At 41.1% G+C, this 144,179-nt stretch overlaps 3 protein-coding genes across 5 annotated transcripts in view; all 3 read right to left on the bottom strand.

Moving 5' to 3' along the window:
• Nucleotides 1-1,108: 1,108 nt before the first annotated feature.
• Nucleotides 1,109-8,371, bottom strand: THEM5 (thioesterase superfamily member 5). Its single transcript, XM_036866529.1, has 6 exons — nucleotides 8,249-8,371; nucleotides 7,121-7,322; nucleotides 5,802-5,931; nucleotides 2,204-2,323; nucleotides 1,474-1,598; nucleotides 1,109-1,155 (listed from the first exon to the last, which is right to left on the bottom strand). The coding sequence occupies exons 1-6, from the start codon at nucleotides 8,369-8,371 to the stop codon at nucleotides 1,109-1,111; spliced, it is 747 nt and encodes a 248-aa protein (XP_036722424.1).
• Nucleotides 8,372-19,203: 10,832 nt separating this feature from the next.
• THEM4 (thioesterase superfamily member 4) lies at nucleotides 19,204-67,823 on the bottom strand. 3 transcript variants are annotated; one of them, XM_036847337.1, is made up of 6 exons: nucleotides 67,500-67,813; nucleotides 59,015-59,156; nucleotides 41,395-41,551; nucleotides 40,689-40,799; nucleotides 23,008-23,132; nucleotides 19,204-19,654 (listed from the first exon to the last, which is right to left on the bottom strand). In XM_036847337.1, exons 1-6 carry the CDS (start codon nucleotides 67,671-67,673, stop codon nucleotides 19,614-19,616), a joined length of 750 nt encoding a protein of 249 aa, XP_036703232.1. In that variant the 5' UTR covers nucleotides 67,674-67,813; the 3' UTR covers nucleotides 19,204-19,613. The 3 variants fall into 3 exon arrangements, 2 of the variants coding, with proteins under 2 accessions (XP_036703232.1, XP_036703240.1); XM_036847345.1 differs by having other exon boundaries at nucleotides 67,575-67,809; XR_005019312.1 differs by lacking the exon at nucleotides 19,204-19,654 and adding an exon at nucleotides 23,235-23,449 and having other exon boundaries at nucleotides 67,500-67,823.
• A 68,607-nt stretch (nucleotides 67,824-136,430) lies between these two features.
• The window catches only part of S100A10 (S100 calcium binding protein A10), a 10,426-nt gene continuing 2,677 nt past the window's right edge, over nucleotides 136,431-144,179 (bottom strand). The window contains exons 2-3 of the mRNA XM_036847386.1: nucleotides 139,764-139,916; nucleotides 136,431-136,843 (exon numbers count right to left, since the gene is read on the bottom strand). Of these exons, the coding sequence (XP_036703281.1) occupies nucleotides 136,682-136,843; nucleotides 139,764-139,895 (294 nt within the window). The 5' untranslated portion in view covers nucleotides 139,896-139,916 and the 3' untranslated portion in view covers nucleotides 136,431-136,681. The remainder of the gene's footprint in view (nucleotides 136,844-139,763; nucleotides 139,917-144,179) is intronic.

Raw genomic sequence — 144,179 nt, forward strand, 5'->3', positions numbered from 1 at the left:
GCCTTCAGTCTTGCTGACCTCTTATTGCCACCAGAGTCATCTTTTTTTTTTTTAATTTATTTTATTTTATTGATTGGCTGCATTGGGTCTTCATTGCTGCGGACAGGCTTTCTCTAGTTGTGGTGAGCGGGGGCTACTCTTCGTTGTGGTGCACGGGCTTCTCACTGCGGTGGCCTCTCTTGTTGCCGGAGCACGGGCTCTAGAGCGCAGCCTCAGTAGTTGCGGCGCACGGGCTTAGTTGCTCCGTGGCATGTGGGATCTTCCCGGACCAGGGCTCGAACCCATGTCCCCTGCCTTGGCAGGCAGACTCTTAACCACTGCGCCACCAGGGAAGCCCCAGAGTCATCTTTTGAAAAAACAAAACTTTATGTCACTCCCTAGCCCAAACACTTTAAAGGCTCCCTGTTGCCTACAAGACAAAGTTCAAGCTCCATTGCAGGGTTTAAGGAGCCTTCCATGGCCTGCACCTGTCCTGCCCCCTTCTTTTCCCTAGACTCCTGCCCCACTCAACACTTTTCTGTTCTCCAAAGTTGCTGTTGCTCTTTCATCCCTTTGTGCCTTTGCTCGCAATAGTCCCTCTGTTTGGAATAGTCCCCTGCCTACCTGGTGGACACCACTTAACTTCTGAGACTCAGTTCAAGCACAGCTTCCTTTAGAAAGCCCTCTAGAAAGCCTTCTTTGATCGCTTTCCTAGAGTAAAATTGACCGCCCCCCCCCCTTTGTGTCTGCACTGCACCCATAACCAGAGCCACGGTGGGGTGGGAGGAGCTGCTCCCGGCCCACAGTTGTGCATCTCGAGGCCAGGGGCCCTGTCTTTCATCACTGTGTGCTTGGTGTCTCACCCAGTGCCTGGTCCCTGGCAGATCTCAGTACATCGCTTCTATGGTGCTGGATGGGAAGGTGGGTATGTGGAAGGCCCTGGAAGGATTTTGATTTCCAACTGCAGAAGGGTCTTGGACTGCAAACAGGGCTGTGAGACTTTATTTTTGCAAAGGAAAGTGCCTTCTCCCTCACTTCACCAGTTACTTCCCGGACACCCCTCGCTGCTCTGGGGTGTGTCCCAGGTAGGCAAGGCAGTTGGCAGTAGGCTCTCCTGAAGGCATAGTGTCTAGTATTGAGATGAATCCTCTTCCAGCTGCAGCTGGAGGAAAGTGCCTGCAAGAGCAGGGGGAGCCAAGTGGTAGGAGCCAGAGCACAGATGGTAGGAGCTTGATGGGGTGCTCAGAGCATTTGGACCCCGTTACTCAGTACCTGGGTCCTCTCCTGTCGTACAGGTTGGGACACTCACACATAGAAAAAAAAAATCCTAGTTGGGTTTTCCCTCACTTTGTCTGTGTCTCCTGCAAGTACCCAACCCCACTCTAAAAAGCTGGACCCCGGCTTGGGACTGGATCCTTAACATTCCCCTTCTATTTGTTCTGGGTGTTGCGGTGGCAGGACAGGGCCTGGGGCTGAGGCTGAGGACCTTTCTACCTGAAGCTTTGGTGTAAACTGTCTGCTGATCCGCGCTCTGGGCGACACAGGATATGTAAAGCTTCTGGTCCTCAATCTTTTCCACGTCAACGTTCAGCAAAGCCAGAGAGCCCACGCGGATCAAGCTGGGAGAGGAGGCGGCTTAGCCCCTCCCTCACATGAACCCCTGGCCGCCATCCCTTTACCTCTCTGTCCCCCCATCCTTCTCTTCATCCCACCCTGCCTCAAGGACTAAAGTGGCTCTGGGCTCAGGGCCCATCTGCCAGCAACCAGATTCTGACAGCAGAGGTTGCATTCTGGCCGGGAACCAGAGGACCGCGTGGCTGGGGAAGGAGAGTGACAGGCAGGACTTCTACACCTCAACTGCCACGCATGGCTGTCCCCTCAACGGCCAACACCCCAAGGATCCGTACTTACTTTTTTTTTTTTTTTTTAATTTTATTTATTTATTTTATTTATGGCTGTGTTGGGTCTTCGTTTCTGTGCGAGGGCTTTCTCTAGTTGTGGCAAGCGGGGGCCACTCTTCATCGCGGTGCGCGGGCCTCTCACTGTCGCAGCCTCTCCTGTCGCGGAGCACAGGCTCCAGACGCGCAGGCTCAGTAGTTGTGGCTCACGGGCTTAGTTGCTCCGTGGCATGTGGGATCTTCCCAGACCAGGGCTCGAACCCGTGTCCCCTGCATTGGCAGGCAGATTCTCAACCACTGCGCCACCAGGGAAGCCCCGTACTTACTTTTTGAACGTGATATTGAGATTTAGTGTGAACAGCCCCTCTCCAGCCAGGTAAGCAGTTTTAGAGAAGGTCTCGTCTATCATGGCTGCCAGTGACCCTCTGTGGGCAAACCTAGGGGTGGGGGCAGGGAGCAAGGCCAGGGCTGGAACCACCCCACCTCCATCTTTCCCCAGGAAAGGAAAGGAAACAGATCTGGATCCTGTCTGATCAAACCAGTCAAAATCAACTGATTTTTCTTCCACGTTGCTACAGCATGTGTTAGCAACCACTGATACCGTGATTTTATTTCACCAGGAAAAACACTTTTTTTGCTGTTAGAGTTAATGGAAAAACCTTTTTCAGATTCATCAGCTAATTACTGGTGGCAACTACCGTAATTTGGAAAGGTGCACTCCTACAGGGAATGGAAAAGCCCCTGAACTTTTGGGCTTTAGTCTCTAAACCATGACCTTGGGCCAGCTCTCACCTCACCAGTCACTATGGCCAGTGCTGAGCCCACATTTTCAAGGTGTTAGGTAAACGTGGAACTTAACTTAGGACCTATAAAGTGCTGACGAGATGATAGACTCCCGAGCAGTGCTGCCGGTGGAAAGCCGAGAGCCGGCTTCAGCAGGATGATGCCAACACGTGCTTTATGTACGGCACATAAAACTCTCATTCTCACTTGTGTAAGCTGACCTTCATGCCAAAGCTCCATTGCTGGTCAAGCTGGGGACAATAGAAAGGCACCCAGCTGGGGGCCATGCGACCACACCCACCTGGTTTGACTCCTTGCCTCCACCTTCACTACATGTTTGATCTTGTGCAAGTTGCTAAAGCTTTCTGAGCTTTAGTTTTCTCACTGTGAATTGTGAATAAAAATAATTTCTATCTCATCAGATCAAATGAGGTAATGTTTACAAAACTTCTTGTACGCTTCTAGTCACCTCCCTCCCCATATTGCTTGAAGGAGGGGAAGAGTTGTTGCCAAAGAACCCTAAGCCTGCTCTTCCCTTGTTGTCCTCGCTGGCCAGGCAGGAAACCCATCCGCAAGTGTGTAGGTGCTGCAGGGTAGCTCTTGGTCAGCCAGAAGCCTACCCCGCCTCATTGCCTAGGGGCTGGGTGGGTACTTGTCAAGATAGTAGAAAATACAAATATTGGTCTCTGCCCCTGATTCCTGGCACAGAGTTTCTGAAACCCTCTATTTCCTGGGTGATAGGAGTGTCTTTTGTTCTAATGAGGTGACTCCGGGCCGGCTCCTGGTTGAGGGCTGGTCACCAGAAAGACCAAGCCATGATTGGAAGCTTGGAATTTTCAGTCCTGCCCCTGCCCCACCCCCAATTCTCTTGAGAAGAGAGAAGGGCTGAAAATGGAGTTAATGATTGATCATACCTATGTGTTGAAGCCTCCATAAGAATTCCAATTAGTATGGGGCTCAGAGAGCTACCAGGTTGGCGAACACACCCACACTAGAAGAGTGACGCACCCCAACTCCGCAGGGACGGGAGCTCCTGTGCTTGGGATTCTCCCAGACCTTACGTTATGGGTTTCTTCCACCTGGATGTTCATCCTTTATCATATCTTTAATAAACTGGTAAATATAAGTGTTTCTCTGAGTTCTGCGAGTGGTTCTAGTAAATTAATCCAACCACAGGAGAGGGTTCTGGGAACCACCAATTGTAGCCAAATCAGACAGAAGTTGTGGGTAACCTGGGGACTTACACTTGCCATTGGCACCTGAGGAAGGGTGGGAGCAGTCTTGTGGGACTGAGATTTTAACCTGTGGGATCTGACACTACCTCTAGGTAGACAGTGTCAGAATGTAGCTAAATTGTAGGACACCCAGCTGGTGTCACAGAGCATTGCTTGTTGTGGGGAAAAATCTGTGAACATTTGGTGACCAGAAGTGTCGGAAGGGAAGTGTTCTATATGAGAGTAAAGGAGACTCACAGGAAAGACAGACGTAGCAGGGAAAAACTGGGTTTTTCCTTACCCAGGAGATAGACTGAACTGGGTTTTTCTAATTGGGCACTAATTTCTTCTCTGGACCCCCTCAGTCCTCTGGCCTCAGTGTTGGGTGGTCCTCCTCTGACTCCACTGCCCCACCTCCATGAGGCCCTAAATAAAGTCAGCCACACTCCGCCCTATCCCTGCCTTCTTGGGGGTTTTCCTCTTCAGAAGGGAGGGGACCCATGGCCTAGGTAGAGCTCTGACCTAGTCCCCCAGTGTCTGCCCGCACTAGTGTGGGAATCAGTGTCCCCACGGAAGATACTTTAAGGATGGCCAAGGTGACAAAGATCTGCAGTCTGAATCCATGGCCTGTAGAGGTGCTGACATCTATTAAGCTCTTTGAATTCTGTTTAACTGCAATTGAGTCTCTCTCAGGCCTTGGGACCCTAAAGCTTCTCCTTCCCCCTCCTCCCTCTTCTCCCTTGCAGGAATTCTGACACCAACAATAGCATTCAGTGAGTGTCTAAAGCAGGAACAAGGATGGAGAAGGCAGACAACCGTGGACATGGTGACCCAGTATTCTCGGGCAAGAAGCTCAGGGCCAGCCTGATTTCCCTCGTGAATGTATTTATGTCCAGTGTGAGTTCTTTCTTGGGTCTATTCCCAGTTTGGAGGCAATGGAGTACAGTGGAAGAAGCAACGGACTTGGAGTCCCAGCTCCTGGATTAGAGTCCTGGTCCTGACCTTGATTGCCTGTGCTACCTTGGGCAAGATAACTTACCTCTGTGTGCCTCAGTTTGCCCATGGATAGAAGGTGAAGTTTGGATAGATGCCCTGATAGTTATATTGTGCTTTATGGTTTATGAGCACATACATATAGGCCCATAATATCATATCTATCAGCTATTCTGGAAGGTAGATATTATTGCATCAAGATTTAGGTAAGGAGGGCTTCCCTGGTGGTGCAGTGGTTGAAAATCTGCCTGCCAATGCAGGGGACACGGGTTCGAGCCCTGGTCTGGGAAGATCCCACATGCCATGGAGCGACTAGGCCCGTGAGCCACAATTGCTGAGCCTGCACGTCTGGAGCCTGTGCTCCGCAACAAGAGAGGCCGCGATAGTGAGAGGCGTGCGCACCGCGATGAAGAGTGGCCCCCACTTGCCGCAACTAGAGAAAGCCCTCGCACAGAAACGAAGACCCAACACAGCCATAAATAAATAAATAAATAAATAAAATTAAAAAAAAAAAAAAAAAGATTTAGGTAAGGAGACCGAAGGCTAGAGGTGAAATTGCTTGCTCGGTGTCTCCAAGCAAGCCTGATAGAGCAGGACTGGAAACCTGGCTCCTCATTCCAGATCCTGTCTTCTTCCAAGTCCAACACATCCTTCTCAAAGTGACTTCTAAGACCCCTTCTTAGGGGAAAATTCCCAGACCTGAATAAGGAGGCTCTTTATTATCTGCACAGTGGGGACTGGACCAGATGACAGAATATCCTTCCAAGTCTGATACTGTGAGACTGGAGCCCAGAGCCTCCCACTCCCAACCCAGCTCCTTAGAGAGAGGTACAGATCCCAGAGCCTGGCTGCACCCAGTCTGTCTCCTGAGCCAAGCCCAGGAAGCAGCAAAGATGTCCCCACCCCGGGCCTGCCTGTGGCCTTACCCTGGGGGCCCTCCAGGTCGGGGCCTGGTTGGAAAAGACAGACGGACTTCTTCTTGGATGGGTGGAAAAAGATGACATACTCGTAGCCTTGTCCTTCCGTTTCGATACACCTGGTGAAGATGCGACAGTCACTTTTGTCTGGGGAGAGATGGGGAGTGACACAGCTGAAGAAAGGAGTGCGTGAGGGCATGGGGCCCAGTCAGGATGAAGGGCCAGTGGTTCAGCAGCATGGATGGAGCCCGGCCTCAGGTACAGGGTTGAGGAGAGAACCAGAGGACATACAGGCTCTGCTCTCAGGGAGCCTTCAATTGGTGAGCAAGGCACGGACCTGTCCTCAGGGCCCTCGGTCTGAGGGGGACACAGCCCTGTCCTCAGGGAGCCCTGAGTCTGTGGGGACACAGCTCTTTCCTCAGGGAGCCCTGGGTCTTGAGGAAGAAACACTCATGAAGTTCCCTGGCTGAGAGTAGATGTAGGGTCAGGGGCAGGTCAGACTTGAAGAGACCTTAAACACTGAAAATTAAAGTGTATGGCATTTAATTCACATATAATTCAAAATAACAATACTGAACAGAAAAATAAGTGCAGAAGAGTCCCCCAGAGTTCTGATTATTTTTCTCAAGGCGACTATAAGAACTATATCCTTTTTGGATGGAATCCAAAGTCTTCAAAAAATTTTGGTGCGCCTGCTTTGTTTTTTCCCTAAACCCAACGTACCACCCATTCATCGCTGGGCTGGAAGAACACATATGTGAATGAGAGAGACAAGTTAACACACACACGTGCTCACACGCACGCACACGCAGAGAGATCAAAGTGGAAAACTCTGTCACTCTGATCCGTGGGTGTTTCAGGAGAGCCTCTGGGCCTAGCAGAGCAGGGATGGTGTGCGGAGGTCTGCACTGGGCAAGGGGGAGTCCTCAGACCTTTGTGGGGTGGGGAGGAGGACTTGGGATAAGGCTTGACAGTAAGGGAAGCAGCCCGGGTGAGAAGGCAGCGGGGCAGGGAGCTGAGTCAGCAGTTCTCCTGGGTGCAGTTCACCCAGAGTGGGTGCACTCTGGGCTGGGAGCAGAGGCAGCTGCTAGGGTGTGCTCTCTTCCCCTGGGAGGAGGGGATCCAGGGGCCTGAGAGGATGCTTTTCTCATCCACCTGCCTGGGGCTGCAGTGGGAGGGGTGGAGTTAGCAGAAAAAACTTCTGGCTGAGAACTGGCCCAGAGCTTGTGAATTTCCTTCTTGAGCAACTCTGACCACAGGGAAAGGGGCTGGCTGATCTGACCCTGGTGGGCTGGGGTGCATGTGTGCCGATGGGCCCTCTCCGGCCAGGCCTTACCTGAGGTAACCGTTAACGCTAATGGGAGCTTGAGCCCCTGGATGTGGTTTCTGTTGGACTTGAAGGAGGGCAGTCTGATCCAGCCATCGGCCTTAGTCTTCTCCAGAAATTCGTGGTACAGGTTCAGCATGTCTGGACACCAGCTGGCATTGGGGAGGGTGTAATTCTTCAAATCTGTCTTCTCCTGACAGAATCTTGAGACCTGGGCAGGAAAAATCAGGGACTCTAGACAGCTTCCTGGGAGGTGGGCTGCTGCTTGGGCTTCGGGACCTGTGGGTAGTGTGCTCCTGGGTCCTTGGGCTCCTTAATCCCTTCCGCCAGTGTTGACTTGAGGGAAATGGCCCTTGGGGACTCCTGTGGGGTGACCAGGGAAGGGGACACTAATGTGCAAAGGAAGGGAAGGAAAGGCATGGGGGCTGACAGTTAGAGGCATGCTGCTCTGTGGTGGCGCATTAAAATTGTCCTGTTTTAAAGCCTGTGAGCTATTCTTTGAGGCTGAGGACGGCTAGTATTAGCCCCACCTTCCAGATGGGGAAACTGAAGAAACACGGTTAAGGTTGCCAAGCTTGTGAGTGTGCGAGCTGATGGTCAGACTAGAGCTCATCCTGAGACACTGTCTACCCTGGGGGTGTGACCACAGGTGAGGATCACTGCTACCACCCCCTCACCTCAGGGGCTACTCCAGCTCTGTCCATAGCCGTGGGCCTGCCCGGGGAAGGGGGGCTCCTTTGAAACCTGTTCTGGGCGCCCACAGTGGTGCGGTACCTCCTGTGGGATGAGGAGGAGTCCTCTGTGATGCCGGATGCTCACGCACCAAATGCACCCATGGGCAGTCGGCCACACACAGGGTCCTTTGTCTGGGGGTGTCGCAACTCAGCTGCAACGGTCTGAGTCCCATAGGAGGAAGGTGAGTGGTGGCCACACAAGATTCAGATCAGGATGAAAGTCACCTGGTAGTCTTAGTTGTGGATCTGGGCTACTTGGTTTCCTTTGCCAAATCAAATAGCTCCCAACAAACTGCTCACCTGCCCCGGCCACAATCGGGGAAGAGGAGATTCAGGGTGCTCCCTACACCCGCGGCCCCCAGGAGAAGGGCTGCGCATCTGGCTGAGCGGGGCACTCACTCACCAGGGAGTCCATGGATGATCCGAATGCTGAGGCAGGGCTGAACCTGGGCAGGATGTAGGGGCCACCAGGGAGGGCTCCGTGGTGGCCAAGTCTCGCTGCCACCTGGAAGCCTCTTCTTATCATGGCTGAGCGCTGGGATTGGGGTCGGCAGGGCTGTGGCAGTGAGGCGAGTGAGCCCTTTTCAGCTGCACCTTGGGGCTGTCGGTCCAGCCACCTCTCAGACAAGCCTCACTCTTCTCTGTCACAAGGCTTTCATTAGCAAGCTGCCACCGCAGATGATTAGGCAAGGCTGGGCTGGTTTGATACAACACCCATAGATGCTTGGGGACTGTACCTGGTCCGGAGTCCCACCCAGCACTTGGGGAGGGGGCAGATGCTGCTTGGGCATGAATGCATAGCAGGACTGGCCTGAGTTCAGAAAGAAATATTTATTAAAGGAGCAAAAAAGTACATAATGAAATAGTATAGCGTATAGGAAGCTTTGGAGAGTTGCCCTGGAGTTTTTCTGGGGAGAGCCCAGTAATATTCCCAGAAAGATAAGGGAGGTCTAATCCTTGATTGGAGGCTACTGGTGGAGTGTCTGTGTGTGTGGGTGGAGTGTTTGTGGCAGGTGCTCTGAAGCAAGACTCTGAAAGCTCTGGTATGATCCTGGGACTCAGAAAACCAACTCACAGCCCTCAGCCACTCCCTTCTTCTATCTCATACAGAGGGAAGCCCAGGCAAGCCTCCACCTGCTGGTCCCTGGTGAGGACGGGGTGGGGAGGAGTGGGGTGGGGGGAGGAGGCCTTGGAAAGGGAGGCCAGAAAATCATTCAGGGAGGAAGCAGCTTAGCAAGGGCATTCTGTGCTTTGGGAACCCCAGGGAGTGGGTGATGGCAGCAGACAATGCTGGGAGTGAGGCGGGGAGTGGGGCAGAGGAGGCTTTGCTGATGACGAGCCTGGAAAAGAGCCAGCTTTGAGTGGGGGAGTGGGGAGGAGTGCTCAGTCAGCATCTGCGAGGGTGCGGACTCTTTTTGGTGGTGATATTTCTTGCACTGAATTAAAACTGCCAGTTTTCAACTAAAAGTCCCAGATTTTAATTCACTAGAATAAAGCTTATTCTAAAGGTCAGAACTATGCAAAGATGGAATTATAATGATGATGATGAGTTTGGTAGGTTCTGAAAGATCGTACTGATTTAATATGGAAATTTAAAGATTTTATCCCACCTTCTGTAGTTAGCTGCCCTAGAAGACGAGGATATAAATATTTTCCTCATCTCTTGTCAAGGTTCGAAGGAAACTTCTTCAAGGACTGGGGGAACCCAGTTTTTTGGTTGATTTAGTCTCTGGGTCTAATCATAAATATCTGAGTTAGTTGCCAACATTTAAAAACAGGGAGTTGGGACTTCCCTAGTGGTCCAGTGGTTAAGAATCCACCTTCTAATGCGGGAGACGTGGGTTCCATCCCTGGTCTGGGAACTAAGATCCCACATACCATGGGGCGACTAAGCCCGTGCGCTGCAACTAGAGAGAAGCCCTCGCACCACAACTAGAGAGGAGCCTGTGTGCCACAACAAAAGATCCCACGTGCCGCAACTGAGACCCAATGCAGCCAAAAATAATACTCTGGTGCCCACAGTGGGCCCTTTGGAAAGGAAAATATGTTGGAACTGATGAATCATTTGGCTCTAGGCTGCTTCAGGGTTTTTGCTTTATCCAGTTTCTAAGGTTCTTGGTCTTTGCTGTGGGTGGGAAGTGTTAATGGGAGGCTGGGCCTCAGACTGGCCAAACAGGAGAAAAGGCTGTCTTCACCAAACCTGGGGCACCGGGTGGAGTTAAAAGGAGTTGTTGCTAAGTACTCTGCCCAGAGGGGCTCTGGGTGGGCTGCTGGGATGCTCACCTGGGAGAAGAATAACACAGGGAGGGCAGGGCTGTGGCAGAAGACCCCATGCCCAGGGGAGCTGAGCAGCTGATAGGCAGCTGCTGGCTCCAAGTGCTGCTGCCTGGTATGGCCACTGGGCTGAAGGAGGGGGTCCCCCCCGGCAGAGTACAGAGTCACGGAACTAGGCCAACCGAGGGAAACCTGAGCTCCTCCCAGAAATGCGAGAGCTCGCCCAACTGCTCAGCTGGAACTGATTTCCTATTTGTGAACTGCTAAGAGGCAGGATCTCTAAGCTCAGAAAGTGACAAATCCTGAAGGGGTGTGTGTGTGTGTGTGTGTGTGTGTGTGTGTGTGTGTGTGTGAGTGTGCACATGTGCACTCATAGGCCTGGCCAGGCCTGCAGCTGAAATTCCCCCTTTCTCATACCCAATCCCTTGAGAGATGGTACCTTCAAAACCAATGGGACAGTCACATCTGTTTTCCAAGCATGGGGTACAAAGTAAGGTCACATTCATTTTATTTATTTATTTATTTAACATTTATTTATTTATTTGGCTGCGCCAGGTCTTAGTTGCAGCCCGTGAGATCTTCGTTGCCACGTGCGGGACCTTTAGTTGTGGCATGTGAACTCTTAGTTGTGGCGTGCGGGATCTAGTTCTCTGTCCAAGGATCGAACCTGGGACCCCTGCATTGGGAGCACAGAGTCTTAACCTCCTGGTGGCACAGTGGTTAAGAATCCGCCTGCCAATGCAGGGGACACGGGTTCGAGCCCTGGTCTGGGAAGATCCCACATGCCGCAGAGCAACTAAGCCCGTGCGCCACAACTACTGAGCCTGTGTGCCACAACTACTGAGCCTGCACTCTAGAGCCCGTGAGCCACAACTACTGAGCCTGTGTCCCACAACTACTGAAGCCCGCCTGCCTAGAGCCCATGCTCTGTAACAAGAGAAGCCACAGCAATGAGAGGCCCGTGCACCGCAACCAAGAGTAGCCCCTGCTCCACGCAGCTAGAAAAAGCCTGAGCACAGCAACGAAGACCCAACACAGCCAATAAATAAATAAATAAATAAATAAATTTTAAAAAAAGCATATTAAATGACTAACACCTGCCCCCATGATATCCCGAGCCCCTTTCTCCCCTGAAAACTCTGAAACAGGGTTTTGTTAACTGTTGAACTGGCTCAGGGGCCAAGTTCATGAGCCCTCCAAGTATAGGTGATGGTGACATCACCAACTGCTGCTAGGTGCCCAGGACTCCTGCCCTCTTCCTCAGGGCCATGGGCATCCTGGGGCTGGAGTATGTCCACACAGGATAATCAGATGGGTATGGAGTCAAGTCCCACGGCCCTGATGGGGTGGGGCGAGGGCCAGGTGAGAGCCGTGAGGGCAAGTCCTCTTCAGGTTCCCAGGGGGAACCATGTCAAGCCCTGGGGCCAGGTGGAGGGAGACGCTCACTAGGTGATTCGGCTCCCAGGTGGCTCCCGGAGGAGGTTTTGAACACTGTCCTTCGCAGGGGAGCCTCCCAAGACTCTGCCACCTCCAGCCTCCATCCCTGTGCTTCCCAAACAAGGAGGCCTCACCTTTGTTGGGCCATTTCCCCTGCTACCCCCACCCCATAACCACCCTCTCGACCTCCTCTATCCCCAGCCAGCCCTCAGACCTCCACGTAGTCAGGCAGGAGGCCCCTTTCTTCTCTGAAGTCTTCCCTCTTTCACAAGAGTTCCCAGAGCTCTCAAAACCCAGCCAGAATGATTAGCATCCAAAAAAACCTGGTTCTTACTTCCCTGGGGGCTAGTAGGGCTCTGTCTTCATACTTCCGGGGGACTGAGGGGAAACACTGGCATTCCATTGTCTGAGTGCTGTGAAAAGATCAAGTTTCATATTAAACTGGCCTGACCATGGATTCCATCCTCGAAGCCAGGTTGTCCAGGAGCATCTGGCTCTGGGGCTCTGCCCTAGATTCTGTCTATTAAGACAGAGAAAAGGACCTATTGGGAGGTCTCTTCCTTCCTGTTGCTGTGGTTCCTGGCCTAAAGCAAGGCGGGGCAGCTTGGGAGATGTGGCCTCCTCTCCTATCCACAGCTGGGCACCAGGCACTTGACACACGGCATGACCACTGTTCCTTGGTGGCCCAGTCAGCAAAGAACAATGTTGTTACAACTCTGGTGTAGAGTTCCTTGGTGCAGAGAAAGCCCTTCTCCCTCCGCAGTGCCCTCTGCTAGGCTGAGCTGGCCTGGCTCCTGGACACTGTAGACCCCAGTACTTTACTCCCTGCCCCCACCTTCGGCAACTACAGTTCCAGAGTTACCTGGCTCTTTTAGTGCCTGCACAGGTACACATACACAGAGGCACGCACACGCACTCACAAACATACTATGCATGCCCAGACGCACTAACATTCACATGCACACTCACACTCATACACGGATGTGGACATGCGTGTATATACTCATGCACACAACACACACATGGGTTTATGTGCACACATATATACATTTACACACATGCATGCATACTCGTATGCATGTATATACAATACTTGTATGCATGTATTGTATATACAATACACACAGGTGTACACACGCAGCCTCACAAAAACACAAATACGAGCACACTCACATGCACATAGAGACACAAGTGCATGTGCATGCATACACATGGCATAAGTATCCACATTCGCATACACGCATGCTCACTCACACACTGACTCACATAAATATCACACATGTACACGCATGCACATACACTCACCCGTTTACATATTGTGATATTGAGAGTTATTGCCCCACACATTTAATGTTTTGCTTCTCCTTTAAAATGTGAAGATTCCAGCGAAGAGCCACTTCGCTGGAGTGGCTCTTCAAAGAGCTTACTAACTGTAAGCAGTTGGTTATTTTACTTCTTAGTTTAAGTGGGATCCTGAAAGTAGGTTTTGATAAGGAGAAGGAGAACAACCTTGAGTCTGAGTTTATGGAAGCAAAATTTCCCTGGATGCACAATTTTTTTCAGGTACCCCCTCCCTGAAAGGGCGTGGCTGGACCAGACAGACTGACTTCTTCCTAGGTGAAGTTCAGAGAACCCTCAGACTGTCTGAGTCTGGAGGTGCCTCTAAAGAGCCTTTGGTCTAATCCCCTCATCTTATAGACGAGGAAACTCAAATTCATTGAGATTAACCAGCTTCATTGATTGTACTTCCAAAGTATATTTTAATCCGCTTCCCTCCTCCATAGAATCAAATGAAACCTGGAAGGGCCATCTGCCAAGTCAGCATAGTTCTTTTACCAGAAGACAAGGAGGAAGGGATGATGGACAGACAAAAAACAACTGACGTCCATGGCTGTATCTTAGCAGTAGTCCAGAAGTTTTTGCCCCAGAGATGAATAGAAGTAAACAAAGAGGTCAGTCATGATGGGGAAGGGTGGCCGAGGAGGCATGTCCCCAGTATGAAGATTGGTTTTGGGAGAGAAGGGATGAAATGGAGCCAAAGTAAAAGAAAGGAGGAGTAAAAGTGGCTCTCTCTCTACTGAGGCTCATTTAGAAGCACTACAGTTCAGAGCTTGTAACTCCAGAGTTCTTCAGAAATGTGGGAAAGTCTGTGGGGCACGTCACAAATGGCTGAGGATGTGGGTGACTTTATGGAAGCATTTCCCCCCCCACATTTTAGATATGGGTGAGGTACATATTATTCCTGGGTCTTAATTGTAGTACTTTTCCTTTTATCACATTTATCCTTACCTGTGCAGGATTTATTTTTTTCCTGAGAACAATAAGTTACTTCAGAGGGAATCGACAGCTGGCCGAGTGCTTCTCCTTAGAAAATTTATTTCATTTGCATTCCTGAGTCAGCTAATGTGCATTTAGAGACAGTTAGCTACAACTCTATAACGTCCGTCCCCAGTCCTCTACACTTTTACTTACTTATTATTGTTATTATTTTAGAGGTTGTTTTTTCCCTTATCCTAAATGGAAACTAATGATATCTACTATTAAATTTTGCCCTATTATTAAATTTTAACCAATTTCTTGATTGGGGTATTTATAAAGTATAAAGTTTTCAAAATTCAAATTTGAAAACTCTGGCCTTCAGACATAAAAGAAATGTCTCTTCCACCTCTGCCTTCTCCAGGATCTCTCACCAGGGCCTAGCACTTACTCCATCACACTTTTACACACTTCAGTGCCCGAGTCAGTAATCACAGGGGACAATAAATCCCAGTGTTGGAAGCTTGGGGATCTGGTGTCAGGAGGACCCAGATGCAAATCCCAGGTTTGCTTCAGCTTCCTCATCTGTAAAACAGGAATAATCAGAGTACCTATTTCATAGGGTGGCGGTGTGATTTTGGGAAATGTACTTAACCTCACACAGTTTGCTCACCTGTAAAATAAGGCCATCAGTAGCATCTAAGAAGGAAAGGGGGTGAGGTAAATAATGTGTTTACACAATGCCTGGAAAATTGTAATTTTAAGAAATAGCTACTACTTTTTTTTCTTTTTACAATACTTGTCCTGCAGTAGGCTTGAACCACTCTGGAGGAGACTTATGGGCCAATTCACCTTCGTTCACTCATGAATACAACCTCTTCATAGGCAGCCTCTGCATGTCATCTTGAACATTGCTTCTCCCCTGTGGCAACTCAGGACACCATCAGCTGAGGAGGGCAAAAGCCTTGCATTAAAATCTGTTGTACATGTGCTTGTAAAGATTCTTTAAGGCCAGTGTAAATTACTGCCACCTGGAAGTTGACAGCCCTTAGCTTCTGACTCTCTTCCTTCTCCCTCCCCTTTTGTACTTGGCTAGATTGCCATGTACCGGAAGCAAAAGGCTGAGGGCATAAAAGGAGGTGAGTGAACTATCACAGCTCAAGTCCCGCTCTATCCAGCCCCAGAGGTGAATCATCCTTTTGTCTGCTGTATCCTACCTGTTAGTTACTTAGCCGTTTCCCTAAGATTCACTGCCACAGTATCGCAGTGCTTGTGTTCCAGTAACCCTTATTTTATTTCAGAATGGCCCCAAAGCACAAGAGTAGTGATGTTGGCAATTCAGATATGCCCAAGAGAATTGCCAAAGAGATAGTCCCTCTTTTAAGTGAAAAGGTGAAAGTTCTCAACTTAATAAGGAAAGAAAAAAAATTGTATGCCGAGGTTGCTAAGATCTGCGGTAAGAATGAATCTTCTATCCATGAAATTGTGAAGAAGGAAAAAGAAATTCATGCTAGTTTGCTGTTGCACCTCAAACTGCAAAAGTTATGGCCACAGTGCGTGGTAAGTGCTTAGTTAAGACGGAAAAGGCATTACATTTATACAATAAGATATTTTGAGAGAGAGATATCCCATTCACATAACTTTATTACAATATATTGTTACAATTGTTCTATTTATTATTAGTTACTGTTCTCTTACTGTGCCTAATTTATAAATTAAACTTCATCATAGGTATGTATGCAGAGGAAGAAACATAGTATATATAGGGTTCAGTACTATGCGAGGTTTTAGGCATCTACTGGGGGTCTTGGAATGTATCCCCCACGGATAAGGAGGACTAGTGCTTATTATCTGTGACTGCTTTTGCGCTACAATGTCACAGTTGTGACAGACTGTATGACCTACGAGCTTAAATATTTATCATCTAGTTCTTTAAGATAAAGTTTGCTGACTTCTGCCCTGTTTAAATAACAGAATTGACTAGATAGAGTTGTATAAAGATGTTAAAGAAAAAAAAAAAAAGACCAGTTTGTTCCTATTCCATAATTCCCTTCCTTCAGGGAAAGAGTTTAAATAGTTTTATTAAGATTTTGAGGTTAAGACGTCAGTGGGAGAACTTTCTGATTTCTTATTACTTTGTCAGATAACTAGGCAATTTGGTAAGATTCAGGTCATAGTACTGAAAGGTTTTTGAGAGTTAAAGATAAGTGGAATGCGTTTGAAAAAGCTCTGCTATTGAGAATGGCTGTAGCCTAGGAAGAACCTGGCAGAGAAGGAGTAGAAGAAAAGTTTCTTCTTCGAAGAAAACTTTGAAGTCTCTTGCTTGGGCAATTTTGATTTCCTCTGAGCAATAAATTAAACAAGATCTGCAAAATAAACACATCACAAACACAAAATTAATATTTTCCAGCCCACTTAATTTTTAAACAATGAAAATAATTTTAATTTTATTTAGTATCAATACAAATCATATTTTTGCTTTTACTAGAAACACCTTATTATAATAGTATTTTAAATGAGATCAATGAAACAGAATACGTCAGTCAGTTTTATCCTTGTAATGTGACTGACAAAGGACTCCTGGAATGTAAGTGACAGCTCTGTTGTTTTCTTGTTTGCTCTTCAAAAGTTTGCTTTACTCAAATTTGATTTTACAAAAGACCTATATTAGTACCTGTTTTCACTAACTGAAAGATACCTGAAGAGGATTTTCGCTTTTACGAAAAAAGTTGAAAAGCAAAAATAGCATTCAGCATTTTACCGCCAGCCTTTTGTTTTATTTTTAAAAATTTTCTTGGCTGCCGTGCTGCGCGGCATATGGGATTTTAGCTCCCCGGCCGGGGATTGAACCCATGCCCCCTTGCATTGGAAGCACGGAGTCTTAACCACTGGACCGCTAGGGAAGTCCCTACAGCAAGTCTTTTAGATGCAGTGGGTACCCTGAGCAGCAGCGAGAGTGGCACTGCCAACTCCTTCCCAGGGAACTACACTCAGCATCCCAGCAACAAGCAGCCACAGCTTTGAACTGTGTCTGTGAGCATCTGTGCTTTATCTTAATTTATTAGCAAGATGTGTCCTTAGGTAATTGCTTCTTTGCTTTACACTATTTCAGTTTATGAAAGGTTTCATAGGAACATTATACTTTGGGATAATGGGGGAAACATGTACTTGCATTTTTTAAAATTATTAAAAAAAATTATTTATTTGGTTGCACCGGCTCTTAGTTGTGGCAGGCAGGCTCCTTAGTTGCGGCATGCAAACTCTTAGTTGAGGTATGCGTATGGGATCTAGTTCCCTGACCAGAGATTGAACCCAGGCCTCCTGCATTGGGAGCACAGAGCCTTAACCACTGCGCCACCAGGGAAGTCCCTGTACTTGCATTTTTAGTATTACCTTTTTTAACAGCTTTGTTGAGATAAAATTTATTTAACATACAATTCGCATGTTAAAGTATGTAATTCAATGCTTTCTGTATATTACATTAAATTTTAAAAGTTGTGGTAAAGAAATATAACATAAAACTAGCCAGTTTAAACACTTTCAAGTGTACAACTCAGTGGCATTAATTACATCCACAATATTGTGTAACTATCACTATTTCCAAAACTTTTTCATCATCCCGAAAAATTCTGTACCTATTAAACAATAACTCCCTATTCCTCCCTCTCCCCGGCCCCCTTTTAACCTCTATTTTCTGTCTCTATGAATTTGCCTACTCAAGATACTTCATGCAAGTAGAATCATACAACATTTGTCCTCTTGTGTCTGGTATATTTTGCTTAGCTTGTTTTCAAGGTTCATCCATGTTGTAGCATGTGTCAGAATTTCCTTCCTTTTAATAGCTGAATAATATTCTATTTTATGGATTTTGCTTACTCATTCATCTGCTGATGGACACTTGGATTGCTTCTACCTTTTGGCCATTGTGAATAATACTGCAATGAACACTGGCATATAAGTACCTGTTTGAGTCCCTCCTTTCAATTCCTTTGGAATGGCTGGGTCATATGGTAATTTTATGTTTAGCTTTTCGAGGAACTGCCAAACTGTTTTCCATAGTGGTCGCACCATTTTATATTCCCACTAGCATTGTCTGAGGGTTATGCCAACACTTGTTATTTTCCACTTGGGTTGTTTCCACCTTTTGGTTATTATGAATAATGCTGCTATAAACTTTTTTGTACAAGTTTCTGTGTGGACATATGTTTTCATTTTTCTTGGACATACACCTAGGAGTAGAATTCCTGGGCCATATAGTAATTCTGTGTTTAACCTTTTGAGGAACCACCAAACTGTCTTCCATAGCAGCTGCATCATTTTGTATTCTGACCAACAATGTAGGAGGGTTCCCATTTCTTCATATTCTCGTTGACACTTGTTATTTTCCATTAAAAAATTATAGTCGTCTCAGTGAGTATGAAGTGTGGTTTTGATATGTATTTCCTTAATGACCAATGATGTTGAACATCTTTTCATGTGCTTGTTGGCAATTTGTATACCTTCTTTGGAGAAATGTCTAATCAAGTCCTTTGCTCATTTTTAAATTGTGGGCTTTTTTTGGGTTGAGCTTTAAGAATTTTTTATTTATTCTGGATACTAAACCCTTATCAGATATATGATTTGCAAATATTTTCTCCCATTCTATAGGTTGCCTTTCTACTTTCTTGATAATGTCCTTTGATGCACAAAAGTTTAAAATTTTTATGAAGTCTTGTATGCTGCAACTTTGCTGAATTCGTTTATTAGCTTTAGTTTTTTTGTAGGTTCTTTGGGATTATCTACATATAGACCTTGCCCCCCCAAAACCCAGCCCAATTCATATGTTGAAATCCTAATGCCCAGTGTGATGGTATTAGTAGGTGGGGCTTTGGGGAAGTGCTTAAGGTGGAGTCCTCATGAATGGGATTAGTGTCCTTATAAAAAAGGATCCAGAGAGATCTCGAGCTCCTTCCATCAAATAAGGACACGGTAAGAAGGTACTAGATATGAACCAGTAAGTGGGCCCTCACCAGAAGGTGACCATGTTGGCATCTTGATCCTGGATTTTCCATTTTAACTGTGAGCAATAAATTTCTGTTTTTTATAAGCTACCTGGTCTGTGGTATTTTGTTACAGAAGTCCAAATGGATTAAAACACTTAGGAAATGAATACAGGCTCCTTCCAGTGATGATATTACCAATACTGTGCTATTGGTAAGATACAATAACACAGCCTATGTTAAAATGGCACAGTAGTTTAATCCCTAGAATCCAAGACAACAGATGTGAGGTATCCAATCCTATAGGAACTAGTTGTGTTTCCTACTGTAGCCAAAAAGATTTGTTTAGATACAACAAAGCTGGTTTTGTAATTTATAATGCACACACACACAACACATACACATACACACATATTCGTGCACCCACATATTTATTCCTTCCTTTGGTTTTCTGGCATTTCCAAGTTTGTGGTAAAAGTTTCAACATGACTTTTTTCTCCAGAATGCAATGGATCAGACATCACACCTATGCAAACTTAAGGAGACTATTCAAATTTTAGGAGAACCAGATACTTATCCAAAGGAGACAGAAAGAACTGCTGATACTCTCACAGGGAGTGTCTCTGCGTAAAAAAGTTTGGAAGGTGGAAATGGAGCTCCTGGAATTGTATTCAAAAGACTTGTTTAGGAAGGTCTGTGTTAGCAGGCTTCACCCGATGGGGGATTTAACAGTGGATGAGTAGAACAGGACTGAAGACAACTGCTTCTTCTAGAGGAGGGACAGCCTTACGCAGATTGGTGTGGAATTCACCAGAAGCTCTTTTATGTCAAACTTTTTTCAGGATCCAGCTTTATAAATAAGCCTAAACAACAAAATAACAGAAGATGATTATAAGTCAACTGACTTCAATCTGATGGGACTTCTCTAAGTAGAAATACATATATACACACACAAAAGCACTTTGATTCATATCGGTACCTTCAGGATATATGCCCACTCTCATTTTTCAGCCAAATTAAGAATCAACTTTTGGGGACTTCCCTGGTGGTCCAGTGGTTAAGAATCCGCCTTCCAATGCAGGGGACGCGGGTTTGATCCCTGGTTGGGGAACTAAGATCCCACATGCCGCGGGGCAACTAAGCCCACGTGCCGCAACTACTGAGCACGCAGGCCACAACTAGAGAGCCCACGTACAGCAACTACACAGCCCACGTGCTCTGGAGCCTGTGTGACACAACTAGAGAGAAGCCCCGCTCCACACTGAGGAGCCTGCGCACCACAGGGGAGGGTCCCGCGTGCTGCAGTGAAGATCCTGTGTGCCCCAACCAAGACCCGGCACAGCCAAAAACAAATAAAATAAAAACAATAGAATTAAAAAAAAGAAAAGAACCTTAAGAAAATTTATAAAAAAAAAAAAAAAAGAATCAACTTTTGATTCTCACAATACTGTATTAGCTCTCCTGGGTAACCAGGTCCTCTGCCACTTGGTCATTTCATGGTTCATTACCACTTCCACTAGAGATAGTCAAGGAAGTGAAAGGAATGAAAATTACAACTGAGCCATCTGTTACCTTTATGATACTGAAAGGTTTAGTGAGACAGTATAAACCACAGCCTGGAATAGGATTTTTAAATTGACTGTGGATTCAAATTATTCATGATCTTCCTCCTGCTTCTTTTATCTATCATTCCTGCAAACAGCTGACACTTAAGGGGAAACTGAATTTCTTAAACAAGACACAAGAAGCATTAACCATAAAGGAAAAAATTTAATAAATGTGCCTACATTTACATTAAAAACTTCTGTTAATATAAAAGATAACTTAAAGCAAATAAAAGACAACTTATATACTAGAAGGAGATATGTGCAACTTATATAGCCAACAAAAAGATTCGTTTTATAAAAAATAAAAAATTCCTATAAATCAGTAAAAAAAAAAAAAGAGGAAAAAAACCAATAAAAGAGGCTGAGAAATCAGGAATTTCACAGAATAGGGAACAAATATGGTCAATAAATATATGAAGAGATGCTCAGCTCCATAGGTAATCAGGGAAATGCAACTTTAGATCACACTGAAATACCATTTTATAACCATTTGATTGGCAAAAATCAAGAAATTTGACTTTACCAATTGCTAGAAAAGATAGAGATCAACAGAATGTCATATATTGCTGGTGGGAATGTAATTCGGTACAGCTTTAGAAAACAATCTGGCATTTCCCTGTAAGGCTGAACACTCTTATACCCTCCAACCCAGAAATTCCACTCCTAAGTATATGCCAAGCTCTTGCCCATATACACCAGCAGGAGACATGAATAAGAATGTTCATAATAGCGTCATTCATAATAGTCAGAGGCCCACCATTAGAGGAAGAGATAAATCCATTGTGGTATAGTCACACAATGGAATATTATACTGCAGTAAATGAGCGAACTTCATAGCCAACAACATGGGTGAACTTCAGTAACATGAAGCTGGGTAGAAAAAAAAATATCAAGTCCCAGAAAAGCACATATAGCACAATCTCTTTTCTACAAAGTTCAAAAACAAACAACTAAACAATATATTACTTAGGCACAAATATATTCTTAATCAAACTTAAAAAAAAACCAATAAGGTATAAAGGAATGAAAATCACAAAATTCTAGATCAGTTACCTCTGAAGGAAAAACAGGAGGATGAGGTGGGGAAAAGTAATTAGGTAGGGATATAATATTATTAAGATTCTGGTTCTTGTTTGATTGTAGGTTTCAGGATGTTTATTATTAAATTAGAAAAATAATACATTAGTGAATGAGTAAGTAAAAGATGACCATTCACGTACCAATAATGGCTGTGTATCCTAAATCAAGGATTCTGAGTAACCGAAACATGTGCATCTGAGGTCCATTAAAATAAAAAATAAAAACAACAAAAAGGGACTTCCCTGGTGGTCCAGTGGTTAAGACTCCACGCTCCCAAAGCAGGGGGCCGGGTTCGATCCCTGGTCGGGGAACTAGATCCCGCAGGCTGCAACTAAGACCTGGAGCAGCCAGATTAAATAAATAAATAAATAAATAAAACAAAACAAAAAGCACTGGATATCTAAATTAACTTGTCTAAGTCTGAAGCTACTGAAGGTGAGGCTTCCAGGACCCCTCACTTGCAAATGCCCTGTGACAGCTGACGATATACAAAGTTACTCATTACAACAGTATTTGCAAGAGCAAAAGACAGAAAATATCCATGTCCAGCCTCTCCAACTCCAATCCAACACAACAGGGCTCATTCTTGTTAACTCTTTTTCCATATCTGGAACTCCTCTGATGTGAGAAACCTGGCTCCCGTCACGGCTGCCAGCCTGTGCAGACGCCACCCTCTCCCTGTGGGCTCTGACACCCACGCTGCTCCCCATGTGGACTCCCTCCTTCCCGTAGCTGGGCTCTGACATCCTGTGCTGGGCCACTCCCCTGTGCAGACACCCTCCACTCCACTCAGGCTCCCAGACAGCAATGGGCTGTTGTAGCCACCCCTCCCTGTGGCTTCCCCCTTATCCTCCAGCCTACCATGCCCGACTCTACCTAATAGTTTTAGAAATATTTAGGAAGGAAGGAAGGGGTGAAATGGAAGGAAGAAGAAAAAGGCAAGAGAATGGGAAGAACCTCTCTATTTTTTCTACACTGATGATAAACACATTCACTGTCCTGTAGCTTGTGTTTTTCATTCAATATATAGTAATGATAAATAGCTCCATACCATACAAAAAGAGTTTCCTTATTCTTATTTATGGCACCACAATATTCCACAATATTTTTTATGGCACACACAATATAGTTTATGGATGAACTGTAGTCTCTTTACCTAGTCTCCTTTTGATAGATATCTATGTTTTGCCAATCTTTTGCTAGTCCAAATAACATTGCATGAGTAGCACAATTACTGGAACCCTAGAGCAACCTTACACGTTGTAATGTTGCACACATGTTAGCATACCTATGGGATAAAATCCTGAAAAGGGGTCAAAAGGTACATGACTATAATTTTGAGAGATATACCAGCTCTCTACCAGCAATGAGTAAGAATACCTTTAACTTGTTCTTTGCATGCAGGGAATTAAGAATTTCTTGGCATGTATGGGTTATAAAACCAAACCAAAACAAAACAAAAAACCCCAAAACAAAAAAACCCAAAATAAATTAAACCAAACCTAAAATAGAAAGTGGCAGCTTCTTACCTGTTGCCTCTGAGTACAGGATCTTCTCATCAACACTTCGAACATTACAAGAAAGAAACAATTTCCTCCCCTCAATTTTATCAAGTTGGCTATTTATCACAACAACAGAACAAAGAGGGATAGGTCTGCAGAAAAAAAAAAACAAAACAAAAAAATCCAGCTTTTATCAGATTTATGTAGCATTGAGAGATGATCAAGTTAATGACAGGGGTGGAAATTTATGATACCTGGTATCAGTGGGTGCTGTTTTAGATAAAATGCTCCTAAAAGGGGTTGACACCACCAGTTGCTCACACCCCCTTCCTCCCAAGCACCATTGCTCTCAGGCGGCTCCTGGGCACCTGGTCCAGAGACTGCTGTTGTGGGTTAGGTTCAAAGAAATCACCAGATGATTCCAGCTCTGCGATGGCAGAGGCTGTCCCATCTGAAGGGAGCTGAAATCCTTTAAAGAAATGAAAACAGGACCATGGGATGGTCCCAGTCAGTTTCTCTCATTTTCTCTGTCATAATTGAAATTTCTCACCCAATCCCCTTTAGAGTAGTTGTCACTAGAAAGACACCGAATAACAAACTCCTGGTAACAGCTTAATGTGCTAAGTCAGTGCTGTCCAACAGAACTTTCTGTGATGACAAAAATGTTCCACAGCTGAGCTGTCCAATATGGTAGCCACAGATGCCTACTGAGCACTCAAAATGTAGTTATTGTGAATGACAAACTGAATCTTTACATTTATTTAATTTCTATTAATTTCTATTTAAATTTATATAGCTATATGTATCTAGTGGTTACAGTCACCTCTGGGAATCTTAGAGATATAGTACTATAATGAAAAAGGTATCTCTTTAAAGGTATAATTTTAGTTGGTAGAAACATAATGTAGAGTAGGGAGATGTGTTTTATGTTCCTATAGTACCATCATGTGGGTGAAGGAACTACTCCATGTGGAAAGGAAATTAACACTCTGATTACCCCTCTGTCCAGTTTTTGCTCCCAGTAGATTTTCCTGAACTTCTCGATGGAACAACTGAGCTTTGCCAATCCAGGATTTACTAAGACCCAGGGGACATTAGGTGTTCTTGCCTGCTCAGCATCTCCCTTTCCTACTAACACTGCGTCTTTCATTTATCCATCTGTCCTACCCCTCACCACACTCTCTCATTCACACACTTACATTCCCCTTTCTTTGGGGAATCACCTCAATTTTCAGCCCATGTAGTAGGTTAACTAGAGTTGACAGCTGACTCTTACCCCCCATGCCCCCTGCACCCCCCCCCCCCAGTGACTGGTTGTGCAGGTGGACATGGGTTGAAACTGTCAATCCTGGAGCTTGTGCTGGAGCCGTTGGGGCTGGGTTCTTTTTCTGCTGGAGTTGCTAGGCTTGCAAGATACAAGCCTGCCTGGTAGCTGTGGCACTACATTGGGAAAGGCTACCCGAGGATGAAGAAGACCTAAAGGAAAAGTGTGGCTGAGACACAGGCACAGATTCCTAATGGCATCATTGAATACCTGCACCCAGCCATAACTGTCTTCTCAACCATGTAAGCCAATATGTTCCTTTTTTCCTTAAGCTATTGTGAATTAAGAGATCTATCCCTGGGACTTCCCTGGTGGTCCAGTGGTTAAGAATCTGCCTTCCAACGCAGGGGACACAGGTTCGATCCCTGGTTGGGGAACTAAGATCCCACATGCCGTGGGGCAACTAAGTCCACGCGCCACAACTACTGAGCCCGCACGCTTCAACTAGAGAGCCCGCATGCTGCAACGAAAGATCCCGCATGCCGCAACAAAGATCCCATGTGCCGCATCTAAGACCCGATGCAGCCAAAAATAAAATAAATAAATAAATAAAATAAATATTAAAAACATTACCACCACCACTGATACATTAAAAAAAAAAGAGATCTATCCCTTACAATGAAAAATTCCTTGATTAATAAGAGAAAGAGAAAGGAGAAATACAAAATAATATAATAACTGTTTATAGAGTATAATTTTCTAAATGCAACTAATATTTAGGCACAGGTAAGTCTGATTGGCATAGAAAGCAGGCTTCAGATCATTTCATTTATCCAGTTTTGTTAGACAACTTACTTAGACTTGTGTTAAAGGCAAAAAAAAAAAGATAATAGAGATAAACAAATTTTAAAAATAAAAGAGAAAACATACATATATAACAGAGAGGCTTAAAAAGCTAAATGGTGGCTCTTTGAAAAGGCTAATAATCTCTGGCAAAATAGATCAAGAAAAATGAGAGTGAGCATAAATAAATACTATTGGCACCAAAAAGGACATAACTACATACTTAACTGAGGTAAGAAAAATTGAGAACACTGTGAATAACTTCATGTCAATAAATTTCAAAACTTAGATGAAATGGAAAAGTATGCAAAAAAAAAATTATCGAAATTGACAAAAAAGGATTAGAAAGCCTGAATAGTTGAATAAAAAATACACTGAAGCCCTAAGAGGATAGAGAAGCCATACCCAGGAAGAAGCCCAGGTCTTGAATCATTTCAGGGGTGAGTCCTTTACTAACTTTCACACACAAGACTATATGTAAACTAAAAAAGTCTATCGATTTAAGTAGGTAAAATGTAGGGTTTGTAATAGTACCTAGTGCTACCCCAACTAATTTACTACAATTTTTTTTTAAGTCCTTATTTTTTACTCCTTATTTTTTACTTTTAAGTCCTTATTTTTTACTCCTTATTTTTTTAAGTCCTTATTTTTTAAGTCCTTATGTGGAGAGAACTTGGCCTGTAAAATTTTGACTCTTTACAATATATTGAGATTTGATCTATGGACCAATCTATGACCAGTTTTTGTAAATGTTCCATGAATACTTGAGAAGAAAATGTATTTTTCTCTAATTACTAAATATAGGGGTCTACATATGTCCAATAAATCATAGTTATTATCTTGTGGTGTTTAAATTTTTTTTTCTAATTTTTTTTTTTTTGGTCTGTTTGATCAATAATTGAGTGTGCTGGAATCTCCCACTATGAAAATGGATTAATTTCTTCCTATGAATCTACTAATTTTGTTTATATACCTTGAAGTTATTTTATTATGTACATACTGAATTAGAATTGTTACTATCTGCTGCTGAATTGAATCTCATTACTATGAAGTAGTCTTCTCTCTCCCCAATATTACTTTTTTGATAATTTATTATTTTTTCCTGATATTCCAGTTTCTTTTGACTAGCTTTTGCCTGGCATATTTTTTCTTCCATTTTCTGTGTCATGTTTTAGATGTCTCATATAAACAGTTTATAGCTTTTTGTATTTTAAAACTCAATTTTATAGTCCCTTTCTTTGAACTGATGGTTTGGTCCATTTACAGTTAGTGTAATTAGTGATTTATTAAGAGCTATTTCTACCATCTTATTTTGGTGTTCTATTTGACTCTAATGATGCTTTTTTCCCCTCTTTCTTGCATTTCTAAAAATTAAAATTTTCATTTAGTTATTTGGTTTTTACTCTTCTACTGGTTAGGCTTTAATTATATGCACTCATTTTTTATTATTTTAATCACCCTCCCCACTGAAAACTACAAAGATTAATTATGTTCACCACCTCCCCAAACTACATACTATTTTTGTCCAGTATTTTAGCTGTCCTTTTTAAAATCCCCAGAATATAGCCATTATTACTATTTACATATAGACTTTGTTGAGATTTATGTTATCAACATATTTACTGATGTAGTTGCTTATTATTCTTTCTTTCATCCTCCTGCCTAGTGGCATTACTTTCCTTCTTTCTGAAGTATATCCCTTAGAAGTTCCCTAGGTATTGTTCTGCTGTTTGTAAACTTTTCCCATTTTTGTTTAAATAAAAATGTGTTTATTTTGCTTATTTTTGAACTTTAGTTTTGCTGAGAGCATGATTCTAAGTTACATGTTTCTTTCAGCACCCTGAAGATATTTTATTATCTTCTCACTTCCACTGTTGCTGATAAGAAGTATACTGCTTCTAAGAGACAAGACTACTCTGTTATGGGTACCCTGTCTTTTATCTCTGACTACTTTTAAGATCTCTTTGCCTTTAGTATCTGTAATTTCTCTATAATATCTCAAGATACAGATTTATTTTTATTTATCTTGTTTGTTATATGTTGTACTTTCTGTATCTATGGCTCATGACTTTCTTTAGTTCTAGAATATGCTTACCCATAATCTCTTCAAATACTAGATCTCTTCCATTCATTCTACTGTCTTCCTCTAGGACTCCAACTATAGCACATTAGGACTTTTCATTTGTCCTCTTAGCTTAACCTCTCTTGTTTTTCACCTCTTTTTCTCTCTGTGCTGAATTCAGGTTAATTTCTTCAGCTCTATATTTCTGTTCACTTTCAGCTGTGTTTAAATTGCCCTTTAACCTATCTAATGAGGTGCTTCTGTTTTTAAACAATTACATTTTCATTTCTAAAAGTTTTAGGTTCTGTGGCAAACCTGTTAATTTTTATAGTTTCTTGTTGCTTTCTCTTTTTGTGATTTCATCTTTTATTTCTTTAAACATCTCATACATAGTTCTTTTATACTGTGTATCTAATTATTGTGATATCTTAAGCCCCTGAGGGTCCAAGTCCATTATTTATCGTTTCTGCTGGTTCTCACTTATGGTGGTTTATTTCCTTACACATTTGGCACAGGATCTAGTTGTTCTGAACAAGGAATGTCCTTCAGAATTTCTTGTCTGCCCTGTTGCATGAAGAAGTCTAATTCAGACCTTCCCAACCAATATGCCATGAATGGGTTATAGAAATGTTGAGATATTGATCCTTTCAGCTGGCTAGCCACCACAAGTCATTAGCTTCTTTGTCTACTTATCTTAATGTGCTAAGCACAAGGAAATAAATCAAGTGTGACATTTGGATCAGGGGGCTGGAAAGTATTTGGGATGATTAAGAAGCAGTTTTGCTTCTTAGAAGAAGGAAGGTAAATTAAGACACCTGATGATTGACACTGTAAATTATCTTCAATTAAATTTTAATCCCAGTGGTTGTCTCTAGCATCCTGGAGGGCCAAAGATTGATTAGATTAAACATGTTTTAATTATTATTACTGTTATTATTATGAATCTAACAATCCTATACAAAAACATAGGGACTGGACTGAGCCCTGACCGCCACAGCAACAGTCAGCTCTACCCACCACCAGAGCCTCCCATCAAGCCTCTTAGATAGCCTCAACCACCAGAGGGCAGACAACAGAAGCAAGAAAAACTACAATCCTGCAGCCTGTGGACCAAAACCCACAGTTACAGAAAGATAGACAAGATGAAAAGGCAGAGGGCTATGTAGCAGATGAAGGAACAAGAAAAAACCCCAGAAAAACAACTAAATGAAGTGGAGATAGGCAACCTTCCAGAAAAAGAATTCAGAATAATGATAGTGAAGATGATCCAGGACCTCGGAATAAGAATGGAGGCAAAGATTGAGAAGATGCAAGAAATGATTAACAAAGACCTAGAAGAATTAAAGAACAAACAAACAGAAATAAACAATACAATAATTGAAATGAAAACTACACTAGAAGGAATCAATAGCAGAATAACTGAGGCAGAAGAACGGATAAGTGACCTGGAAGACAGAATGGTGGAATTCACTGCTGCGGAAGAGACTAAAGAAAAAAGAATGAAAAGAAATGAAGACAGCCTAAGAGACCTCTGGGACAACATTAAACGCAACAACATTCGCATTATAGGGGTCCCAGAAGGAGAAGAGAGAGAGAAAGGACCAGAGAAAATATTTGAAGAGATTATAGTCGAAAACTTCCCTAACATGGGAAAGGAAATAGCCACCCAAGTCCAGGAAGCGCAGAGAGTCCCATACAGAATAAACCCAAGGAGAAACACGCCGAGACACATAGTAATCAAAGTGGCAAAAATTAAAGACAAAGAAAAATTATTGAAAGCAGCAAGGGAAAAACGACAAATAACATACAAGGGAACTCCCATAAGGTTAACAGCTGATTTCTCAGCAGAAACTCTGCAAGCCAGAAGGGAGTGGCATGATATACTTAAAGTGATGAAAGGGAAGAACCTACAACCAAGATTACTCTACCCGGCAAGGATCTCATTTAGATTTGATGGAGAAATCAAAAGCTTTATAGACAAGCAAAAGCTAAGAGAATTCAGCACCACCAAACCAGCTCTACAACAAATGCTAAAGGAACTTCTCTAAGTGGGAAACACAAGAGAAGAAAAGGACCTACCAAAACAAACCCAAAACAATTAAGAAAATGGTCATAGGAACATACATATCGATAATTACCTTAAACGTGAATGGATTAAATGCCCCAACCAAAAGACATAGACTGGCTGAATGGATACAAAAACAAGACCCATATATATGCTGTCTACAAGAGACCCACTTTAGACCTAGGGACACATACAGACTGAAAGTGAGGGGATGGAAAAAGATATTCCATGCAAATGGAAATCAAAAGAAAGCTGGAGTAGTTATACTCATATCAGATAAAATAGACTTTAAAATAAAGAATGTTACAAGAGACAAGGAAGGACACTACATAATGATCCAGGGATCAATCCAAGAAGAAGATATAACAATTATAAATATATATGCACCCAACATAGGAGCACCTCAATACATAAGGCAACTGCTAACAGCTATAAAAGAGGAAATCGACAGTAACACAATAATAGTGGGGGACTTTAACACCTCACTTACACCAATGGACAGATCATCCAAAATGAAAATAAATAAGGAAACAGAAGCTTTAAATGACACAATAGACCAGATAGATTTAATTGATATATATAGGACATTCCATCCAAAAACAGCAGATTACACATTCTTCTCAAGTGCGCACGGAACATTCTCCAGGATAGATCACATCTTGGGTCACAAATCAAGCCTCAGTAAATTTAAGAAAATTGAAATCATATCAAGCATCTTTTCTGATCACAACGCTATGAGATTAGAAATGAATTACAGGGGAAAAAACGTAAAAAAGACAAACACATGGAGGCTAAACAATACGTTACTAAATAACCAAAAGATCACTGAAGAAATCAAAGAGGAAATCAAAAAATACCTAGAGACAAATGACAATGAAAACACGACGACCCAAAACCTATGGGATGCAGCAAAAGCGGTTCTAAGAGGGAAGTTTATAGCTATACAAGCCTACCTAAAGAAACAAGAAAAATCTCAAGTAAACAATCTAACCTTACACCTAAAGGAACTAGAGAAAGAAGAACAAACAAAACCCAAAGTTAGCAGAAGGAAAGAAATCATAAAGATCAGAGCAGAAATAAATGAAATAGAAACAAAGAAAACAATAGCAAAGATCAATAAAACTAAAAGTTGGTTCTTTGAGAAGATAAACAAAATTGATAAGCCATTAGCCAGACTCATCAAGAAAAAGAGGGAGAGGACTCAAATCAATAAAATCAGAAATGAAAAAGGAGAAGTTACAACACACACTGCAGAAATACAAAGCATCCTAAGAGACTACTACAAGCAACTTTATGCCAATAAAATGGACAACCTGGAAGAAATGGACAAATTCTTAGAAAGGTATAAACTTCCAAGACTGAACCAGGAAGAAACAGAAAATATGAACAGACCAATCACAAGTAATGAAATTGAAACTGTGATTAAAAATCTTCCAACAAACAAAAGTCCAGGACCAGATGGCTTCACAGGTGAATTCTATCAAACATTTAGAGAAGAGCTAACACCCATCCTTCTCAAACTCTTCCAAAAAATTGCAGAGGAAGGAACACTCCCAAACTCATTCTATGAGGCCACCATCACCCTGATACCAAAACCAGACAAAGACACTACAAAAAAAGAAAATTACAGACCAATATCACTCATGAATATAGATGCAAAAATCCTCAACAAAATACTAGCAAACAGAATCCAACAACACATTAAAAGGATCATACACCATGATCAAGTGGGATTTATCCCAGGGATGCAAGGATTCTTCAATGTACGCAAATCAATCAATGTGATACACCATATTAACAAATTGAAGAATAAAAACCATATGATCATCTCAATAGATGCAGAAAAAGCTTTTGACAAAATTCAACACCCATTTCTGATAAAAACTCTCCAGAAAGTGGGCATAGAGGGAACCTACCTCAACATAATAAAGGCCATATATGACAAACCCACAGCAAACATCATTCTCAATGGTGAAAAATGAAAGCATTTCCTCTAAGATCAGGAACGAGACAAGGATGTCCACTCTCACCACTATTATTCAACATAGTTCTGGAAGTCCTAGCCACGGCAATCAGAGAAGAAAAAGAAATAAAAGGAATACAAATTGGAAAAGAAGAAGTAAAACTGTCACTGTTTGCGGATGACATGATACTATACATAGAGAATCCTAAAACTGCCGCCAGAAAACTGCTAGAGCTAATTAATGAATATAGTAAAGTTGCAGGATACAAAATTAATGCACAGAAATCTCTTGCATTCCTATACACTAATGATGAAAAATCTGAAAGAGAAATTATGGAAACACTCCCATTTACCATTGCAACAAAAAGAATAAAATACCTAGGAATAAACCTACCTAGGGAGACAAAAGACCTGTATGCAGAAAACTATAAGACACTGATGAAAGAAATTAAAGATGATACCAACAGATGGAGAGATATACCATGTTCTTGGATTGGAAGAATCAACATTGTGAAAATGAGTATACTACCCAAAGCAATCTACAGATTCAATGCAATCCCTATCAAATTACCAATGGCATTTTTTACGGAGCTAGAACAAATCATCTTAAAATTTGTATGGAGACACAAAAGACCCCGAATAGCCAAAGCAGTCTTGAGGCAAAAAAATGGAGCTGGAGCAATCAGACTCCCTGACTTCAGACTCTACTACAAAGCTACAGTAATCAAGACAATATGGTACTGGCACAAAAACAGAAACATAGATCAATGGAACAAGATAGAAAGCCCAGAGATTAGCCCACGCACCTATGGTCAACTAATCTATGACAAAGGAGGCAAAGATATACAATGGAGAAAAGACAGTCTCTTCAATAAGTGGTGCTGGGAAAACTGGACAGCTACATGTAAAAGAATGAAATTAGAATACTCCCTAACACCATACACAAAAATAAACTCAAAATGGATTAGAGACCTAAATATAAGACTGGACACTATAAAACTCTTAGAGGAAAACATAGGAAGAACACTCTTTGACATCAATCACAGCAAGATCTTTTTTGATCCACCTCCTAGAGTAATGGAAATAAAAACAAAAATAAACAAGTGGGACCTAATGAAACTTCAAAGCTTTTGCACAGCAAAGGAAACCATAAACAACACGAAAAGACAACCCTCAGAATGGGAGAAAATATTTGCAAATGAATCAACAGACAAAGGATTAATCTCCAAAATATATAAACAGCTCATTCCGCTCAATATCAAAGAAACAAACACCCCAATCCAAAAATGGGCAGAAGACCTAAATAGACATTTCTCCAAAGAGGACATACAGACGGCCACGAAGCACATGAAAAGATGCTCAACATCACTAATTATTAGAGAAATGCAAATCAAAACTACAATGAGGTATCACGTCACTCCTGTTAGAATGGGCATCATCAGAAAATCTACAAACAACAAATGCTGGAGAGGGTGTGGAGAAAAGGGAACCCTCTTGCACTGTTGGTGGGAATGTAAATTGATACAGCCACTATGGAGAACAATATGGAGGTTCCTTAAAAAACTAAAAATAGAATTACCATATGACCCAGCAATCCCACTACTGGGCATATACCCAGAGAAAACCGTAATTCAAAAAGACACATGCACCCGAATGTTCATTGCAGCACTATTTACAATAGCCAGGTCATGGAAGCAACCTAAATGCCCATCAACAGACGAATGGATAAAGAAATTGTGGTACATATATACAATGGAATATTACTCAGCCATAAAAAGGAACGAAATTGAGTCATTTGTTGAGACGTGGATGGATCTAGAGACTGTCATACAGAGTGAAGTAAGTCAGAAAGAGAAAAACAAATATCGTATATTAATGCATGTGTGTGGAACCTAGAAAAATGGTACAGATGAACTGGTTTGCAGGGCAGAAGTTGAGACACAGATGTAGAGAATGGACATATGGACACCAAGGGGGGAAAACTGCGGTGAGGTGGGGATGGTGGTGTGCTGAATTGGGCGATTGGGATTGACATGTATACACTGATGTGTATAAAATTGATGCCTAATAAGAACCTGCAGTACAAAAAAAAAAAATATAGGGACTGATAAAGTTCTAGACTACTTACACAATCTAATAATGTAATGTTTTATTCTGGTCTTTAATCATCAATTAATAGAAGAGAATGGAGGTTGTGCATTGCAGTGAAGAGAACCAGACTTAGAGTCAGAAGACATGAGTTCTAATCCCGGCTATATTCTCTCTATCTATGTGACTTCAGGTAAAACTTGTTTTCAGTAAGTTTTCCAATTGTGGGTAACAAATGAATAGCTAAGTAACTGATTTATGTGAATAGTTTGTTGGATGAGACAAGGACTAGGGATAGGACCTGGCAAGTAGCATGTGCTCATACACAAACACAGGTTGAGCTAAATTGTAATCGAAATACTCTGCTGAGCTTGTTTTCAAATGAACCCCCTTTTTTGTTGAGAAGAGAGGTTGTACTGCATTCTTCACCTTTATTTGAACATAGAAAAATATTTTAAAAATTGTGAAATAAGGAAAAATGTTAAAACATAATTTAAAATATATTATTTATCATGTTAAGAAAGGCATTTCTAGAATCTAATTTTTAGTCATAAATAATATAAAATATTGACTACATGCAAGGATGACAATTTCTCCCAAATTAATCTTTAAAGTTGGGACTTCCCTCGTGGCACAGTGGTTAAGAATCCACCTGCCAATGCAGGGGACATGGGTTCGACTCCTAGTGGTGGGAAGATCTCACATGCCATGGGGCAACTAAGCCTGTGTACCACAACTACTGAGCCTGCGCTCTAGAGCCCGCAAGCCACAACTACTGAGCCTGCGTGCCACAACTACTGAAGCCCGCGTGCCTAGAGCCTGTGCTCCGCAACAAGAGAAGCCACTGCAATGAGAAGCCCGCAAGCTGCAAAGAACAGTAGCCCCCGCTCGCTGCAACTAGAGAAAGCCTGTGCACAGCAACAAAGACCCAATGCAACCAAAAATAAATAGATAAATTTATTTAAAAAAAAACTTTAAAGTCAACATAACTGCTAACAAAATCACATTTTGCTTTTGGGTAGATTTTGACAAATTTATTCTAACTTTAATTTGCTTCACTCAAGTGATAAAGAGAGGTGGTTGATGAGACATAGGGTTATATAAGAGAAAGGGGTACAATAACAGTCTGGGTGAGGGGTTAAAAATCTAAGGCACAACTAGGAATATGGGAAAACTACTTCAACATCATAAAGGCCATATATGAAAAGCCTACAGCTGACATCATACACAATGGTTGAGAGACTGAAACTTTTCCTCTAACATCAGGAACAAGACAAGACTCCTACTCTTGCCATTTCTATTCAACAAAGTACTGGAAGTCCTAGCCAGTGTAGTTAGGCAAGAAAAAGAAATAAAAGGCATACAAATCAGAAAGGAAGAAGTGGGCTTCCCTGGTGGCGCAGTGGTTGAGAATCTGCCTGCTAATGCAGGGGACACGGGTTTGAGCCCTGGTCTGGGAAGATCCCACATGCCACGGAGCAACTAGGCCCATGAGCCACAACTACTGAGCCTGCGCATCTGGAGCCTGTGCTCCGCAACAAGAGAGGCCACGATAGTGAGAGGCCCACGCACTGCGATGAAGAGTGGCCCCCGCTTGCCGCAACTAGAGAAAGCCCTAGCACAGAAACGAAGACCCAACGTAGCAATCAATCAATCAATAAATCTTTAAAAAAAAAAAGTACATGAATTCTTTAAAAAAAAAAAAAAAGAAAGGAAGAAGTAAATTATCTCTGTTCACAGATGAAATGGTCTTATCTGTAGAAAACCCCAAAGATTCCACAAAAAAAATGTTAGAACTAATGAATAAATTCAGCAATGTTGCAGGATATAAAATCAACACACAAAAATCAGTTGCATTTTTATACACTAACCATGAATAATCTAAAAAAGAAACTGAGAAAACAGTTTCATTAAAAATAGCATCAATAAGAATAAAATACTTAGGAATAAACTTAACCAAGGAGGCAAAAGACTTGTACACTGAAAACTACAAAACACTGCTAAAAGAAATTAAAGACACAAATAAATGGAAAGACATCCCATGTTCATTGATTAGAAGACTCAATATTTTTAAGATGTCAATACTACCCAAAGCGATCTACAGATTAAGTGCAATCCCTATCAAAATCCCAATGGCATTTTCTGTAGAAATAGAAAAATCCATCCTAAAGTTCACATGAATCTCAAGGGACCCTGAATAGCCAAAGCAATCTTGAAAAAGAAGAAAAAAGCTGAAGTCCCACACATCTTGATTTCAAAACATATTACAAAACTACAATAATCAAGACAGTGTGGTACTGGCATAAAGACAGACATATAGATTAATGGAATAGAACAGACAGCCTAGAAATAAACCCTTTCATATATGGTCAAATGATTTTCTACAAGTGACCAAGACCACTCAATGGGGAAAGGACAGTCTCTTCAAAAGTGGTGCTGGGAAAACTGGATATCCACATGTAGAAGAATGATCTTGGACCCTTACCTTAAACCATATACAAAAAATAATGTGAAATGGACTGAAGACCTCCATTGGGGAAAAGCTTCATGACATTGGGTCTGGCAATGATTTCTTGGATATGACACCAAAGGTACAGACAACAAAATAAAAAAATAGACAAATGGGACTACATCAAACTTAAAAACTTCTGTGCATCAAAGGACACAATCAACAGAGTAAAAAAGCAACCTTAAAAATGGGTTGCAAATCATATATCTGATAAGGGGTTAATATCCAGAATATATAAAGAACTACAATTCAACAACAAAAAACTCACAACAACCTGATTTAAAAAATGCTCCTTCAGGTGAAGGACTTGAATAGACATTTCTCCAAAGATGATATACAAATGGCCAACAAGCATATGAAAAGATGCTCAATGTCACTAATCATTCGAAAAATGCAAATCAAAGCACAGTGAGCTATCACCTCACATCCATTAGGATGGCTACTATTAAAAAACAAAACAAAACCCAAATAACAAGTGTTGGTGAAGATGTGGAGAAACTGGAACCCTTATGCATTGCTGGTGGGACTGTAAAGTGGTGCAGCAGCTATGGAAAATAGTATAGTGGTTCCTCAAAAAATTAAAAATAGAATTACCATGGAATCTAGCAATTCCACTTCTGGGTATACATCCAAAAGAACTGAAAGCAAGACCTCATAGAGATATTTGCACACCCATGTTCATTATAGCATTATTCACAATAGCCAAGAGGTGGTAGCAACCCAAATACCCATCAACGGATGAAAGAATAAACAAGATGTGGTATACACATACAATGGAATATTATTCAGCCTTACAAAGGAAAGATATCCTGTTATGTGCTACAACATGGATGAATCTTGAAGACATTATGCTAAGTGAAATAAGCCAGTCATAAAAAGACAAATATTGTATGATTCCACTTATATGATGTAACAACAGTAGTCAGATTCACAGAAACAGAAAGTAGAATTATGGTTGTCAGGGGCTGAGGGAAGGGGGATATGTGAAGTTATTGTTTAATGGGTACAGAGTTAAAGTTTTGCAAGATGAAAAAGTTCTGGAGATCTGTTTCACAACAGTGTAAATACACTTAATACTACTGAACTGTACATTTAAAAAAGGTTAGGACAGTAAATTTTACGTTATGCCTTTTTTTTAACTAAAGCTAGAAATTTAAAAAATATTTTAAAAATATAAGGCATGAAAGATGTTAAATCTAAAGTATCAGAGTGAACTCATGACCTTATTAAACATTAATAACTTTCCAGCTCTGACACTGTAATGGCCTAGCAGCAAGGTCATCCTGCTCATCATGAGAATACATGTGGAACAATCTAATATTTTTCTGGTCTTTAGCACTATTCTTCATTAAAAGGAATCAGGGATCTTTGTAGACTAGCTAGTCTATGTCTTGGCACAGATGTACTTTAGAACGTTGTTGTTAGAAGTAAAAGTAATAATAACAACGTTAATGATAAAAATAACAAGCAGCTAACACTTACTGAGTACTTGTTATGGGGCCAGATACTGTCCTAGATGCTTTGCATGGGTTAATTCATTTATTGCTCACAATGACCCTATGAGGTAGGTATTATTATCCTCTATTTAAAGATGAGGACACTGAAGCACAGAGAGGTTAAGTAGCTTGTTGAAGGTCACACAGCTAATAAGTGGCAAAATGGGCCTTTGAACCTGTTCCAATGTCTGTCCTCTTAACTAGTGATTATACTGTCTCTCAGGAGAAAAGAGTACTTAAAAGCTAGCACAAGAAGTCAGATAGCACAAGGAGTCAGTCTAAAGAGACTTCTATCGGCCAAATGTAACATAAGCATAGAAAAGAGGGTGATAATTATAGCTAACTACATTACGGAAAGTTCCTAATGATTCTCAAAAAAAGGAAAAGCTAGCTCAAGGAGTATAAAACCATAGCTATAATTCAAGGACGACTACGATAGGATAAGTTTAATTTTTTAAGCAGTTTACACATAGAGAAGAGTGTTGACAAGTAAGTGTTTCTTCTATGAAGTATGTATCTGTCTTATATGTATTTTACTCTGTAGAAGTAGTAAATGGTAGACACAGAGTAAGAGGTGTGTACAGGTAAGGTTTGGGGAGGCTGTATTCAAAGAATTATGCTCACACACACCATGGCATAAGCAAACCAATAGTTTTCTTAGCTGTGAAGTGTGGGTAGAGGTATGTAGAGGATACCTACATTCATCAAGGACTCTTCATGTGTTAGTCAAAAAGGCTTGAGAGTCTGCATGAACAAGGCAAAGACTTGTACAACCCGTAGCATCTGCATCAGGGCTGTTACCTCTTATGTTCCCCCAAAGTGTGTGAGGTGCAGGTGAGCTGACAGGTGAAAAGAATATTAATGCACATTCAGTGGATTTACATCCATGGATGTATGCCATTTGGGGGTTCAAAGTCCTGCATAATCTCCATAAGAACCCCCAATAATCCCCTCCCCCACACCAATAGGCAGAGAACTGTGAGGAAGCCAAACAATTCTGGAAAATGCAAGAATTATTCTCTTAACAAAATGCAAGAATTATTCCCCTAACAGAAAGGACTGATTACAGAAAAGAACCAGCTAGAAAGAAGGTGAATGTCTTGCCCAGTTGAATATCCCTGAAAGAAAACTACATAGTCACTTGTCCTATCTCATGAGAGATGTTACCTCTGCCAATTAAATGAGATGCATTTAATTGTAGGTAATCAGTAAACCAAGGCAGAATAAATATGACTAAGACAAGTAGACTTAGATACTAAATAAGGGGAAGTACTAGGTTGTAAGGACAGGTGTAGATTTGGAAAGTCCCCCTGACACAGCAAGGAATCCTCAACTCCAAGAGGAGCTCAGCCTCATGAATTCAGGCTCATGTTCCAATCATCTTCAAAGGCAAAATCCTGTCACATCAAGAATCACCAGGTTGACAGATTAGAACGTACAAATTTGGCTGATATGAGTTGGTTTCTTTACAATCTGATACAATTACCATAAGCCTGGGGAGTTTATAAGAATGAGTTATTCTAACCTCAGGAAAATATAGGTATTGACAGCCTGAAGAAATTAATCAAACCCAGAAAAAAAAATTTAATAGGCTAAGTGTAGGTGAAATAATAAGTTTTGTAATCACTGAGATAATTTTGCTTAGAAAAAACTACCATACTAGGCTTGTTATTTTCTTTACTGAATTAGTTAAATCTGATTATGTTTTTAATTAATGCTTCAGTATTTAAAATAATTTATGTTGTATTATTTATAAGCATGGATTTATTAATATGTCTGTGGTTGTGTTAGTTGCTGACACTGAATTTATTTGAGGTGATAGTATTAGCAGTTAAGGGACCACTTTCCCAATCTCCCTTAATGCTAATGAGATTAAATGGGCGTGTTGTGTAGTACTTCCAGGAAGTCTCTTTGAAAGAGAGAAGACAGCTCTTCCCCCCTTCCTCAATCCTGCTGTGTAGGACATGTGATGATGGCTCTTGCTGCCACTCTGGACTGTAAAAGAGATGAGCTACAAAGAGCCTGCATCTCTGGGAACCAGGGAGCTGCCATACTAGATTTCTTTCACATGATAAATTTCTATCTTAAGTTATTTTTATTTTGAAGTTACTAATATTGGCAGCTGGGGAGGAGGAAGTTAAAGCAGCTGGCCTCCAATTTATTCAGTGTGTGTGTGTGTGTGTCTGTGTGTGTGTGTGTCTGTGTGTGTGTGTGTGTGTGTGTGTGTGTGTGTGTTGGGGAGCAAAGAGAAATACTCCTGGGGAAAAAAAGGAGGCAAGTGACCCTGTCTAATTTTTTCTCACTGGGCCTGCAGGTAAATAGACCAGGAGTTGACAAACTATGTTTCACTGGTCAGCTGCCTGTTTTGTAAATAAAATTTTATTGGAACACAGCTATACCCATTTATTTATATATTGTCTGTGGCTGTTTTTGTGCTACAGTGGCAGAGTTGACTAGTTGTGCCAGAAACTGTATGGCCTGCAAAGCATAAAACATTTATAGAAAAAGTTGTGATGACCCCTGAAATAAACTAATGATATTTGCTAGGGGAAAGAGTCCTTTTCTATAGAATGCCCTGAGTAGGATATGCCTGGCTAAGTATTACTTAAAGTATTCAATAAGTAAACCCATAATCTATGAAGCATGGCTCCCTGATGACTGCCACATAAGCCATACAACTCTCTGGGGTATAAAATGGAGATGTTCCTACATGCTTCCTACTGTGTGAAGTAATAACCCACAGAACCTCATTTGGAGATCTCTATTGAACTCTGTTCTTAAACTCTGTTCTGCCCTATTGCTCTCTTTCTCTGTGCCTGTGCCAGTATCCATACTACTTGACTGTAGAGATATAGCTGCATAATTGAAGAATTAAATAAGCTCATGTTGAGCTTTGTTTTTGACAGATACCAAACTTTTCTTGCTGCCCTTTTACTTCTTTGTGTGAAGTTATGTAAAACTTATGTTTTGTTATGTAGTGGATGTTGGTGCTTCACTCAGATCCCCTTCAATCTTTTTTTCACCTTTGTTTTTTGGATATTTTTCTTAGAGCCTGCTTTGCTCAAACACAGTGAGCAAGAAGTACCTGGGAATTTATAGTCCCCTGGATAGCCTTTATCCTATGACGAAAGTGTGAGAGAATATGAGGACACCAGCTCCCTTGCCTGAGGTAGGGAAAATACTGAGGCACACATTTCACTCCAGAGTTCCTTCCATGATCAGGCTGAAGCTACCCTTTGCAGGACTGAGAGCCTAACCTTGGGTGGCTTCTTCCCCTTCCCTGTCCTTCTTCTCCTACACCCTAGCTAGTTTCCTCTGGGAGTACTTCCTTTCTTGCATAGAAATCCTTTTCTCAGGGTCTGCTGCTGGGGAACCTGATTTATGACACCTAAGAAGTAAAGAATACCCATGACTTTACCTTTTAAAATTGATGTTGAGATTGGCAGTCATGACAATTCCCCCAGGTATAGCTGCACACATACCAACAGTAGCATCAATCATTGTTGCAATGGCACCTCCATGAAGGAATCTAGTTACAAGAGGAAAAGAGAAATGTGTTCACAAGTTCTGAAAACAGCCCCTTAAGAGAGAAAAATTATCCAAGCCTCCCATATAATCTACTTCTGAAAGTTCCACTTAATTCATGTTCAATGTACTGAATGTCAAATTATATCCATGTTCTCACCTTCATTTTGTTCATAGCATAACACTGTAGTACTTGTAACAAAGCCAGAACCTAATGATAATCAGGTCACAAGTAAGCAAAAAGCTAAAATCCAATTTAGAAAATTTATATTATGTTTTTATTATACTAACTATATACATCATTGTTTAAAAATTTAGGAAATGCAGAAAAACAGAAGAAAAAGAAAAAGAAATTAAAAATTATAAGGCTATCTAGTGACAAACCAATATTAACATGTTAATGATACTCTCTAAAATTATACTCTTTTGCCCTATGTCCTACACTTTTGTCATTTAATAATTTACAGTAAACATCTATCCATGTCAATAAATATATATCTACATTACCACTTTAATGTCTTCATTGTAGTCCATGGATACAGGGCGGTACTATAAGATAACAACCTCTTAGAGCCACATTTCTAGGCTATCATTCTTACCCAGGTACTCCTTGCAGATAAGGACCTCCTTGAAACAAGCAAACTGTCCTTTTCTCATCATCGTTATAGAAGATCACATATTCAAAGCCCAGGCCATCCTCATAGCCTCTGGTGAAGAGCTGGGCCTGTGACAGTTGTTCTTTCACAAGCTTTGAGTCTGTAAGGAAATGAAGTGGATGGGCACATGAGAAACAGGTATGAGAAAAATACCATGACAGAGACAAATATCTGTACCCTGCAAGAATCACAGGTCAGTGGATGATTGATTAAAATGCCAACCAGGTGCAAAACTGAAGGGGCTGGGAGGGTCCCAAAGAAACAGAATACAGGATCTTTGCTCCAGTGGAATTAGTCTAACTGGGAACATAGTAAAAATAAATGAAATCAAAACAAAGTACTAACACATGGCAATCAGGAAATATAGTACATAAATACAAAGGGTATATGGAATAAAATAGTAAGGTATAGATAGAAATCCTTCTTAGAATAAGTGTGATTTAAATGAGATTTAAAGAAAGTGAGTAATGTAACAATAGAGAGGTTTTCCTTGCAGACATGAGTTTAGCCTGAGCAGAAGATAGTTATCATACTGAATCAGAAACAGAGGTAGGTCAGCCCAATATTCAATGTGATTATGACTCCTGAGTCTCCAACTCAGGGTTAGAACCATTAGGGTTCATGAAATCAAATTAGTGGGTTGTAGGCAGACTTTAAAAAGAAACTGAATGCTTCACATATATCCTGGATAAGTACTAGTGTGCTCATTTAGATATGTTTTTTCAATTATACAACTGTGCACAAGTTGTGTGTTCTGGGTTTTGAGTCAAAATGTAGGTAACTTCAAAATAAAGACTGAAAGCTACTGCTGTGGGAAGGGCATGTTTGTCCTTTCATACCCATTTTAAGATTTAATTCCCCAAACTCTTAGCTTTCTTTCACAGCTCATCATGATTTGCCATGTATAACGCTGATTCTTTTATTGATACCAAATTTACATTTACAAACTTGGAAAAGGATATGAGATGAGAAGATGTGGGAGAACTGGGGAGGACAAGGGAAGATATTATTTAGGCCCTGAGCATCTGGGGGCAGGCACCCTGTGTCTTGGACTTTGTGTGCTCAACAACTGGCAGATAGGCACACACTATATGCGCTCTAGCAGTGGTTGAGAAATTGAACGATTTGGAGGGCCAAAGAAACTTAAAATTGAGAATCAGTCTCATGGTACAGTAGAAAAGAACCTTGTCCTGGAAGTTGGGAAATTTTTCATGACTTAGCTTTGGCCTAGAACTTGCTCCCTTCTCCATACTTTATCCATACAGTGGGGGGATAAACCTAAATGACCTCTAAGATCTGTTCCAACTATAACACTCTGGGATTTCAGGATAAGATAGGCCTCAAACCCTTCTAATTTTTTAGTTAGGAGTTCAAAATTTCTGGTTTAGATTACTAAACCTTGAGGTTACCTCATAAAAATGGGAAAAATAAAGATTGTGGGGAAGTCTGTTAGAAATGCAGAATATTGGGCTCTACCTCTGACCTACTGAAGCTGAACTTACATTTTAACAAGACTACCAGTTGTTTCATATTCATGTTAAAATCTGAGAGGAACTGATCTTTTAAGCCATGGGATAACACTGAAGGTAGCAGAGGAGTAACACGATCAGATTTGAATTTTGAATCACTCTGCTAGCTGGACGAAAGGAGGGGGATAAGAAAGATGAGTGAGAAGATCACTGAAACGCTATAAAATCACAATCACCAAACTTTTCTGCTTGGTGGGGTGATTTTCTCCAGCTATGTTCAGCTATGTGAGGGCCTGAGCAAATAAGAGATGGCAGATGTTTAGATTCATTCAGGGCCGCGGTTTTCCTACATAAGTACACTACAGAAGTTCAGATAAAAGAGGGCTATGGGGACAATGAGAAAGTAGAGGACTCAATGAACTGAAGGTCTTAATGAGGCCAAAGAATTTTTTCTGTGGGGGCTTTGAACAAGTAAGCTGGAAGGAAAAAGGTTGTGGTCAGAAAAAGGATGTCTAAATGTGTGGATTTGGAGGTTGTGCACTTTCTGAAGATGATAAGGCTCAAGATGTCCTCAGGAGTGCATTGCTGGGGCTGTGCAAAAGAAAGGTCATAGGTGATGAGAAGGTAAATAAACTGAGGAGCCATGGTGTGGATGGTGGGTTGCTGAGAATGGTGAATAGAGTTGGGTAGAGAGGAAAACAGTTAACCAGGTGCTGAAATACTCAACATATAGGGAGAGGTTGGTAGATGACAGCTACAAGAAGGGGAAGTTGAGGGTGATAAAGTCGGAAAAAGTGAGATGGTATAAACCTCAAAAGGAATGGGGGTTTTCTAAGAAGCAGGGGAAATAATAATTTGAAAGCAAGTATGGGTAGCAAGGAGGACCTCAAACTCCTCCCTCTTCTGAGAGGGTCAAGTTTCCAACAAGAGACGATAGTTAGGTTGGATGAAGGGATGAGCAGAAACATGTGGGAATTGAACCCTGGAAACTACTGACATTTAAGGAGTGGGTAGAAGGAGAAAGGGAAAATTGGTCAGAGGTTTGTGAAAGCCAAGAGACAAAACATTTCAAGGAGAATGAGATTAACAGTTAGGTCCAGCACAGTAAGGGCTGAAAAATGCCCACAAAATACGGCAATTCGGTCGCTAGTGGCTTAAGTGAAGAAATTTCAGTAGAGCTATTAGAGTAGAAGCCAGATTGTACTGGGTTAAGGACATTCAATTAATTTTGTGATATGATAAATAGTTAGAATGGAATTAGTAACACAAATTACTAATTTTCCCCTTCATTCGTAAAACAGAGTTAATTCTTATTTCTCTCTATATTGGTGGTTCTATAAAGAAACTTATGAACTCTACCATTTTTCTTGGTTAAGGTAGTTTTATTTTTGTTTCATTCATTTCTTTTTTTCTTTTTTTGGCTGTGTTGGGTCTTTGTTGCTGCACGGGCTTTCTCTAGTTGTGGTGAGCGGGGGCTACTCTTTGTTGAGGTGCGTGGACTTCTCATTTTGGTGGCTTCTCTTGTTGCAGAGCATGGGCTCTAGGTGTGTGGGCTTCAGTAGTTGCAGCACATGGGCTCAGTAGTTGTGGTGCGTGGGCTCAGTAGTTGTGGTTTGAGGGCTCTAGAGCACGTGAGCTTCAGTAGTTGTGGCGCAAGGGCCTCGTTGCTCTGTGGCATGTGGGATCTTCCTGGACCAGGGACTGAACCCGTCCCCTGCACCAGCAGGTGGATTCCCAACCACTGCGCCACCAGGGAAGCCCCTGTTTCATTCATTTCTTCAGCAAATATTGAAGAATTCAGCAAATACCATGAGGAAACTGAGGCAAGAAAAGGTAGAGTAACTTGCCCAAGGTCACACAGCTTTAAGTTGTAGAACCAGAATTTGAACCCACTCACTATATTTCAACCATGAAATTAGTTAAGTCGTCAGCTTTTGGATGGCCTCTAAAGCCATGTGACTGAATGAGATTACCAACAGAGTACAGTGAAGCAAGGAGTACTAAGGATTGAGACATGGGGCACCCTAACATTAAGTTTGAGGACAAGGAGGAACTGGCAAAAGAAACTAAAAAGGAAGAACCAGTGAAGTAGAAGACTATGGTGTCCTGGAAGCCAAGTTCAACGAGAAAGGAGTTATCAGCTGTGCCAAAAGCTGAGCAAGGTCATTGGTTAGCAACATGAAGGTCACCGGTGACAGTAGTTCTGATGGAGTGGTGGGAGTGAGAGTCTGCCTGAAGAGGTTTAAGAGAGACCAGGAAGAGAGAAACCCAGTTGTGGCATGTCTGTACACTGATGAGAAAGATCTAGCAGAGAGGGATATCCTTAAGTAGGCCAAAGGGATAGAATACAGTGCACCAATAGAAGGCTTGGCCTCTCATAAGAGTATGGTCAGTTCATTCATAACAGGAAAAAGCAGAACATCAGGCACAGACGCAGGGAAGAGGGTAAATGAGGTAGGGGTTGCTTGGAAATTCTCTTCTGATTGCTTTTATTTTCTGTGAAACAGGAGGCAAGATCAGCTGAGAGTGAGGCTTGAGAAAAAGAAGGTAGGAAATAGTCATCTAGGAGAGCAGGAGAGTGAGTAGACGAGGCAAAAATGAAATATGATTGTCAGGCAATGTTAAGGGCCTACTTGAGGTCATTAAAAAAAAAAAAATCACGGGAGTTCCCTGGAGGTCCAGTGGTTAGGGCTCTGTGCTCCCACTGCAGGGGGCATGGGTTCCATCCCTGGTCACGGAACTAAGATCCTGCAAGCTGCGTGGCGTGGCCAAAAGAAAAAAAACAAAGAAAAAACCCTCCAAACATCACAATCCCCAAACACCTACTAAAGGTATGTTTAGATGATTAAAAGACAATGAGTAAAATAAGAAATATCTGTATAAGCTTCATGCAGTCAGGAACCCCATCTATGTACTCAGGCTTGTTTCAGGAATGCAACACTTTGCACAGCACAGATACTCAACAGATAGTTGTTGAATGAATATATAAGGGACGTTGTGAATAAGAAAGCAAAAAGGTCTTTACAGGCTGACTCTAAAAATGAAAAATGTATATATATTAGGTATATATATAAAGTTCTTCAGTTAGGCTCAGTAAGTCAGCCACATAGGTGCAGAAGAGGGGAGACAAATAATTCAAATGAAAGCCACAGGGTGTTAGCTGACTGTCAGTCAACAGTGTGACGTGGCTACCTACTTAGTGCTAATGTCTTACTCTGCATGGAAAGACCATAATTTGAGTTTCAATCTTAGTTCTGGGAAGCATATACTAAGGATCTGAGAAACTGGAACATGTCCTGGGAAAAGCAACTAGGAATGTGAAGGAGACTGAAATACCCTCTGGGAAAAAAGCCAGAAAACAACAGAGAAGATTGGCCTGGCAATGAGAATTGGCAGGTACACAGGAGTGAGATACATAGATCTGATTCCTAAATTCCAATATATATTGATATATTCTAATCCATATAAAATGATGCCAAATGAAAGGATTATACTTATTCTGTGTGTTCCTAGATGGTAGAACTAACTGAATGGATGGAAGTACAAGAGAGGTTATAGCTCAATACAGTTAGAGCTGTCCAAAATGAAAAAAGCACCCCAGTCCCAAGTACTCCATGATTGGAGGGGTTCAAATTAAGTCCAGATGACTGGCTGTAAGGTTTAAAAATAGAAAGCGGTGTCCTTCTGCGCACGGTCCCGGAGCTGAGGTGTGGGGAGCAGCGGTTTCGCACAAGAAACTCTGGTCTGAGGTGCTGGGTTCGAGGCCTCGGCACGCGTCCCCCTGCGAGTAAGTGAGACTAAACTAAATACAGAGAAAAAGAAGAAAGATGTGACATGGAGGCGAGAGCACCAGAATCACAACTGGTTGCTGGACAATCATTGACAGGAAGACCCTGGACTTCACCAAGGAGGATATCCCACGTCTAAGGACAGAGGAGAAGCCACAGTGAGACGGTAGGAGGGGCGCAATCAGAGTAAAACCTAATCCTGTAACTGCTGGGTGGGTGACTCACAGACTGGCGAATACTTATACCACAGAAGTCCACCCACTGGAGTGAAGCTTCTGAGCCTCACATCAGGCTTCCCAACCTGAGTGTCCGGCAACGGGAGGAGGAACTCCTAGAGAATCAGACTTTGAAGCCTAGTGGGAATTGATTGCAGGACTTCGACAGGACTGGGGGAAACAGAGACCCCACTCTTGGAGGGCACACACAAAGTAGTGTGCGCATCGGGACCCAGGGGAAGGAGCAGTGACCCTGGGGGAGACTGAACCAGACCTACCTGCTGGTGTTGGGGGGTCTCCTGCAGAGGCGGGGGGTGGCTCTGTTTCACGGTGGGGACAAGGACTCTGGCAGCGGAGGTTCTGGGAAGTGCTCCTTGGCGTGAGCCCTCCCAGAGTCTGCCATTAACCCCACCAAAGAGCCCAAGTAGGCTCCAGTGTTGGGTTGCCTCAGGCAAAACAACCAACAGGGAGGGAACCCAGCCCCACCCATCAACAGTCAAGTGGATTAAAGTTTTATGGAGCTCTGACCACCACAGCAACAGTCAGCTTTACCCACCACCAGAGCCTCCCATCAAGCCTCTTAGATAGCCTCAACCACCAGAGGGCAGACAGCAGAAGCAAGAAAAACTACAATCCTGCAGCCTGTGGACCAAAAACCACAGTTACAGAAAGATAGACAAGATGAAAAGGCAGAGGGCTATGTACCAGATGAAGGAACAAGAAAAACCCCCAGAAAAACAACTAAATGAAGTGGAGATAGGCAACCTTCCAGAAAAAAGAATTCAGAATAATGATAGTGAAGATGATCCAGGACCTCGGAATAAGAATGGAGGCAAAGATTGAGAAGATGCAAGAAATGATTAACAAAGACCTAGAAGAATTAAAGAACAAACAAACAGAGATGACCAATACAATAACTGAAATGAAAACTACACTAGAAGGAATCAATAGCAGAATAACTGAGGCAGAAGAACGGATAAGTGACCTGGAAGACAGAATGGTGGAATTCACTGCTGCGGAAGAGACTAAAGAAAAAAGAATGAAAAGAAATGAAGACAGCCTAAGAGACCTCTGGGACAACATTAAACGCAACAACATTCACATTATAGGGGTCCCAGAAGGTGAAGAGAGAGAGAAAGGACCAGAGAAAATATTTGAAAAGATTATAGTCGAAAACTTCCCTAACATGGGAAAGGAAATAGCCACCCAAGTCCAGGAAGCGCAGAGAGTCCCATACAGGATAAACCCAAGGAGAAACACGCCGAGACACATAGTAATCAAAGTGGCAAAAATTAAAGACAAAGAAAAATTATTGAAAGCAGCAAGGGAAAAACGACAAATAACATACAAGGGAACTCCCATAAGGTTAACAGCTGATTTCTCAGCAGAAACTCTGCAAGCCAGAAGGGAGTGGCATGATATACTTAAAGTGATGAAAGGGAAGAACCTACAACCAAGATTACTCTACCCAGCAAGGATCTCATTTAGATTTGAGGGAGAAATCAAAAGCTTTACAGACAAGCAAAAGCTAAGAGAATTCAGTACCACCAAACCAGCTCTACAACAAATGCTAAAGGAACTTCTCTAAGTGGGAAACACAAGAGAAGAAAAGGACCTACAAAAACAAACCCAAAACAATTAAGAAAATGGTCATAGGAACATACATATCGATAATTACCTTAAACGTGAATGGATTAAATGCCCCAACCAAAAGACATAGACTGGCTGAATGGATACAAAAACAAGCCCCGTATATATGCTGTCTACAAGAGACCCACTTTAGACCTAGGGACACATACAGACTGAAAGTGAGGGGATGGAAAAAGATATTCCATGCAAATGGAAATCAAAAGAAAGTTGGAGTAGCTATACTCATATCAGATAAAATAGACTTTAAAATAAAGCAGGTTACAAAAGACAAGGAAGGACACTACATAATGATCAAGGGATCAATCCAAGAAGAAGATATAACAATTATAAATATATATGCACCCAACATAGGGGCACCTCAATACATAAGGCAACTGCTAACAGCTATAAAAGAGGAAATTGACAGTAACACAATCATAGTGGGGGACTTTAACACCTCACTTACACCAATGGACAGATCATCCAAAATGAAAATAAATAAGGAAACAGAAGCTTTAAATGACACAATAGACCAGATAGATTTAATTGATATATATAGGACATTCCATCCAAAAACAGCAGATTACATGTTCTTCTCAAGTACGCACGGAACATTCTCCAGGATAGATCACATCTTGGGTCACAAATCAAGCCTCAGTAAATTTAAGAAAATTGAAATCATATCAAGCATCTTTTCTGACCACAACGCTATGAGATTAGAAATGAATTACAGGGCAAAAAACGTAAAAAAGACAAACACATGAGGCTTAACAATACGTTACTAAATAACCAAGAGATCACTGAAGAAATCAAAGAGGAAATAAAAAAATACCTAGGGACAAATGACAATGAAAACACGATGACCCAAAACCTATGGGACGCAGCGAAAGCAGTTCTAAGAGGGAAGTTTATAGCTATACAAGCCTACCTAAAGAAACAAGAAAAATCTCAAGTAAACAATCTAACCTTACACCTAAAGAAACTAGAGAAAGAAGAACAAACAAAACCCAAAGTTAGCAGAAGGAAAGAAATCATAAAGATCAGAGCAGAAATAAATGAAATAGAAACAAAGAAAACAATAGCAAAGATCAATAAAACTAAAAGTTGGTTCTTTTTTTTTTTAGAAATTCACGTTCTTTTATTTATTTATTTATTTATTTATGACTGTGTTGGGTCTTCGTTTCTGTGCGAGGGCTTTCTCTAGTTGTGGCAAGCGGGTGTCACTCTTCATCGCGGTGCGCGGGCCTCTCATCATCGCGGCCTCTCTTGTTGCGGAGCACAGGCTCCAGACGCGCAGGCTCAGTAATTGTGGCTCACGGGCCCAGTTGCTCCGTGGCATGTGGGATCTTCCCAGACCAGGGCTCGAACCCGTGTCCCCTGCATCGGCAGGCAGACTCCCAACCACTGCGCCACCAGGGAAGCCCTAAAAGTTGGTTCTTTGAGAAGATAAACAAAATTGATAAGCCATTAGCCAGACTCATCAAGAAAAAGAGGGAGAGGACTCAAATCAATAAAATCAGAAATGAAAAAGGAGAAGTTACAACAGACACCGCAGAAATACAAAGCATCCTAAGAGACTACTAAAAGCAACTTTATGCCAATAAAATGGACAACCTGGAAGAAATGGATAAATTTTTAGAAAGGTATAACCTTCCAAGACTGAACAAGGAAGAAACAGAAAATATGAACAGACCAATCACAAGTAATGAAATTGAAACTGTGATTAAAAATCTTCCAACAAACAAAAGTCTAGGACCAGATGGCTTCACAGGTGAATTCTATCAAACATTTAGAGAAGAGCTAACACCTATCCTTCTCAAACTCTTCCAAAAAATTGCAGAGGAAGGAACACTCCCAAACTCATTCTATGAGGCCACCATCACCCTGATACCAAAACCAGACAAAGACACTACAAAAAAAGAAAATTACAGACCAATATCACTCATGAATATAGATGCAAAAATCCTCAACAAAATACTAGCAAACAGAATCCAACAACACATTAAAAGGATCATACACCACGATCAAGTGGGATTTATCCCAGGGATGCAAGGATTCTTCAATATACGCAAATCAATCAATGTGATACACCATATTAACAAATTGAAGAATAAAAACCATATGATCATCTCAATAGATGCAGAAAAAGCTTTTGACAAAATTCAACACCCATTTATAATAAAAACTCTCCAGAAAGTGGGCATAGAGGGAACCTACCTCAACATAATAAAGGCCATATATGACAAACCCACAGCAAACATCATTCTCAATGGTGAAAAATGAAAGCATTTCCTCTAAGATCAGGAACAAGACAAGGATGTCCACTCTCACCACTATTATTCAACATAGTTCTGGAAGTCCTAGCCACGGCAATCAGAGAAGAAAAAGAAATAAAAGGAATACAAATTGGAAAAGAAGAAGTAAAACTGTCACTGTTTGCAGATGACATGATACTATACATAGAGAATCCTAAAACTGCTGCCAGAAAACTGCTAGAGCTAATTAATGAATATGGTAAAGTTGCAGGATACAAAATTAATGCACAGAAATCTCTTGCATTCCTATACACTAATGATGAAAAATCTGAAAGAGAAATTATGGAAACACTCCCATTTACCATTGCAACAAAAAGAATAAAATACCTAGGAATAAACCTACCTAGGGAGACAAAAGACCTGTATGCAGAAAACTATAAGACACTGATGAAAGAAATTAAAGATGATACCAACAGATGGAGAGATATACCATGTTCTTGGATTGGAAGAATCAACATTGTGAAAATGAGTATACTACCCAAAGCAATCTACAGATTCAATGCAATCCCTATCAAATTACCAATGGCATTTTTTACGGAGCTAGAAGAAATCATCTTAAAATTTGTATGGAGACACAAAAGACCCCGAATAGCCAAAGCAGTCTTGAGGCAAAAAAATGGAGCTGGAAGAATCAGACTCCCTGACTTCAGACTATACTACAAAGCTACAGTAATCAAGACAATATGGTACTGGCACAAAAACAGAAACATAGATCAATGGAACAAGATAGAAAGCCCAGAGATTAACCCACGCACCTATGGTCAACTAATCTATGACAAAGGAGGCAAAGATATACAATGGAGAAAAGACAGGCTCTTCAATAAGTGGTGCTGGGAAAACTGGACAGCTACATGTAAAAGAATGAAAGTAGAATACTCCCTAACACCATACACAAAAATAAACTCAAAATGGATTAGAGACCTAAATATAAGACTGGACACTATAAAACTCTTAGAGGAAAACATAGGAAGAACACTCTTTGACATCAATCACAGCAAGCTCTTTTTTGATCCACCTCCTAGAGTAATGGAAATAAAAACAAAAATAAACAAATGGGACCTAATGAAACTTCAAAGCTTTTGCACAGCAAAGGAAACCATAAACAAGACGAAAAGACAACCCTCAGAATGGGAGAAAATATTTGCAAACGAATCAACGGACAAAGGATTAATCTCCAAAATATATAAACAGCTCATTCAGCTCAATATTAAAGAAACAAACACCCCAATCCAAAAATGGGCAGAAGACCTAAATAGACATTTCTCCAAAGAAGACATACAGACGGCCACGAAGCACATGAAAAGATGCTCAACATCACTAATTATTAGAGAAATGCAAATCAAAACTACAATGAGGTATCACCTCACTCCTGTTAGAATGGGCATCATCAGAAAATCTACAAACAACAAATGCTGGAGAGGGTGTGGAGAAAAGGGAACCCTCTTGCACTGTTGGTGGGAATGTAAATTGATACAGCCACTATGGAGAACAATATGGAGGTTCCTTAAAAAACTAAAAATAGAATTACCATATGACCCAGCAATCCCACTACTGGGCATATACCCAGAGAAAACCGTAATTCAAAAAGACACATGCACCCGAATGTTCATTGCAGCACTATTTACAATAGCCAGGTCATGGAAGCAACCTAAATGCCCATCAACAGACGAATGGATAAAGAAGATGTGGTACATATATACAATGGAATATTACTCAGCCATAAAAAGGAACGAAATTGAGTCATTTGTTGAGAAGTGGATGGATCTAGAGACTGTCATACAGAGTGAAGTAAGTCAGAAAGAGAAAAATAAATATCGTATATTAACGTATATATGTGGAACCTAGAAAAATGGTACAGATGAACTGGTTTGCAGGGCAGAAGTTGAGACACAGATGTAGAGAACAAATGTATGGACACCAAGGGGGAAGAGTGGCAGGGGTGCGGAGGTGGTGGTGGGATGAACTGGGAGATTGGGATTGACATATATACCCTAATATGTATAAAATGGATAACTAATAAGAACCTGCTGTATAAAAAAATAAATAAAATAAAATTCAAAAAAAAAAGTAAGCACAAATCAAAGAATTCTAAATACAAGAGAAATTAAGCTAAACGAATTTCAGGTTCATGTGAACTGGGAAATATTCAGTATTAAATAAATATCTGGTATTAATGTTTTAAGTTTGTTGATCTAATTAATACAGACATGTTTTTAGAGTCATCAACATTAAGTGTAATACTTTTATTGTACCTAGGTGTAATATAAGCTAAATAAAATCTTGTTATATCTGTTACAAATATGTCAGCAGGGAAAGTAACTTGATGTGAAGAAACATTTAAGGAAAGAAAATGTAAATGAGATAGAAGCTTTTAGATAAACTCTATTAAGAATAATTATGGGGCTTCCCTGGTGGCGCAGTGGTTGAGAATCCGCCTGCCAATGCAGGGGACACGGGTTCGAGCCCTGGTCTGGGAAGATCCCACATGCCGCGGAGCAACTGGGCCCGTGAGCCACAACTACTGAGCCTGCACATCTGGAGCCTGTGCTCCGCAACAAGAGAGGCCACGATAGTGAGAGGCCCGCGCACCGCGATGAAGAGTGGCCCCCGCTCACCGCAACTAGAGAAAGCCCTCGCACAGAAACGAAGACCCAACACAGCCAAAAATAAAATAAATAAATAAATAAATTAAAAAAAAAAAAAAAAAGAATAATTATGCTTTACGAATGTCTATCTAAAATAGTCTCTCCAGATTCTGGTAACTTGAAATTGTAGAGTTGTGCTAAATTAAGTTAAGTGATGGAAGCTTATTGAATAGCTAGGTCATTCCCAAATAAAATAAGATACTGAAACATTTATTACTGAACCTTGGCTTCCTTTTACAGAGAAACAAAAGGTATTTAGGATTATAAATGAATATGTTTGGTGCAACATTCTCTAAAGAAAGCAAATGTTTTTACAAAATATCACTGGTATTTATGTTCACCAATCTATAGAATGCTAATGTAAAGGACAGTTCATAATTGCTTACTTCTTAGTTTTCACAAGAAATTAAGGTTTTAAGAGCTGAGGATTCTAATTTAAACATGTAACTAAAGCTAATAGAAATAATAAAGGAAACATTTCAGTATACAGTAGGAAAGTAGGATGTATGTTTCCAGTAAAGAAGTCATGAGGAATGGAATTGCATTTTATTAAGGGAAAAGGAAGTAGGTCTAACTTATAGCTGGCTGTTTCTGAATGGGAAATAAAGTGACGGATACAGAAAGTCATAAAAAGGTTTGTGGAAAGGGGACTCCGAGAAAAGAGTTTTGTGCATGGTCCGGATTGACTAAGGTTAAAATAAATTTAATTGAGTAAATGAATGTAATTTATTTATTTTTTATTATTTATTTATTCATTTATTTTTGGCCGTGTTGGGTCTTTTTTGCTGCGCGTGGGCTTTCTCTAGTTGCAGCGAGTGGGGCTACTCTTTGTTGTGGTGTGCAGGCTTCTCATTGTGGTGGTGTCTCTTGTTGCAGAGCACGGGGGCTCTAGGCATGTGGGCTCAGTAGTTGTGGTTCGCGGGCTCTAGAGCGCAGGCTCAGTAGTTGTGGTGCATGGGCTTAGTTGCTCCGAGGCACGTGGGATCTTCCCAGACCAGGGCTCGAACCCGTGTCCCCTGCATTGGCAGGCGGATTCTTAACCACTGCACACCAGGGAAGTCCCGTAAATGAACTTTAAAAGTAAGCGGGTGCAAAACTTGAATTTGGTTTTTCTCTCTCAAGAGGGCAAGATTTCTGATAATGTTGAAATGCCTTTGATAACAGATTTCAAGTTTCTTTACCTTTTAAGTGATCTGTTCTGTATTTGCCTTTGGAATCTTTTATTGTTACTTGGGCTAAGTGAATAACATTGTTTCACAGTGACTTGTGATACTATCTGACTGAGTGTTCTAAATCCTTTCTGATATTTTTTGACAAAACTTCCTAAATCAAATTTTAATGACATTCTTTTGACCTCTAGCTAACTGTGGGATGCTTCAAAGGGCCCCTGATACATCCCAAAGAGAGATGTTAAACTAATTAGATTCATTTGGTATGTTAAATTACATGGGAAGTAATGTCAAATGAGTAATAAATCTTCTTAGGTTATATTGTATGGTAAATGTTACTAATAAATATATCCTAGAAATTATATGGAGTTCCTAAAATTCTGATATGTCCTGGTAAAATGTTATCAGTCATAATTCTAGTTATTATCTTAAAGTGTTGTATGTCACAGTAGTAACCAAGTTTCTTTGTTAATTGCATTGTAATCAGATTTTAAACGTGACTTAAGTTTTTTGTCATTATAGACATGGTTTCACTCTAATGCCTTTGCAAAAATGCTTCCTCTTCAAGAAGACTTATAGAAAGGACTTTTGGATAAATACAAGTTTCTGACTTTCAGACCATAATGCTGAACTGGGTAAGAAATTGAAGAATTCTAATGAAAAACCTGATGGCTTCATAAAGCTGTTAACAAAAAGGATTAGTTACATAGGACTGAGTGAACTGGTGAATATGGTTATAAATTTTATGGTTTCTATCTGAAAAATTACTGGTTTAAATCTGTGTTTTCCAGGTGTAAGGAAAACCTTCCCCTCAAACTAATTATGACTTATAGTAATTTGGTAAATTATACCTTTGTAAGCAGGATTGAAACATTTATCTTTGCTATCTGTCCCCTCCAGACACTGGAAACTCTCAGGTTGACAGTAGCTTTTTCAGATAAATTAGGAAGGCTACCTCACTAACAGGTACAGAAAACTCAAGGTAATTTGGGACCTTGAAAAGGGAGGAATTCACCTAGATCTGTTAGGCGAAATCTGTGATAAGCCCTTGGTGACTTTCCTAGCCCTGAGAGGTATTTTAAAAGTCCAGCCTGAGACTCCTTATAAAAGTTTCAGCAAGCGAAAAGCCTATATGATCAATTATAGTTATATAAAGCATCAGGCCAAGTTTATTGAGACCAGATTTACTTTGCAGACAAATTAGTCTTAATTTGGTTATATTTGGTAGAAATGAGGGTAATTTTAGAGAGAAAAAGATGTTTCAATGAATGTTAAATCCCAGTTTTGTTAATGGAGGTCTGTATTTACTAAGACTCACTTCCAGGATAGCTCCTTGTTGTTATGTTATATTGATATAAAGTTAAATTGTATTATTAAAAGCACACTCTAAGTTTGTTTTTGAAGCTTATCTCAGTAATGTATCTTTGGATGAAGATCATTTGCCCCACGACCTGCAACCAGGGGACTATGTATATTGGAAAACACATCATTTAAAGGACTCACTACAACCCAGATGGAAAGGCCCTCACCAGGTACCCTTAACTAGCTCATGTGCAGCAAAACTAAAGGGATCCACTCTTGGATTCATACTTCCCACTTAAAAAGGGCTGCTGCACCAGACTAGTCTATAGAGAGGACTGCTGACCTCAAACTCACCTTAAAACACCGCTCAAACAGAGGAAACTACATTCACACCAGGATGAGAAGAAGACAACATCAGAAGCAGACAGCTTTCACAAGATGCTGGACCTGATTCGTATTATCATTTATAAAGTTTTCTTGACTTCTCGCACCTTTGCATATAAATCAAATGTTTTCTATCATGGACACGATCCTATGCTAGTTTTAAAAATCAATCCAATTGTTGGATTTGTGGCCAATCACCTTTGTCTAGTACTTCTGGATTACCTTGGTGGATTTCTCTACTCCAAGGCTCTAACTGGAGGGCCCTTAGGAAATTTATTTCAGAAGAAAGAAAGTTCAGGACTGTTCAGGCTACTCTTGATATTACTAGATGGGATCCCCTCACCTAGACAGTTAATAATACCCGCTCTGACCCTGGCCATAAAAAAATGAATTTTCCTCTAAAGTTACTCAAGCTCAATCAGAGCAACAGCAAAATTTCAGCCAAGAAATAAAAGCTCCCGCAATTATGGGATGGATTTATGTGGTTAACACCAGGCTATGGTCATTTAAGTTTTAAGGCACCCCTTTATCTTGGGAACAATTAAATTATACTAAGGATAACCAGCATAGTAACTAGGAAATTGGGCTGGGAGCCTTATGGACCGTGACAATATACCATTTCCCTGAAAGATAACGATTGGTACAGAACAGACTAAGTCAGGTGACCTGAAGATATACTGGGCTGCACCTAATGGAAGTTCTTGGCTTAATTCTCACCTATGACTTTGATAATATTGCTAGCTATGTTATTTGCATTTTGCCTGTTTTACAAGATTGTTTTTTCTTGCATTACCAAATGTGTGACTGAGCCTCCAACAAAAATACATAGTTTTATATGAGATCAATGATTGTAATACTGTAACTCTAGATATGGGAAGATACAACAAGAGGGAATTTTCCTGGACCATAACTGATTAGTAAGACAGGTGGTCCAGAGGCCTTAGTTACTGTTAAAAGACCTAGTCCAGTAATAGCACACTGAGAGGCCTATCAGCGAAATCTTCGCCAGACCTAGGAATGAGCCTTCCTAGCACCGTGGGACAAAATGGTCATGAAATGCCTCCCACATCATGGTCGAATTTATGACCATGAGGAGGCCCTGTCAACTACAAATTGGCACTTGCCATTGAAAATTACCATCTCCCTTTACAAGGATTAAATCATGTGCTGCTGCAGCTGACTTTCAACACCCCCTGAAAGGAGTTCAGGGTGGAGAGCAGAAATGAGGCATCCTGTGCTTTGGGAAAAGCAGAATAGGTCTTCAGATAGTTAGATATTTTCAGGACCGATTTTATGAGCCAATTCTTGTATCTCCTCATATCTAGAAAAGCACTAAAATCCTTCATGGTGATGTCTGCTCCTCATGACTAGCAGAAACCTTCTGCAAAAACAATATGTGCTTGATTGCATGCATTCCCCCTTCACCAAAATCACATATATACTGACTGACCTTCCCCCCTACCTCTCTGGAGCAGTTTCTCAGAGCTATCTGAAATGCTTTCTCCCGAGCTGTATTCCTCATTTTGCCCCAAATAAAACTTAACTCGCAACTCTCACATTGTGCTTTTTTTGTTTTTAAGTCGACAGAAGCAAACACTCTAGTGGTGAGAGACACACCGTTAAATAAACACAAAACATGCCAGATGGTGTAAGTGCTGTGGAAAAAATAAATGTACCTTAATAAACGTATATTATTAAGTGAAAGAAAACAATCTGAAAAGGCTAAATACTGTGTGTATTCTGGAAAAGGCAAAACCATGCAGAGAGTAAAAAGATCAGTGGTTGCCAAGGGTTCGGGAGAAGGAGGGACAGATGAACAGGAGGAACACAGTGAATTTTTAAGGCAGTGGAACTATTCCGTATGATATATGTCATTATACATTTGTCAAAACTCATCAAGTATTACACAGTGAACCCTAATGTAAACTATGGACTTTAGTTAGTGTATTAATACAGTCTCACCATTACAACAAATGTACTTTACTATCGCAAGATGTTAATAAATGGAGAGCTGGCAGAAGGAATTAAGGGGTATATGGGAACTCTGTTCTTTCCACTCTTTTTTCTATAGACCTGAAACTACTAAAAAAAAGTCTATTAATTAAAACACATACACACACACACACACACACACACACACACACACACACACAGGACAGGAAGTGCAATGTGTATGTGTTGGAGGTGGGGTAGTTTGCCTTGGGAATTTAGAGTCTGGGAGATGAGGGGATGACTTGAGTATTCTGAGCTTCTTAGGGTGACAGAGCCATATATTGGGATAAATAGTAAATTGAGGTTAGTGATGACAGCCTCAAGACAGAAAGGTGATGAGAATGTGGTAGGGTGGAGGCTTTCTGGGGCCGCTTCCTGATAATGGTGATGATGATGCCATGGTGGGGGCATTCTTATTAATGGCAACAGACTTTATGCTCTCCCACAATCTGTGAAATTTATTGAGATTTCTGGCCTATAAAACTGGAGAATATAGCAAACCCCCTGCACTATCCTTCTTCCTTTTTCAAGTGGTAACAAGTACTTCAATCTGTTCTTAGTTTTATATTTGATATTTAAATATTCTTTATGGGAGTGTAGCTATTCCTACCAAGAAAATAGGTTTTGAAATCTTCACTCTTTTGAGTATATTTACTTTTATATGAAGGCAAACGTTCCCAGGAGCCGTCTTCACATTTCTTCATGAACTGGTCAAAGAGGAGTCTTAAGTCCTTGCTCCAGCTGGGGTTGGGGAGAGCATGGTCCTTAGGAATGACTTTCTCAGTAGAAAACCACCTCTAAAAGAAAGGAAAAAACGGAGAGTAATGGGAGGTACATCCTATTTCATAACATATTCTCTTATTTTCTAAGACTATCTTGCTGCTTTTCCTCTTCCCAAAAGCTTGTTGTTTTGAAGTGGAAACAAATTTCTAGGATCACCTGGTCCTCCCTCCTTGGGAGAATTGGGAGATTGAGAGAGGATAAATGATTTGCTCAACGTCATCCAACTAGCCATTGGCAGAGTTGGTATTAAGCCCAGGTCTGCAGACCCCCTTCTTTTTTTTAAACCTTAATCAAGCACAGGTGAGCCACGTCAACTACAAACTGGCACTTGACGTCCACCTCTACAAGGGTTAAATCATGTGCTGCTGCAGCTGCTGATATTCAACACCCCCTGAAAGGAGTTCAGGGTGGAGAACAGAAATGAGGCATCCTGTGCTCTGAGAAAAACTGGCAGAAAAGGTCTTCAGATAGTTAGATATTTTCAGGAGCTGATTTTATGAGCCCAATTCTTGTATCTCCTCATATCTAGAAAAGCACTAAAATCCTTCATGGTGACGTCTGCTCCTTGTGACTAGCAGTAACCTTCACTAGAGACTAGCTTGATTGCATGTACTCCCCCTTCACCAAATCACATATATAGTGACCTTCCCCCCTACCTCTTTGGAGCAGTTTCTCAGAGCTATCTGAGATGCTGTCTCCCGGGCTATAGTCCTCATTTTGCCTCAAATAAAACTTAACTCGCAACTCTCATGTGGTGCATTTTTTTAGTCAGCAGCCAGCAACTGGTGATAAAGAGAGATGAAGGACAGACAGTTTTCCTCCATGTAAAAAGTGTTACCAGTGGGAAACACACAGGAAGCCAGAGCACAAGGGAGAGGTATTCATCTCAGATTGGGTATTCAGGTAGGGGTTCTTTGACTTGAATCTTCATTAGACAAGCAGAAATTAGCCAGATAGAAAGAGTATTGTAGGCAAAGGAACACTGTGTGCAAAGGCAAGGAGGCATGAAACAGTTTTGAGGGGCCTTACAACAACCATATGAAGTAGGTACTAATTATTATCCCCATTTTACAGATGATGAAACTAAGGCCTCAAGGAAGCTTGGTATTGTTTCAGTACAAGGGGAGGAGCAGATGGCTGCAGAGACGTAGGCAAGGGCCTGATTGTGAGAAGCTTCCACACTAAGTTAACTGGTTTGAATTGCATCTGCAGTGCTCTCGGAGAGATTTTGAATAGGGGAGTGACAATATCAGATTTGGCCATAATACGAAAGATAGTGGGAGTGATTTCAAGATTGGAATCAGAGGGCCCTGTCTAGAGGCTACTGGAATAACTCAGGTGAAAAATTATGAATGCATGAAGCATAACTTGGTGACTATTTGGATAAGGAGAGTGAGGAAAGAGGAAAAATGCAAGAGCCAATCTCAGGTTTCTGAACTGTTCCACGGAGTAGGTGACAGACCCAGATGCCAAGAAAGAGAATACAAAGAAAGAGGAGGGGGTTGGAGGGGAAAAGTTCTTGGTGTCATAATAACCACAGCTTCCACCACTGCTACTTTTCTGTAGCACTCAGCACTGCTACCACTCCAGTGCTCACACAGCAGGTGGAAAGGTACATGGGCCCTGGAGGACTTGGGGGACAAAGTGTCACCTACAAAAGAGCTGGACAAAGCAAATGCCCGTCGGCACCAGAAAGGAAAATCAGTTATTTTGACTTCTGCAGAAATCCTGGAACATTAAGATCACAGAAGCTATCAACTCTGTGGCATTCTACTTCCAGGCACCCTTATCAATTCATTCAGATTCAATGTACCTACAACACTTGCACTACACGCCAGGGTACAGGGAGGTGCTGTTATTGAGATGGAAGAACCAGCCAACCAGCCTTCTGCTGACCTCTGGGCTGGCTCTGATCCTGGCCTGATGGTAAGAATTTAGGGAGCCTGTCCCAAGAACTCTATGGAACTAAAAACTTCCTGGCTAACAAAAGGAAGTCTTGAATTCGTGAGGGGAAACATGAGTAGGGCTGAGACCACTCCACTCCCTAGCTCAGTATTTGTACCTTTGTTTTTTCCTATGGTTTTGGATTCGCTTATCCCTTCAGACTTTCAGCTCAGAAAATTTGGGAAGGAAAGAAAAGAAAAACAAAAATTTTTAACCCACTTATTATCTCTCCATCTTAATATAACTAATGGTAAAATTTTGATATATTTCCTCCAAGTTTTTTTTTTTTTTTAATATTTATTTGGCCGTGCTGGGTCTTAGTTGCGGCATGTGGGATCTTTGTTGCCACGTGCAGGATCTTCAGTTGAGGCATGAGGGGTTGCAGCATGAGGGATCTTTTAGTTGCAGCATGTGGGATCTTAGTTGCAGCATGTGGGATCCCGACCAGGGATTGAACTCAGGCCCCCTGCATTGAGAGCTTGGAGTCTTAACCACTGGACCACCATGTAAATCCCTCCTCCAAATTTTTTTAACTACAGCTTTTCTTAATACACTTGTAATCTCAGTAAGAAATATAATTTTTCTTTTGCTTCATCACTTAAAATTCTTTAGCGTTCACTTTCTCATGCCCTTAATCTCAGTTATCACCATTTTCAACAGTAGAAAAATAGTCCTTTAAAATGATATACTATAATTTACTTAACCATTTAAATTGTACATGTAAATTGTTTCCAGTCTTTTGCTGCTTTAAATGAAAAGGATCATTGGAACACCGTGAATATAGTCTTTTCTCTACTTTGGATTATTTCCTTAGAATCCGGTCCCAATCATATAGTTTTTCTTTTTTTCTCTTTTTATTTAATTTATTTTTCAAAGCTATTACTCATGTGCCTATTCTTGCCATCAAATTCCTGTATGCACTGATGGCTTTTTTTTTTTAAACATCTTTGTTGGAGTATAATTGCTTTACAATATTGTGTTAGTTTCTGCTGTATAACAAAGTGAATTAGCTACATGTATACATATATCCCCATATCCCCTCCCTCTTGCGCCTCCCTCCCACCCTCCCTACCCACCCCAATCATGTAGTTTTTAAAGTACATAAATTCTGGAAGTAACCTAACACACACAATTAGTCATAAATTAATATGTATTGACTAATACCTGTCAATTAAGAGGTAGAATAGGATGTGTAAGCTTTGGAGTTGTGAATTTGGGCTTACCGCATCCATAGGTCATCTTAAATAGGGAGCTCTAGGTTTGATCATTTCTAGCATCCTTTCATGGACCAGTGTAACAGAGATAATAAAGGCTTTTAGGAATTAGAATGACTCCCTTGACCCTGGGCTCTCCTACCTGATTGTAACTTTGAAAGTCTGGGGGATTCAGCTAAATGCAACAATCTTTTTTTTTTTTTTTTCCCCTTTTTTGGCACTGCATGGCATGTGGGATCTTAGTTCCCTGACCAGGGATCAAACCCAGGCTTCCTGCAGTGGAAGTGCAGAGCCTTAACCACTGGACTACCAGGGAAGTCCCGCAATGAACTTTTTTGAGCCCTACTATATGCTCTGGTTCTGTGCCAGGAAAAGGTAATACAAAGAGAGAAGACTTAGGCCCTGTCCTCAAGTGACTGCTGCCTCGAGTGTGAAAAATGTTACAAAAGAAATAGAAACAGACATAGAAGGAGTGACTTTCAGGGAAAACTTCAAAAAGATGAGGACTGACACAGTGATTTCTAAAGTATGAAAAGTTCACTAAGGAAAGAATAGGAGGGCTGCTCCAAGCAAAGGCACAGAGAGATGGCGAACTGCTAGGATTTCAGTCTTCATAGATGAAAGGTGCAAAGAGAACAGCAGCAAGATAGGGATGGCAAAGCAGAAGAGGGATGACACTACAGTGGCTCTTTGGCTTTAACAAAGGCTTAGATTTCATCTTCTGGGTTAATGTTTCCAAAGGCCAATAGGAAAGATGATTTTAGCTGGCACAAGGACAATGATATATGTATTTTTAAATGAATATTATATCAATAAAAGGACATAAATAGCACATCACACTTCGGATTCCATAAATGTTATTGCTTAGGATGAAGCTAATTAAAGAAAGGAGTCTTTAAAGAATCATGAAGGTGGTACTTGAGTGGCAAAGTACTTTTTCCATTATGGGGAGGCTTAAGGAGTTTTAAGCAAAGCAGTAACATGAACTTAGGTTTTAGAAAGCTCCCTCTGATGTAAAGGATGAATTGTAAGGTGAGAAGCAATGGTAAGGAAACCAGTTAAAAGACTGTTGTAAAGGTCCAGGAGAAATGTGGTCAGAAGGTGAACTAGGTAGAGAGGAATGAAAAAGATTTAAGAGATATTTAGGATATTGGGACCAAGGACTGTGGCGTGGGTTTGATCCCTGGTCACGGAACTAAGATCCGACATGCCATGCAGTGCCAAAAAAGGGGAAAAAAAAAAAAAAAGATTGTTGCATTTAGCTGAATCCCCCAGACTTTCAAAGTTACAATCAGGTAGGAGAGCCCAGGGTCAAGGGAGTCATTCTAATTCCTAAAAGCCTTTATTATCTCTGTTGCACTGGTCCATGAAAGGATGCTAGAACTGATCAAACCTAGAGTTCCCTATTTAAGATGACCTATGGATGCGGTAAGCCCAAATTCACAACTCCAAAGCTTACACATCCTATTCTACCTCTTAATTGACAGGTATTAGTCAATACATATTAATTTATGACTAATTGTGTGTGTTAGGTTACTTCCAGAATTTATGTACTTTAAAAACTACATGATTGGGGTGGGTAGGGAGGGTGGGAGGGAGGCGCAAGATCATGGGGGAAGAGAAAGAAGAAGAGTTTTGGATGATTCCTGACTTGTGGTTTGAAGGTTGGAGTGGATAGAAGGAAAAGAAACAGGAGGTTTTCGTTAGTGTTCATGTACACGTCAGGAGGCGGAAAGTAGGAGTGAAACCATTAATTTTAGTTTGGGGCATGCTGAGTTTGGGACCACAGATGAACACTATGATGTTGTGAGAAATAAAAATGAAAATTTCAGTCCAAGGAGATGAGAATTAAGAGATACTTGAAGTAAAGGCACCTGTAAATTCACAGCATAGACTCTGTACATGAGGGATAAATGTTAGGGATAATCACTATTTTTTGTTGCCCTGAATAGAGGAAAGGTCTTGCTAGATCTTTGATTATGTATTTTTCAAGTGGGACTTAAGTTACAACTTTTTAATGTGTCTCTTTTTAAGATTAAGTTACTGAACCAAAAGAAGCATGATTTGTAAGCCCTGTAAATACTACTGTTATAAAGCCCGTAAATACGTTAATATAAATATTCTCAACATAGATTATAAGACACCAACATATTAAAGAAACGAATCTATCTTTGTTGTGAGATTAGCACAGGGCATTTTATTTTCCAAAGTGCACGATGGTACAGGATTAATAACTGATCTGCACTCATTATTCTTTAAAAGTAAGCTGGCACAGGCTCCTTCTCTGGGCTTCGGTTCTGCGGGAGACGCAGCAGAGCCTGCGTCGTCGCTTCCTGGCGAGCTTGAGGGGGCCACAGGGCCTTGTCCTACCGCAGTGGTCCGCCGCTGGCTCGCTGGTTCGGGAGCAGGGCGCTGCAGCCACCCCATCCCGGTCAAGGTGTTGGGTAAACAGAAGCCCCAGAGTACCGGGAGCCTGCAACCCTTCGCCTAGAACGGTGGTTCAGGCGTGAACCGTGCTGACGGAGGATGGCAGCCTCCGGGGTGGAGAAGAGCGGCAAGAAGACCGAGAAGAAACTTGCTGCTCGAGAGGAAGCTAAATTGGCAAGCTTCATGGGCATCATGAATAACATGCGGAAACAGTGATTTAAATCCACCACCCAACTATAGTTGAATCTACAGTCTACCCAGGGATTTATACCCAGGGTCAACTTGAAATCACGCTGGGAGGGACTGACTGCAGAACCTTGTTGACCAGCTACATAAATCCAAAGAAAACACTGTGTGACGTGATCCTTATGGTCCAGGAACGAAAGATAGCTGTTCACTGTGTTGTCCTTGCTGCAGCCAGTTATTTTTTAAACTTAATGTTCACAACTAACATGCTTGAATTAAAGTCCTTTGAAGTAAAACTCAAAGATGCTGAACCTGACATTATTAAATAACTTGTGGAATTCGCTTATAGCATGAGAATTTCTGCGAATAGCAACAATGTTCAGTCTTTGTTAGATGCAGCAAACCAGTACCAGATTGAACCTGTGAAGAAATGTGTGTTGATTTTTTCAAAGAACAAGTTGATGCTTCCAATTGTCTTGGTATAAGTGGGCTAGCAGAGTGTCTAGACTGTCCTAAATTGCACGCAACTGCAGATGACTTTATTCATCAGCATTTTACTGAATTTTATAAAACTGATGAATTTCTACAACTTGATGCCAGGCGAGTTACACATCTCCTCAACCAGGACACTCTAACTGTGAGAGCAGAGGATCAGGTTTACGACGCTGCAGTCAGGTGGTTGTAATATGATGAACCTAATCGCCAGCCATTTATGGTTGACATCCTTGCTAAAGTCAGGTTTCCTCTTAAATCGAGGAATTTCTTCAGTAAGACAGTAGAAGCTGAACCACTTATTCAAGACAATCCTAAATGCCTTAAAATGGTGATAAGTGGAATGAGGTATCATCTCCTGTCTCCAAAGGATTGAGAAGAACTGGTAGAAGACACAAGGCCCAGAAGAAAGAAACGTGACTACCGCATAGCCCTATCTGGAGGCTCCCAACCACAGTCTTGTAGATATTTTAACCCAAAGTTGAAAAGAGAAGTATATTCTGCACGAGCCTGGAAGTGAGACTGTAACTTTAGAATTCTCTTTTGATGTCTTTGTTCTTATAAATGGCCCATACTTAATGCTCTTTTGTATATTCAACCACAAGTTTTTAGACTTCAAGTGGAAAAATTTAAATAACTGAGGAAATAACTGCCAATAAAAACATCCTCATTCCATCAATTATTACTTATTCCCTAAAGCTAACACCATTAGAATTCCATTACAATATTTATTAAATGTTTCTATTAGAAGTGCCAGCCTCTCCTTTCTTTTTGCTAAAAACTTCACCTTAAAATTTTTTAACGGTTTACTATTACTTATTTTAATATAAGTTGGTTGTCTTTATTATTTCTAATATTAAAACAATCAAGGAAGCTGATTTCATTATAAATTATTATTAGTCACCTTGACTCTCCCAAAGTGTACATTATTTCATTATTCAATTCAAGCAGACTGCTTAATAATAAGGACTGTATAGAAATTGTTTTAATATTCTTGAACTTGGGACTTCCCTGGTGGTCCAGTGGTTAAGAATCTGCCTTCCAATGCAGGAAACACGGGTTGGATCCCTGGTCTTGGGGAACTAAGATCCCACATGCGGTGGGGCAACTAAGCCTGTGCACCACAACGAAAGATCCCGCATGCCACAACTAAGCCGCAACAAAGATCCCGCGTGCGGCAACTAAGACCTGATGCAGCCAAAAATAAAATAAATCAATACTTAAAAAAAAATAAAAATTCTTGAACTTAACATTTTCAGAGATGTTAAAATGGTTTTAACTATCATTAAATGGGATCCACTTGTGTGTGTCCTTTACGAGTCCAAAATGATTATTTTCATTGAACTGATCTCATTCAGAGAGGACAATTTAAGCAGTACTACTTAATTGAATTATTTAGAATTAAGCCAATATCCCTATAAACTATTATCTTTAGATATTCCTTGTATATAGCTGGTGAGAGGCAGCAAATATTTGTATTAATTGCTGACTGAAAAATGATAAGACAGAATATCTTAAGTTTTTCTAGTAGATAAGTAAAGTAGTAGATAAACTAGTAGTAGAGAACTAGGATTAAACCCTTGTTAGAGACGTGCTCTTCTCCTGAGGGTATAATGTAATGGTTAGGAGGCAGACTGCTTAGGTTCAGATTCCAACTGTACCACGTGTTTTCTATGTGACCTTGCTTAAGGCACAACCTTTCTTTATTAATATTAGTAGCAGCTGTATTCCTTGACCTGCTGACATGACTCAAGCATCCTGCACACTGCTTCAAAACGGGTCACCCCACCTAGAGGGGGGGTGGGAGGGAGGCTCAAGAGGTAGGAGATATGGGGATATATGTATACGTATAGCTGACTCACTTTGTCATACAGCAGAAACTAACACACCACTGTAAAGCAATTATACTCCAATAAAGATGTTAAAAAAAAAAAAAACAACAAACGGCGTCACCCTCCTGTGCAGTTTCTTACGGCTTGAATCTCAGGACTGAAAGATCCGGTGACCCCGTTAACATTGATGCCTCTTGGAGCTGATGTTAGCTTTTATTCTGAGGTCAGTCGGATGAGGAAATGGATAAACAGCTGAACATACCCATATCACGGGGTTGTTCCTGACGGAAAGTCCCACCCCTCTGTCCACTTCCGCCGCTCCGCGCCCGGGACTTACCCGCGCGAGTACCGGGTCCCTCGCTGCGGGGGACGCGCCTTCCCGCCTGCCGCGTAGGGCCCGGAGCGTGCGCAGTGCCGCGGTGCAGCTCCTCAGCATAGCTCCGAGCGTGCGCGGGGCTCCGGCCGCCGGAAGCGCGGCGGCTGGCTCGCGGCCGCGGCAGAGGTCAATTCACCCAACCAGCCACCCAACGGCCCGCTCTTCCTCTTTAACTTGGGGGAGCGGAGGGCGAGGCCTGGCGCGCGGGGTGGGGGCGGGGCGTGAAGGCAGCGGAGGCGTCGGTCTTTTCTTCCGGTTAAATCTTAGGCCCTCCTCGGGCGCCGGAGCCACTTCCGGAGCAAATGTCAAGCCTCGAGAGGGCGCCTGGAGCGGCGCGCGCGGCGCCGGCGGCTCGACGGCCTGGGGAGGAAGAGGAGGTATGGGAGGGTGGGTTCGCGGCTACAGCTCATGGCCCTCAGCCCCTCAGCCCAGGCGGCCACGCGCTACTAATGAGGATTCAATGGCTTTTTTCCCGTCTCGCGTCGGCCGACCGAATTCTGTGCTCTCTGTTCCCTAGTAGTTCTCCCTCCCACAGAAGACTTAAGCCGTCAGGTGGGTAGGAGCGCACACAGCGGATTGTAGGAATAGAATATTTTCTTGGAGGCCATGGACAAATCCATGGTTGGGATTGATCTGTAGAGAGACTTCTGGGTGCAAAGGACATACGCTTACAAAGCTACATTCTCTACCTCTTGCGCCGCCTCTCTACACACACTCTTAAGGCTCCGGGCAGAGCTAAAAGTCCTGGAGTCTGGCTTTTTCAACTAGAAATCGTAGCAACACCTGACGGATGCATTCATTTCTTAGCTTTGGAGACATATCTGAGCTACAAGTCCCACTCCACCAACTAACACCTTGTATGCGCTTTAATTGTACCTGGGCTCTTGTTTCTTCACTGTTGTATTAAAAAGAGTATATCAAATTTTACTTGTTGCCAGGATCTTCTCTTTCAGTAGGAGTCACCGAAGTTAGAAGTTACTTGAAGTTACCTTGTATTCATCTCAGAAAGAAAGTACCCCCAGGCCAGTGGTGTGTTGAAGGTGACTTGTACGGTCTCGTTAAAATTGTAAGTATTCCGCCAGCCAATCCTTAAACACTGACATTATTAAAATTTATATAAACTTACAATTAAGTAATATGAAAAAAATGAAGGTATTGTAATGACACTCCTCAGTCAGTCCCCAGCAAGTGTCCTTCTGACCGGTGTCTTGGAGCCAGTAGGAGACCGAGTTTGGTTCGGACGCAAAGGAAGTCAGAGAATGAAGAGGTGGGAGTTCAAGCTCTCAATTACGTGCTCGTCCCCAAAGGCGTTTGGCTGGGGCTGCTTTATAGGGTTCTTGTCAGCAGGGAGGGGCCGGGTCCACGCAGGCACCCCCCACCACCACTACCACGTTTGCTGCTCAAGGCTTCAGAAAGCATTGTGTGGGAGGTGTGGGTGCAGTACATCTGCACTGGGCCTGCCCCTGCCATCTTGCATTGCAGGGGCCTGTGCAGCAGCACTTCTGGACAGGGGCCCAGAGCTGAGGTGCCAGGCCCAGCCTTTTCACACTAGGAACTCTGGTCTGAAGGGCCTGGTGTAAGATCTCTGCATGCAGCACCCTGTGAGCAAGTGAAACTAGACTAAGCACAAAGAAAAAGAAAAAGGTTAAACTTTGTCTTATTACCCAGATTCTATTTTTATTTCCCGGGAATTGTTAATGGGCTTGGCCGGTGACAGTATTAGATACTAAAAACTGTAACTACCTAATTATTTTTAGTGCATTTTACTACTGTATGTGCTCTTGAGGTTATTTATCTCTATCTCATTTGTATGGGGGGAATACTAGGCACACATCTTCCCAACATGGCATTTAGTCACATCACAGTGGTAGCTTAAAATTGGCTGACTGGGAGTATTCACTTAGATACTGCAAATGAGGGCCTTCCTTTCTTACCTTATTAAATATTTACCAATATACCACAGTCTTGGTCCATCCCGAGGTGAAGTTTTAAGACTCTTAATGGTTACTAGAATAACGGGTTACTAGAATTGCTTACCCCCAGCACATCATTACACAATATTTTCCCACCAACACAGCTGTGTAACTACTCACATAGTAAAGGTGGGACTGGAGGGACTATTATAAGGAGAGATTTATCAGAGATAAATAAACCTGGCTTTGGGCTTGGGTCTAAGTTCAGAGAGTCCCCTTCTACGTTTTTTTTTTTGTGAGCAATTAGTATCAGATATTTTCCTTGATTACATGAACTTCTCCATCAGTTTGTCAGTAGGAAAGAATGCCTGGTGTATTTTAAACCCACCATATTAACTGGGAGTAAGGGTATAGCATTCTGAGACAGAGGGAATTTGAGAGTTAAGGCGTGTAAGAGCGACTCAAACTGAAGATGATTCGGCATAAGGGGTGGCTGTTGATATTCTGTAATTTTTTTTTTTAAAGATTTATTGATTGATTGATTGCTATGTTGGGTCTTCGTTTCTGTGCGAGGGCTTTCTCTAGCTGCGGCAAGTGGGGGCCACTCTTCATCGCAGTGCGCGGGCCTTTCACCATTGCGGCCTCTCTTGTTGCAGAGCACAGGCTCCAGATGCGCAGGCTCAGCAGTTGTGGTTCACGGGCCCAGCTGCTCCACGGCACGTGGGATCCTCCCAGACCAGGGCTCGAACCTGTGTCCCCTGCATTAGCAGGCAGATTCTCAACCACCGCGCCACCAGGGAAGCCCCCGATATTCTGTAATTTTAGGAGACTATCTCATGGCCCGCCTTCCCCCAACACGGGTACCCTCTATCTCTAAGAGAAGTTGTCTCCTTTTCAATATAGTATTCCAGTTTCTGAGGGCGTGGACGGTGCCAAATTGTCTTGTTAATTGTAGTACTTCTTTTAATAACTCACACACATTGCTTCAATACTTGTTTAGCAGCAAGAGCCGGAAATATTTTTTGTGTTTATTGTCTTTCCATGTGGTGCATGCAGATAGAGGCACATTATAAAACAAACCCATAAATCAAGATGACTTCTGTTAGTGAATAAGAAGATAGGTTATACAGATAACTTAAAATTGTATATATGTACAAATTACAATGTAGCTAGAGTCCATCAAAACCCATAAATAGACTCCAGCCCTGCTAAGATTGTAAATGTACCAACAGCTCTTCTAGGTCAGTTACACTCAGTATAACTTTCAAATTTGTCAGGTAGTGGTAATGCATTTGGATCAGTCACCCACACTCTGACCTGGCTTCCTCACCAGGTATTTATCTGAGGTATTCATGTCGACAACACATATGAAATGTCTGGCCGAGTTTGGAGGGAGATGGGGTGGATGACGGTCTAGGAATAGGATTGGTAGTCTTGGAAATGGAAGTTTTTCTTGGATGTTTGTGTGGCTTACGCAAAGAATAAATTTTCATCCTTGTTTTTGATAAAACTATGCTTTAATGAAATAAGCCAACTGTGTGAAACTTGTGTTTTCACCATTCTCCTTTAATACTGTAAACAGCTTTATAGAGGTTTAATGGGGGCATATAATAAGCTGCATGTATTTAAAGTGTACAAGTTGGTAAATTTTGCTACATGTAGACACCTATGAAAACATCACTACAATCAAGATAATGAGCCTGTCACCCACAAGTTTCCTCATGCCCTTTGTAAACTCTTCCTCCCACCCTCAAGGCAAACACCGGTCTGCTTGCTTTCTTATTTTTAAAATAAATTTATTTATTTTATTTATTTTTGGCTGTGTTGGGTCTTCGTTGCTGTGCGCGGGCTTTCTCTAGTTGCCGTGAGCGGGGGCTACTCTTCGTTGTGGTGCGCAGGCTTCTCATTGCGATGGCTTCTCTTGTTGCAGACCGCGGGCTCTAGGCGGGCAGACTTCGACAGTTGTGGCACGCGGGCTCTGTAGTTGTGGCTTGCGGGCTCTAGAGCGCAGGCTCAGTAGTTGTGGCGCACGGGGTTAGCTGCTTCGAGGCATGTGGGATCTTCCCAGACCAGGGCTCAAACCCGTGTCGCCTGAATTGGCAGGCAGATTCTTAACCTCTGCACCACCAGAGAAGTCCCTGGTCTGTTTTCTGTCACTTATAGTTTGCAATTTCTCACGTTTTAAATAGAATCATATAGTATATACTATTTTTTAACATCTTTATTGTAGTATGGTTGCTTTACAATGTTGTGTTAGTTTCTGCTTTATAACAAAGTGGATCAGCTATAAATATACATATGTCCCCATATCCCCTCCCTCTTGCGTTTCCCTCCCACCCTCCCTATCCCACCCCTCTAGGTGGTCACAAAGCACGGAGCTGATCTCCCTGTGCTATGTGACTGCTTCCCACTAGCTAGCTATTTTACATTTGGTAGTGTAGGTATGTCCATGCCACTCTCTCACTTCGTCCCAGCTTACCTTTCCCCCTCCCCATGTCCTCAAGTCCATTCTCTACGTCTGCATCTTTATTCCTGTCCTGCTCCTAGGTTCTTCTGAACCATATATATTTTTTTTAGCTTCCGTATATATGTGTTAGCATACGGTATTTGTTTTTCTCTTTCTGACTTACTGCACTCTGTATGACAGACTCTAGGTCCATCCACCTCACTACAAATAACTCAATTTCGTTTCTTTTTATGGCTGAGTAATATTCCATTGTATATATGTGCCACATCTTCTTTATCCATTCATCTGTCAGTGGACATTTAGGTTGCTTCCATGTCCTGGCTATTGTAAATAGTGCTGCAGTGAACATTTTGGTACATGACTCTTTTTGAGTTATGGTTTTCTCAGGGTATGTGCCCAGTAGCGGGATTGCTGGGTCGTATGGTAGTTTTATTTTTAGTTTTTTAAGGAACCTCCATACTGTTCTCCATAGTGGCTGTATCAATTTACATTCCCACCAACAGTGCAAGAGGGTTCCCTTTTCTCCACACCCTCTCCAGCATTTCTTGTTTGTACATTTTTTAAAAAAATTAATTAATTAATTAATTTATTTCTGGCTGCATTAGGTCTTCGTTCCTGCACGCGGGCTTTCTTTAGTTGCGTCAAGCAGGGGCTACTCTTCGTTGTGGTGCGCGGGCTTCTCCTTGTGGTGGCTTTTCTTGTTGCAGAGCACAGGCTCTAGGCATGCTGGCTTCAGTAGTTGCAGCATGTGGGCTCAGTAGTTGTAACTCGCGGGCTCTAGAGTACAGGCTCAGTAGTTGTGGCGCGTGGGCTTAGTTGCTCCATGGCATGTGGGATCATCCCGGACCAGGGCTCAAACCTGTGCCCCCTGCATTGGCAGGTGGATTCTTAACCACTGCGCCACCAGGGAAGTTCCACCAGTACCATACTGTCTTGATTCTTGTAGCTTTGTGACTAGTCTTGAAATTATTTTCAACTTTGTTCTTCTTTTTCAAAGTTGTTTTGGCTATTCTAGATATTTTGCAGTTCCATATGAATTTTTAAAAAAATATATTTATTTATTTTTGGCTGCATTGGGTCTTTGTTGCCGCGTGCGGGCTTCTCACTGTGGTGGCTTCTCTTGTTGCGGAGCACGGGCTCCAGGTGCGTGGGTTTCAGTAGGTGTGGCTCGCTGGCTTCAGTTGTTGTGGCTCACGGCCTCTAGAGCACAGGCTCAACAGTTGTGGCACACGGGCTTAGTTGCTTTGCGCAATGTGGGATCCTCCCGGACCAGGGATCAAACCCGTGTCCCCTGCATTGGCAGGCAGATTCCTAACCACTGCACCACCAGGGAAGCCCTCCATATGAATTTTAAAATAAGTTTGTCAATACCTACAAAAAACGTGCTGGCGAAGACCCAACACAGCCATAAATAAATAAATAAAGAATCCTGGTCAAAAAAGGTGATGATTTACTTTCTAAAAAAAAAAAACAAAAAAACCTGCTGGGGAAAAAAAAAAACAAAAAACCTGCTGGGGTTTTGAATTGACATCTTAGCATATTGAGTCTTCTCATGAGCAAGTTATACTCATCAACAAAACTTTTCATGAACAGGTTGTATATCTCCATTTATTTAAATCTTCCGTGATTTCCCTCAGCTATAATTTGTAATACAGGTCTTGTACATCTTTTGTAATATTTATCTTTAGGTATTTCATATGTATTGATGCTATTGTAAATAACGTTTAAGATTTCAATCCCTGATTGTTTATTGCTCATATATGGAAATACAATTACTTTTTAATATATTGATCTTATATCTGTAAACTTGCTAAACTCATTTACAAGTTCTAGTAACTTTTGTTTTTTTTAATTTTTTTTATACGAACTTATTTTATTTTTGGCTGCGCTGGGTCTTCGTTGCTGCGTGCGGGCTTTCTCTAGTTGTGGCGAGCGGGGGCTAGTCTTCGTTGCAGCGCGGGCTTCTCATTGCGGTGGCTTCTCTTGTTGCAGAGCATGGGCTCTAGGCATGCGGATAGTTCTAGTAACTTTTGATTAGATTTCTTAGATTTTCTACATAGACAAACATTTTATCTATAACTTTTTAATAGATTCCTTAGATTTTCTACGTAGATGATCATGTTATCTGAGTTTTACTTCTTCCTTTACTCTCTGGACAGCTTTTTTTTTTGCCTATTGCACTGGCTAGAACCTCAAGTACAGTGTTGAATAGTAGTGATGAAAGCAGATATGCTTGCCTTGTTGCTGATCTCAGGGGGAAAGTATTCAGTCTTTCACCATTAAGTATGATGTTAGCTGTACATTTGTTGTATTGATAGATGCTCATTAACACATGGAGAAATCCTTCCTATTCCTCATTTGCTGAGAGTTTTTATTAGGAGTGGATGTTGGATTTAATCAAATGCTTTTTCTGCATCTATTAAGATGATCATGTCGTTTTCCTTTTTAAATTTGTTTAATATTGTGAATTACTCTGATTGACTTTGAATGTAAAACTAACCTTGCTTTCCCCAGATAAACCACATGAGGGATATTGGTCTGTACTTTTCTTTTCTTGTAATATCTTTTTCTGGTTGTGATATTAAAGTAATGCTGGCCTTATAGAGTGAGTTGGGAAGTATTATCCTCTTCAATTTTCTGGAAGAGTTTGTGTAGAATCGGCATTTTTTTCATAAATGTTTGATATAATTCACTAGTAAAGCCACCTGGGCCTGGAGTTTACTTTGTGAGAAGGCTTTTAACCATGCATTCAGTTTCTTTGATAGATGCAGGACTATTTCTACTGTAAGAACTTTGCAACATTGTAATTTCTTCTCTTCTGGCCTTTATGCTCTTTTTGTCATGCATTTTACATTTGTAAATGTTAAAACCCTCATAGTACATTGCTATTATTTTTGTTTAGGCAGTCATTTGTCTTTTAAAGAATTTTAAATAATAAGAAAAAAATCTTATTCATTTAACCATGTAGTTTTAATTTCTGGTGCTCTTCATTCATTTGTGGAGATCCAGATTTCCATCTGGTATCATTTTCTTCTGCTTGAGAACTTCCTTTATTTCTTGTACTGTGTGTCTCTGTGTGTGGTGTGGGATTCTTCTAGTGGGTAGTGTGGTAATGAGTTCTTTCAGCTTTCATGTGTTTGAATATATCTTTATTTTGCTGTTACTTTTGAAAGATTTTTGTTGAGTATAGAATTCTATGTTGACAGTTTTTTTTCTTTCAGTATTTTAAAGATACTGCTCTACTATATTCTCGCTTGCATTCTTTCTTTCTTTTTTAAAAAATTAATTAATTTATTTATTATTTTTATTTTTGGCTGTGTTGGGTCTTTGTTGCTGTGCGCAGGCTTTCTCTAGTTGTGACGAGCGGGGGCTACTCTTCGTTGTGGTGCGTGGGCTCCTCATTGGGTGGTTTCTCTTGTTGCAGAGCACGGGCTCTAGGCGCGCAGGCTTCAGTAGTTGTGGCGCTCAGGCTACTGAGTTGTGGCTCGCAGGCTCTAGAGCACAGGCTCAGTAGTTGTGGCTTATGGGCTTAGTTGCTCCGCGGCATGTGGGATCTTCCCGGACCAGGGCTCGAGCCCATGTCCCCTGCATTAGCAGGCGGATTCTTAACCACTGGGCCACCAGGGAAGCCCTCGCTTGCATTATTTCTGATGAGAGATCTGATATCATCTTTATTTTTGTCTATACATGAGATGTCGTTTTTCTCTGGATGCTTCTAAGATTTTCTCTTTATCACTGTTTTTTTTTTAAAACAATTGGTTATGATGTGCCTTGATTTTTTTTTTTTTCATATTTCTTGTGTTTGGGGCTCATTGAGATTCTTGGATCTGTGGATTAATAGTTTTCAACAAATTTGGGAAATTTTTGGCTGTTATTTCTTCAACTTTATTTTCAGTTCTCTCCTCTCTCCCCTTTCTTTTAGGGACTCCAAATACTTGTATATTAGGCCACATAACATTGTCTCACAGCTCACTGTTGCCCTTTTCTTTCTTTTTAAGTTTCATTAAAAAGATTCTCTTTTCTGTGTTTCATTTTGGATAGTTCATATTGCTATACCTTCAAGTTAACAAATCTTTTTTTCTGAAATATGTAATCTGCTGTTAAATCCCATCCAGTGTATTTTTCATCTAAGACATTGTAACTTTTATCTCTAAAAGTTTGATTTGGGTCTTTTTTTATATCTGCCATATCTCTACTTAACCTATTGAACTTATAGAATACAGGTATAATAACTGTTGTAATGTCATTTTATGCCACTTCTAATGTCTGTGTCAGTTCTGGATTGGTTTCGACTGGCTGATTTTTCTCCTCAATATGGGTTGTATTTTCCTGCACCTCTGCAAGCCCGGTGATCTTTATTTAGATGAGGAAGAACTGAATGCCAGACATCGTGAATTTTACCCTGTCAGGTGCCAGATAGTTTTGTATTCCTGTAAATCTTGAGCTTTGCTCTGGGATGCAGTTAACTTACTTGGAAACAGTATGATCCTTTTGAGTCTTGCTTTTAAGATTTGTTAGGAAGGACCAGAGCAGCGCTGAGCCTGTGACAAGGTTTCTCAACCTCAGCACTGTTGACGTTTTGGACCAGATAATACTTTGTTGTCCTGTCCACTGCAAGATGTTTAGTAGCATCCTTGGCCTCCCCTCTGGATGCTAGTAGCACCTTGCCTCTAGTCCTGACAAATCAGAAATGTCTCCAGATGTTACAGACGTTGTCCCCTGGTTGGAGGCGGGGGAAGCAAAATTACCCCTGGCTGAGAACCATTAGTCAGGGGTTAATGATTTCCCACTACTGAAGAAAGACCTTTTTGATACTCTATCCAATGGCCTATGAAACATGATGTTTTCCAGTCTAAGCTGTTGGGAGCAGGCTCTCTTCCTGTTTACTCTCATTCTTTCAATAGTTCTCTCCTCAGCATCTGTGGGATAGTTTCCTCGCACAAAGGCACCAATGAATACTCTGAATACCCTCTGCAGATCTCCAGAGTTCTTTCTCTGTACAGGTCTGTCCTCTCTAGCACTCTGTCCCACAAACACTAGCCACCTTGGGTTCCCCATACTCTCAGCTGCACTTCCTCAACTCAGGGAGTCCAACAGGTTCACCTGAGTTCCCCTCCCCTGTGTGGCAGCCTGGAAACCCTCTTAAGTTAATCGTAGGGCTCTCTCCTCATTTGTTTCCAGTCTCTCAGGGATCACTGTCCTTCATTGGCTGATGTCCAGTATCTTGAAAATTGTTGTTTCATATATTTTGTGTGGTGGTGGTGTTTTTTGTGGGGAGTGGGGTGGGGTCAGTGTTCTTTAAGGTGAGAGGGTAAATCCAGTCCTTGTTACTGCATCTTGGACTACAAGTCGGTCCTTTAATTTTTAACCTTAGACTGGGTGCCTTATTTCCTGGTAAACTTACCCCCCCCCACCCCGGTAAACTTTTACATTACTTTTTTAAAAACTGCAAACTTAGACCTCTTTATAAAACAGAAGTCAGAATGAACATGAACATATAAGCTATAGTGGACCTTAGATATTCTTGAGAGTTAAGTTTCAAGACCTTCACAAATCTCCAAAATTTTCGATATTACCATTGAGGGGGAGCAGAATATGTGACCCCAAAATATACCACTTTGGCATGTGGATTTTAAGTTGATGACAAACAAGGCCCAACAGACTCTGGAAGAGCTGTTTACCTTCCCCTCAACTGCCTAAAAGAATTTAGATTGACAGCAGGAAAAGAGCTAATACCAAAGATAACTTTTTATCAGAGAGACTTAGCTATGTGGTATGGCAAACATTTGTTTATCAAACATTTGCTCACCAAACATTTGCTCTTCTCATCCTCCTGTGAATTGCCTTCCTCCCATTTGAAGCCCCAGACCCTTACCCCTTCTTCTTAGCTGAGGGTGGCATATAAACCTCAATTGCCTGAGTATCTTTGGGGCTCCGATATGCATGAAATTTGTTTTTCTTCTGTTAATCTGCTTTATGTCAATTTAATTATTAGACCAGCCAGAAAGGAAGAAGGGAAAAGTTTTCCATCCCTACACTGTAATATACCATCTCTTCTAAAATTTAATAATTTTATTAGGGAACCAGTGGTGATCCAGTGGTTAGGACTCAGCACTCTCACTGCCAGGGGCCCCAGGTTCAATCCCTGGTCGGGGAACTAAGATCCCGCAAGCCACAGGACTCGGCCAAAAAAAAAAAATTTAATGAAGTATAATGGAAAAAATTTAAGAGGTACCTTAATGAACCATGAACATACATGAATTTTAAAAATTATTATACTTATTATGTAATGAGGGAACCAATGAGATGTACAACTATTTTAAAGTAGAATTCAAAGAGCAGATACATCAATGCAATCACATATGCTAAAATGGATTTGTTAATACAAATATAAATTCACAAGGCAATAATTGCAAATTATTGCAAATACACAAGACAAAGTCAGCTACCCTCATCAGGAGTTATTTGCACTGTTGTCAATTCTCTATGTGAACATACATGAATTGTGAGTTAATCTCAAATTTATATTTCCTGGTTATAAATCTAGGGATCACCCTTGACCTCTCCTTGTTTCACATTCCTATACCCCATTCAGTTAGCAGACACTCTTGAGTTAACCCTGTAAGCCAGTGGTCTTCACATTTTTGTTTTTTGCTAGAATAACCTGAAAATAATTTTGAAAAATTATGTGTTCTCATACATCTTAAAATTGATATTTAAATTTTTTCTCATAAACTTAAATAGTTATAAGGTTTATAATTTTTGTGTATTGTATAATGAATATGTACTTTAAATATACTTTTGTCAAAATCTTATGGCTGCATATTTAGCTCATTTAAGTTTTGGAAAATGTTTGCCATATGAACTAATAGGCAAAATCAATCCTCATTGGAAAATCAGTCAGTGAAATCAATCTTTCTATTAGATAAAGTCTGTAATTTTTCAATTCAAATAATGGTGTTAACATGTATCGCTCTGATAACCATTTCACTTTTGAATTTTAAATTAAATTCGGAACCTTGCATTTATACGTAGCCTGGGTGACAGTAAGATGCTGCCTCATTTAATATTTCTTGCTGAATTTCTCTCGATTTGTTATCACAGGACTCTTCCTCAGGAAGAACTTATTCTTGACTTCTTATCCCCGGGACAATGCACCAAAGTGAGATGCTGGGTAGGTGAGGTTACATAGTGGGAGAAGGGTGACTGTGAAAGGGGAAGTTGGAAAGCAGACTGCAGGCTAATTTTCAGACAGATACAATTCATTTGCATCATTACTATTTTGGTGTAGTATCTAGAGTTGTTGTGTGGTTTCTTAAAATGATTTTCGTCACTTGGGGGAAAGGGAGATTTCTACCTTGGGTGGCCAGGTAGAAGGTGTTATCATTTCCCAACTATCATGTGCTCTAGCCATACAGGTCCCCTTTCAGCTCTGGGAACATCCCAAGCTCTTTCCTGCCTCAGGGCCTTCTTGTATGTTCTTCAGCTGGCAGTGCTCTTTCACCCCATTCTCTACGTAGCCAACTCCAACTAATCCTTTGCTGTCAGCATAATTGTCACTTTCTTAGTGAGGCCTTCCTTGGCTAGAGGGTTTACTATATGTCAGACACTATACTAAGTGCTTTACATACAATATTTTATTTAATCTGAATTAGGTCCTCATTAAATTCTCTCATAATGGCTGAAACTTTTCCTTTAAAGCACTTATTATAGTTTGCAGTTAAATATATATTTCTCTGCCTCCCTCAGGAGACTCTAAGCTTTCTCTGTGTCTCTTTGGCTCACGCCTGCATCCCTAGTGTCTAGTACAGTAACTGACTGATCATGGGCACTCAGAAAATAGTTGTTGAATGAACAAATGCATGGGAAACATTTGGAAAGAGGGCTGGGGCTTTTTATTTGTCTCTCTGAACCCTCTCTCTTTAGGTTACCTCATCAAATCTCAATCAAACACCATCCATATGCTGATGCTCCCAACCTTTTATCTCCAGTTCAAAGTTCTCTTTACTTAATCATCTGGATAATTGTGTGAAAGAACCATTATTATCCCTATTTTACAGATAAAACCCCTGGAGAAAATTACATGGTCCAGTGCCATCATCAAATGTAGGGTTTCATGGATGCTATAATGCATTCCTAAGAAGGTTCTACTATATCATTCTCATTACAGAGTGCTGGATCAGTCTTATTCAACATTACTTTCATTGAATTCAGAGTTAAAGACTCCCGTAAGATTTGTTATGTAAAGACACCTGGATTGGTTGATCCAAGCTGTTAGATAAAGATTCTGGTAATGAGTGAGGTCTGTTGTACTGGATAAGAAGCATTCTTTACAGAATTCTGATTTAACAAAATTGGTATGCCATGAGTAATAAAAAGCACCATTTATAAATACTTACAAATGCCCAATACAAATTTTAAGGCACCAACATGTACCTAAAACAAATCCACTTCTGTAGTTGTGGCATTACTATAGGCCATACTTCCTTTACTTTTGTATAAAACCATTTAGGATTAGACACTAACCCAAATGCCTTAAGAGTCTTGGAAAGGAAAGCTACAGTGGATTAACAGTAACACTGTCCCTGCATGAGTTACTAAATCCCTGAGCAGGTGAGGTCTGAGTTAAGTCTTGAGGGGCAGATACGAGTTGGCCCAGAAATGAGGTAGGAGAGGACAGGACATTGCAGGTGCAGGGTGTCCAGGCGTCATTCTCCATGCCAGAGGACAGCATGGGGGTCACTCAAATTCAGGGAACTACCAACAGTTTCTGAGGTTTGAGCATGGTTAGGACAAGGGTGTAGGGAGAGACGAGGCTGGAGAAGCAGGTGGGGCCTTCAAGATCCTGAAGGATCATTACCACCCATACTGATATGCTGGGGGTTTACTCTGGGCAGCGGGAGCCAAGGAGGACTGTTATGTCCTCTGAGGGACATTATCTGATCGATATTTCAGAAAGATCATGATGGAGACTATTAAAATTGTATTGGAATCAGGAATACACTTGAGACTCGTGGGGGTGGGTTGGAGTGAAGGGATTTGGTAATGGATGAGACCTGGGGCATGGAGAGAGGAGGAGTCAGGGTGTCACTCGGTTTCTGAGCTTGGATGGGGGATGGTGGAAGGTACTCTTCAAAGTGGGAAAAGAAGTGTTTGGGGGCAGAGGGAAGAAAGGTGAGCTCTGTTTTAGAGATACCTGTGGAGATGTCCAGTGTGCAAATAGAAAAGTCAGGAATTTGAGAGAGAGACCTGAAAATGTCTTTTGATTTAATGACACAGAACATATTAGCGACCTTAGCAAATGCTGCTTATGTGAAGTGAGGCTGGAGGCCAGACTGGAGGTTGCAGAGGGATGAGTGGCATGTGGACAAATTCATACAAACAGGAATAGAATGACTGTTCTTTAGACACCTTACCCTGAGGAGGGGAGAGGGCAGCAGCCAGGGGTGAAGAAAGGATTGTTTTTTGAAATAAGGATTTTTCTTCCTTTTTTTTTTTTTTCTTTAAATACAGAGAAAATATCAGTTGTACATGCTGAGAAAATTTAACAACACAGAAGTTATAAAAATAAAAGTAAAAACTTGTCAGCCTGCTTTTTGACCAGACTCTTCAGTTGTGGGCCTGGCATCTACCATTAAGCACTCTCCACTTCTGGCCCATTTCTGTTTAAACCTGTTCAAGCCTCTTTCACCCAAAACAACAATCAATAATTATAGTAGAAACCCTCACTCCTATACTACTAACCCATTGCTATCCCTTCTCTTTCTACCACGGCCGAAGTTCTCAAGAAAATAAAACAAACACATTTTTCAGCTCTTTATGTTCAGGCCCCAGGTACCGTTTGAATTGTCATCCACAACTACTAAATTTAGTAGATATTTGTCAAGCCTTGTCTTATTTAATCTCTTCACAGCATTTAATAGTATTGATTACTTTCCTTTAAACTTCCTTTTCTCTTGGTTTCCTCAACATCAACTCATCCAAGTTTAATTCCTATGTCTCTGGAAATTTGCTTCTTTGTGGAATCATTTACTTTCTTACTAAATTTTGTGACATCTGTCCTCTGCCCTCTTTTCTTTTCATGTGGCATGATCTGGCAACCTTAATTATTCTTTAACTACATTGTGGAACAAAATTTGCGTTCAAATCAGACTGTCCTTTCCTGACTGAATGTTTGGTTTTTTCAAACAATGACCAATTCTCCAATTTTCCGATACCAACTGGGTGTTCTATAATTTAATTCAATTATGACTCCAACTATCTGGAGTCAGTACAGACCCTGGATTAAGGGCCCAATCTCACAAGACTGCTCCCACTTCAGATGCCAGCTGCAAATGGGGTGCCCAGGTTACCGCCACTTCTGCCTGGCTGACTATAAATTCAGGGATTCTCATGTCCCTCTCCCTGTACCCCCCACCCCAATTCAATAATTCACAGAACTCAAGAAAGCATATAGTTTCCATAACAATTTTATTATAAAGGATATATAACTCAGGGACAGCCAAATGCAAGTTCTAGGGTAGAGGTGAGAGGGTGGAGGGGCATTGGTGCAGAGCTTCCATGCCCTCTAGCATACTACCCTCCCAGCACATCAAGTTCACCAACTTGGACTCTCCCCCAAATCTTGTCAGAGTTTTTATTGAGGTTTCATTATGTAGGCACAATTGATTAACTCATCGGTCACTGGTGATTAAATTCAATCCCCAATACCTCTCCCCTCCCCAGAGGTCAGGGGGTGGACTGAAAGTTCCAAGCCTCTAATCACATGGTTGGTTCCCCAATCCTGAAGATAATCTAGGGCTCTGCCCTGAGTAACTTCATTAGTATAAATTCAGGTATGGTTGAAAAGGGCTTGTTATAAATAACAAAAGACTCTATCACTCAGGAAATTCCCTTTATGTCTGGGGTATTAGACTCTCTTAGTTCTTTTTCCATCTCTGGCTGTTCCTTCTGTCTCCTTTGAAAGTTCATCCTCTTTCATTAAACCTTTAAATGTCGGCAGTCTTTAAGATGTGCTTGATTCATTCATTCATTCATTGAGTTTATTCAATAAAGTGTTTATTGAACATCTGCTGTATATCAGGTTCTCTTCTTAGTGCTAAGGATAGAGCAGTCAACAAAATATACAAATATTTTAAAAAAGTCATTTATGGGGGCTTCCCTGGTGGCACAGTGGTTAAGAATCTGCCTGCCAATGCAGGGGACGTGGGTTCGAGCCCTGGTCCGGGAGGATCCCACATGCCGCGGAGCAACTAAGCCCCTGTGCCACAACTACTGAGCCTGCGCTCTAGAGCCTGTGAGCCACAACTGCTGAAGCCCACATGCCTAGAGCCCGTGCTCCACAACAAGAGAAGCCACCGCAATGAGAAGCCCATGCACCGCAATGAAGAGTAGCCCCCGCTCGCCGCAACTAGAGAAAGCCTGCACACAGCAACAAAGACCAACTCAGCCAAAAATAAATAAATAAATAAATTTATTGAAAAAAAAATCATTTATGGATGTTATGATGCATTCCTTAGAAGGTTCTGCTGTATGGTTCTCATTGTAGAATCTGGCCTGGTCTTTCTCAACATTGCTTTTGTTGAGTTCAGAGTTAGAAGGTGATCAGAACTAAGGAAAAAGATAAGGCAGGAAAAGCTGATAAGGAGTACTAGAATGGGGATTGGGTTACAATTAAATAGGACAGTCAGGGTAAGGCCTCCCTGAAAAGATGACATTTTTAACAAAGACTTGATGAAAATGGGGGAGCTAGCCATTTTCGTATTTGGGAAGATGACAAATGCAAAGGCCCAAGGTGGGCGTATGCCTGGTTTTTCAAGGCATATCAAAGAGGCTACTGTGTCTACATCAAAGTGAGTGAAGTGTATGGAAAGAACTAGTGAAGGCCAAATTATGTAGCGCTTTGTTGGTCATTGTAAGGATTTTGGCTCTTACTCTGAATGAGATGGGGCACCACTGGAGGGTTTTGAGTAGAGCAGGGACATGATCTGACTTACACAAGCTAACTTAACAGTTACTTTGGCTGTTAGGTAGAGAAGGGACTGAAGGGGTGACTTTCTTCCCTCTACCCCCAAGCCAATTTCTTTCCTATCCCACTTTGGAAAGCAGTTTCTACCATCCAAGCCCAGAAACCTGGACGGCATCTGACTCCTCCTTCTCTCCCATGCGTTACATCCAATCAGTAACCACTAATCAGGGAGACCAGTTAGGAAGTTATTGCAGTAGTCTAGATGAGGGAGGACGTTGGCTTGGACCGGGGGGGGGGGGGAGTGATAGAGTTAGTTATTCCAGATGTAATTGAAGGTAAAGGCAACAGGATCTGCTGATGAATTACAAGTGGAATGTGAGAGAAAGAAACAAGGCAGGATGATACCAAGGATTTTGGCCTAAGCAACTGGAAGTATGGGATTGTCCGCAGTTGAGACGGGGCAGGCAGTAAGGAACAGGTTTAGGGAAGAAGATCAGGAATTCAGTTTTGGATGTATTAGGTATGAGATAGAAAGACCCATGCAATAGAATAGAGTGCAGATATGTGGACATATGTGGACACCTGATTTACAATGAAGGTGTCATTGCAATTTGGCAGAGAAAATATGGTCTTTTTAACAAATGGTGCTGGATCCATTGGATGGCTGATGAAAAAAAATGAGCCTTGACCCTATTATATCGCATGCACAAAAATCAATTCCAGATGGATTGTATATATAAACGTGAAAGGTACAACAGTAAAACTTCTGGAAGATCTTCATGACTGTAGAGGCAATATTTCTTAACAAAATACAAAAATAGCTAACCATAAAGGAAATATATTGATAAATTGAACTTCATTATAGTTAAGAATTCTTATTAATTGAAAGATACCAGTAATCATGAAAAGGCAAGCCTCAGAATGGGAGAAGATATTTGCAAAAACACATATCTGATGAAGGACTTTAAGTATAAAGAACTCCTACACACCAATAAGGAAAAGTCTAACAACACACATAAGACTTGACCAGGCACATCAAAAAAGAGGATATCCAAATGATTAGTAAGCAAATAAAAGGGTACTCAGCTTTCTTAGTCATCAGGGAAATGCAAACTAATAAGTACACACCTATCAGAATAGCTGCTAAAAAACCCCTGACAATACCAAATTTTGATAAGGAAGTGGAGAAACTGGAATCCTCATGCTCAGCTAGTAAGAGTTTAAATTGACAAAACCACTTTGGAAAACTGTTTGGCTGTATTTACTAAGGCTGAACATATACACTCCCTATGACCCAGCAGTTCTACTCCTATGGTATATACCTAACAGAAGTGACTGAAAGAGGCAAGGAAAAGAATGTCCATAGTAGCTTCTTTTATAATAGCACTGAAGTGGGAGCAACCCAAATATCCACCAGCAGTAGACCGGAAAAGTTGTGGTAAACGCATACAGTGTCTTTACTGCAATGATGAAGAATAGACCCAACAGCCTGGTCAATCTCATAATATTGAGAGAAAAAAGCTAGGCACACAAGGGTATATTTAGTTTCATTTATACAACCTTTGAAAACAGGCAAAACTAAAATGATAGAACTCAAGACGGTTTTACCTCTGGGGAGGTAACACCATTGTTGATAAGGAGGGGCACAAGGGAATCCACAGGATGCTGGTAATGTTCCACTTCTTGAAATGAGCAGTGGTTACATGGGTATATCCATTTGTATAAACCCATTGAGCTGCACGTAAGATTTATATCATATTCTTAATGTCTTGCAGCTCATTTTGAAATAATAGGTTACAGTTTTGGTCTGTTTTGTGGGTATGTCTTTCTGGATGCTCCATTGTTTGTAGGGATATTATTCTGTTCCTTACTCTTTTTTTTTTTTTTTTAACATTGTGAGAATTCAACCTAAATCCTTTTTTGTTGTTGATTTTTATGTATTCTTCCTGAACTTTTAGAGTGAGGCAGGAAAGCTTTTTATAACTTCACAAAGATCCCTCTGTGTTTTGGTATAATGTTAAAAATATGAAGCCTGCTTTCTGAGATTTGTGGGATCTGTTCTTCCTGGACTTTGATCAGGACCTTGCCTCTCTCTTGTCCTTGTCCTGCTCAATTTTGATTCTACTCCCTGCATTTTCTCTCCAGCAGGGGGCCCTGTTCTGGAAGGAAGCCCTGGGAGTTGAGTTCTGAGAGTTCACAGGGGCCAAACTGCCCCAGCCTCCTCGGTCCTTACTGGGTACCCTTTGTACTCTCCCAGTTTCACCTGTGCCTTCTGTACCTGTTGCTATTTTGGAGTTCTGTTCTCAGGTCCATCATACACTGCCTCATTTCTTCCTTCTTCTCACGCATGCTGATACAGTGCAGGTTTTGTGACTGTTGATTTGTCCCTGCTTGCTTTCATTTGGAGGTTCATGGGGATACTTTATCATTAAAGCTTTACTGTGAATGTCCGTAGGGTTTAGTTTTGCTTTCTAGTTGCTTATCTGTTTTTATGTGAGGATTCAGGGATTGAAAAGCTGTGCTGCTGCCACTGCTGCCACTGTCTTCCCAGAATCTCCTGTATGTATACTTTAAAAAGACTTCATTTTTTAGAGAAGTTTTAGGTTTATAGAACAATTGAACAGAAAGTACAGAGAGTTCCTATATACTCCCTCTCCTCCAGTTTCTCCTACTATTAACATCTTGCATTAGTGGTACATTTGTTATAATTGAAGAACCAATAGTGTTACGTTAACTGAAGTCCATAATTTACATTTGTGTTCATCCTTTACGTTGTATAGTTCTATGGATTTTGACAACTGTCTAATGTGATGTATATTATATTTCTATAAGAGTTAAAAAGCAGAATCACCCTCCGCTTAGAAGCAGCTTACCTGTTTCTGGTACTGAGACCTTAAGACATGGATTTATACAGAGGTTCTCATAGAGGGGATTCTATTCAATATATAATGAAGCAAATAACATTCTCAAAGACAGCAAAAAGTCTCTCAGGGGCTCTACCATGTAATGTCTCTCAATATAAGCAATGGCACTGAAGTCCAGTGAAAGAAATTCAAGGCGAATGGAAGAGACCCAGCAGGGGAGGCAAAACAGTATAGTATATGTATACAGCTTTCTGATAATCTGGCCTAACTCAGAGGGTAATGTACAAGCATACCTCATTTTATTGCCCTTCACAGATATTGTATTATTTTTTTTTACAAATTGAAGGTTTGTGGCAACCATCTGTTGAGCAAGTCTATCGGCGCCATTTTTCTAACAGCATTTGTTCGCTTTGTTTCTCTGTGTCACATTTTGGTAATTCTTGAAATATTTCAGACTTTTTCATTGTTATATTTGTTATGGTGCTCTATGATCATTGATCTTTGATGTTACTATTGCAAAACAATTATGACTTGCTAAAGGCTTAGATGATGGTTATCATTTTTTAGCAATCAAGTATTTTAAAATAAAGATATGTACTTTTTAAGACATAATGTTATCACACATTTAATAGACTACAGTATAGTGTAAAAATAACTTTTATATGCACCAAAAAATTCATATGACTTGCTTTATTGTGATATTTGCTTTATTGCAGTGGTCTGGAGCCAAACCCACAGTATCTCTAAGGTATGCCTGTTCTGAGACTTGTATATACTTTAGGTAATCCTACGTAAAAATTTTGATAGATACTGAGAAGCAACAGCAACATTATAGAGCTGTTTGCTTATTAAATATTCCTTCTCCAGTGCATGCCATTTTTTAGGGGGCTTGAGAAGCTATAAATCTGGATTTTTAGGCTGATATTCTATATGGGGAGAGGTGGGCTTTAAGCATGGTTAATAGTCCACTGACAGCTGTGATATCTTACCTAGTTGTGGAGACATGCATTGGGAATAACACCAGATTCCTTATAGCATTTTTATTACCCTCTTTTTGTGTCTCTGTGGAACTGCTTACAGCTATATATTCCATGAAGTTTGTGGTTTTAATCCTTCCACTTAGATTATAGTAACTCTGCCTTCCATTTCTTTCTTAAAATTTTTTTCCCCTTTCATTTCTTTTAAAATTACCTTATAGTATCACTGAACACACACAAAAAGAACATCACAGAATTTGCTGACAATTTTGACCAATATGTTCTCACCAAAATGCACATTAACCTTAATAGCCAAAAAAGTTTCCTATTGATGCTGGAACAAACAAACAAACTTAGTGGCTTAAAATGACAAAAATTTATTATCTTATTGTTCTGGGGGTCAGAACTTTGAAATGGGTCTCTTGGGGCTAAAATCGAGATGTAAGCAGGGCTGGAGGATTTGTGGGAGAGTCTGTTTCCTTGCCTTTTCCAGCCTCTAGAGGGTGCCCTCATTCCTTGGTTTGGGCCCCCAGCCAGCAATTGTATATCACTCCAACCTCTCTTTCTGTTATCACAACTCCTTTAACTCTTCTGCCTGCCTCTTTCACACCTTAAGGACTGTGTGATTACACTGAGCGCAACCAGACAATCTAGGATCTTAAGATCCCTAACTCAATCACATCTGGCAAAGTCCATTTTGCCGTGTGGGGTTGCATATTCCAAGGTTCTGGGGACCAGATGTAGACATCTATCAGGACCCACTATTCTTCCTGCCACAAATACATTTAGATAATTATCTATTTCTTCCATTTACTTTTTAAAAATTGAAGCATAGTTGATTTACAATATTATATTAGTGTCAGGTATAAACATAGTGATCAATATCTTTATAGATTATACCACATTTAATTTTTCCATCCTGAATCTTCTGAATTTCTGGTCAGTAAAATTTTTGGTAATTAGAAATATCCTCTGAGTAATTAGGAAAATTTTATACATCATTATTTCCTAATATACTTTAAGGCTATTTTTCCTCAATAAGCTAATAGGTATGTTTATCTCAATACCTAATAATAGTTTGTACCTTTAACTGATGACCACTGTCTTATTAGGGGCTTAGAAGAACTTCAAAATTTAATCTGCTGGGCCTCACACAGAGATAGATTTCTCCATTATTTAACCTTTTTGGTTTCCAAATTGGGTATAAAAGAGCCAACAGATACATAAAATGAGATCTTGGCAACTCTTTCCTCTTCTGTAAAAAGAGTGGTAAGATGCTCCTCTCGTATTTCTACAATTCTTATATCCATGGCAGGACTAAATATGCTAGAGGATGATGAAGTATGTTTAGCGATTCAAACTAGCTCAGAAATTACCACCAAGAATACCCATCTAACTAGTTCTCCTTGAAACCTGGACTGCAGTGCTTGTCACCATCAAATCTTCTGAAACAGCAGAGGGGATAGACTTTTGAATTGTTACTTTTGGGTGCTCTGCCAGTGTGGCTGTGCAGCAGACACATGAAGAGTGGCGAGAGCAGTGCCTATGTCCTCCCCCAGTGGGACTAAGGTCAGAGAAAGCAGGTGCGAAGGCACAGAAATCTATTGTGTGAAAAGTCTGTAGGTGGAGGCTCTGCCAACTTTCTAGGGCTGCAAGACGATAGCACTATGAGCCCTGGAAAATGCGTCACACGGAGGACAGCGCTTTCTCACAGGGGAGCTGACAGCTGCAGGTAGCAAGGGCTCTACCTCTAGAACTTCTCACTTCAGAGCACAAACCACAGAAACTACAACCATCTTTCGCATGGAGGAATAGGCGAAAAAACAAAAAAATAAAAAAGAGAGAGGAGAGAGGGAGGAAGAATAAAGAACATAAGACTATTATTTACATTTCCTTGGTTTCTGGTATGACAAGGGATATAGAGCTCTTAATATAATATTTCAATATTTTTCTCTTTGGAATGAGGTAATAAAAGCTACCACTTACTGAGGAGCTACCAGGTACTAGATATTGAATGAGGCACTTTATACCCATAATATCTCACTTTATCTCATAGCAACTGATAAGGTCTGTCTTGATATCTCCATTTTAAAGGTGAAGAAATAGCTTCAGGAGATTAATGAACTTTCCCAGGATCACACAGTTAGTAAGTTATAGAGCAGGAATTCAAACTCAGGTCTTTCTGACAATATAAATCATGGTGAAATATCTCATTTCATAAATATGGGGAATTCCAAGGCATAATCTCAGTATCATTCCCAGAAACATACACTTGTTGAAGCCTGTAGTTGCTGTCTCTCATTGCTGGACCCAGGTTTCTATGTAAAGATTAAGTACCATCTGGTAAATCACATTAAAAAAGAAAAGAGAGAGAGAGCAGTTAGACTTGAGGACCTGCAGGGGGCATCACAGGACCACTGAGCCTTAGGACTCAGCACAATTCAGAAAGAAGCCAAAGGGCACTGTGACTAGGGGTGTGGCTCTGTGTGTGGGGATGAGAGGCAGGAATAAAGTGAAATGAAGCTGACAGATGGAATGAGATGTCTCACTTTGCTCCCTGCTGTTTTCCTACCACACTTCTGTTCCTCTTTTTTTACATTTTTTGTTTTGTTTTCATGCTCTTTCAACTTTCTTCCTAATCCTGTCTACCATTAATTGCATTTTACTCTCCTCCCTATTTTTTTCCCCTTCCCTTTAGGTTATTTCTCTCTCTCTCTCTTTTTTTTTTGGCCGCAGCCGCGGCTTGCGGGATCTTAGTTCCCCGACCAGGGATTGAACCCGTCCCTGGCAGTGAAAGCACCGAGTTCTAACCACTGGACCTCCAAGGAATTCCTTTTCTCTTATTTTTAAGAACCTCAAATTTGTCTTAGAATGTACTCATTTAAAATTGTCTCTACACATGTAAATTATAGGTAACACTGGACTTCCCTGGTGGTGCAGTGGTTAAGAATCCACCTGCCAAACCCACGCACATATGGTCCCCTTACCTTTGATAAAGGAGGCAAGAATATACAGTGGGGAAAAGACAGCCTCTTCAATAAGTGGTGCTGGGAAAACTGGACAGCTACATGTAAAAGAATGAAATTAGAGCACTCCCTAACACCATACACAAAAATAAACTCAAAATGGATTAAAGACCTAAATGTTAAGGCCAGACACTATAAAACTCTTAGAGGAAAACATAGGCAGAACACTCTATGACATAAATCACAGCAAGATCCTTTCTGACCCATCTCCTAGAGAAATGGAAATAAAAACAAAAATAAATAAATGGGACCTAATGAAACTTAAAAGCTTTTGCACAGCAAAGGAAACCATAAACAAGACGAAAAGACAACCCTCAGAATGGGAGAAAATATTTGCAAATGAAGCAACTGACAAAGGATTAATCTCCAAAATTTACAAGCAGCTCATGCAGCTCAGTATCAAAAAAACAAACAACCCAATCCAAAAATGGGCAGAAGACCTAAACAGACGTTTCTCCAAAGAAGATATACAGATTGCCAACAAACACATGAAAGAATGCTCAGCATCACTAATCATTAGAGAAATGCAAATCAAAACTACAATGAGGTATCACCTCACACCAGTCAGAATGGCCATCATCAAAAAATCTAGAAACAATAAATGCTGGAGAGGGTGTGGAGAAAAGGGAACCCTCTTGCACTGTTGGTGGGAATGTAAATTGATATAGCCACTATAGAGAACAGTATGGAGGTTCCTTAAAAAACTAAAAATAGAACTACCATACGACCCAGCAATCCCACTACTGGGCATATACCCTGAGAAAACCATAATTCAAAAAGAGACATGTACCACAATGTTCATTGCAGCTCTATTTACAGTAGCCAGGACATGGAAGCAACCTAAGTGTCCATCGACAGATGAATGGATAAAGAAGATGTGGCACATATATACAATGGAATATTACTCAGCCATAAAAAGAAACGAAATTGAGTTATTTGTGGTGAAGTGAATGGACCTAGAGTCTGTCACACAGAGTGCAGTAAGTCAGAAAGAGAAAAACAAATACCGTATGCTAACACATATATATGGAATCTTAAAAAAAAAAAAGGTTCTGAAGAACCTAGGGGCAGGACAGGAATAAAGACGCAGATGTAGAGAATGGCCTTCAGGACATGGGGAGGGGGAAGGGTAAACTGGGACGAAGTGAGAGAGTGGTGTAGACTTATATATACTACCAAATGTAAAATAGATAGCTAGTGGGAAGCCGCCGCATAGCACAGGGAGATCAGCTCCGTGCTTTGTGACCACTTAGAGGGGTGGGATAGGGAGGGTGGGAGGGAGACACATGAGGGAGGAGATATGGGGATATATGTGTATGTATAGCTAATTCACTTTGTTATAAAGCAGAAACTAACACACCACTGTAAAGCAATTATACTCCAATAAAGATGTTAAAAAAAAAAAAAGAATCCACCTGTCAATGCAGGGGACACAGGTTCAATCCTTGGTCCAGGAAGATCCCACATGCTGCGGAGCAACTAAGCCCGTGCGCCACAACTACTGATCCTGTGCTCTATAGCCTGAGAGCCATAACTACTGAGCCCATGCACCACAACTACTGAAGCCCGTGTGCCTGGAGCCCATGCTCTGCAACAAGAGAAGCCACCGCAGAGAGAAGCCCGCGCACTGCAATGAAGTGTAGGCTCCGTTTACCACAACTAGAGAAAGCCTGCGTGCCGCAATGAAGACCCAACCAAAAAAAAAAAAGGTAACACAACAGCAGCACCGACATTATAAATAATTACTACCAAGAGAGGAGAATGCTAAGTGCTAGTAGGTGCTCATTGGGTTTTTTGGGGGGAGGTGGGGGAGGCACTGAATTAAAATTGAATTGGGTAATTCACTGGCAGTCCAGTGGTTAGGACTCCATGCTTTCACTGCTGGGGGCCAGGGTTTAATCCCTGATCAGGGAACTAAGATCCCACAAGCCACGCAGCGCCGCCAAAAAAAAAAAAGAATTGAAAGTAATAGCAATACCTATACCTTAATTTGGAAAAAAGGGAAAGTTTAACAAAGGTGCTTTGAATTGAGATACATTGAGATTGTGCTTTCTTTTACTGTTTTAGAGAAAATTTTTCAGTGATGTAACCACATAACTGCTTCTTGCAATCTAAAAAAACTTATGGACTCAGGCAACCTAACAAACACATCCATGAAAGGTAGTAAGCATTAAATTCTATTTAGACTCAAGGACTTACAGACAGTTAAAGATGAATGAGACCTCAGAGAGCATCTAGTCACCCCCTTTCTCTCCTGCAGTGACTGTGAATCTCCTTGAGACCAAGGACAAGGTCCCATTCTTGACTCCATAAAGCCTAGCCCAAACCCTTATCAGTAGCAGGTGTTCTGTAAATACTTGAATGAGAACACTTGAGGCCCAAAGAGATGACTGATTCTTATAACTCCATACAGCAAGTCTGTTGTGGAGCCGGACTCAGACGGGCGTCTCCTGACCCTTGCTCACTGGTCTAGCTTGTCCATCTTGAATCACTGCAGCACCACCTTTGCACTCATCTGTCCACCTGAATTTAAAACCAGCTGTGGGCCGTGTGTGTGTGTGTGTGTGTGTGTGTGTGTGTCTGTATTCTGAATTCCGCTTTTTTCATTTAATAATATTTTATATTTTCAGGTGTATTGGTTCTCTATTGCTGCTGTAACAAATTACCACAAGTTTAGCAGTTTAAACAACACAAGTGTACTGTTATCTTACAGATCTGTAGATTAGAAGTCCAACACGGGTCCCACTGGGCTAAAATCAAGGTGTCGGCAGGACTGTGATCCTTTCTAGAGGCTCTGTGGGAAAATGTGTTTCTTTGCCCTTTCCAGCTTCTAGAGTCTACTCACATTCCTTGGCTCATGGCCCTTTCTTCCATCTTCAAAGCCAGCAATGTTGCATTTCTCTGTACCTTTCTTTAATCACATCTTCCTTGACTGTCACTCTTCTGCCTCCCTCTTCCACTTTTAAGGACTCTTGTGACTACGTTGGGCATACCTGGATAATTCCTAGCTTAAGGTGAGTAACCTTAATTCCATCTGCAACCTTAATTCCCTTTTGTCATGTTATCTAACATATTTTTATGTTCTGGGGATTAGGACATGGACATCTTGGTGGAGGGCATTATTCTGTCTGCTACATCAATTACCAACATAGCTGCCCTACTTAACATCTATTGACTAAAGAATTTGTTGTTTGCATAATCTGTCGGTTAATGAATTCTCTTTTAATCATGGGCTCTGAGTATGGTCCTTCCATCACTTATGGTCCAACATCCCCTTTCATAACAAATACTTTGTAATGATCCCTTTACTCTGCTGAAACAAAATTCATAGATAATATAACATCTATATGCATAACTTAAAAAAAAACTAACATCCAAATAGTCATGTAAAAGAGAAATAAAAGAGAAGTAATTTATAACAAAACACTATCAGTTCCAATATGTAATTGCTCAGGCATAGCTCCCTTAGAAGACATAATGATGCAATAAGAATCTTGCAAGTACACATAGAATCACTGTGATTGCAATAGCTGTAGATACTGGCTGATACAGGTATGCTGATGACTCAAATTGTTGTTGGTCATCTAATTTCACAAAATGTGAACACTTAGGAAGGTTCTGAATAACATGAAGTTAGCTTCACTTGATTTACATGATAGTTGCATTCCTGGAAAATTCAGTAATATTTAAGCTGTGTAAAAAATGCTTTGCATTTATATGTGAAATGGAATTAGGCTCCAGGTTCAGATAATCAAAGTTTTTTTACCTACATGAAGACTGGGAGGATATATAAAGTTGTGTAGGATGTGGGGCCGTTGACCACTGCACCGACCCATGAATTGCAGAACATCTAGTATCTAACGCCAGCCCTAACCCTACCCAATGAGTGCTGGCAGTGCTTGCTAATCATTGCGACAACCAAGCCAAAACATAACAAAACAAAACATCACACTTGTAAATTTCCCAGGCTAGAGGTGACATCATCCTTGATGAGAAACACTGGTTGATGGGGTCAGCATTTTTGAGTTACCAGTGATTTTCATTGGGAGAGATGATAATAATAAAGTTGACATTTGTTGAGTGCTAATTATGTGCCATCCACTGTTCTAAATAAATATTTAATCTATTTAAACTCATTTAATCCTCACAACAACCCTGCTAGGTAGGGTCTATTATTATTCCCAATTTACAGATAGGGAACTTGAAACTTACTAAGTTTAGGCAACTCATTCAAGAAAACCTAGCAAGGGAATTCCCTGGTGGTCCAGTGGTTAGGACTCTGTGCTTTCACTGCTGAGGGCCTGAGTTCAATCCCTGGTTGGGGAACTAAGATCCCACAAGCCACGCTATGTGGCCAGGAAGGAAATAAAAAAAAAAAGAGAGAGAAAGAAAAAAAGAAAAGAAAACCTAGCTAGTAAGTAAAGAAATCGGAACTCAAACCTGGGCAGTCTGATGCCAGAGCCTGTGTGAGTAACCATTGCACCCCACTGCTTTACGTCAGAAGCTGGTCAGTCTTGAATCACTTCTGCCCAAATAATAGTGATTCCATTATAATTTATCAGCGTGTCCTAAACTAATCTGACTAAGCCTGCTGCTGGGGAAATTGATCAAGATATTTGACTCCCTTTCTAGCTGTCCTGCCCCATTTCTCACTTATACATACACACACACGGCAGTCACATTTTTTTTTCTTTCCCTGTGGCTCACTGGAAGGAATGATGATATCAAAGCTACTGCAGATCTCTGAGCAATGGTAGTGAGGACTGGAGAAAATGAGTCAGGAGCCATTCATTGGAAAGATCGTGTGTGTGTGTGTGTGTGTGTACTGTATTTTCACTACAGATGTAGTAACTTGGTTACAGTTGCTTGGTAACTATTCACCGTTATACATAATTTAAAAAAATTGAAACTGGTTCTGGTAAAAGTCTACATGGCTTTTTCCACCTCTTTTACAATCTCTAGTTCTCACTACTGTCATGGGAAAACAAAAAGCTAGTAGCTCCATGCTTTACCTTTCCCCTTAACTCCTCTTTTGGGTTTGGCAGCCACTCCTAACACTCTTTATGCCAGATTTTGCAAGTTCAGACATTTGAATGCATGGCATAGAATTGCTTCACAGTAGCTTTTTAGATTGCTAATTTTAGATATTTGCTGGCAAAACTGTAACACTGCAAAACTGTAACACTCCTTCACTGAAGATGAAGAATTAAATACATTTTGTATTTGGGGTGGTCAACATCCTACCACACTGAATTTGAATGTAGTAGTACCCCTAGTCTGAGAGGTGGGCACAGTGGAATCCCAGGACTTTAGGCCCGAGGTGCCAGTAGAACCCCACTCCTCAGCTAGAGTGCGTGGCTGCCCCGTGACAAATCCCCAAGGTGTACTTGCTCTGGGACCTTGGGTAGGTTACTCAAACTCTTCAAGACTCACTTTTCTCATCTGTGGGTGGAAATAGTACTAGTCTCTAACTCAGTGTTGTTGTGGGGGGTGAAATGAGATGATGGGTGTACAACAGCCAGGCCCGTGGGTACCTAAGCAAGTAGTAACGTGGGACAGTAACGTGGGACAGTAACTTAATATCATGAGTGCTCCAAGGTCACCAGACCTTTAAAGGTGAGATGCAAATGTTCAGGGGGTGTCATTAGTGGTCAGAGGTTATGAATTACATATTTGGTCACCCATGCAGTCCCTGAAAAACATTTTATTAATTTTTCAACTTTAAACATCAGGAGATTTCATATAACAACCTGAATTTCTGGCTTCTCTTGAAAATGTGGGAATGTCTGAAAATCCCCTGCCATCTTTCCTACCTGGCAGCAATAAACCTGAACTGAGATGGGGTTGTACCCCCAGGCACTCTCTCTTCATTTGTCATCTGCCAGCTCCAAAGCATTTGAGTTAGCTGCTACCTGTTATGCAGACAGTCTTAACCAGTGCGTGTACCTAGAAACAGTAATAGCCATTGTGTGTCCAGCCCTTCCCACATAGAGGAGCTGGGAAGCAAGAGCCCAGTAAAGCAAAGTTACTGAAGGTCACATCATCTAAGAACTCCTGTAACTGAACTGGAGCATCAGTAATCTTACTAGTATTAGCAGCTTTAGGCCCATTCTTGAGAAACATTTCAAGCTAGTGGACAAGAATCTATTTACATGCCCGTCACATTGGCGTATTTAGCTGGAAATTCAAAAGGAAGTTCTCGAATCAGGATAATGGCTCTGGTCAAATAGCATTTATATGACCTGTCTTTTTCCCTTTTCTAATACATCTAGACAAAGCCTAGTTTTGAAATACTCCAGGATGCCTCATTGATCTTGATGGGGGAGGGGAGAGTGGGAAAATAGGAAATTCTCAAAATACTCTTAAAACATGATTGATACACGTCCTTGATGTAACTAAACACTTCTGCCGTAGAGTGTGAAATGAGAGAAGTGGCAGTAAGCAAGGGGCAATTTGGGGCACTTTGGCACTTTATTCTCCTCATGAGTACCTGCCACAAGGCCCTGCAAGTAAATAAGTAAATATGCAACCAGGTCAAATAATCCTTTTTGCTATCGCAAAAGAAGCTGCAAGGTAAGTACCCATGGCCCCCCACTGCCCCCCTGACTGATACCTCTAGATCCCTTCTTTTTAGGAATTCTGAGGAAATGTGGCTGATGGCAGCTTGCACCCCTCTTGCTGAAGGGTATTGTGAGTTAAAACAATGGGGATTGGGTCCCCTTCCTCAGAGCTGGCCATCCTTGCATTAGCGGATTCATAGCAAAGAAGGAGGTGGCCTTATGGTTTGTTTTTCTGAAATCCATCTGACCCTACCCGACTCCCCTTCAAACTTGATCCAGGTGCTTGGTTGGGACTGTGATCTGAGTTACAGGATTTTAAAAAGTGACTGTGCTTGACTTTGCCCTGTTAGGGCTCCAGTATTCTGGGGAGGCCCCTTTGGCTGTAAATACTTCAGAAAAACTGAACATGAGGAACATAGAGACAAATTAGATAAATCTGAAAAACCCCTTTTTATATAGTGGCCTCCCAGTTAGCAAGCAAACTGACCTCCCCCACAAAGCATATTTCAGAGGTCAGACTGAGCTCAGGTAGAAATAAGTAAGCTCAACTGAACGGCAAGTTCTTAAATCTAAGATTGAAATGTGTGGCAGGATGTCCAGGAAGCACCTGGCATGAATTAGTTTCTTTGATCCTCACAATCACCTTAAGAGGTAGGAACTACTACTATCCCCTTATTTTGAGTAATGAAACTGAGGGACAGAGAATAAGGTAACTTGCCCAGTCCCAGAGCTAGTAGATGGCAGAGGTAGGGGATGAGCCCAGGCAGCCCCACTGCAGGGTCCGCACTGTGACGGTGAGATGAATTTCTGGCAATCACAGGTTGCTGACCTCTGTGGGGCAGGCCTCACAGTGACAGGCTGGTGCACTTGTTTATTGTGGCATAGCCATTTTGCATCATGACACAGCATAATGCCATAAGCCCACAGGGACTTCATCTTACCTTTAATGACCTGAATTAGGTCTAAGAAAACTGCTAGCCAACAGTGACAGAATACTTAAATCACTTCAATGCCTTAAAAAGTGATTACATTTAATTCTCTTTGCTTTTGAATTTAGGTTCAACCAAATCTCCACTCTTAGCTGCACATTAAATGAATGTGGTCACTGCCTCCCTTTTCATCTTCTCAAAGCATGGCTCTGGACCCAGAGTTAATAGCCCTTTCTTCAGTTCAAGCAATTCAAGCAGCAGATGGGGGCATCCTGGCAAATAAGGACATTTCTTCAGGGCATAACGCTGTCCTTGGTGTCCCTGATGGCCCTCTGTTGGTAGGATAGGTTCTGTGGGTTGTGTTTCCAGTAATGGCGGTGGACTTGTGCTGATCTGTCCCCAGCAGAACACCCCTGTGATGAGGGCTGGGATTTGTGAGATGCCTGGCCAAAGTGGGCCAAATCTGTGGTTGTGGAAGAGTGAAGCTGCCTGGTGTAAGGAGGAATTTAGGTTGATTGGCACCAAACACAGAACTTTCTCCATGCATCTGTGTGTGGAGCATGTCCATCCTACTAGTCAGGTCTCTGCTGTACCACTTCTTCCGTTTTTTGCTTATTTATCAGTTAACCTTCAAATTAGAAATCCATCCTGTTTTAGTCTTTAAAGGCTTGATATAATTTGACTTTAGTTGGGAAAACAAATAAACCAACAAAAAACACAATCAGACAACTTGTGAGGCTCCTCCCCTCCTATAAGCTGTGGTGATCAGATATAGCTGTTACGAGTGTGGGTCCTTGGATCAGGCTGCCTGAGTTTGATCCTGGCTCTGTAACTTACCAGTTGTATAACCTTAAGCTCTGAGTGTCTCAGTTTCTTCATCTGTAAAACAGGAATAATAATAAGTGAGAGGATTAGGGTGCCTCATAAGACCTCAGTAATTATTATCTCTATTTCCCATCTTCCTCAGGTCGTTCAGTGTTGTCTGTGACAAAGTTAAGTTATTTATTTTGGTAACAAAAAGTTAATTGTATTGTTTTGGGTCTCCCTCTTTTTGCCTCTTGCACTGCTGTATGACAACTCTCTCATACCAAATGGCCTCTTCCTGTGATTAATATTTCAAATCTATAACTAGTCAAATAAACAGATACAAAAAATAAATAAAGCGGTAGTACTTAGTCTAACCACACCCAAGTGAGGGCAGATGCTTGGCTGTTGCCATGGTGATGCACAGTATTTTGTAAAACACTTGGCCTGGGGGACAGGTGATGAGTCATACTCATGGCTGGGTGGGGAGAGGGCAACTGCTTTCAATTAAAACCGCCAGCCAGACCAATAGCTGAGTTGGGAGACTCCCGTGTTTCCTGCAGTAAATCAGAGACATCTCAGGTCTGGGGGTTTGGTTGTACACATGGTTCATTCGTCGTGTGAACATTTTCTCCTCTTTTCTTCCTCTGGGTAGAGGGAACTATAGATACCCTTTTGCTCTTCCACATATATCAAGAAACTGCAAACTTAGTTCTGATAAAAATAAGGTCTGTTTTCCTGTGCAGTCCTGACACAACTAAACCTAGAAAAGGCTTTTTTTGTGAGCTGCTTCTTCGCTCATTCCCTGTCTCTTCACACATACGCATTGTCCATAAGTAAGGCATGCTGAAATGTGTTATTCAGCATTTTCTTTTTAGTAGGAGTTAAGCACACGGGAGGACATTTTTCAGACAGAAGTGTTTGAACAACTACAGGCATTGTAATTTCAGGATGGAAAATCTGTACCAGATATGACTCCTCTGGAATTTACTATCTGGCTGAAGTCAGTAAATCAGCATCAAGCAAGCTGAGAAGCAGAGTGACATGCTATCCCCTGATTAGGATGTGCCATGGGTCTCAAGTGGTTAGTCTTGATTAATATTGCTCAATTGTCATTGATCATCCATAGCATATTGGGCAGGAGCAGAATTTACATATGCCCTCTAGATCTTACTGAGCTGTCATCATGCCCAAGGTACCAGGCTAGGGCATGAGCAGAGATGTAACCACTCTAAAACACAGCTCTTAACCTTCTGAGAGTTTCTAATCTAGGTGAGAGAAGACAAAAAAAGCAGGAAAAAATAATTAGCAATAATATGATGCACGAGGTAATATAAAATGAATAGTATCAGCAATGGGTGACACATGCGTGGAAGAGAGAGAAATCACCATGGGTTGTGGTCAAGGCAGGTGGGATTTGAGATGAACCTTGAAGGATGGGTAGAGAACGGGGAGAGGGCACTCAGGAATGGGAAAAACAAGAGCAACATGCAAAAGTTGGGTCTCAGCACTGGAACTTGGTCTAAGAAGGGATGTTAGCACAGGCCTAAGGAGGGTCAGAAACTGAGGACAAGACAAGGCATAGGTGTGGGGTGTTATTAGCCTATAGTGGGGGGGGGGTGGGCGGTCAGCAGCACAGAGCCTAAAGATTGTGAAGCCAAACAAAACCAGGAGAGACATGTAGAATCCAAAGGAGGCTATTTAAAAATTTGTGAGTTATGGCCTTGCCAAGAAAGGAAAAGATGAGAAGAATACAGAATTTCGTCAACTCAAATCATGCAATAAAGCACAAAAGTTTACAACGTAATTCCATTAGGATCAGAAGATCTGATGATATTACAGTGACTTGAGAGCCAAATGGAAGGTCTCATTAATAGAAAAAAAATTAAAAGTAAAAGCAAAATATACTAAATCTACGAAGTCAATTTTAAATTACTTAAGGGCATTTAATTAATTTGTGAAGGCACACCTTAAAAGTGATTGTTGAATTTTGCTTGATTAATAACTAGACTATGAAGATTTATACTAGAAATACTAGGCTTTAAATTTTAACTTTAATAAACCAAATGTTAATCTTAAAAATCAAAGCATCTGCAAATAATTTTTTCTGTGTACAACTGGACACCAACAACCTGATCTTGGTGCGGGGCAGGTTTCAGTAGCAGACCTTCTGGGGAGGAAGACCGTGGCTGCTGCTGAAGAGCAGGGATGGCTGCAGGCCCAGCACAGCGTGGAGGTGTCCCTGGTAGGCCAAAGGTGGTTCAGGCGGCAGGTGGTGAGCACCGGAAGAGGGCTGTCAACCACTGGGACTGAGGTTTGGGGAGGGACTTTAGTCCCCGGAAGCATGGAAAGGAACAAGATACAATGACAGCATAGGATCCCGGGCAGGAAATGGAGTCAGCTGTCAGACATTCTGAGTGGCAAAAGGTCTTCTCCCACAAGGTAATTGAGCACAGGGAAAAAGAGAACTTCTTATAAGGAAGAACATGTGGAAATCTAACTAAATATTTTGTTTTTGCTTTGTATCTAATGAAACCCTATGTAACCATGAATAGAACTGGTACTGGTCTCTTTGTTATACTGGACGTTAATTATCATTAATCTGTACCTTTAAGTAGAATTCAGTGTGCGCTGAGATCGGGCCAAAATTCAGAGGCTTGATGTAAAGCACATTAGAACAGGAGAGCTTTTAAAAAATAATACTGATTTAGGTTCCACTGCTGATCGATTGAATCAGAATCCCTGGGGTGGGGACCTGGCATCACTGTTTTTTTAAAAAGCTCCCCCCACGATTTTATGCACATCCAGGGCTGATTTTTTGAACCACCAGTGTGATGGAAACCATGTTCTGAACTGGAAGCTGAAAGACTAGTTTTAGAGTCCCCGGTCTGAAATAGCTCACTGTGTATCCTTAGGGAAGTCATTTTAACTCTCTGGTTATCTGTTTACTTCACTAAATAAGATTGGCCCCTAACTAGTTCCAACATCCTGTGATTCACTGAGGAGAAACTGCCTTCTTCATTAGCTCAGATACTGACCTGTCCACAACCACAGCCCAATGGCCCACTCATTCTGGAAGAGCTTCACACTGGAAAGAAGATGCTTGCAGTCACTCCAGAGGCAGGCAGGGCTGGTCAGGAAAACAAATGAGAAAAGAAACAAATAATAGGAACAACAAAAGCAGACTCACCTTCCCTTGGCTTGCCTGCATCCTTGTTTCTAAAGTAAACTTGAACAGGCAAAGAATAATTAACTCTCAGGAGGCTTATGTCTTGTGTTAATTTTCTGTTGTTGCTGTAACAAATTACCACAAATTTAGCAGTTTAAACAACACAGATGCATTATCTTACAGTTCTCTAGAAGTTTGACATGGTTTCACAGGGCTAAAATCCAGGTGTCCACAGGCTGCATTCCTTTCTAGAGGCTCTAAGGAAAGACTTGTTTCCTTCCTCATTTGGGTTGTTGGCAGAATTAGTTCCTTGCTGTTGTAGGACTGTGATCCGTGAATCCTTGCTGGCTGTCAGCTGAGGACTATTCTGGAGACAACCCGCATTCCTTGACTCGTGCCACCTTTCCTCCCTCTTCAAAGTCAGCAATGGTAGGTTGAGTCCCCCTTACCCTTCCAATCTCTCCTTCTCCCCTTTCTTCTCTCTAATCTAGCCAGGAAGTTTTTCAGGACTAGTGTGATAACATGGAACCCATGCAGATAATCCAGGATAATCTCCCTATTTTAAGGTCCTTAACTATAATCACATCTTCAGAGTCTCTTTTGCCATGTAAAATGACATATTCACAGGTTCCAAGGATTGGGATGAGGACGGGGTGGGGGGGGTGGGGGGTGGGGGGGGGTGGGAGAGCATGGGGCGAATAAGGCATTTTTCTGCCCACACTATGCCTCTAGGTGAAGATTTTTTAAAAAGATAGGAAACAGGAGTGGGAGTTTGTGGTATGGGGTGGGTCTGAGTTTTATTTTCAGAATCACTGCCTACTGATCCTGGAGGGGAGGAAAATATTTATCTGATATAAATGGTTTCCCAGAGTAGGTAGAAGGGAATCGCAGACACTGAGAATGATAGGTCTTGTCTTTCTTTTTAGTTCAAGCATAAGGAAATAGCATGTCCAATTCAATTAGTGTACATTCTTTGAGAGCAGGCATCAGGGGCTAAAAACACCCTACCTTCTGGGCAGAGCTTTTCATCCCTGTCCCATGGAATTCTCTGCTTTTCTAGGGATCCTTTTTAGAAAGAAGGTCTGACCCTGTTGGTTATGCTTAATTTGCTTCCAGTTCATCTTCTTTAGCACTAACAACATCGAGGAATGGAATTTAGGGCATTGACAAAATGAATGAAAGAAGCTTCAAAAAAGATGAAAATAATTTCTGTTTTTCAGATCCTCCATATATTTAGGATCTGAACTCCAGGTTAGATGGCTTTGAACTCTTAATACAGGAATGGCGAGGATCTATTTGTTCAATAAGTATTTATTGGGTGCCCACTGAATACAAGACACAACAAGTCGAAAGATCTCTGAGAGGAAGAGGCAGGGCAGTGTTCTAATCAAAACAGGCATGGAGCCAACCCTGTGTTCTTGTGAAAGGACTGGCCTTGTTGACTTGCAGTGTGTGCACCTCCCACAATTGTTTAATGGAAGAGAGGACTCTGAGTCTCCCTGGAGTTATGTCCTTTAATTATATAGTCAATTAATTATTCAAAAGATTGTTTCCACTTTATAGCAGGAGGAAAAAAGATACAGTCTTTTGACTTTTTCTTAGCTTTCTTAGGAACATTTTTTCCTGGCACACTCTGGCAGAGAAAGGAAACAGGTTTGTTTTGAAGAGGATGGAAATATTGCATTCCAGTGCTTTCTACTCTGGTGGTTGATTCTGATAAGCGGAATTTGGAAAATGTTGCTGGAAAAGAATGATTTTTCCTGATCTTCCATTGAAATGTTGTGCATGACTTTCTCTATGTTAATTTAATAGTTGTCTTTGATTTGAAGGATTTCAGTTCTGGATATTGCAGTGTGCCAGAGTGGGAAAAGCACAGACGAAGAGAGACAAACGGGCCTAGATTGAAACCAGCCCTGCCACTCCTGGGTTATATCTTATTTTGTGGGTCACTTAATCTCTCTAACATTTTGATTTCCCTGTGAGGGAAATGAGATAACATCCACCTGTATTAGCCAGGGTTCTTAGTTTATAACAACAGAAACCAACTACACATTTAATTGCACACTTAAGCAGATAAGGATTTATTAAAACGGTATTGGATAACTCATGGAGTCTCGAGAAAGGAAAATGCATAGGAACAGGAGGGGCCAGGCAGCTGCCAGGACTACAGGGGAAGTATGTTACAAATACTTCTCCTCCACAGGTGGAGACAGCAGTGTCCTGAAGCTAGACACTGATGCTGCTGACACTGGACACTGGATGTTATATGGTACCTTTGCCCTCTCTGCTTATGGAAACTCAGGATTGCTGCCCCCCTGCCCCGCCACCGAGTCAGTGGATTCTCTGCAGTCTCTAACTAGTGTCACTAACTTCCAATTCAATGTTTGGGGCAAGGTGTGTCTGCTTGGAGAACTTAGGTCATCTGCTATTCTCTAGCAGTGAAGGAATCTGGGAAAGCAAGTATGTAGTGTTTCAGCTTTCAGTAGAGAGAGGTGGGCTCTCCCCATTCACCCAAACTCGGAAGACTGGAAAATTTCCAAACACAGGAAGAGCATCCATATGCCAGGTAACCCAAAAAACCCCCACAAAAAACCAAAAAACACCCCCTACTGGAGTCCATTCCATTGGTAGCCCAACAGTGACCTACCTCCTTTTCCCTATATTTATACTTACAAAAGAAAAAATTTCTCCCACTCAACCTAATGCAGCTATAATTTGTATAATTTAAAATGCTTTCACTTTTCCCCCAAGGGGCATACAAAAGTCTCATTTGTTCATCTCCATATTCAAGATCTGTAGGTGGTGTCCATTCCTTCTTCAGGTCTAGCATGATCCCATCTCAATGTTCTGTAATATTGTAGACTGAGTTGTAAAGTTAATCATAACCAACATACCCTATGTAAGAGAGAGAAAGAGAAAATTAGTTTAAATATGTATTTACATATATATCATTGCAAGAAAGAAACTATGGCTAAATGCTATATTCCATGCTACTGCATCAGGTCACAAGGCCAAAGTAAGTATTTGACTTCCCTCCTTCATTCCCCCATTCCACATCCTTTTATCTTGGCAGACTGATGTTCTTTATACAGTGGTGGTGTGAACCAAACCTCCACTCCTGGGGATCCAAGCCCTTGGCAATCCTATCTGTATCTTTTCATTCTGGTCATTGGACATCATGGCAGTACTAGGAGTTACCCCAAGGATCTCCTGCATCCAGCCATCCTCTTCCCAGCCTTATTATATGGCAGCATCCCAATTTCCTCTTAATATTCAGGGTCAACCATCTCTAACAACTCCGTAACAAGCAGAAAGCCGTTTCACCAGTGGCATCAGGAGTCTGACCTCGTAGTTGGCTCTTCAGGGCATGTTGAGATCTGCTCTGGTCAAAGGCTCAGGACAATGAATGTTGGTGTGGGTCAACTGATAGGAGATGAACTGGCTTCCCCTTGTGCAGTGATGGCAGAATCATCAGGGGAGGCTGTAACAGTCTCATTGGACAAGGAGGGAGTGGTGGCTTTGGTTGCTTAGGAAGACTCAGTGAGAGTGAGATTTTTGAGTGCTCTGAGTAGGCCAAATGATACCATATTTCCCAATTCCAGTACAGATATACCTTGGAGATATTGTGGGCTCAGTTTCAGACCACCGTAATAAAGCAAATATCGCAGTAAACTGAGTCACACAAATTTTTTGGTTTCCAGTGCATATAAAAGTTATGTTTACACTATACTGTAACGTGTGCAATAGCATTATGTCTAAAAAAACAATGTATATACCTTAATTAAAAAATACTTTATTGCTAAAAACTGCTAACTATCATCTGACAATGCAGGGTTGCCACAAACCTTCAATTTGTAAAAAATGCAATATCTGTGAAGTGCAATAAAGTGAAGTGCAATAGAACGAGGTATGCCTGTACTTGGGGTTAAATTCTTTATGCTCAGTGCCCTGAATCTCACACAAAAGGTCTTGCAAGGCTATGAATTGAACATATAATTTGGTGACCCACAGAATCAAACTTTGTGATGTTTTTTGACTATCTCAGTCTTGTGGCCGTAAAAGATAAGAGTTTTATATTTATTTTTTAAGCATTTAAAAAAATTGTGGTAAAATACAGATGAGAGCTTTATTTTTTGAGTTATATAGTTTTGGATTTCAGTCTATGTTGTGCAGGTAAAATGTAGGAATTTGTGCTTATTATTGTCTTTGTTCTGTCCAGTAATATTAGAAGAAACCACTCTACTACACAGTCCTTGGAATTCCCTATACTGTTCCTATTGGTCTATGATTGTTTTGGCTGTCATATCTTCCCTGCTTTGGTTCTTTATGCCACGTGACCACAGGTAAGCAATTAATTAGCAGAGATTCATCATAGTTCCTGCTTCTCTGGGTCACTAGCTTCTGATTCATGTCTGGATCTGTCTGTCTGATAGGTGGCCCAGGTCTCCTGCTAACTTCCTAGTTGTAAGGGAGTCTTAGAAAATGAGTACCTGGCTTTCCAGCCTTTTAGAGGGAGCCAGACTGCGTCCCACAAGGCTCCTAAGATAGAGGATTCCTCAGACACATGCAGGGAGTTCAGATGCTGGGCAGCCTGAAACCTGTCCAGGGTTTACTGCAATTCCTTACGAGGTTGTTAGGGAGATTAAAAAAGATGATATATATAAAGCATCTAACATAGTACCTGGTATGTATTACATCATCTCAATCAATGTTATTTCCTAGCATCTCTCTGGTTAATAAAATTAACAGGACTGTGAAAATATAGTTAGACTCAAGCATTGAAACTATGATGTATGATTTATATCAAAGTTTAATAGGCAGGCTAGAAAAGGTTATATTAAGGCATTGTCTTCTGATACTTAGAAAACTTCTATTTTTGGTATAAATATTGACATTTTAATTGAGGAAAAGTGTGAATATACTAGTCCCTCAGCATCCATGGGGGGATTGGTTCCAGGACCCTCAGCGATACCAAAATTTGCAGATGTTCAAGTTCCTGGTATAAAATGGCATAGTACAGTCGGCCGTCCTCATCCAAGGATGCGGAACCTGCGGATACCAGAGGGCCGACTGTATTCAACTTTTTCTCTAAAAAGTTCTTTAATAAAATCAGTTCACCTATTTTTATCTGGTTCTTGTTATTATAAAGAAGATTAAAAATTAAACAAAATTGAGTCCATCTTCATCCGTAGAAAGTTGTTTAGACTGGACATAGATTCTGTATTGCGTTGATTTCTCATTGGACAGGAACTTGTTCCTGCTTGCTGTTCCATCTGGGTGTCTGAGTTGGTTTTGCGTGTTTGGTTTAAATTTATGAATATGTATGAAAGGATTAGTAAAAATGAGAAAATACTGTTTTGACCTCCTAGCCAAATCTGAAATCAGAATGAAATTGTTCATGAATTTTCTAGTCACAAGCTGCATTGAAATTAGAGGCCCCAGAGGCATATTTATTCGCTTGGAAATATTATCTTCATCTGTTGGCTTCTGTAAGCAGCAAAAGAATGTCAACACTGAAGATTTACTTTGCATGACTTGTGATTCCTTCACATGTATATACATGCATTAATTCATTCATCAAACATTTATTGAGCTCCTAGTACATATTGGATATTTTGTAGACTCTGAAAACACATGAAAAGACTTGGTCCCTGAACTTAAGGTGTTCACAGTCTAAAAGGTAAGGTAGATGTTTAAAGCAAGTAGTTGTAGTGTAGTATGATGGTCCATGTATGTACAAGAAAAGTGGTGGCTCAAAGGAGAAAATGGTTAACTAGAGTTGGGGCAGGGTGGGGGATGTGGATTTGCAGAGGAAGAGGGACTTGAACTGAATCTTGAAGAATAACATAAGGGTGCCCTGGAAGAAGGGGAGAGGGCATTTCAGATAGAGGCATGGCATGTGCACAAGCTTGAAGGCATGAAGTTGCCTGATGCTTTGGGGAACTGCAGGTAGTTTGGAGCATAGAGTGAGAGAGGGAATGGCAGGGGATGAGATTGGAGGGGTAGGCTGAAGCCAGACCTTGGCGGGCCTTTGATGCCATACTGAGGAATGTACACTTCATCCTAAAAGTACTGGAGAGCCATTGACATGATTTAAATGGGGCAGGTTTGAATTTAAAACAGTGACCCTGAAAGGCAACTGTATGATCAATGGGAAGTGGAGATGAGGGTGGAACAGAGTGAAATTGGAGGCAGGGAGATTAACAAGGGCAGAGAATATTGCGACAGTCCTTGTGAGAGAAGCTAGCAGTGTCCATCTTTGACTCTGTCTCCATTCAATACGATGAAGGTATTGGAGCTGTAAGCTACAATTCAGTTTCCTGCAGCAGGTGGCAGAGGCAGCTAGCTGACCACCAAAGATTTGTGTTCCCCTTCCATGGCCTAGGGCAGTTGTTGGGAAGCAGATGCCCAGCCAGGAGCTACGTTAGCAAGTCCCTGACCTTGCGTCTTGGTTGGGGACATGTGACTGGTACTCACAGAGGAATGTAAGTGGAAGGGAAGGTATTTACTTCAGGGCCTTAAATATCAGATGTGGGCTCCTTCATAGTCTCTGTTTTCCCTCTTTCCCTCCTCCCCCTCCCCCTTGTTGACTGAAGTCCCTGAGTTACCACTTGAAGGAGAGCTGCCAGGCCTGATTAGACTTTATTGTGCTGTTTGATGCAGCAGTTAACCTGCTCTGATACAGCCTCTCTTCTGTTGCCAGATTACAGAAATTTGTTATTAGACTTTGAGGACCTGCTGCTAACTTATTAAAGCTAACCGTAAATCAGTTCATCCAGTTATGGATTATTTTGACAGTGATACTATCCAAAGACCTACATAATTTGTGTCCTATTTATTGAAAGCTATTTTCATGATTTCTGGAGTTGGTGGTTGGTCCATTCTGTGTTCCACAGAGTGTCTCAGGTGACAACCAGAAGGAAGTTGAACCATAGCATCGTATGCTGCTTCTCTGAACTGTGTCTTGCCAGTTTGGCTAAGTTATACTGTGACTTGTTTTGAACACTGCTTCAAATTCTTTCCTTTTCATTTCCACAAATATTTTTTGGCAACTATCATGTGCCAGGCACAGTCATAAAGTTTTGCTTTGGGCCTAGAACTGTGCTAGATTGTTCTGGTGCAGTAATGAGCAAGTACTCCTGAAACTTAGTGAGTGCTGAGGCAGAGAATTGAGGAAACTTTTACAAAATGATATGATAAGTGCTATGTTTGGGAAGAACAGGATGTCCTGAGAGCAGATAGAAGGAACACAAAACATGAATTTGGAAATTCAGGAAGGCTTCCTGGAGGAAGTGACATTTAAGCAGATATTTCAGGGTTGAATAGGAACTAGTCAGATGAAGAGTAGGAGATAGAGTGTTCTAGGAGAAGAAAGATAGAATGTGCAAAGGCCTAGAAGAGCGAGAGCATGAAAGGAGCTGAAAGAAGGTCTACACACCTTGAGAACAGAGTGCAGATTGGGAAGTGGTAAAGGCTAATGTTGGAAGAGGAAGCAGGGCCCCAGTGATGAAGGGAATTGTAGACCGTGTAAGGGCACTATCTTAGGTTGGGGTACCCTGAAAGCAGCAACTGAGGCAAGGGTTTGGGCAGAAGTAGTTATTTGGAAGCTGTTTCCAGGAAGCATGGTGAAGCAATGAGGAAGTAAGACAGAGAAGGAAGAAAGCTTGTAAAGGCTGTATTAACCAGCAGGGTACTGCTCTGGACAGCTGAAGCTCAGTGCCACTGGAGACCCCTGAGAGACCGTGTAGGACATGCCTCTTAGTTGTCACATTGATGTGAGGAAGGAGGCACATTTATCCAGCACTCTTGTCCCTCGTCGGTTGGAGGTTGCTCCTGGGGACCTGCCCCAGCTTCTCAGAGAATGCCCTCAGGCAGGCTGAGAGGCACAAAGTCATTGCCTGTATGGGAGTGGTCTGTAGGTGATAACCGGGGTGGGCCAATGGGTTGTGAGCAGGGCACTAACAGCAACACCTAAGTGTCTAAACTTTGCCCTAAGAACAAATGGAATCAACTGCAGGGTTTTCAGGAATGCATTTTAGAAAGCTCACTTTGGCTGAATGGAGAGGGTTGATTGGAGTGGGGCAAAACTGAAGTAGACAGATGAGTTAAGAGTTACTTTAATAAAATTGCCCTTCTGCTTCAATAAGCCCAAGTGACTTTTTATTGTTTGAACCAAGAACCCCCAAAAGGTCAGCTTTTTATTTGTGGGGTGGGCTAGTATAGGGAAAATGATGAGTAAAGGTTTTTTAAAAATTAGACTTTATTTTTTTAGAGCAGTTTTAGGTTCAGAGCAAAATTGAGCAGAAAGTACAGGGATTTCCCATATACCCCCTGCCTCTACCCACACACAGCCTTCTCCCCCTTTATTAACATCCCCCACCAGAGTGGTAAATTTGTTACAGTGATGAGCCTACATTGAGGCATCATTACCATCCAGAGTCCATAGTTTACATTACAGTTCACTGCTGGTGTCGTACATTCTATAGGTTTGGGAAAATTTATGATGACATGTATCTGCCATTATAGTGTCATTCAGACTAGTTTCACCGCCATCTGTGCACCACCTGTTCATCCCTCCCTACCCCTTAGCCCCTGGCAACCACTGATCTTTTTACTGCCTTTTCTAGATATAGTTGGAATCATACTGTATGTAGCCTTTTCAGATTGCTTCTTTCACTTACATGCATTTAAGTTTCCTCTGTGTCTTTTCATGGCTTATAGCTCTTTTTAAAATAAATAGCTAAATAATATTTCATTGTTTGGATATACCACAGTTTATTTATACAGACACCTACATCTTTGTTGCTTCCAAGTTTTGCCAGCTATGAATAAAGCTTCTATAAACATCCATGTGCAGGTTTTTATGTGGACATAAGTTTTTTCAACATGTTTGGGTAAATACCAGAGAGCATGATTGCTGAATTGTATATTAAGAGTATGCTTAGTTTTGTAAGAAACCTCCAAACTGTCTTCCAAAGTGGCTGTGCCAGTTTGTATTCCTACCAGCAATGAGTGAGAGTTCCAGTTGCCCTACATCCTTGTCAACATTTGGTGTTAATCAGGGTTCTAGATTTAGGTCATTCTAGTGTCTATGTAGTGGTATCTCATTGTTGTTTTAATTTTCATTTCCCCAATGACATATGATGTGGAGCACCTTTTCACATGCTTATTTGCCATCTGTATATCTTCTTTGGAGAGATATCTACTAAAGTCTTTAGCTCATTTTTTAATGGGCTATTTTTTTTTCTTATTGTTGAGTTAAAGAGTTCTCTGAATATTTTGGATAACAAATATTCAGAGAACTCTTTAACTGCTCTTTATATGCTTTAACTACTCTTTATATGTCTTTTGCAGATATTTTTTCCCAGTCTGTGGCTTGTCTTTTCCTTCTCTTCTCGCAGAACAGAAATTTTTAGTTTTAATAAAACCTATCTTATCAATTCTTTTTTTCATGGATTGTGCCTTTGGTGTTATCTAAAAAGTCACCACTAAACTTAAGGTCATTAGATTTTCTCCCATGCTATATCCTAAGAGGTTAATAGTTTTGCATATTACGTTTAGGTCTGTGATCCATTTTGAGTTAATTTTTATGAAGGTGTTAAGATCTGTGTCTAGATTAATTTCTTTTGGCATGTGGATGTCCAGTTGTTCTAGCACCACTTGTTAAGAAAATCACCTTTGCTCCATTGTATTGCCTTTGCTCCTTTGTCAAAGATCAGTTGACTATATTTATGTGGGTCTATTTCTGAGCTCTCTTTTCTGTTCCATTGAGCTATTTGTCTATTCTTTGACCAATACCACACTGTCTTGATTAGTGTAGCTTTACAGTAAGCCTTGAAATTGGGTAGTGTAAGTCATCCAGCTTTGTTCATCTCCTTCAATATTGTGTTGGCTATTATGTGTCTTTGCCTCTCCATATAAACTCTAGAATCTGTTTATATCCACAAAACAAATTTCTGGGATTTTAATTAGGATTGCATTGAATCTATAGATCAAGTTGGGAAGAACTGACATTTTTTCTTTCTTCTTTTTCTTGAAATATAGTTGCCTTACAATATTATATTAGTTTCAGGTGTACAACATAGTAATTTGATATTTGTATAGATTATACTACATACAAAGTTATTATAAAACATTGACTATATTCCCTGTGCTGTTCATTACATCCTTGTAAGTTATGTATTTTACACTTAGTAGTGTGTACCTCTTAATCCCCTTCACCTATTTTGCCCTTCCTGCCACCCTTCTCCTCTCTGGTAGTCACTAGTTTGCTCTCTGTATCCGTGAGTCTGTTTCTGTTTTACCTGTTCATTTGTTTTATTTTTTAGATTACATATATAAGTGAAAACATACAGTGTTTGTCTTTCTCTGTCTGACTTATTTCACTAAACACAATACCCTCCACATCCAGAGGAACTGACATCTTGACAATATTGAGTCTTCCTATCTGTGAATGTGGAATATTTCTCCATTTATTTAGTCCTTCTTTGATTTCTTTCATCAAAGTTTTGTAGTTTTCCTCATATAGATCTTATAAATATTTTGTTAGGTTTATATCTAAGTATTTCATTTTTGGGGGGGTGCTATTGTAAATGGTATTGTATTTTTAATTTCAAATTCCACTTGTTCATTGCTGGCATATAGGAAAGCAATTGACTTTTCTATATTAACCTTGTATCCTGCAACCTTGCTATAATCACTTATTAGTTCTAGGAGATAGTTTTTTTTTTAACATCTTTATTGGATATTAATTCTAGGAGATTGTTTTTTTTAACATCTTTATTGGAGTATAATTGCTTTACAATGTTGTGTTAGTTTCTGCTGTATAACAAAGTGAATCAGCTTTAGGTATACATATATCCCCATATCCCCTCCCTCTTGCGTCTCCCTCCCACGCTCCCTATCCCACCCCTTTAGGTGGGCACAAAGCACTGAGCTAATCTCCCTGTGCTGTGTAGCTGCTTCCCACTAGCTATCTATTTTACATTCGGTAGTGTATATATGTCAATGCTACTCTCTCACTTCGTCCCAGCTTACCCCTCCCACTCCCTGTGTCCTTAAGTCCATTCTCTACATCTGTGTCTTTATTCCTGTACTGCCGCTAGGTTCATCAGAACCATTTTTTTTTTTTAGAATCCATATATATGAGTTAGCATACAGTATTTGTTTTTCTCTTTCTGACTTTGCTTCACTCTGTGTGACAGACTCTAGGTCCATCCACTTCACTACAAATAACTCAATTTCATTTCTTTTTATGGTTGAGTAATTTTCCATTTTATATATGTGCCACATCTTCTTTATCCATTCATCTGTCGATGGACACCTAGGTTGCTTCCATGTCCTGGCTATTGTAAATAGTGCTGCAGTGAACATTGTGGTACATGACTCTTTTTGAATTATGGTTTTCTCAGGGTATATGCCCAGTAGTGGGATTGCTGGGTCATATGGTAGTTCTATTTTTAGTTTTTTAAGGAACCTCCATACTGTTCTCCATAGTGGCTGTATCAATTTACATTCCCACCAACAGTGCAAGAGAATTCCCTTTTCTCCACACCCTCTCCAGCATTTATTGTTTGTAGATTTTTTGATGATGGCCATTCTGACTGGTGTGAGGTGATACCTCATTGTAGTTTTTTTTTTTTCACACACACACACTGTATTTTATTTTTACAAGAGATAAATAGACTGACACCAAGCATTGTAAATGGATGGCCACAACAAAAGCAACAATGATTGCAATTACCAAACATGAAACACACTCATACTATGTCATAATATTGACATTCAGTCCAGTAATCCTCCACTGTAACAGCTCCTTTACTTTGCAGTGAAAATTGATTTGTATATTCTTTGCCTCTGAGTCCTTGTGGGATTTTTTTTTTTTAATTCAAACAGAAAGTCACAAAAATTATAATCATCCTCATCAGTTCACTCAGTCCCATGTAATTAATTTTATTTTTTCATCTTGATCGTTTGTTAGCACTTTTATGAGTTCATCAGTTTTTCATTAGAGTTCTGAAAATGCTTATTCATTCAGTTCAGCAGTACAGTTACCAGAAACCTGTACTTGTCAGAGTCTTTTCTATGAATTCCTTGAAGATGAAACCCTTTTATAGGAACATATTTGCAAAAGCATCAGAGTACACCCAGAACTGTCTGTAAATGACAAAAGACTTAAAAATGACCACGGTTAAAGATATGATGAAAGTTCATAATAGTGCAATTGACAAGGAAATTTAGTTTTTTCTGAGATATACATTTTAAAGTAATAACTAGAATTATGACTTATAACATTATACCAGAACATGTAAGATTTTTAGAAATTTCACGTAATGTCTGAAACATTTATATTAACATATTTCCATACAGATAACCCAATGAAAGTTTAGTATTAGTTGTTTTGTTTGTTTGTTTTTTTATACTGCAGGTGCTTATTAGTCATCAATTTTATACACATCAGTGCATACATTTCAATCCCAATCGCCCAATTCAGCACACCACCATCCCCACCCCACTGTAGTTTTCCCCCCTTGGTGTCCATATGTCTGTTCTCTACATCTGTGTCTCAACTTCTGCCCTGCAAACTGGCTCATCTGTACCATTTTTCTAGGTTCCACATACATGCGTTAATACACGATATTTGTTTTTCTCTTTCTGACTTACTTCACTCTGTATGAAAGTCTCTAGATCCATCCACGTCTCAACAAATGACTCAATTTCGTTCCTTTTCAGGGCTGAGTAATATTCCATTGTATATATGTACCACAACTTCTTTATCCATTCATCTGTTGATGGGCATTTAGGTTGCTTCCATGTCCTGGCTATTGTAAATAGTGCTGCAATGAACATTGGGGTGCATGTGTCTCTTTGAATTATGGTTTTCTCTGGCTATACGCCCAGTAGTGTGATTGCTGGATCATATGGTAAATCTATTTTTAGTTTTTTAAGGAACCTCCGTACTGTTCTCCATAGTGGCTGTAGCAATTTACATTCCCACCAACAGTGCAAGAGGGTTCCCTTTTCTCCACACCCTCTCCAGCATTTGTTGTTTGTAGATTTTCTGATGATGCCCATTTGAACTGGTGTGAGGTGATACCTCATTGTAGTTTTGATTTGCATTTCTCTAATAATTAGTGATGTTGAGCATCTTTTCATGTGCTTCCTGGCCATCTGTATGTCTTCTTTGGAGAAATGTCTATTTAGGTCTTCTGCCCATTTTTGGATTGGGTTGTTTGTTTCTTTAATATTGACCTGAATGAGCTGTTTATATATTTTGGAGATTAATCCTTTGTCTGTTGATTCGTTTGCAAATATTTTCTCCTATTCTGAGGGTTGTCTTTTCGTCTTGTTATGGTTTCCTTTGCTGTGCAAAAGCTTTTAAGTTTCATTAGGTCCTATTTGTTTATTTTTGTTTTTATTTCCATTACTCTAGGAGGTGGATCAAAAAAGATCTTGCTGTGATTTATGTCAAAGAGTGTTCTTCCTACGTTTTCCTTTAAGAGTTTTATAGTGCCCAGTCTTACATTTAGGTCTCGAATCCACTTTGAGTTTATTTTTGTGTATGGTGTTAGGGAGTGTTCTAATTTCATTCTTTTACATGTAGCTGTCCAGTTTTCCCAGCACCACTTATTGAAGAGACTGTCTTTTTTCCATTGTATATCCTTGCCTCCTTTGTCATAGATTAGTTGACCATAGGTGTGTGGGTTTATCTCTGGGCTTTCTATCTTGTTCCATTGATCTATGTTTCTGTTTTTGTGCCAGTACCATATTGTCTTGATTACTGTAGGTTTGTAGTATAGTCTGAAGTCAGGGAGTCTGATTCCTCCAGCTCTGTTTTTTTCCCTCAAGACCGCTTTGGCTATTTGGGGTCTTTTGTGTCTCCATACAAATTTTAAGATGATTTGTTCTAGTTCCGTAAAAAATGCCATTGGTAATTTGATAGGGATTGCATTGAATCTGTAGATTGCTTTGGGTAGTATAGTCATTTTCACAATATTGATTCTTCCAATCCAAGAACATGGTATATCTCTCCACCTGTTGGTATCATCTTTAATTTCTTTCATCAGTGTCTTATAATTTTCTGCATACAGGTCATTTGTCTCCCTAGGTAGGTTTATTCCTAAGTATTTTATTCTTTTTGTTGCAATGGTAAATGGGAGTGTTTCCATAATTTCTCTTTCAGATTTTTCATCATTAGTGTATAGGAATGCAAGAGATTTCTGTGCATTAATTTGTATCCTGCAACTTTACCAACTTCATTGATTAGCTCTAGTAGTTTTCTGGTGGCATCTTTAGGATTCCCTATGTATAATATCATGTCATCTGCAAACAGTGACAGTTTTACTTCTTCTTTTCCAATTTGTATTCCTTTTATTTCTTTTTCTTCTCTGATTGCCGTGGCTAGGACTTCCAGAACTATGTTGAATAATAGTGGTGAGAGTGGACATCCTTGTCTCGTTCCTGATCTTAGAGGAAATGCTTTCAGTTTTTCACCATTGAGAATGATGTTTGCTGTGGGTTTGTCATATATGGCCTTTATTATGTTGAGGTAAGTTCCCTCTATGCCCACTTTCTGGAGAGTTTTTATCATAAATGGGTGTTGAATTTTGTCAAAAGCTTTCTATGCATCTATTGAGATGATCATATGGTTTTTATTCTTCAATTTGTTAATATGGTGTATCACATTGATTGATTTGCGTATATTGAAGAATCCTTGTATCCCTGGGATAAATCCCACTTGATTGTGGTGTATGATCCTTTTAATGTGTTTTTGGATTCTGTCTGCTAGTATTTTGTTGAGGATTTTTGCATCTATATTCATCAGTGATATTGGTCTGTAATTTTCTTTTTTTGTAGTATCTTTGTCTGGTTTTGGTATCAGGGTGATGGTGGCCTCATAGAATGAGTTTGGGAGTGTTCCTTCCTCTGCAATTTTTTGGAAGAGTTTGAGAAGGATGGGTGTTAGCTCTTCTCTAAATGTTTGATAGAATTCACCTGTGAAGCCATCTGGTCCTGGACTTTTGTTTGTTGGAAGATTTTTAATCACAGTTTCAATTTCATTACTTGTGATTGGTCTGTTCATATTTTCTGTTTCTTCCTGGTTCAGTCTTGGAAGGTTATACCTTTCTAAGAATTTGTCCATTTCTTCCAGGTTGTCCATTTTATTGGCATAAAGTTGCTTGTAGTAGTCTCTTAGGATGCTTTGTATTTCTGCAGTGTGTGTTGTAACTTCTCCTTTTTCATTTCTGATTTTATTGATTTGAGTCCTCTCCCTCTTTTTCTTGATGAATCTGGCTAATGGCTTATCAATTTTGTTTATCTTCTCAAAGAACCAGCTTTCAGTTTTATTGATCTTTGCTGTTGTTTTCTTTGTTTCTATTTCATTTATTTCTGCTCTGATCTTTATGATTTCTTTCCTTCTGCTAACTTTGGGTTTTGTTTGTTCTTCTTTCTCTAGTTCTTTTAGGTGTAAGGTTAGATTGTTTACCTGAGATTTTTCTTGTTTCTTGAGGTAGGCTTGTATAGCTATAAACTTCCCTCTTAGAACTGCTTTTGCTGCATCCCATAGGTTTTGGATCGTTGTGTTTTCATTGTCATTTGTCTCTAGGTATTTTTTGATTTCCTCTTTGATTTCTTCAGTGATCTCTTGGTTGTTTAGTAACGTATTGTTTAGCCTCCATGTGTTTGTGTTTTTTACTTTTTTTCCCCTGTAATTCATTTCTAATCTCATAGCGTTGTGGTCAGAAAAGATGCTTGATATGATTTCAGTTTTCTTAAATTTACTGAGGCTTGATTTGTGACCCAAGATGTGATCTATCCTGGAGAATGTTCTGTGCGCACTTGAGAAGAAAGTGTAATCTGCTGTCTTTGGATGGAATGTCCTATAAATATCAATTAAATCTATCTGGTCTATTATGCCATTTAAAGCTTCTGTTTCCTTATTTATTTTCATTTTGGCTGATCTGTCCATTGGTGTAAGTGAGGTGTTAAAGTCCTCCACTATTATTGTGTTACTGTCGATTTCCTCTTTTAGTGCTGTTAGCAGTTGCCTTATGTATTGAGGTGCTCCTATGTTGGGGTGCATATATATTTATAATTGTTATATCTTCTTCTTGGATTGATCCCTTGATCATTATGTAGTGTCCTTCCTTGTCTCTTGTAACATTATTTATTTTAAAGTCTATTTTACCTGATATGAGTATAGCTACTGCAGCTTTCTTTTGATTTCCATTTGCATGGAATATCTTTTTCCATCCCCTCACTTTCAGTCTGTATGTGTCCCTAGGTCTGAAGTGGGTCTCTTGTAGACAGCATGTATATGGGTCTTGTTTTTGTATCCATTCAGCAAGCCTGTGTCTTTTTGTTGGAGCATTTAATCCATTCACGTTTAAGGTAATTATCGATATGTATGTTCCTATGACCATTTTCTTAATTGTTTTGGGTTTGTTTTTGTAGGTCCTTTTCTTCTCTTGTGTTTCCCACTTAGAGAAGTTCCTTTAGCATTTGTTGTAGAGCTGGTTTGGTGGTGCTGAATTCTCTTAGCTTTTGCTTGTCTGTAAAGCTTTTGATTTCTCCATCAAATCTGAATGAGATCCTTGCTGGGTAGAGTAATCTTGGTTGTAGGTTCTTCCCTTTCATCACTTTAAGTATATCATGCCACTCCCGTCTGGCTTGTAGAGTTTCTGCTGAGAAATCAGCTGTTAACCTTATGGGAGTTCCCTTGTATGTTATTTGTCGCTTTTCCCTTGCTGCTTTCAATAATTTTTCTTTGTCTTTAATTTTTGCCAATTTGATTACTATGTGCCTCGGCGTGTTTCTCTTTGGGTTTATCCTGTATGGGACTCACTGCGCTTCCTGGACTTGGGTAACTATTTCCTTTCCCATGTTAGGGAAGTTTTCGACTATAATCTCTTCAAATATTTTCTCTAGTACTTTCTCTCTCTCTTCTCCTTCTGGGACCCCTATAATGCGAATGTTGTTGCGTTTAATGTTGTCCCAGAGGTCTCTTAGGCTGTCTTCATTTCTTTTCATTCTTTTTTCTTTTCATTCTTTTTTCTTTAGTCTGTTCCGCAGCAGTGAATTCCACCATTCTGTCTTCCAGGTCACTTATCCGTTCTTCTGCCTCAGTTATTCTGCTATTGATTCCTTTTAGTGTAGTTTTCGTTTTAGTTATTGTATTGTTCATCTCTGTTTGTTTGTTCTTTAATTCTTCTAGGTCTTTGTTAAACATTTCTTGCATCTTCTCGATATTTGTCTCCATTCTTATTCCGAGGTCCTGGATCATCTTCACTATCATTATTCTGAATTCTTTTTCTGGAAAGTTGCCTATCTCCACTTCATTTAGTTGTTTTTCTGGGGTTTTATGTTGTTCCTTCATCTGGTATATAGCCCTCTGCCTTTTCATCTTGTCTGTCTTTCTGTGAATGTGGTTTTTGTTCCACAGGCTGCAGGATTATAGTTTTTCTTGCTTCTGCTGTCTGCCCTCTGGTGGTTGAGGCTATCTAAGAAGCTTGATGGGAGGCTCTGGTGGTGGGTAGAGCTGACTATTGCTGTGGTCGTCAGAGCTCAGTAAAACTTGAATCCACTTGACTGTTGATGGGTGGGGCTGGGTTCCCTCCCTATTGGTTGTTTTGCCTGAGGCAACCCAACACTGGAGCCTACCTGGGCTCTTTGGTGGGGCTAATGACAGACTCTGGGAGGGCTCATGCCAAGGAGTACTTCCCAGAACTTCTGCTGCCAGTGTCCTTGTCCCCACGGTGAAACAGAGCCACCCCCTGCCTCTGCAAGAGACCTTCCAACACTAGCAGGTAGGTCTGGTTCAGTCTCCCCTGGGGTCACTGCTTCTTCCCCTGGGTTCCAATGCACACACTGTTTTGTGTGTGCCCTCCAAGAGTGGGGTCTCTGTTTCCCCCAGTCCTGTCGAAGTCCTGCAATCAATTCCCACTAGCCTTCAAAGTCTGATTCTCTATGAATTCCTCCTCCCATTGCCGGACCCCCAGGTTGGGAAGCCTGATGTGGGGCTCAGAACCTTCACTCCAGTGGGTGGACTTCTGTGGTAAAAGTGTTCGCCATTCTGTGAGTCACCCACCCAGCAGTTATGGAATTTGATTTTACTGTGATTGCGCCTCTCCTACCATCTTATTGTGGCTTCTCCTTTGTCTTTGGATGTGGGGTATCTTTTTTGGTGAGTTCCAGTGTCTTCCTGTCCATGATTGTCCAGCAGCTAGTTGTGATTCTGGTGTTCTCACAAGAGGGAGTGAGAGCACGTCCTTCTACTCCGCCATCTTGGTTCCTCTCCCCCTCATTGTAGTTTTGATTTGCATTTCCTAGGAGATTTTTTTGTCAATTCTTTTGGATTCTCTACATAAATGATTATGTCATCTGTGAACAAAGACAGTTTTACTTCTTCCTTCCCATTCTGCCTATCTTTTGTTTACTTTTTCTCTCTTACTGCATTAGCTAGGACTTTCAGTATGATATTGAAAAGCAGTGGTGAAAGGGGACATTCTTACCTTATTCCTGATCTCAGTGGGAAAGCTACTTGTTTCTCAGCATTAAGTATGAAGTTAGCTGTAGGGTTTTTTGGTAGATGTTTTTCATCATGTTGAGAAAGTTCCCCTCTATTCCTAGTTTACTGATAGTTTTTATTTCAAATAGGTGTTGGGTTTTATGAAATGCTTTTTCTGTATGTGTTGATATGGTCAAGTGATTTTTCTTATTTAGCTTGATTTGGTGGATTACATTGTTGATATTTAAAAAAAATTTTATTTTATATTGGACTATAGTTGATTTACAATGTTATGTTAGTTTCAGGTGTACAGCAAAGTGATTCAATTATACATATACATATATCTATTCTTTTTCAGATTCTTTTCCCATATAGGTTATTACAGAGTACTGAATAGAGTACTGTGCTATACAGTATGTCCTTGTTGATTATCTATTTTATATGTAGTACTGTGTATATGTTAATTCCAACCTCCTAATTTATCCCTCCCCCCCACCTTTCCCCTTTGGTAACCTTAAGTTTGTTTTCTAAGTCTGTGAATCTGTTTCTGTTTTGTAAGTAAGTTCATTTGTATCATTAATTGATTTTTTTAAAGGTTTATTTTTTAATTAATTAATTTATTTTTGGCTGTGTTGGGTCTTTGTTGCTGCGCATGGGCTTTCTCTAGTTGCGGCGAACGGAGGCTACTCTTGGTTGCGGTGAGTGGGCTTCTCATTGCGGTGGCTTCTCTTGTTGTGGAGCACAGGCTCTAGGCTCCCGGGCTTCAGTAGTTGTGGCACGTGGGCTCAGTAGTTGTGGCTCGCAGGCTCTAGAGCGCAGGCTCAGTAGTGGCGCATGGGCTTGGTTGCTCTGTGGCATGTGGGATCTTCCCAGACCAGGGATTAAACCCATGTCCCCTGCATTGGCTGGCGTGTTCTTAACCATTGCGCCACCAGGGAAGCCCCATATCATTAATTCATTTTTGAATGCTGAATCAACCTTGCCTGTCTGGGATAAATCTCCCTTGGTCGCTGTGTATAACTCTTTTTATACATTGTTGAGTTTGATTTGCTAATGTAAGTGGCCTTTGAACAATGAGAGGTTTAAGGGCACCCTCCCCACAGCCAAAAATCTGTGTTTAACTTTATGGTCCACCCTCCGTTTCCATAGTTCCACATCTATGGATTCAATCAACTGCAGATCATGTAGTACTGTAGTATGTACTTGTTAGAAAAAAAATCCATGTGTAAGTGGACCCATACAGTTCAAACCTGTGTTGTTCAAGGGTCAACTATATTTTGTTGAAGATTTTTGCATCTGTGTTCATGAGATATATTGGTCTGTAGTTTGTTTTCTTGTAACGCCTTTGTCTGATCTTTGTATTAGTGTAATGCTTGCCTCACAGAATGAGTTAGGAAGTATTCTCACTGCTTTTCCATATATAAGAGATTATATATAGAATTGGTGTACTTCCTTAACTGTATGGTAGAATTCACCACTGAAACAAGCTGGGCCTAGTGCTTTCAGATTATCTATTCTTCTTCTGTAAATTTTGACAGATTGTGTCTTTGAAGGAATTGGTCCATTTCATCTACGTTATCAAATTTGTGGGCATAGAGTTGTTTATAGTATTCCTTTATTATCTTTTTAATGTCCATGGGATCCGTAGTGATGTCCCTATTTCATTTCTGATATTAGTAATTTGTGTTCTCTCTCTTTTTTATTTTATTGATATTTTCATGAACTAGCTTTTGGTTTTGTTGACTTTCCCTATTGATTTGCTGTTTTCAATTTCCTTGGTTTCTGCTCTAAGTTGCTGTCTTCTTCTTCTTTTTTCTGCTTACTTTGGATTTAATTTGCTCTTCTTTTTCTAGTTTCCTAAAGTGGAAGCTTAGGTATTTGATTTTTTTTGGCTGTGTTGGGTCTTCGTTGCTGTGCGCAGGCTTTCTCTAGTCGCGGCAAGCGGGGGCTACTCCTCGTTGCGGTGCACAGACTTCTCACTGGGGTGGCTTCTCTTGTTGCAGAGCATGGGCTCTAGGCGTGCTGGCTTCAGTAGTTGCAGCACGTGGGCTCAGTAGTTGCGGCACGTGGGCCCTAGAGCGCATGGGCTTCAGTAGTGGTGGCATGTGGGCTCAGTAGTTGTGGCTCACAGGTTCTAGAGTGCAGGCTCAGTAGTTGTGGCACATGGGCTTAGTTGCTCCGTGGTATGTGGGATCTTCCCAGACCAGGGCTTGAACCTGTGTCCCCTGCATTGGCAGGTGGATTCTTAACAACTGTGTCCCCAGGGAAGTCCCAGTAATTGATTTTAGAGCTTTCTTCTTTTATAATATATGCATTCAATGTTATAACTTTCCCTCTAAGCACCGCTTTCACTGCATCCCACAACTTTTGATAAGTTGTGTTTTTATTTTCATTTAGTTCAAAATATTTTTAAGTTTTGCTTGAGATTTCTTCTTTGACACATGTGTTATTTAGATGTGTGCTTTTAATCTCCATGTTATTGATTTGTAGTTTAATTTCATTGTGGTATTAGAACAGACATTGTATGATTTCTATTCTTTTAAATGTGTCAAGGTATGTTTTATGGCCCAGGATATGGTCTATCTTGGTGTATGTTCCATATGAACTTGAGAAGAATCCAACTGCTGTTGGATGAAGTAGTCTATAGATGTCAGTTATATCCAGTTGATGGTACTGTTGAATTCAACTATGTCCTTACGGATTTTTTTTCCTGCTGCATAATTGAATACAGTGCTACTATTATTATTTTGAACAATCTATTTTCTGTTAGATCAATTAAGAATAAAAAAAATAAAAGTTTTAATTTTACCTTCACTTATTCCTTTTCTGATGCTCTTTCTTTCTTATGTAGTTGCAAATTTCTGACCTATATAATTTTCCTTCTCCCTAGAAAACTTTTTTTAAAAAATATTTATTTATTTATTTGGCTGTGCCAGGTCTTAGTTGTGGCACACGGGATCTTCGTTGAGGTGTGTGGGACCTTTGTTGCAGCATGTGGGATCTTTAGTTACAGCATGCGGGATCTTTAGTTGTGGCATGCATGTGGGATCTAATTCCCTCACCAGGGATTGAACCCAGGCCCCCTGCATTGGGAACGTGGAGTCTTAGCCCCTGGACCACCAGGGAAGTCCTGAGAACTTCTTTTAACACTTCTTGCAAGACAGATCTACTGGCAACAAATTCCTTCAGTTTTTGTTTGTCTAAGAAAATCTTTATTTCTCCTTCATTTAAAAACATTAATTTATTAATTAATTAATTTTTGGCTGCGTCGAGTCTTTGTTGCGGTGCATGGACTTCTCATTATGGTGGCTTCTCTTGTTGCGGAGCATGGGCTCTAGGTGCATGGGCTTCAGTGGTTATGGCATGCGAGCTTCAGTAGTTGTGGCTCATGGGCCCTAGAGTGCAGGCTCACTAGTTGTGGTTCACGGGCTTAGTTCCTCTGCGGCCTGTGGGATCTTCCCGGACCAGGGCTCAAACCCATGTCTCCTGCATTGGCAGGCAGATTCTTAACCATTGCACCACCATGGAAGTCCTCTCCTTCATTTTTGAAGGGTAATTTCACAAGATACAAATCTCTAGGATTTTTTTTCCCTCTGAACACTAAATATTACACTCTACTCTCTTCTTGCTTGCATAATGCTGGGTGTAATTCTTACCTTTGCTTCTCTATAGGTAAGGTGTTTTTTCCCTCTGGCTTCTTTCAGGATTTTTTCTTTATCTTTGATTTTCTGTAGTTTGAAAATGATATGCCTAGGTATAGTGTTTTGGGCATTTACCCTGCTTGGTGTTCTTTGAGATGCCTGGATCTGTGGTTTGGTGTCTGACATTGATTGGGGGAGTTCTCAATCATTATTGTTTCAAATATTTCTTCTGTTCTTCTCTCTTTCTTCTCCTTCTGGTATTCCCAATATGCATATGGTACACCTTTTTTAGTTGTTCTGCAGTTCTTGAATATTCTGGTTTTTTTGACATTTTTTTCTTTGCTTTTCAGTTTTGGAGGTTTCTACTGAGATATAGTCAAGCTCAGAGATTCTTTTCTCAGCCATGTCCAGTCTACTAATAAGCCCATTCAAGGTATTCTTCATTTCTGTTGCTGAGTTTTTGATCTCTAGCATTTCTTTTTGCTCTTTCTTAGAATTTCTATCTTTCTGCTTACATTGCCCACTTGTTCTTGCATGCTGTCTATTATATCCATTAGAGTTCTTAGCATATTAATCATACTTGTTTTAAGTTACCTGTCAGGTAATTCCAACAACACTGCCATATTTGAGTCTGGTTCTGATGCTTGCTCTGTCTCTTCAAACTGTATTTTTTGCCTTTTAGTATGTCTTGTAACTTTTTCTTGATACCCAGACATGACGTACTAGGTAAAAGGAACTGCTGTAAATAGGCCTTTAGTAACAGTAGTGGTAAGGTGTGGGGGTAGGGGAAGCATTCTATAGTCCTGATTAATCTCAGCCTTTTGGTAGGCCTGTGCTTCTAGACTGTGGACTTCACACATACTTCTCCGTTCCTCCCTACCTCCCTTTAGGTGGGACAAGGTGGCTACAGTGGGCTGAAGTTTGGTATTTCCTTCTCCCAACTGTGGAAGACTAGAGCCAGCTGGAGTTGGGTATTTCCCTTGCCTTAGGTCAGTTAGGCTCTGATAAAACCCTAGCAAGTTCTGGTTTTAATAGTTTCTTCTGAGGACAGACCTTGTTAAGAAAAACAGAATGCTCTGGAGTATTTCATAATGGTTCTGTTTCTCTTCTCCCCGCTGGAAGCACTTTGGGATTTTTCTTTAATAGTCACTGTAAGAACCTGGTGGAACTTGAGGAGCTAAACTTTTTAGAAGTGTGGGGGCCTCCCTGGAGTTTTTGTCTTTCAGACTTGCCCACATTGAGCCTCCAGTAATTTATCAGTTACAGTTCAGATTTCCCTACTCTGACACTGATTCTTATGGACGTTTCTGTTCTAGTGGGTTGTGATTCTTTATAGTCTCCTGTTGACCTATCCAATTTGGGGGGCAGTGGTTTTCCCTGTGACCTCACTTCTCCCATGGATCTAAGAAGAGTTTTGATTTTTCAGTTTGTTCAGCTTTTTACTTGTTGTTAAGGTGGAGTGGTGACTTCCAAACGTCTTACATGCCAGACTGGAAACTCATAACTGTAATTTTTATGTTGAGTTTGAGAAGCCTGTGGAACATCCAAGTGGGGTTTTTACAATATTGATGGTAACTGAATGGGAGAAGAGGTGTGGTGAATGAAACTACCCAGGGCAGAGTTAATGTGGGAAGAGAAAAGGGCCGAGGCAATATCCTAAAGAAAGATCAACATTTAAGGAAGAAGAGATGCCAACAAGGGAGAATAAAAATAAACCTGAGAGGCAGGAAAAAAATCGGAAGAACGAGACCTTGTGGAACCCAAGGGGAGAATGTTTTAAAAGAAGGAATAGCCAACAAGAGTGAATCCTGCTGAAAGGTCAAATATATTAAAGGCTAAAAATTATCTATTGGAGGGAGTTTTTTGGTAGTTTAGGCAAAACCATTTTCAGTGGAGTGGTATGGACATAATATAGAGCAGAAAGAATTAAGAAGGAGGAGGTGAGGAAATGGAGATAGCAGGTGAGATTAATTTTTTTTCAAGAAATTTGTGGAATATGGATCTGAGGGAGTATTTTTTTCTTCTAGTAGGAAGATTTAGGCATACATAAACACTGATGGAAATGAGTGGAATGAGCTGGTAGAGGGAGTGATGGGAAGAAGGTATAGAAGAGAGTAGATGACTGGTGGAGTGAAATCTCTTAGAAGTCAGGGAGGAGCTGAGAACTAGAGCACAGGAGGAGGGATTAACCTTAGGGGGAAGAGAGATGTCTGGTCTATTTGAAAAGGAGAAAGGCAGGAAAGAATCAGTGTGGGTTATACATTATGGCATTTAGTCATTACAGAACTCTCCAGGGATGGATATTGTTTTCCCCAATTTTCAAGTTACCCGGCAAAGTTAGATAACTTGCTCAAAGTCAAAAAGGAGAACCTAGGTCTTCTGACCCCTAGGTTGCTTTGAACCCAAACTGTGATGCTCATTTGCCTGCAGTATTTTATAAGCTTAAGTTCCCCATAGGAAGTCCCCTGAAAATGACTAAAATGTAGTTATTCCCTTGTTTTATGACTTGATAAGCTAGAATGGAAAGAGTTTTTACTGGCACAAATGGGCGGTGTCATCTGGTAGAGATCTAGCAGAAGAGGCTGCCCTTAATTAATGTTTGACCAACTCAGTACCAAAGGTCTGCCTTTTCTTCCTGAGCAAGACTTTGCTAGAATAAACAACCTTGCTTCTGCCTCTGTGTATGGCTGAGAAACACCAATATGCATATTTTTATATAATTATCTCCTTTATTCCTCCTAACAATCCTGCCACTTGGATATAATTGGGTCTGTGTTACAAATGAGAAAACTGAAGCTCAAAGAGGTCAAGTAACTTGCCCAGGGCTACAGAGGAGGTGGTGAAGTAAGAGTTGAACCCAAGTCTTTGTGACTCCAAAGCTCTTGCTCTTTCAACAAAGCATTATTTTGTGTAGCTTGAGGGTAGGGAGGGACCTGCTGGTTGGAAGATGAATTATGTGGCTTTATAATATCCCCTGGCATATAACCTGTCTACCAGGATTTTGTCTTTCTCCTTTCAACTTCCTAAACTTAAACTGAGAAAAAGTTGCATGACTAATAATAGTCAATATTTATATAGTGCCAAGCATTGTTCTAGGTGTTGTAGACATAATAACTTAATCCTAGAGCAACGCTTTGAGGTAGGTTCTCTTATTGTCTCCATTTTACATAGGAGAAAACAGAGGGACAAAGAGGCTGAGTAACTTGCTCACGGTTACATAACCTGTAAGTAGCAAAGCCAGAATTTGAACCCAGAAGATCTGGCTCCTGAGTGTGGACTCTTAAACAATGATGATATTGCCCTGCAGCCTGGGATTGTTGGTCTCTAATGACGAGAATAACTAGACTTGATTCTCAAGTCTGTTTTTCTGACTTCTTCCCTGTCTACTCAATAGTTATTTGACTAAAGGCATAGACTTTGGAGTCAGACCTAGGTATGAATCACAGCTCTACCACTTAAAAAGTTTTGTGACCTTGGACAAATTGCTTAACTTCTCTGCAGCTCAGTTTCTTCATCTGCAATGTGGGGACAATAAGAATACTCAACTCAAAGTGTTGCTGTGAGGATTAAATGAGATAAAGCATATTAAGAGCTCAGCAGAATGCCTGGCCAATAGAAAATGGGCAATAGGTGGTACCTATTCTTATCAATATGTCATAAAGTTGACAGTAACAGGCAGGATTTGAGCACAGGTCTGCTTGACTCCAGAGCCCTAACGTTAAGTACTGTACCAGGTACCTCCCAAGCATTCTCATCACAGGGCTCGCAAGTCCCTCTCCCAGGCTTCCGGGATGTTGTCAATGGACCTCTCAATCTTCTGTCCACTCAAGCAGCTCCTCTGACCACTCCCTCTTCCTGTTCCCACTGTGATGAGTGGTCAGTGCTGAGAAGGCAGAACCAGGCCCAGACTGAGAGTTGGAGGCCAGTGAAGGAGGGATAAGAAGGCAAAACCTGGTCCATGAAGTGTAAGTGGAGGCCACAGGAGCGGCCAAGGTCACACACCTGACCCACAGCGTTGCTGACAGATCCCAGCAGGGAATGTGCAAAGTCTATGGGCTAATGTCAGGTCAAAGTCAGGATTTGGTTTAGACAAATCCTCGTATATAATGATTCACTGCAGTTGGGCTTCTTTTGGAAGTCTGCCACCCCAGCCCCCAGCCCAAGGGGTCAAGCTTGCATAGATTTTGAAGGTGCAACTAATACCTCTATTTTCCATCCATTTTAATGGGTCATTGAGTCCTGTTACATTTTTAAAATACTTTTGTTTGTCATCTGTGACCTGAGAATGCCTGGTGGAAGTGGTGCTCCCTAGGAGACTGCAGTCGTGTAGAAGGTTCTAGAGTTTTCAGGGTGGTCTGAGAAAACATAGATTAGGGAGAATCTCTGTTAAGGAAGGAAGTCAGTATTGTTAGCATGCAAAGCGTGGGTGTGCCTCAGTCCTAAAGTTGGAGCAGGGCGGTAAATAAGAGCATAAACAAAGACATCAGACATGGGGGAGACAGGAGAGTGAAGGGCCCAGGGTAAATGGTGGGGGTCTAAGAGTAGAAGGGGTGTGAGGATGCTGGAAGCTTGCCACGTGGGGCTGTTTGCATTGCATGGGGTGAGCCTGGGTGCCCAATGTGGGCTTCTCAAGTGGGTCCTCCAAACTGCTGGTTATAGCAGAGGAAAGTGAACACCTGCCTCGTGTGTGTGTGTGTGTGTGTGTGTGTGTGTGTGTGTGTGTGTTGTGGGGAGGTATCCAAAAAGTGCAGCCAAAAGGAACACCCTGTAGGAGGGAATTTTCTTAGAAGTCCTGTGTTTTATGCTGAAGATCTGTTTTAATATAAAATTGTTTTAAATGACACCATTAAGTAAGGTGGGTGCTCCAGAAAAGTGCTCCCTACTGAGGCTATAACTTGAGTAAACTCTGTCATTGACTCTCACCCAAAACCCCCTGGCCACAGTGTGAAGAAGCACAGGCTTAGGGGATCCTTAGCAGATCCTAATTATCTGCTGTTCATCGTATACATTTGGTGTGAAGAGTGGCTTTTGAAGAATAAATTCTTCTTCAATTCCAATACCCATCCTCGCTTTCGATATCATTCTGTCTGTTTGCATCCACCTAATCCTTACATTCTTGCCTCGTGTACTCTAGTCCAAACCTTCACTTATCTTACTCAGATTATTACAATATGCACATAAAACCTTAAGAGAATAATGTGAAGCTTTGATTATTAAAACAATACATGTTTACTAAAGACAGGAAAGTTCTTTAAAATATTTTTTAAAACAATGAATTATTTTTTAAAGTATAATTTTATTAATTTTTTGTATCTCTACATGGACTCAAATTCTAATGATACAAAAGGACACATAAATATTCTCCTTCCCAATTCTTGTTCCTGCAGCCATCCTGTTCTTTCTGGGAAGCATCCAGTTTCATCAGTTTCTTGTATATTCTTTTTGGATATGTTTTTTGCATATTTAAGTAATTATGTGCTTACATTCTCCCCTGTCACTTCTTCACAAATGGTCGTTTAATAGACATATAGACAGACAGACGCACACTCTTCTGTACTTTTTCACTCTAATACTGTGTCTTGGAGACCATTCCAAATCAGCACATTGAGATCTCCCTCAGTGTTTTCACAGCAGTCCAGTGAGCAGTAGACTTGATTGGTAGGTCTCTAGTCTCTCCCACATCTGTTACTTGTGTCGCATTAATTGTGCTGAAATACCACTCCCTTGCTCAACACCTTGATGAATCCTACCAGCGGCCCCCACCCCCCATTAGCCGTGAGGAGGTCCGTGCCCATCCTCCATCTGACAGCACTCCCATCCCAGGTCACAGCCCTGCCAGGCTTCTCATTGCTCCTTCTTGCCTTTTCCACGTTTTTTACGTGTTCCTCTCTGTTCTTCCCAGCCTTCCCTGCCCAAAGCGGACCTTCCTCTCAGTCCTTTGTGGCCAAGATGCTTCCTCCACGAAACCCCCAACCCTCAGAGCTAACACCACTGATGCTATTTCTTTACCTCACACACTGTCATGTATTGTGGCTGTGATATGTACAGCTCTTGTTCCACCAGACTGTAAACTCTTTGCAGGCCAGTGACCACATTTTCTGTGTCGTTTGCTACTCCTGCAGTGCTTTAAATCACGTCGTTGAAAGGAAATTTTAACATTTGTAAAATTTGTAAGAATGCCAAGAAACCTGGCTCTGTGCACTGACTCACCCAGGATTGGGTAGGACAGAGCAGAGTTTCCCCTGCCGAGACCAAAGCTGAATCATCTCCCTCCTCCTTCTAGAAAAACAGGCTTGAGGCTAAGTGCTATTAATGCTCATCAGAGCCTTGATGGATATGCCTAGAAGAGCTTGAAAGGGACAGGCTGAACCTTTTCAGGAAGAACCCGAAATGCAGGGGCTGCTCATTGGTTAGCTGCTTTGGGTAACATGACAAATAGGATTTTTACATTGAGCAGTAGAAGTTCTGTGTCTGGAGAGCTAATTGAAATTATTTTTCCACCTTTGGTCAATCTTATTGAAAGGATGATGTATAAATGTTAAAGAAAACTTTAATAACACGACCATTTTTACTTTTACATAACTCTTCCAGACTTTACCCTAAAAAAATATAGGATAGGGACTTCCCTGGTGGCGCAGTGGTTAAGAATTGCCTGCCAATGCAGGGGACATGGGTTCGATCCCTGGTCCAGGAAGATCCCACACGCCACGGAGCAACTAAGCCCGTGCGCCCCACCCGTGCGCCCCAACTACCGAGCCTGCACTCTAGAGCCCTTGAGCCACAACTACTGAATCCGCACGCCTAGAGCCTGTGCTCTGCAGCAAGAGAAGCCATCGCAATGAGAAGCCTGCGCACTGCAACGAAGAGTAGCCCCCGCTCACCGCAACTAGAGGAAGCCAGTGTGCAGCAACGAAGACCCAACACAGCCAAAAATAAAATAAATTAATAAATTAATTAAAAAAATATATATAGGGTAGCTACAGTTGGAGTGAACATACCATTTTGCAGGTAAATGGGACTCATGGTGGGAAACAAGGTGAATTCGTGTTCCATGGAGGCAGCTTTCTCACCCAGACCTTATGGCCCCATCATCTTGATTTTCTCCCTCTCTTGGTTTTGGCATGACTTGGCAGAGGTCAATTTTTTTCCTTCCTCCTCTGTTCTCAGAGCTTCTTAGAAAGACAAATAAGAATCCCCACCCTGCTTTATCTTTTGTAGCTGGAATGTGACTGGAATGTGAAAGCTAGAGGAAAGTGGGTAGAACATTCACAAGAACACATTTTCTGCTGATTACCTCCTTTTAAACAAGAGGCTCATCTCTGTCTTCCAAAGGAGTAGAGATAACTCAAACCTTAGATTTGTAGAGTTTTTAATCCAGTGACCTCACCCACCACACTTCTCATATCATTTACTATTTCCCAGTTATCATTCACTTATCACCTCCTACCTTTCCTGTGCGACCTACATGCACTTCCTTACGTGAATACACTCCATTCTAGCCTGCTGGACTGTGAAAGGCCTCCCAGGTGTTCTTTGTCTGGATATTACTTTGTGCTATCATTACCATGTCCAGAGATGCACCAGGGAAGAGTGGTTAAAACCTTAGATGGTCTAGGTTCAAATTCTGCCCCCACCACTTATCAGCTTGGTACCCTGGTCAAACCACCTGTAAAGTAATAGCACCTACCTCATAAGCTGGGAGGAGCAATGAGTTAATATTTGTAAAGCACTAGAACAGAACCTGGATTGTAGTAAGAACACTATTATCCAAACTTCTTCTACTCTTTGAAGACCAGATAAGATCCTACCTCTTACACAAAACCTTCTCTGACTAGTCTTGCCCAGCCCACAATGATTTCTTACTCTTTTGAATGTTATAACATGCAAATAGCATCTTGACACAACTGCAGAATGGAAAGAAAGAAAGAAAGAAAGAAAGAAAGAAAGAGAGAAAGAAAGAAGAGAAAGAAAGAAAGGAAAGAGAGGAAGAAAAGAAAGAAAGAAAGGAAAGAAAGAAAAAGGCAATATCTGAGTTCAGATCTTGTCATTGTCACTGTGGGACTTTGAGGGAGTTACTTGAGTCTTAGTTTTGTCATCTGTAAAATGGATATTATAATGCCATAAGAGGGTTACTGTGAGGACTAAATAAGATAATGCTTCAGAAGTATCTCATACAGGTCTTGACTCATGGTAGATCCTCAATAAATACACATGCGCTTTAAAAAAATATTATTTAGAATTTTGTTTCCCAGATTGCGAAAGTAGAATTATTATAGAAAATTTAGGTAACTTAGCAGTGTGTAGAGAAGAAAATTAAAATAAGCTCATAAACTTCTTTTGGGAGACAACAATTTCCCAGGCCAGTAACTCCTACCTTGGAAACTAAAACACACGTGGGTGTATTTCCTTTGGTCTTTGTGTGTGTATGCAGACACATATTTTAAAAAGGGAGGAATCCCATTATATACCAATTTTGCTGTCTGCTTTGCTTTACATAGACAATTCCCCATCTTATTTAATATTCTTCAGTCATGGTTTTCATGAGCCATACAGTATCCCATGTGCATCTACACTTATTTAACCATAACCGTATCATTGGACATGGAGGTTTTATTTGGGTTTTAACTATTCTAAAGAATGCTGCGTTAAATATCTTTGCATATGAATCTTTGTCACTATCTTTGATTACTTTGTTACGAGAAATGCTTAGGGATAGAAATATTGGATCCAAGAAAACACATCAGAGGATCCTGGTACCTACTGCCAACTTTTGCCTCCTCCAGGGGTTGTATAAATTACATTCTTATCAACAGTGACCAAGGGTGCCCATCACATCTCACCTTTGCCAATCCTCTGTTGTGTTGTTATTTAACTTTTTGTCTGTTTTATCTATTCACTTGCAACCCGATTATAATCTCCCCGAGCAGGCCCTGTTCTGCTTCTTTATATCTGCCACAGAACTTTGCTTAGTGTCATTCATATAGTCGCCCTCGTAAATATTTGCCAAATGACTGAATTTCTATTCACAACTATTCCTCTGTGGTTAAGAGCCAGAGAAGTTACCTGAACAATCACTTTCAAATTGGTCGAATTGAGAGAGAGGTTTATATACTTGCCCTTGGTCTCCCACTGAGATGAGTTGGATAGAAAAGTATTAAATCACAAGTAATTGGCTCATGGTCAGGCTCCAAGAGAGAAAATGAGGTGTTTTTTAGGGTCAGCTCTGCAGCACGTTTGAAACTGGCTTTCTGTACTGTTAATCGTTCTTCCTTCACAGCTGGGTGTGGGGAGGGGCAGGATCTGCTTATACAACTCAGCCCTGTAGCAGAATGAGTGGAATTTTCCAGATGGTTCCTCTTGATGACTGTTGGCATAATTGCAGCTTTGCCCCTGGGAGCCATTAAGCTGCGGCTCCGAACGGCTGTTTCAGCAGGTCAGATTGTGGGAGCCCTGTGTTTTCGTTGGCATGGAAAGCCGTGTAGGATTTCAAACCATAAATAGCCTTTTAATTTTCCTTGTACTAGCTCCCTACTAAGTGCTTCGAGCATTGGGGCTAAGGTGAGAAAAAGTGTGTTATTGTCCACTTTCCCTCTCCTCTCCTCCCAGCCCCAACACACACACACCCCCCAAATACAGTGACTCAGATGATTCCCTGGCCAGAGCATCTGAGGCCATGTTCTGGGAATAATACGTTGCTTTAGAAATTTTTAGACTCTACAAATCCACTGTGAAGATGAATGATACTTCCTCTCTCCTAGCCCCAGAGCCCTCTCTCCTGGGATAGTTCTTTTTCTGTTTTCAGGTAAAGAGGCTTAGAGTGTGAAAGCTTGCTATGGATTTGGGGACATCTGAGCCTATAATATCCCTGTGTTACAATTTCACCTGCCCATTTGCAAACTGAACACCAATTTTATAACACCCAGTAAACACAGTTGCCCCAGGACGCAGGTGGTGTAAACTAAAAGGGTAAATTTGGACTAATACACATTCTCATGTAGAGAGACAGTTTGCCTTACTGGGATGGGCCAGTTTGCTTCTCTATTCCCTGTAGCTGTCAGAGGTTATCTTTTAGAGTCTCGTTTCCTTAGAGCAATAATCTCTTTAACATACAGGTTGGAAGAGTTCTCTTATTATTTTTTTTAATTAATTTTTATTGGAGTATAGTCACTTTACAATGTTGTGTTAGTTTCTGCTGTACAGCAAAGTAAATCAGCTATATGTATACATATATCTCCTCTTTTTTGGATTTCCTGACCATTTAGGTCACCACAGAGCACTGAGTAGAGTTCCCTGTGCTATACAGTAGGTTCTCATTAGTCATCTGTTTTATACATAGTAGTGTATATATGTCAATCCCAATCTCCCAATTTGTCCCACTCCCCCTTCCCCCCTTGGTATCCATATGCTGTTCTCTATGTCTGTGTCTCTATTTTTGCTTTGCAAATAAGTTCATCTGTATCATTTTTTCTAGATTCCACATATTAGCAATATTATACGATATTTGTTTTTCTCTTTCTGACTTACTTCATTCTGTATGACAGTCTCTAGGTCCATCGGAAGATTTCTCTTAGAATTAAGAATTGTCACTGTGGCAGATATGGTGGACCAGCATGCCAACTCCTAGTGTATAGAGGTTGGAAAATGTAAAACTTTATTTCCCAGACTCCCTTGCAGTTCAGGTTTTGATGTGATTGAGTTTCTGGTAATGAGATGCACTTCTTTGATACTTGGATGTGGGAACCAAGTCATGTGTGGAAAGAGGCAGGGTAATGGGTACCCATATTTGGTAGTGTGGACTGTGCCATGGGTTGTGTGGTTCTGGAGCTGCTAGCTTTAGCAACGGCTTCCCAGTTCAGCAGGCAGCTTCCTGAGCCAGGAGTTCCCTTGGGGGCCCAGTTCTATGGCATGGATTTGGGAATCACTCCTCGAGTCAGTTCTTTAGCTAGCCAACTCCGCTCCTCCATTTAATATCTTGTAGTAAATCCCTCTCTTTGTAAACCTGCTGATTGATATAACTCTATAGCTGCAAAGCTATCTGTTAACTATAGCTAACAAGATAAGTTGTCTTACCTTGTTCATTTGTTGGCTGAGACAAAATAAAATGGTTGGAATTTTATCTTTGGCCTTGATTTTATTACAGATATCCTTTCCCCAAAGATAGTTTTGGACTATCCTGTTCCCTTTTGCGTGCTTTTCCTTGTGATGGTGGATGACCTTATATTGAACTTTCCCCCAGAGTTATATTGATGTTTCCATCTTCATTGACCTATTTAATTGGGACAATTTCATGTGCCAATTAATACCTCATCTCTCTGTAAAAATATAGAATATTGTATTATTAATAAGCATAGCTATTTAATAATAGCTATGGAATGCATATCTGCTGAAGCTTGTAACAGACACAGAAAGGGCTGGGAGAAACATTCTGCTATTTATCAAGACATAAGTACTGGCATTTCATTTTCAACAAAAAAGCACTACCCCATTATATTATAAATCATGGCTAGCCTATTTCCTGACATCTTAGTACAATCATGGCATCTCATGACAGCTAAAAAAATGTTAACGTTATATTGTTAGAGGCATCACACTAGACTCTGATTTTGATTAGTTGTCTTATGGAACTATTCTTACCCTAGTTTGCTGAAACTTTGCTATGAGAAATGGACTCAGACATCTCAGGCATACAAAGTGCTGGTTGGAAAGGCACTGATTTAACTGGGCAGGACTATGCCAGGAATTATAAAGGTGGAATATACCCTGAAGTGCCTTCTTTAAATCCTTGGAGTTGTTGTCCTTCAGCTAGGAACAGCTACAGGGCAGATCAATTTGAGAAGTTAGACTCCAAGCCTGAGTGGAGAGTGCTTTCCCATTTTGCAGGTTCTGTGGAAAGAGCTCTGCCTTGCACTAGATGCTTAAGGGCATGTGGGCTCTTTGTGAATGAAGCAGGGAGCAGACATTTCTGAAGAAGAACAAACATTCTGTCTCAAATTCAGAACTAAAAAAGGAATTTGTTTATTGAGGGCAAGGGGATGCAAGCAATATAAAAATCAAAAGCTTATCTGGCTTTAATTGACTCTTCTTTCTCTGCTTCTCAAGGTGGAGCTGGATTTTATTTGTACATTTCCTAAGGGTCCCAATCTGCTCAGGAAATCCTTATACAGGGGTAGCTGTGGGGCAGATTCCTTAAGTGACCCTTTATGAGAATTCTTATCAGGGTGGGAGTAATTGCTCAGTGCTGCCTACTTCTTTCCCCTCTGCTTCATGTGTACTACAAAATAGTCATTGCATGCGATGGTGAGCCCGGCGATTAGTGAAAAGAAGCTCTGGAAGCCCACTTTGCCATCTCGGCACTGGTCCAGGTCCTTCATTATTTTGTCCACAGCCAGAGGGTCTTTTTGATTCTGAAAAAAAAAAGGACAGAGGCAAGAAATACGAGTCAGTGGTTGCAATGACGAGCTTCTTTGATTTGTACTGCTGACAGCTATATATGTAATCTCCTAATTATTTGAATTCTTGCTTTAGGTCATAGTGATCTTTGGAGGTCATCTAAATGTATTTTTCTGCTTTGAGTAAATTTCAGTAAATTCATATTTATTTCAAGCTAGGAAAGAGGTTTCCATGGCATTCTTTTATATAACTCAGGGACTAGAAACAGCCTATTTCTAGAAAGAGGAGATTCAGTGCCAGAGAAGGGAGACTCACGAATCTGAACTCTCAGTCCACTTAGAAACCAGCATGGCCTTCTGACATGCTTTACTTACAGTCCAACTGTTACCACAATTTTCAAAATCACAAAATTCTGTCTGAGAACCACCCCAAATTCCCCCATTTTGTAGTTTAAACTTATATTCTCTTGACAAACTTTCATTCCTGATAGCATGGTCAAGTCCTTAAAGAAGGAAACTCCTATGAAAGACCTCATGCGATTATTTAGGGAGTAAATTTCAGATCATTGTCCTGTGGATTTTAAAGAGGTGTTAATGATGCCCTGGGGTGTGTTAGGTTTAAAGAGTTCAGGCAGATGGTCCTCATTTCTTGGCACAGCTGAGGCCAGTCTAGGGTGGCTTCATATCATATTAGCCAGGTGACCTTGAGTAAGTCACACAGCTTGGTGGGCCTTCGTGTAACAACTAAGAATTGAGGTTGGACTAGAGCGTTTCTAAGATTGCTTCTGTTCTTAATAAGTTGGTCAATCTATGCCATCTTCTACTCTTTGCTGGACGTACTCTTTGTTTTACACTGGATGTACTTCAAAAGCAGTATGTGTGATGGACTTATAAAACTCCCCATGATTCTCAATGCCTAGCATGAATACATGGAACTAAGATGAGCAGGTAAGATCCCCTTTGTTTTTTCTTTTACTCTGTTTTCCAGGTGATTGGCTTGATCACTCCTTTTCGTAGTGATGATGCTTAGAAGTGGGAAAGTGTGGTTTCTCCTGTAGGGTCCATGCCATCAGCCAGAGGGAAATATGGCCCTTTACAGGTGTTAAAGGACTCAGGTAAAATATTTATGAATTTCATTGATTGTATAGATGAGTGAGGGAACTGATACTCAGTGTCTCAAGTGTGCTGGATGTTTATAAACTGCACTTAGAAATCCCTTAAGGTAAAGCAGCAGCATTTCCTACACGCCCTACGCAATCAACTATAACCTGTCTATGCAGCTACCTCTGCTTTTGGTGGGTTTCAGTTAATTCTGGCCTTAACCCCAGCTTCCTGGCTGTGGTCAGAAGGAGTGAAATTTGGATGATGTAAGGGGTCAGCTTTAGAAACAAAACGATCTGTGAATGCAGCGAGTGTGGGTGTGCTTGGAATTATGACCCCATGCTTAGAATAAATTATACTGCCATGTTCAGTACTCGGTACTGAACACTTTATGTTTATCAAGCCACAAAGCCTTTAGGGAGGAAGGATCTTCGTCTCACGTGATATCATCCTGGCTTCTAACTTATGCAACAACACAATGAGTGTTTAGAAGTAGACCTGAGAACACCTTTGTTTGTGTGATGGGCAGGTTTACAATCAGCACATTTTGTCCTTGAATTTTATGCTTGCCTGGAAGGATCACAGAGAGTGAATGTGGTCTTGGAGATAATCATGTCCAGCCTCTCATTTTCCAGAGGCAGGAACTGAGGCACAGAAAGCTGAAGCAACCTTCCCAGTTAGGGTCCTGGTCTGGGGCTCTATCACAGAACTGTACAAAAGCAGAACAACAGTATCCTCTAACTCATTCTGGGATAGCATTGTGGTAACTGCAGCTCTGAGATACTAGTTAAGCTATTTATATCTGTTTATTTGACTGGTATTGATAACATGTAAATCATCATGTACTACAAAACCCTATGTTTAATGAGTCAGGAATCAGGGGCTTGATTAATGCTGTTTACCAGGCAGATGACAAGAGGCAGAACCCTGTCTTTACCATCTCCTCCCTTTACCCTTTAGAGGCTAATGCACACCAAACACAGTACTGATCCCTTCAAATGACTCTGGCTGTGGCAGGGAGAGAAGGGCCTGCATTTCAATCTAATATTTTGTTAGGCAATGTTTCACCTTCAGTGAAACGCAACAACCATCTCTTGAGGGCCTATGATGTAAAAGGGCAACTGTGCCTTGTTGCCTAATGTCCTGAGTGGTGTATCTGAGCTCATGGCAGATCCTTTTCTGGTCTTCACGGACCTCTCGATCTGTCAAAGGTGAGGCATAAACTCAAACTGCACTCCTGTGTTCTCATTGCATTTTCAATGTGAAAAGCAGTTATTTGTGTAGTGCCGCTTGGCTCTCATTCAGCAGATGCTTGACACCATTACTTTAGAGCAGTGTTGGAAAAAAATTTTAAAGCCTTTATCTAAAGGGATTTAATTTAAGAAGGGAGATTCAAGTTGCTCAAAGTGTATATGACCAGGATGTGGTACCTCCAGTGCCAGGTTTATGGACCTGAGGGCAACAAGGCAACCTGGTTGATTACTCTGGTGAAAGGCCTTCTTTCCTGCAACTCTGTCTTAATGGACACAGATGACTCCAGATGGAATCCTTCTAACACCTCGCATTATGGTGATTTGTGTGTAGTCTAATTTCACTTCCAAACTGTAAGCTCCTTGAGGGCAGGGGCTGTGTCTTCTTTACCTTCTGTTTCCTCCCCTAGTATATTACAAACAGTAGGCATTCAATAATGTTTAATAAGTAAATGAATGAAAACACCTTTCTAGTAGTGACTTCCACAGGGAAGGGTTGGAAAGAGGAAGGGAAAGGAACTAGGGCCCAGAAGCATTGATTTTTACATCTGGTTCTGGTTCTTTCTGAGCCTTTCAACACTTACTTCCAAAAATCCAGGGAACTCCTTTTCCATGAGTACTCTCAGGTCCTCCTTTGTTAAGTAGCCTTTATCCCCAGCAAATTTGTGAAATGTGAACATCATGGTTTCCATGGCGTGTTCCATTTGAGAGGGCATTTTGGTGAGGTCTGTTGGAACCTATTAAAGGATGTAAAGAAACAATTTACATTAACTTTTAAGCGACATGAATTACCAGTCTTTTGAGAATGATTGGAAGAGGGTGATTAGCTCATTCATTCAATCCTTTTCAGCTGTAAAATTCAATGAATATAAGGACCAGTTCACTCAGGTTTTATGCCTCCTGCTGATGGAAATAGGCAGTTCAGGTATTGGTGCTCTGAATAAGGGATTTATCTAGTTGCCTGCTAATTTTGCATAAATCACCTAATGAAGAATAAAAATACTAATTATTTGTAAAAGCAAGATCAGTGCCCCTCCTTTTAACTGACAAAGCACCTACTGAAAGAACAGACGTTTCTCTGTTTCTCTTAGCGCTGGTAAATGGGACTCTTCGATATGGATATGGCTGAATACCAACAACCCACACAATCAAGCCTGGTTAACATAAAAACTTCAACTCTCCAAGCTTAACTAGGTAACCTGGTTCAGTCATTCTAGGGTTTAGAAATCTGCTTAAAAATGAATTTTGTCTCCTGAGCATGTATTGGCCTCACCGCGTGGCTCGCGGGATCTTAGTTCCCTGACCGGAACTGAACACAGGCCACTGCAGTGAAAGTGCTGAGTCCTAACCACTGGACCGCCAGGGAATTCCATGTATTCTTTACTAAAGTTCTGAACTTGTTATTGATTGTAACAAAGACATTTGCATCTTTGGTAGTAACATGCAGTTGCCCTACCCAAATAAAAGCTACCCAAAGCCCATTATCTACTTCCTTGAGAAGGAACAAATAATAGTATATCCTAATTCCTTTGGGGATCTGATATATTTTTGGTAGCACTAGACAAAAGAGCTCCTCTCACAGTCTGGGGTGCAGTGGGAAAGAAAGGAAGAGCTTTTCATTGTGAATAGTTTAAAACAAAGAGACTTCCCTGGTGGTGCAGTGGTTAAGAATCCGCCTACCAGTGCAGGGGACGCGAGTTCGAACCCTGGTCTGGGAAGAGCCCACATGCCGCGGAGCAACTAAGCCCGTGTGCCACAACTACTGAGCCTGCGTCCCACAACTACTGAAGCCCACACACCTAGAGCCCGTGCTCTGCAACAAGAAAAGCCACCGCAATGGGAAGCCCATGCACTGCAACGAAGAGTAGCCCCGCTCACTGCAACTAGAGAAAGCCCGCCTGCAGCAACGAAGACCCAACACAGCCAATAAATAAATAAATAAATAAATAAATTTAATTTAAAAAAAAAAAAAAAAGAAAGGAAAGGATGTGTCAGATCATTATATTCAGGTGTAATAATCTGGGGGCATATGTCTCATTAAGACCCAATACCTGGTACTTAATAGGAGCCCAGTGAATTTTGCTTAACTGGAAGGCATGCTTTAGCCAGAATGGAGTAGCTTTGGCTAACACCACCTAAAATCACTACTGGATAGGAAACAGGTGAATTTGAATTGAGACTAATATACCACTCAAAAAAAAAAAACCCACAAAAAACCGTCAAGAATAAGTTTAGAGCAGAGATTGAAGGAGAGGCTGGCAACTTCCCCCTGAAGAGTCTCAATAGGAACTGGAGACATGCTTTCAGTCTGGTTCCTTCCGCTGACATATGCGTGCTCAGCACAGATTCGTAAATGCTGTCTGTTACAGAGAAGGTGGAGTTGGTGAACATGAGGATTGAAAAATTACACTTTAAGAGTCGAAAGTTCTACCCCTTAATCCCCAGAAAAGTACAGGAATCAGCATGCCAAAGAATGCTATACTCTAGAGAATGCTATAAACCAGAATCTGGCATGATTCATCTGGAAAGCAGTTCTCTTGGAGAGAGCAGCCAACTCAAGGTCCACTGTGGGATGAATTCCAGGGGAACCACACCCTTTCCCCTCTCTCCTGACACAGCCAGGATCTGGCTTCAGATGGCAGTGGGCTTAGAGGGAGTCAGCCTTGCCTGGATTGGCTCTGGAAGTCCAGCGACACAAGAGAACTGAACTGAATGAGTCACCTGTGGGAGAAGGCTGTGGCATCCCACCCCAGTTCTGAAATATCTCAGGAGAGGAGTCAGCCACCACAGAGGTTTAAAAATACCCGTGCCCAAACTCAAGTGGCAGAGCACTTCACAACAAATGCCCAAAGATCCCAGAAACTGGAACTGGCTGTGGGACACCTAGTTCACATTCTTCACAGGGCAGAGCAGAAGGAAAATGCACTGCAAAGCCAGAGAAGTAAGAAAGGGAATACAGCAGGGTAAGGACCCCTAAAATAGGAAACAGGCTAATTTAGGAACCTCTAAGAAATACAACTTGTAAGCTGAGGAAGTCCTGGCCACCCCTGAATACCTTCTGCAAGAGAGTGAGGCCAATCTTCCTCTAGTGAGCACTCAGGTCACTCCACACCCAGCCCTGGATTGTCTATGCTCATTGTGAAGTGCCAGAGCTTTCCTGCCCCACTGGATCTCCCTCTGCTGTTTACTCAGCACATGGGCTGTGGACACAGCAGTCAGCACAGACTCCCTGTTTGTTCTGCAATAAGAATGTAGATCAGGGGCTACTGAGGAGATCTAAGGTTGTGAAAGTGAAAACAGCTTTGAAAACCAGAGATGACCACCCTCTCATCAGTAACCAAGGCCCCTGAGGGCACTGACCTGGGTTATGAGCAAGTTATTCTGTTTTGAAGGTGAAGCCAGTACACTGGTTTTAAAGTAAGATGAAGGAAAAGGGGAAGATGTGATTAATACTGTTCTTTCGGCTAGTGGATGAATCCTACAAGCTCTTCCAGAGTGCAGCGGTTGACCTACTGAGTCAGCCTGCCCGGCCCTCCCATCTTAGGTGGGGCTTGCCCGGCCTGGGCTGACGGAAGCACTGACCACTGGTTGCTAAAGCAGCAAGCAGTTCAGGGACTTGAATTCGCCGTTTCCACACGCCCCTGCCCCAGAAGAGTCCCACCCAGGGACTCTATAGCTTCTGGCTCGGAAACACTTCCAATGGATAGCCTTGGGCTTGGGGTTGAGGGGCTGCAGCGTCCTCTGTTCCCCAGACAGCCTACTCTGGCACCTGAAACACTCCATCCATTTAATCATTTGCCCGTCTCTCTATCTTAGATTTAAGTTCCTCTAGGTTAAGAACTGTGAATTATTCAGTTCTATCCACGAACAACTAAATAGTGGTTTAGTGTTTGCTAATGAGCGAATGAATCAATCAGACAATTCCCTTGGCTGGAGCTGACGTGCAGGTGTGATTACCGGGTCTGGGCTGAAACCCTTGAGGCTGGGAGCTCTGCGGGAGGAGGTGAGGGCTGGGAAGGGCCCGGAAAGGGGCGGCCTATGAATGAACCGCAGAGTACATTCCATAGCAGAGTACATTCCATAGCGGAGGAGAAAACGGTGCGCCCTGCTAAACAGGTCTGGTCACCCAACACGACTTGACTTTTCTTTCTCTTCTCACTCTTACCGTTTTCTTGAGTTTTGGTTTATCCCACTTTACTGCTCTCTCACTGTGAGCTCCACAGGCTCTAACTACGTCATCATTCACTCACCTTTTATTGAATCATTTTATTCTTATGTCTGTGTATCTCCTACACAGGTCTGAAGAGTGGAAGCTCACGTGTCTTTCTTTGTGTAGTTTTCGCTTCCGAAAAGAATTCTGAGCTTTACAAATTTAGTTACAGTGGTGGGAATTCAATTTTCCATTTTTTCTGTTCCTTCACCGAGCACCTACTTTGCATGACCCTGTCATGGCGTTAGGCACACGTGGGTGTGCTCTCCACCGCCTCTGCCCCATGATGCTTGCCTTTGGGGAGTTCACCAGCTAAGGTCATACTATTTTAAAATATGTCCTGAATTCTAGTTAACTGTGTTTGTTTCTTTCCACACTAAACTGTGGGCTCCAGTAGCAGGGTCCCAGAAGCTAGCGCCCTGTCCTCAGAGCCTGCTCAATGAATCAGTAAGAAGGAAATTGACAATAATGTAAATTTTGATACTTCTGGGAGTAGCAGGGAAGTAGGAGGCCTCCTTAGAAAAGTGTCTGCTCCTAAGCAATACCAAATGTTTGCTCTGGACCCATGCCCAGATCCAGGCCATAATTTCAAAAAGGAGACTTCCAAAGAGCAAGAAGTCTGATCTACTTTGCTCTTTCGTGTCTTGTCCATACCCTACTTTTCTTACAGCCCACCCAGAAAATAATTGGCAGAATGTCAGTAAAAACAAACATCTGTTATCTAAAATGTGTTTTAGGTTTCCTTCCTTTTGCTTTGAGGAATTTAAAAAGAAAAAAATTTGGGGTGTGA

The sequence above is a fragment of the Balaenoptera musculus genome, chromosome 1, assembly GCF_009873245.2.
Source record: "Balaenoptera musculus isolate JJ_BM4_2016_0621 chromosome 1, mBalMus1.pri.v3, whole genome shotgun sequence".
Lineage (NCBI taxonomy): Eukaryota > Metazoa > Chordata > Mammalia > Artiodactyla > Balaenopteridae > Balaenoptera > Balaenoptera musculus.

Bases quoted from the DNA above. Each gene is read 5' to 3' on its own strand.
- THEM4 (XM_036847337.1), bottom strand. From the start codon at position 67,673: ATGCTGAGGAGCTGCACCGCGGCACTGCGCACGCTCCGGGCCCTACGC. The intron at 40,800-41,394 runs GTAAGAATGATA...TCTTGTAACTAG, and splicing joins TATCTGCAAGGAGTACCTGG to ATTCCTTCATGGAGGTGCCA. The intron at 19,655-23,007 runs GTAAGAAGCTGC...TTTGTTGTTTAG, and splicing joins CCTGTACTCAGAGGCAACAG to GCTTATTTATAAAGCTGGAT.
- THEM5 (XM_036866529.1), bottom strand. From the start codon at position 8,371: ATGATAAGAAGAGGCTTCCAGGTGGCAGCGAGACTTGGCCACCACGGA. The intron at 5,932-7,120 runs GTAAGGCCTGGC...ATCTCTCCCCAG, and splicing joins AGCGTTAACGGTTACCTCAG to ACAAAAGTGACTGTCGCATC. The intron at 1,599-2,203 runs GTAAGTACGGGG...CTCCTCTCCCAG, and splicing joins CTCAATATCACGTTCAAAAA to CTTGATCCGCGTGGGCTCTC.